This window comes from Moschus berezovskii, chromosome 9 (genome assembly GCF_049115385.1).
Source record: "Moschus berezovskii isolate FMDL1 chromosome 9, NW_MosBer_1.0, whole genome shotgun sequence".
Taxonomy (NCBI): domain Eukaryota; kingdom Metazoa; phylum Chordata; class Mammalia; order Artiodactyla; family Moschidae; genus Moschus; species Moschus berezovskii.
The window spans coordinates 62,817,422-62,961,600 of record NC_142468.1 but is presented as its reverse complement, the minus strand read 5'-3'; positions in this window follow the sequence as shown (position 1 = coordinate 62,961,600).

Genomic DNA, 144,179 nt, shown 5'->3' with positions numbered 1-144,179 from the left:
ATCCATACATGACCACGGGATAAACCATAGCCTTGACTAGACGGACCTTTGTTGGCAAAGTAATGTCTCTGCTTTTTAATATATTATCAAGGTTGGTCATAACTTTCCTTCCAAGTAGTAAGCGTCTTTTAATTTCATGGCTGCAATCAGCATCTGCAGTGATTTTGGAGCCCAAAAAAATAAAGTCTGACACTGTTTCCACTGTTTTTCCATCTATTTCCCATGAAGTGATGGGACCAGATGCCATGATCTTTGTTTTCTGAATGTTGAGCTTCAAGCCAACCTTTTCATTCTCCTCTTCCACTTTCATCAAGAGGCTTTTGAGTTCCTCTTCACTTTCGGCCATAACGGTGGTGTCATCTGCACATCTGAGGTTATTGATATTTCTCCCAGCAATCTTGATTCCAGCTTGTGCTTATTCCAGCCCAGCGTTCCTCATGATGTACTCTGCATATATGTTAAATAAGCAAGGTGACAATATACAGCCTTGACGCACTCCTTTTCCTATTTGGAACCAGTCTGTTGTTCCATGTACAGTTCTGACTGTTGCTTCCTGACCTGCATACAGGTTCCTCAAGAGGCAGGTCAGGTGGACTGGTATTCCCATCTCTTTCAGAATTCTCCACAGTTTACTGTGATCCACACAGTCAAAGGCTTTGGCATAGTCAATGAAGCAGAAACAGATGCTCTTCTGGAACTCTCTTGCTTTCTCCATGATCCAGCGGATGTTGGCAATTTGATCTCTGGTGCCTCTCCCTTTTTTAAAACCTGCTTGAACATCTGGCAGTTCACGGTTCAAATATTGCTGAAGCCTGGCTTGGAGAATTTTGAGTATCACTTTGCTAGCATGTGAGATGAGTGCAATCGTGCGGTAGTTTGAGCATTCTTTGGCATTGCCTTTCTTTGGGATTGGAATGAAGACTGACCTTTTCCAGTCCTGTGGCCACTGCTGAGTTTTCCAAATTTGCTGGCATATTGAGTGCAACATTTTCACAGCATCATCTTTCAAGATTTGAAATAGCTCAACTGGAATTCCATCACCTCCACTAGCTTTGTTCGTAGTGATGCTTTCTAAGGCCCACTTGACTTCACATTCCAAGATGTCTGGCTCTAGGTCAGTGATCACGTTATCGTGACTATCTTGGTCGTGAAGATCTTTTTTGTATAGTTCTTCTGTGTATTCTTGCCACCTCTTCTTAATATCTTCTGCTTCTGTTAGGTCTATACCATTTCTGTCCTTTATCGAGCCCATCTTTGCACGAAATGTTCCCTTGGAATCTCTAATTTTCTTGAAAAGATCTCTTGTTTTTCCTATTCTGTTGTTTTCCTCTATTTCTTTGCACTGATCACTGAGGAAGGCTTTCTTATCTCTCCTTGCTATTCTTTGGAACTCTGCATTCATATGCTTATATCTTTCCTTTTCTCCTTTGCCTTTCGCCTCTCTTCTTTTCACAGCTATTTGTAAGGCCTCCTCAGACAGCCATTTTGCTTTTTTGCATTTCTTTTCCATGGGGATGGTCTTGGTCCCTGTCTCCTGTACAATGTCACAAACCTCTGTCCAGAGTTCATCAGGCACTCTATCTATCAGATCTAGTCCCTTAAATCTATTCCTCACTTCCACTGTATAATCATAAGGGATTTGATTAGGTCATATCTGAATGGTCTAGTGGTTTTCCCTACTTTCTTCAATTTAAGTCTGAATTTGGCAATAACAAGTTCATGATCTGAGCCAGAGTCAGCTCCTGGTCTTGTTTTTGCTAACTGTATACAGCTTCTCCATCTTTGGCTGCAAAGAATATAATCAATCTGATTTCAGTGTTGACCATCTGGTGATGTCCATGTGTAGAGTCTTCTCTTGTGTTGTTGGAAGAGGCTGTTTGCTATGACCAGTGCGTTCTCGTGACAAAACTCTATTAGCCTTTGCTCTGCTTCATTCCGTGCTCCAAGGCCAAATTTGCCTGTTACTCCAGGTGTTTCTTGACTTCCTACTTTTGCATTCCAGTCCCCTATAATGAAAAGGACATCTTTTTGGGGTGTTAGTTCTAAAAGGTCTTGTAAGTCTTCATAGAACCGGTCAACTTCAGCTTCTTCAGTGTTATTGGTTGGGGCATAGGCCTGTATTACTGTAATATTGAATGGTTTGCCTTGGAAACGAACAGAAATCATTCTGCCGTTTTTAAGATTGCATCCAAGTACTGCATTTCGGACTCTTTTGTTGACCATGATGGCTACTCCATTTCTTCTGTGGGATTCCTGCCCACAGTAGTAGATATAATGGTCATCTGAGTTAAATTCACCCATTCCAGTCCATTTTAATTCACTGATACCTAGAATATCTATGTTCACTCTTGCCATCTCCTGTTTGACCACTTCCAATTTGCCTTGATTCATGGACCTAACATTCCTGTTTCCTATGCAATATTGCTCTTTACAGCACCGGACCTTGCTTCTATCATCGGTCACATCCACAACTGGGTATTGGTTTTGCTTTTGCTCCATCCCTTTATTCCTTCTTGAGTTACTTCTCCACTGATCTCCAGTAGCATACTGGGCACCTACCAACCTGGGGAATTCCTCATTCAGTATCCTATCATTTTGCCCTTTGATATTGTTCATGGGGTTCTCAAGCCAAGTATACTGAAGTTGTTTGCCATTCCCTTCTCCAGTGGACCACATTCGTCTGTGGTCCATGTGATCAGATCAACTAGTTTCCTGTGATTATGATTTCAGTGTGTCTGCCCTCTGATGCCCCCTCGCAATACCTACCGTCTTATTTGGGTTTCTCTTACCTTGGTGGTGGAAAATCTCTTCACAGCCGCTCCAGCAAAGTGCAGCCTCTGTACCTTACCTTGGAAGAGGGGTATCTCCTCAAGGCCGCCCCTCCCGACCTTGAACGTGGAGTAGCTCCTCTCGGCTCTCCTGCACCCGCGCAGCCACCGCCTGTTGGACGTGGGGCAGCTCCTCTCAGCCGCCGGCCCTGGCCTCAGGCGTGGGGTAGTTCCTCTCGGCTGCGCCTCTTTGCCTGGTCGGTTGCGCCGGGGCCGGCGTCTCTCGCACCTGCGCCGCCGGGGCCGGCGTCTCTCGCGTCTGCGCCGCCGGGGCCGGCGTCTCTCGCGTCTGCGAAGTCCCAAATGGATCAGACTGCGAATGGTTAGTATTCTTACCACTTCAAAAAAATATCTAGAGCATTATGAGAATTAAAGAGTACATCTGTTTTGCATATATACAATTCCTGGTCACCCTGGAAATAAGACCTTCACCTTATCAAAATGACATCTGAATGAAAAGCACATCTAAATGAAGTAAGTGATAATGAGAGGAGACCCACTTATTCTGAATAGACTGAGAAACATTTCTGAGGCCAAGCCAAAGTGATAGCTTGAGTAAACAGCCAGGTAATTTGGGATCCAGCCCACCCACCAGTGGGACACCATGCCTAGGATTCCTTGCCACACAGCCAGCCATACTAGGACATTGCCCTGCCCACCAATGACTCTCAATCTCCATGTAAGACAGGGCCTGGCAGTCAACCTGACCTAGCCCCAGCCATGTATACCAGCATGCCCACAATAGCAAGCCCTGCCACAACAGAAGGGCCCACCACACTTACATAGGGGGCACCCCCAGGGCATATAGGTCTGGTAACCAGAGGGAAGTGTGTTGCTGAACCCTATAGGGTATCTCCCACATAAGATCACTTCAAGACTGAAAATATAATAAATCTATTTTAAAAACAGATAATTCAGTAAAATGAGGTGACCAGGAATATGTTCTAAAAGAAAGAACAAGATAAAACCCTAGAAGAAAAAATGAAAAAGTAGAGATAATCAGTCTACTTGAACCCCTAATAAAAGGTTCAAGGTGATAATCAAAACCTGGAAGAAGAATATATTTTCTAACAAAAAGAAAATATAAAGAACCAAGTAGAGTCAAAGAACATAGTAACAAATTTTAAAATACACTGGGCTTCCCTGGTGGCTCAGATGGTTAAGAATCTGCCTGCAGTGCAGTATACCTGGGTTTGATCCCTGAGTCAGGAAGATCCCCTGGAGAAGCGGATGACTACCCCTTCTAATATTCTTGCCTGGAGAATTCCATGGACAGAGGAACCTGATGGACTATAGTCTATGGAGTCACAGAGTTAGACATGACTGAATGACTAACACTTTTACTTTCACTTTTCAGAAGGAATTAACAGAAGGACAGATGAGCATAGAGCAATAGAACAGAAAAACTGAACATAAAAAAGAATTTTTAAAAATAAGAATAAGTTGATAGATCTATGGAACAACGTCAGTCATACTACCATTTGCAATACAGGGGTCCCAGAAGGAGAAGAGAGGATGGGGAAGAGAACTTAATTAAAAAGATAATAGCTGAAAACTTTCTTAACCTCAGAAAAGAAACAGAGGTCCAGTAAGAACAGAGTCCCAAACAATAGATTTAGTAAACTTGAAGAATACAAAATTCAACAGTCATAAATGTGTTTCATTTTTATTCACTAACAATGAACTATGACAAAGAGAAATTAAGAAAACAGTCCCATTTACAATTATATCAAAAAGAATAACATACCTAGGAATAAATCTAACCGATTAGATGAAAGACCTGTACTCAGAAAACTTTAGGACTCCGATAAAAGGAATTAAAGATGATACAAACAGAAAGATTTGAATAATATAGTTTGAAATCAGGAAGAATTATACCATCTGTTTTATTCTTTGTCAAGATCGTTTTGGCTAATTGTGGTCTTCTGTGTCTTCAGACAAATTTTAAAATTATTTTATCTAGTTCTGTAAAAAAAAAAAATACCATTGGTATTTTGATAGAAATTGTATTGACTCTGTAGATTACCTTGGATAGTATGATGATTTTGACAATATTAATTCTTCCAATCCATGAGCATGGTATATTTTTCATATATATATTATATATATATATACATATACATACACACACACAGAGGAGCCTTGCAGGCTATAATCTATGGAGTCAAAAAGAGTCAGACACGAAACTGAGCTACTGAGCACACATACACACATGTGTATGTTCAAATAGCAATGTGTGTGTGTGTGTGTATTTAAATAGTAATGGTAACAGTGCAAAACTGGCACAAAAACAAACACATAGATCAATGGAGCAGACGAGAGAGCCCAGAAATGAACACACACTTACATGGGCAGTTAATTTATGACAAAGGAGGCAAAAAAATGTACAATGGGGAAAACACAGCCTCTTCAGTAAGTGGTGTTGGGAAAACTGGACAGATACATGAAAATAAAAAATCTGTACTATTTTATCATGTAAATAGAAAACTAAACTCAAAATGGATTAAAGACTTGTAAGAACTGAAATCATAAAACTTCTAGAGGAAAACATATACAGTATGCTATTTGACAGTAGACTTAGCAATATTTTTATGTGTCCTTTCAGATAAGGGTAATAAAAACAAAAGCAAATGGTACTGTATCAATTTAAAAAAGCTTTTTTACAGTGAAGGATTATCAACAAAGTGAAAAAGCCACCTACTGAATAGAAGATATTTGCAAATGATATATTCATTAAGCAGATAATATCCAAAATATACAAAGAACTCCGAAAATTTACCATCAGAAAAACAAACAACCCAATAAAAACATGGGCAGATGACCTGAGTAGACATTTTCCAAAGAATACATATTGATTGCCAAAAGATACACAAAAAGATGCTCAACATCATTAATTACTAGGGGACTACAAATCAAAGCCACTATGAAATATCACTTCGCAACTATCAGAATGGCTACTACCAAAAAAAAACAAACAGCAAGTGTTGGCAAGGAAGTGAAGTAAAGCAAACCTTTGTGTGCTGTTGGTGGGAATGTAAATTTGTACAGCCACTACGTAAAACAGTATGGAGGAGGATACTCAGCAAATTAAAAACAGAACTACAATATGATCCAACAAGTCCACTTCTGGGTATTTTTCTGAAGAAAACAAAAAACACTACTTCAAAAAGATATATGTACCTCTATGTTAATTGTAACTTTATTTACAATAGCCAAGATATTGAGGCAACATAGGTGTCCATCTGTAGACGAATGGATAAAGAATGTGTGGTGTATGCACACAATGAGAAAGAATGAAATATCACTATGGCAACATGGATGGATCTAGACGAAATTACACTGATTGAAATATGTCATACAAGGACAATTACTGTGTGATTTTACTTATGTGTGTAACAAAAAAAAAAAAATGAACAAACATAGCAAAACAGAAGCAGAGTAACAGATACATAGAAAAAAGCAGGTACTTTCCAGGGGGAGGTGAGTAAGGTGAATAGGTGAGGGATATTGAAGTACAAACTTCCAGTTACAAAATAAAAGAGTCACAGAGATGAAATGTCTAGCATGGAAAATATAATCAATAATAATATAACTTTGTATGATAACAGATGGTAACTAGACTTACTGTGGTGATCATTGTGTCATGTAGAGAAATATCTACTCACTATGTTGTGTACCTGAACTAACAAATCATTGTAGGTCAATTATACCTCAAACAACAAATAAATGAACAAAATGAGGGAATGGATATTAGAGATTTATAAAAGGGTTAACTTGAGGCTGCATAACTAAGAAAGCAAGACCTTCTTTCCAAATATTGCTGAGTTATTATTTACTGACTATTCCAATAAGTTTTGGCACTAAATAACCCATTAGAGCCCTACATATTCATGCTGCCTTACCTGGGCAAGGTAAGCAATGTATTGGCCTGTCTACTTGGAAAAAAACATAAGAAATCAGAGGAGTCAGACTTATAAAAGATAAGTTCAGCAATCCAGGTATCTTGCTGCTTAAATCTCCCTCCTCCCTGGTGAGGGGAACGGCAACCCACTCTAGTATCCTTGCCTAGAGAATCCCATAGACAGAAGAGCCTGGTGGGGTACAGTCCACAGGGTCGCAACGAGTCAGTCACGACTAAGTGACTTAGTATGCACATGTGCTGCCCTTACAATCCAGGAGTAAGGAATTATCCAAAGTATTATAAATGTTGGTCCTTTCATCAAGGTAGGTAGCCTTTATTACCATATTTTATTTTCTGCATATATTTTTAAGATCAAAGTAATATATGCACCTTTTAAAAGTCCAAGCCTAAAGAAAAACAACTGACCCCTTCCTTACTTCTGCTGCTGCTGCTGCTGCTAAGTCGCTTCAGTTGTGTCCGACCCTTTGCGACCCCATAGAAAGCAGCCCACCAGGCTCCTCTGTCCCTGGGATTCTCCAGGCAAGAATACTGGAGTGGGTTGCCATTTCCTTCTCCAATGTATGAGAGTGAAAAGTGAAAGTGAAGTCACTCAGTCTTGTCTGACTCTTCGCGACCCCATGGACTGTAGCCTACCAGGCTCCTCCACCCATGGGATTTTCTAGGCAAGAGTACTGGAGTGGGTTGCCATTTCCTTCTCCTTACTTCTACCTATCCCCAAATCTCTATCCCCTAAATTTTGTTACTAATTTTTCTGGCACCTGCCAACTTGGTTATCAATTTAAGACATTGACAATGCCCTTAAGAAGAGGGTGTAAGAAGAGGCTTTAGACTTTCCCTTATTAGCTCCTTTTTTAATGCCAGCCTTTGTCCCTCTTGTCCTGTGCCTTGGAAATCCTTGGGTATAGAGCTTTCAGTTCAATTTTTCTAGCAAGTAAGTCTCTATTCTTTTGCAGGGAGTGAAAGTGGCAGATGCTTGGCTGCACTGAATTGGAAAGGGGTCCTGTGGTTAAAAGTGTTGCAAACACTTTCAATTCTTTCTTATTTTAGTCCATGTTTCATCTCACCTCTATCACACCTGGTCTTTAGTGTGAGAGCCCTTCAACTGAGAACTAGGCTGCTTGCCTTCGGTGTTCCCTTTCCATCTTGTACCCACTTCTAGCATCTGTAAACCATGCTGTCAACTCCTATCTGACATTTGTTTTATTTATACTATATTTCTTTATTCTACCCAGATTTCAGAAAGAAGAAGAGATAAATGTATATATACAATGCACCATGTTTAACCTCAAATCTCATGCATAGATAGTATAATCCATTTATTGCTTCATTGGATCACTTCTGTATAGACTGAGAGTCACCAGTTTTTGTTTTTATAGACAATATTCTTATTGCTTTGATTTTGAGAGCATAAAGAGAGAAGAGTAAAACAGGCACTTTCATACATTGATTGTGACCCTGTAAATTGGTACAACCCTTTCAGAAAACAATTTAGTAGTATGTTCTTAAAAGCAATTAAATTTTTAATGCTCTTGGGCTTTGTAAAATTCTCCTTTTAAATGACTATTCCTAGGAAGCAACTTAAATACAAGAATGAGAAAATTATGCCAAATATACTTTTATGCATTTATTATGAAAGTATAAAATAGGCAATAATATCATACTAGCTTATTTAACTTATATGCAGAGTACATCATGAGGAACACTGGGCTGGAAGAAGCACAGGCTGGAATCAAGATTGCTGGGAGAAATATCAATAACCTCAGATATGCAGATGACACTACCCTTATGGCAGAAAGTGAAGAGGAACTCAAAAGCCTCTTGATGAAAGTGAAAGAGGAGAGTGAGAAGGTTGGCTTGAAGCTCAACATTCAGAAAACAAAGATCATGGCATCTGGTCCCATCACTTCATGGGAAATAGATGGAAAAACACTGGAAACAGTGTCAGACTTTATTTTTTGGGGGTCCAAAATCACTGCAGATGCTGATTGCAGCCATAAAATTAAAAGACGCTTGCTCCTTGGAAGGAAAGTTATGACCAACCTTGATAGCATATTAAAAAGCAGAGACATTACTTTGCCAACCAAGGTCCATCTAGTCAAGGCAATGGTTTTTCCCGTGGTCATGTATGGATGTGAGAGCTGGACTGTGAAGAAAGCTGATCGCCGACGAATCGATGCTTTTGAAATGTGGTGTTAGAGAAGACTCTTGAGAGTCCCTTATACTGCAAGGAGATCCAACCAGTCCATTCTAAAGGAGATCGATCCTGGATGTTCATTGGAGGGACTGATGCTAAAGCTGAAACTGCATGGCCACCTCATGCGATCTGTTGACTCACTGGAAAAGACTCTGATGCTGGGAAAGGTTGGGGGCGGGAGGAGAAGGGGACGACGGAGAATGAGGTGGCTGGATGGCATCACCGACTCTGTGGACATGAGTTTGAGTGTACTCCGGGAGTTGGTGATGGACAGGGAGGCCTGGCGTGCTGTAATTCATGGGGTCGCGGAGAGTCGGACACGACTGAGCCACTGAACTGAACTGAACTGAACTGATCAGTAAGAAAATGGCTAAAAGACACAAACACCAGATAGTTGGTTGACAGATATTTATGTGTTGTTTACAAAGACTGTGTGACAACAGTTTGAAGCTGGAAACTGGGCTGAAGGCTCACTCAAAATAATTGGAGTTTCAGTGAGAAAGATTTTTTTATTTTTTCAAAGAGAGAATAAAACCCGAGAAATATGTTTATTGAGGATGTATTTATACATTATTAGTATATTAGAGTAGAAAAGCAGTTATTTAGTCTTGGACAAGACTAAAGTAGTTAAATACTTAAGTATTTAAAATATATTCCAAGAATTAATTCTTAGAAAACCATAAGCTATGTTTTACAAAACAGAATTCAAGTACTTGAAAAACACAAAGCAATTTTGTACAAAAGTACTTGGGATGTATTGGAATCAACATAGCTTATTTTTATAGCAGTGCTAAATAGCTTCTGAATGTCTAGTTTGATAATGATGCATGAATGTTCTTACTCCAGGGGACAGTGAAGCTAATTACTTTGAAACATTGGTGTTTTGAATTTGTGCCAAGATTTCTTGAGAATAGTACAAACCACTTCATATAAATTAACCCATTTATTCACATCATTTCTTGCTGATACAGGTATCAAGCAAATAGTTTCCCAAATTTGTAATTTGTAAACCACAAAGAATATTTGGCAGCTTGTCAAAATCTGTATTTCATAGAATCCAACTCTCTTATACCCTAAGTCAATAGTTCTTTGCACTGGCTTTCACTGTCATTTCATTGGATTGAAAAGAGATTGTTCGAGGGAAAGGAGATTAACTTCTCACTTCCTGGTAATGATGTTAGAGTATTAAAAAGATAAAACTATAGTGAGCCTGAAGCAGATAAGAACATTTATTATCAATTTTATTGTTTGAACAAAGTTTATGATTGAGATTCAGTGACTGAAGCCTTTGTGACAATATCACTTTAAGTGAATCAGAATGACTTAATGGCCTATGTCAAAATGAAGTATCACTGTATCTTTTATATTATCACATAAACAGAGAAAATAACTAACTTGAGATATTTTATGCTGATTTTCTAGGGAAGAGTGTTTATTTAAAATATTTTTAAAAGGAATTCATTCCTCTTGATAACCACTGACTACCTTAGTCACACTAATTATAAGTATTTCATTGTTTAAGATGGAATTTGACCTCTAATTAATGATTAGTGACCTCTAATTGAGTGATTCTCCTATGTAGACAGTATTCCATTTTATTGACTACTATCATAGCATTTCAGATTATTCAATAACTGTTTCCATTTTCACAGAAAGGCTTTACTAATACTACGTCAGTGATATAAATATAATACAATTTATTAAAGAAAAATCCTATAAAATGTCTGTATTCTTTTAAATCCCTGTCTATAATTCTGTTTGAAATAGTGCCCTTTGGTTTGGTGTTAAAATATATATGTGCAATGACTTTGTGTGAATGTATATTTAAGGTTAAATGATTAAAGAGCATTATGATACTTTTCATTTCAAGAGGTGCAGCTATCACCAGGGTGGAGATGGAATTATAATAGGAACTGGAGGTATGAATAAATGTCCTTCTTTCCTATAGTGATGTAGACTAGTAGCAATAATACAGTCATCTTCTTTAGCCCCAGTCATGTGATGACTGCAGACAAAAAGCCAAGAAATGTGTAACCTTGGGTAAGCTGAAGGATTACGAAAAGTGGGGCATGTTCCTTAATGAAACATCGGGTCCTTGTGATAAGGCAGAAAAGGAAATAAAATTGCATTGAGAATAAGATTTAAGTCAGTAATTCCACTGTGCTACCAGCTGTCAAACTTCCATAGGAAGAGCTTTTCTAACAGGAAAAATAAAAGTGTCTGTACTTACAAATCATCAATAAAGCATTTTGAAAAATATGCCAAGTTTTGTTGGAAATGTATTCAAATACATTGGCTGTCTTCCTTCAAGACTCTCATCAAATAATCAAATCTTGCTAAGAGTTTTTCTTGATGTATTATTTCTCCCCAATAGATTGTTGCTCAAATTTCAGGATTTTTTTTTTTTGCTATTTTGTGCTCTTAATTTTCAACAAATATCTCTGTTGTTCAATAACGTGTTCATATCTATGTCTTCCACTAAGCCAGAATCTCTTTAATGTCTGGGGCTGTTTTACTTATCTTAATATTCTAGGTGAGAATCACAATGCCATATAGACAATCAATTCTAAGTGCTTTAAAATAATTAATCTTTTATTGGCAAGCATTAATATTTACTGAGTCCCTACTGTGTGCCAAGTACAATAGTAAGCACTGGGGATTCTGCAGTAAATAAAGCCCTTTATAGAACTTTAATAATAAAGTTAGATGATATATAATATATAAATATATATTACATATAATTTGTTTCTATTACATATAGATATGTATTTATATCAGCAGAATTTACTGTTTGTTCCAAATGAGACAAATAGACTCCTGAATTCCTTCTTTGATTAGTTACTTTAGAAAACTTGCAATTACAAATGCTTTTTCTGCCTCCTAGAGATATAAATCTCTTACCACTCAGAACTGTCTTCTCAAGAACCTGAGAACCATTCTGTTTGACATGCAAACATTCAAGGAGATGACTCTCACTCTAGTGCCCAGTCCTGTGGGAGGGAAAGGCCCAACTTTGGTAGGCACTTGTTTTAACTTGCAACACTGCCCCCTGTCTTAAAGATACCATCTCTTTGTTTCTCCTCTGGATAGATTCAATGTTGACAAACCTGTATGGCTTTGGCACATGGACCAGCTCCTCTCAGTACCTCAGTGCCCCTACTTTAGCACAACTCACCCTTTACAAAGTCACCTGCTTTTGTTTCAGTGAAGGTGAGCTCATTTCACCCTGAGTCCTTTTCCTCATGGCATTAGTCATTACTTAATAACATCTAGCCTCAGCACTTAGTGCACGTGGGGAATGATCTCTTAAGCAGAGGGAAAGGCTCTTAGCTGGAGTTTGCTCAGTATTTTTGAGGAACATCAGGGGTCAAGGAGGCTGAGGAAGAGTGAAAGAGTGGCAGAGTGGTGGGAATGAGCTCAGATAGTACTGGGCTGTGCGCCCTGGTTAGAACTTTGAATTTTAGGTAAGATAGAAAGCCATTCGAGGAGCTTGAGCAGGAAATATCATGATCTGATTTACTTTCCAAGAGTCACTATGGCTGCAGAATGGAGAATAGGCTGGTAGCAAGTTGGCAACAAAAATGGAAGAAGGAAGGCCAGTTAGTAGGTAATGGAGATGTGCAGAAGAAAAGCATGGATTGGACCACGGTGGTGGTGATGGTATTGAGAAATGGCTGGACTCTGAATTGGATTTTGAGGAAAGGCTGACAGAATTTGCTGTTGGATTGGATTTGAGGTGTGAGAGGAAAAAAGGAGTCACTGTTACCTGAATAGATTCGGCAAGAGAAATAAATGCATGCATTCCACATCTAAAGACTAGAGGCCACTCTTTTAGAAGTAGCACAAGCTTAGCTTTCACATGATGTCAGATTGTATGGAAAATAAAATATCCACTAAAACCTGACAGAAAAACATTAAGTTCAGTGTATATTTTCTGAATTTTTATAAGAGTTAGATTCAAAACAAAGTTGTAGCAAAGTTTCTGATAGCTTGTGGTAATTGTGTCTAACTGGTCAGAGGTGGATAGAATTATGTGCCATCTACAATTTTCCATACCTTTTTGATAAAAGAAAAGCATCTCAACTTCTGGCCATAATTGTGGTCCTCTTGGCACCAGCTGGACTAATTGCCAATATCTTACTAATAACTCAATGCATGAGTATCTTTTGCACAAGTCAGTCATTTTAGTTCTGCATTAGAGATGACTTGATGTGCTTGCTTTTGACACATATGCAGAAAATAGTCCAAAGTAAATAAGCTAGTCCACTCTATAGAATTTGAAAAAATTATAACTACTCAGAACAATGGTGAACACAGCTCTGACAGCAAATAAGCAAGATGAACCTAAAGTAATGATTTTGCTCACCTTCACTTGTTTTTACAGACAATATCTTGAATAATAATGCTTATACAACTCTAAAGGAATAATAGAAAACATATCCAGGAGAGACCACTTAAAAGTGTTTCTATAGCCAAGAATTTTCTAAAGCCTTTGTGTTGAATCTGGGAAACATAGAGTTTAGAAAAAGGATTAAAAAGAGATCTCAGGGTTCAACTAAAATCCCCATGTCTAAAATATAATTCCAAATTAAACCATTTAAAAAGCAATCACCTGAGAGCCTATTTTAGCTGCATTTGGGAATCTAGGATAGTACCATTCAGTGGTCCTCAACCTTTTTGGCATGAGGGACTGGTCTCATGGAAGATAATTTTTCCACTGACCAGGGTGGGAATGGTTTGAGGATGATTCAAGTGATTCATTTATTATGTGCTTTATTTCTATTATTTTTACATTGTGATATGTAATGAACTAATTATACAACTCACCATAATGCAGAATCAGAGGGAACCCTGAGCTTTTTTTCCTGCAGTTAGACGGTTCCATCTGGGGTTCATGGAGGCAGTGACACCCGGAGTCTGTTGCTTGTGTCCAGTCTACTTCATAATCTCATTTTGGTTGCTGCCAGGGTACAAAACCCTGCTTCATAAAGATAGGATGCTGGAAATGGAAGCAGACATTTTGGTGCTTTTTGTGGTAATCTCAGGATATGCTACCTTGACTGAAATACAGGATTTATAGAGATTTGAAATTGTCTCAACCATATTTATTGGCCACCATCATTTGCAATCTCAGGCAGTTGATCCTTTTCTAGCATGGACAAAGTCTGTTCACCTGGTTTATTCACAAATGGGTCATGGATCCATTCTTTCCCAGTTTGAGGGTTTTGTGTGACTTGGAAGTAATGCTCAAACTCTTTTGAAAGCTGAGATGAATGCAGCTTTCTCTCCATGCACTAGCAGGGAAAAAGAAGACCCTAGTCTGTCACTTTCAACACCCCTGTTAATGTTTGGAATGTGCCAAATCCCAATGTTCGCTCATTACCCCCGTATTTCCAGTTTACCTTTGAATGCAGCCACTTCATCTGCTGACTTTTACACAGTTGCTGTCCTCTCCTGAAGTGACAGACTGAGTTCACCGTACAGGCTGCATATGTCACACAAATAAGCAAGTTTTGTGACCCATTTTATGTCACTGAAGTGTGCTGCCAGTGGTGACTGTTTTTTAAAAGAAATCTCTGGAGCAGCTATCATAACTCAAAACTCCAGCTAATGATCTACCTTGAGAAAGCCATCTCACTTCTGTGTATAAGGGAGAATGTGTGTGCTCTGCATCCATCTCCTGACAGAACTGCGTGCACTGACATGAGTTAAGGGCATGTACTTTAATATGGTTGATTATTTTAATCATATCCTGAAAAACATTAAGTTCAGGTGACATTTTTCAGCTAACCATCTTTTCTCTATAGATGACACGGTGCATAGATTCACAATCAGAAGTGACCTCTTTGACCCAAGGAGAGAAGCCAGAAAGTCATCCGCTCATGGCAGCTGTTCCATCCATGCATACACTGACACAAAATGACCAATTCAAATTTCCTGATGCATAATCATTCAAAGACTTGAAAAGTTCTGCAGCTGTGGCATCGGTTGGCAACAAAAGGGCACATAACATACCCTCTTGCACATCCTCTGAAAACTATATTGCATAGAAACAAGCATCGTTGCCTTCTTGTCAACATTAGTAGACTCCTCCACCTGGATTGTGCACTGCAATGACTCATTAATCCTCTCTAACAATTGTGCCTCAGTATACTCTGCTGTTTCATCAGTCCATCTAGTTATGGTGCCAGCCAAAAGAGGAACAAATGTAATCTTTTGAATTGCAGACTCTCCTAAAAGTTCAAGACAAATGTCCTTGGCAGCAGGCAGGATAGACTCTTCACCCACAGTAAAGGGCTTTTTAGCTCTAGCTCTGTGGTTAGACACTAAGAATGATGCTCTCAATGCAGAAACATATGATAAAATGGCAGCTTTCAACATTTGCTTCTGTTCTTCATGTTCACATTAAAAAAAACAAACAACTCCAAAGGCTTGTCTTTTATTGCATAGTACTCAATCTCCATGTGGCATAGTAGTTTTGAAGGTTTCATGACTTCATTGGATAGCTAGTTGCTGCATATTGTACAAAGCAGGCTTGGAGAATATGAATCACTTGTTGAAATGAATCTGTAATTTAAGAAGGACTATTGGTATTTTCTTTTAAATGCAGCTTTCCTTTTGTTGTCAGTATTCTGCTGTTTCATCATTGGGTCTTTCCCCCTTTACAAAGAGGATCTCCAGTGATGTTTGTTTTTCACTTATTTTTGCTAAGATTAGCTCGTGGGCTTATAAAAACTGTGATTGAGACAAGTATGCAGGCACTGATGGAAATGGTAAACAAAATAATGGGCAGGCCATTCAAGGACTGAAAAGTATTGGATTCTGAAAAGTCTCCCACCAGATGCAGGTTTATAACTGAAGTACATTAACTCACTTGCCACTATAAAACCTGCCATCACATGCCGCTTAATTGTCACTTGCCACTTTTGATATGAGCCTGTTAGCAATTGATTAATTATGGTCTCTGTGCAGTCAAACACAATACCCTGAGTGTTAGCATCACTTCCTCAGCATTAGATTCTCATACAGAATGTACAGCCTAGATCACTTGCATGCACAGTTCACAGTAGGGCACTGGGAGAATCTAATGCCACCATTGATCTGACAGGAGGCAGAGCTCAGGCAGTAATGCTAGCAGTGGGGAGCAGCTGTAAATACAGATAAAGCTTTGCTCCCTCGCCTACCACGCACTTCCTGCTGTGCAGTCCAGTTCCTAACAGGCCATGGACCAGTACTGTTACATGCCCCAGGAGGTGGGGACCTCTGGCACCATTTATTCATTCATGCCTTGAACTTGGACTGAGATTCTTCTGCATACCATCCATAGTGATCCACACTGGATAAATCAGCACATTCGCTGAAGTGCTCATAACTACCGCCCTAAATCCCAGTAGAAATCCCATTCTCTCAGCAATCTTACAAAACCTGATGTTACCTTCACTACTTTCTTCATGGTGTTTATCTTTAGTGTCTGAAGTGAATGTACATTCACATTTACATTGAATCCAAACCCTGACCTCTGGTTCAGTTCAGTTCAGTTCAGTCGCTCAGATGTGTCCAACTCTGCAACCCCATGAATCACAGCACGCCAGGCCTCCCTGTCCATCACCAACTCCCGGAGTTCACGCAAACTCATGTCCATCGAGTTGGTGATGCCATCCAGCCATCTCATTCACCGTCGTCCCCTTCTCCTCCCGCCCCCAATCTTTCCCAGCATCAGAGTCTTTTCCAGTGAGTCACCTCTTCGCATGAGGTGGCCAAAGTATTGGAGTTTCAGCTTTAGCATCAGTCCCTCCAATGACCTCTGGTTAGTTTTATGAAGTAATACATTCTTGATTTAGTCCTTTGTAAGGCAGATTGTCGGAGAAGGCAATGGCAAGCCACTCCAGTACTCTTGCCTAGAAAATGGCATGGACAGAGGAGCCTGGTGGGCTGCAGTCCATGGGGTCGCTACTAGTCAGATACAACTGAGCGACTTCACTTTCACTTTTCAATTTCACACATTGGAGAAGGAAATGGCAATCCACTCCAGTGTTCTTGCCTGGAGAATCCCAGGGATGGCGGAGCCTGGTCGGCTGCCATCTATGGGGTCGCACAGAGTCGGACATGACTGAATCAACTTAGCAGCAGCAGCAGCAGCAAGGCAGATTGTAGAAGAGATAGTCCCTAAGTCCTATTTGTGTGTTCCTCTCTTTATAGTGTACTAACATTTTAGTTTATAAAGAAAAATCTTTAAAAACCATATGCATTTCTCCCTAACTGATTAATAATTTCAAAGACAGTCTCAGTTATCTACAAGTGACTGAGGGCCTACATAAGAATCATAGAAAGGCTTCCAGGAATTTTTTTTTTTTTTTAGTTATAAGAACCATATAACCATAACAAATAACTAAAATAAATGAGTCATGTTTTTCTTTAATGCTTGAACAGTTTTCCAAAGTTAAAATTTCCATCAGAGGAGTACAGGATAGACTACTATGATCTCTCCTGATTTTGAACACTTTCCTATGACATCAGGTTTTCAACCTTCGATTCAGACCTTTTGTGGAAAATGTCTTACTTTTGTTTGTACTCCTTTTGGAAGCCAACTATGAAGATTAAGATATAGAATACTAGTTGTCCTTATTTTTATGATCAATCTACAGTTATTTCAGTGTTAAAATTTGGTCTGGAATTGTTTCCCAAGTTGGAAAAGAGAGGATCTAAATTGTAGTGTTATTTATTACTACCATCCTTTCTTTTCTTTGACACAAGAAATGCCTCCTTCTCCTCCCCTTTTTTTTTAAACAGTTCTAGGCTCCCATCAGTATTGCTTTATAAAGCTATGTATAAAAACCTAAAATGAAAGAGAATAACACATTTGAGGTAAAATATACCTTTTATCCATATTTCTACCTTGGAGCAGTTTATCAGTATTATCTGAGATGCTGCAGCACAGACTTGAAGTCCTCAGAATGTCCACCAAATAAAACATAACTGTCAGCTTTTAAGTTGTGCACTTTTTTAAATTGACACAAAAACAATCTCCAGTTTCTTTTTTCTTTCTATAGTAGGAGAAATTGTACAATTAAGTGCAAAGAGTTTCAAATTGCCTCAATTCTTGATTGCATTTGTATGAACTATTTATGCCTTAACAATCTGAAAAAAGCAAAAGGAAATCTTGCCTTGAAAAATAACAATAGATACTCAGATTATCTCTACATTTTTATACATGACAATCAACCTTATAAAATGCAGACAGGAAGACATCAATTGAAAAAAAAAAGGAGGAAAAGGGAGGAAATAGGCAACAGAAACTAAAACAAGAATCAAATAATAAAGGTAACAAACAAATATAAAAGCAATGATAATTAATTTTGTCATGAAATTATAGGATAAAATGGACAATTTTCAGACATAAAAACTACATTGAGAATAAAATGGATATTCTCATACTGAAAAACAATAACTGAAACTAAATATTGAACAGTTAGGCTTAATAATCACATTATATACAGTGAAGATAATATAGAATTGAAGATATATCAAAAGAAAATATCCATACTCAGTAATAGAAAGACAAAAGATGGAAAATAAAAGTTTCTGAGAAACCCTTTGAAATAACCTGTAGAAAGGTTTAACACACATTTAGAGTCCAAAAGGAAAAAGAAGAGAGATGCAACATTTGAAAAGATTGTTGCTGAGTTTTCGAAACTAATGAAAGACATCAAGTCAGAACCTCTAGAAATGCTACAAATTTCAAGCAAGATAAATGCAAATAAAATGATCCATAGAAAGATGATAATAAATCTGATGAAAATCAAAGGTAAAATATTAAAAGCAATGAGAGAAAAGGCATATAACATTCAAAGGAGTCTGATAGCTAACATATCAATAAAAATAATGGGATTCAGAAAATGATAAAGTTATAGTTTCAAATGGCAAAATGTATATGAATATCAAACTAGAATTCTATGTCAAGCAAAATTTTGTTCAAAAATGAAGATGAAATTAAGACATCTTTAGGTAAACAACAAAAAAAAAAAATCAGATAATTCAGCATCAGCTGACTAACACCAAAATAAGTATTGAAGTATTGTAGAATGTTTTTAAAAGAAAGGAGGTAATACCAAGCTGTAGTAAGGAGTGCAAGAAATAATAAAAGTAAATAGAATTAGAAAAGGCATGTCTGTGAGAAAATATAAATTCAAATTGATTATATTTTTTAAAGACTGGTAGAAGTTAAAATGTGTGTGTGTGTATATATATATATAAAACATAAAATACAACATTACACAAAAGTTAGGAAAGGAGTAAGACATAATGTTGAAAAGATTTTGCTTTGTCTGGGATATGGAACTGTTAGTGTCTCTTGGAACAGTGATAAAGAATCAACAATTTGATGAGAAAATTGGAATAGTTCTTCATTTATTGAAATTGGACTGATTCTGTTGACCTAAAAAATGCAGTGTGAAAGTTGTGAGTCATTTTACTGGATCAAAATTGAGGACTATAGTCCAGGAGACAACCTTTCAAATAGCTCTGAGAAACTGCTCCAAAGAGGTAGGGAGGTTTCTGCTAGTCTTATGAAGTTTACTGCTAGTCACAAGGATCAGTCATCACCATGAAGGATTTTAGTGCTTTTCTAGATGTGAGGAGATACAAGAATTTGCCTCATAAAATCAGCTCCTGAAGGTATCAAACTATCTAAAGACGTGTTCTGACAGTTTTTCCAGAGAACAAAGTGCCTCATTTCTGCTCTCCACCTTGAACTCCTATCAAGGGGGTGTTGAAAGTTAGCAGCTGCAACAGCACATGATGTAATCTTTATAGAAGTAAATGGCAATTGCCAATTTGCAGTTGACAATTCCAACTGGATTGAGTCAATTGAAGGAAAGAAAGTAAAAGGATAACAGAAGTGGGACAAATAAACACCAAACTTAAAATAGTATTTATCAGTAACTATATGAAATGGAAATATAAATTAAAGAAAGGTAAAATTGTTAAACAGGGAGCAGATAAAATGGATTTCAGCTATATGTTGCTTATAAGAACAAAAGCTTAAATATAAATATCTGAAAAGTTAAAAGAAAAAAGATAGAAAAGCTATATTATTCAAATGTTACTTTAAAAAGCTAAAAAAATATATCGCATTAGAAGAAAAATAATATTTTAAAGAATGAAGTATTCACAGGTATGGAGAGCTACTTCATAATTATTAAAGAGTCAGTCTATCAAGATGATATGGGAATTATAGTTTGTCATATCAAGTATATATCAAGTCAATATGTACCAAATAATACAGACTCATATAAAGAAAACAAAGACAGAAAATCAAGAACAAATAAAAATTCACAATTGTAATAAAAGATTTTTAATATATCTAAGTAACTGAAAACAGAGAAGGCAATGGCAAGCCACTCCAGTACTCTTGCCTAGAAAATCCCATGGATGGAGGAGCCTGGTGGGCTGCAGTCCCTGGGGTCTCTAAGGGTCAGACATGACTGAGCGACTTCACTTTCACTTTTCACTTTCACACGTTGGAGAAGGAAATGGCAATCCACTCCAGTGTTCTTGCCTGGAGAATCCCAGGGACGGGGGAGCCTGGTGGACTTCCGTCTATGGGGTCACACAGAGTCGGACACAACTGAAGTGACTTAGCAGCAGCAAGTAACTAAAAAAGGCAGTCAGGTTATATTTAAGGATATAAAAAGTTTGAACAGGGTTTACAAATTGAACTAATTACATACATAGGACAGTATAATCAACATTTCCAAATTACACAATTTTACTAGATTTTGATGTTCAGAGCACATTAAGGTTTACAACAAAATTCATCAGAAAGTACAGATTTCCCATACACTACCTGCCCATGTATGCATAGGCTCTCCCATTATCAACATCGCCCACCAAATTGATACGTTTGTTATAATTAAATCTATATTGACTCATTTTTATCACCAGAAGAACATTTACATTGTGGTTAAATTTAGTGTTGTGCATTCTGTGGGCTTGGAGACATGTATGGTGATATGTTATCTATCAGTATCAGTTCAGTTCAGTTGGTCAGTCGTGTCCGACTCCTTGCGACCCCATGAATCACAGCACACCAGGCCTCCCTGACCATCACCAACTCCCGGAGTGCACTCAAACTCATGTCCATCGAGTCAGTGATGCCATCCAGCCATCTCATTCTCTGTCGTCCCCTTCTCCTCCTGCCCCCAATCCCTCCCAGCATCAGAGTCTTTTCCAGTGAGTCAACTTGTCGCATGAGGTGGCCAAAGTATTGGAGTTTCAGCTTTAGCATCAGTCTTTCCAATGAACACCCAGGACTGATCTTTAGAATGGACTGGTTGGATCTCCTTGCAGTCCAAGGGACTCGCAAGAGTCTTCTCCAACACCACAGTTCAAAAGCATCAATTCTTCACCGATCAGCTTTCTTCACAGTCCAACTCTCACATCCATACATGACCACTGGAAAAAACATAGCCTTGACTAGATGGACCTTTGTTGGCAAAGTAATGTCTCTGCTTTTTAATATGCTATCTAGGTTGGTCATAACTTTTCTTCCAAGGAGTAAGCACCTTTTATAGTATCATATAAATTAATTTCACTGCTCTAAAAGTCCACTGTGTTCTCTTTATCCCTTTGTTCTCCAGTCCCTGGTACCCCGATCTTTTTAATGTCTCCATAGTGTTGACTTTTTTCAGAGAGTAATATAATTAGAATCCAAAAGTATGTAGCCTTTTTAGATTGGCTTCTTTCACTTAATAATACAGATTTATTTTCCTGCATGTCTCTTCCTGGCTTGAGCACTCAGTCATTTTTAGTCCGTTTTGTGTTGAAGAATATTCCATTGTCTTGATGTACCACAATTTATAGTTCTCTGTGTTCTTGCCACCTCTTCTTAATATTTTCTGCTTCTGTTAGGTCCATACCATTTCCGTCCTTTATTGTGCCCATCTATGCATGAAAAGTTCCCATGAAAAGTTCTGCTGTTTTTTTCTAATTCTTTGTATTGATCACTGAGGAAGGCTTTCTTATCTCTCCTTGATATTCTTTGGAACTCTGCATTCAAATGGGTATGTCTTTCCTTTTCTCCTTTGCTTTTCCCTTCTCTTTTTTCCTCAGTTATTTGTAAGGCCTCCTCAGAGGCCTTGCATTTTTGCATTTCTTTTTCTTGGGGTTGGTTTTGATCACTGCCTCCTGTACAATGTCATGAACCTCTGTCTATAGCTCTTCAGGAACTCTTTCTATCAGATCAAATTCCTTGAAGCTATTTGTCACTTCCACTGCATAGTCATAAGGGATTTGATTTAGGTCATACCTGAATTGTCTGGTGGTTTTCCTTACTTTCTTCAATTTAAGTCTGAATTTGACAATAAGGAGTTCATGATCTGAGCCATAGTCAGCTCCAAGTCTTGTTTATGCTGACTGTATACAGTTTCTCCACCTTTGGCTGCAAAGAATATAATCAATCTAAATTTGGTACTGACCATCTGGTAATGTCCATGTGTAGAGTCTTCGCTTGTGTTGTTGGAAGAAGATGTTGGCTATGACCAGTGTGTTCTCCGGGCAAAAACTCTATTAGCCTTTGCCCTGCTTCATTCTGTACTCCAAGGCCAAATATTCCTGTTATTCCAGGTATTTCATGACTTCCTACATTTGCATTCCAGTCCCCTATAATAAAAAGGACATCTTTTAAGGGTATTAATTCTAGAAGGTCTTGTAGGTCTTCATAGAACTGTTCAACTTCAGCTTCTTCAGTATTATTTGTCGGGGCATAGACTTGGATTACTGTAATATTGAACAGTTTGCCTTGGAAACGAACAGAGATCATTCTGTCGTTTTTGAGATTGCATCCAAGTACTGCGTTTCGGACTCTTTTGTTGACTGTGATGCCGTGCATTCACTGTTACACTCAGTGCCCCCAAACCCTGCAGCAGGCCACTATACAAAAAAGATCTTTACGACCCGGATAATCATGATGGTGTGACAACTCACCTAGAGCCAGACATCCTGGAATGCTAAGTCAAGTGGGCCTTAGGAAGCATCACTATGAAGAAAGCTAGAGGAGATAATGGAATTGTAGTTGAGCTATTTCAAATCCTGAAAGATGATGCTGTGAAAGTGCTGCACTTTATATGCCAGCAAAATTTGAAAAACTCAGCAGTGGTCACAGGACTGGAAAAGGTCAGTTTCATCCAATCCCAAAGAAAGGCAGTGCCAAAGAATGCTCAAACTACCAAACTACCACACAACTGCACTCATCTCACACGCTAGCAAAATAATGCTCAATATTCTCTAAGCCAGGCTCCAACAGTATGTGAACCTTGAACTTCTAGATGTTCAAGATAGATTTTGAAAAGACAGAGGAACCAGATTTCAAATTGCCAACATCTGTTGGATCATCAAAAAAGCAATAGAGTTCCAGAAAAACATTTACTTCTGCTTTATTGATTATGCCAAAGCCTTTGACTGTGTGGATCACAACAAACGGCTGAAAATTCTTCAAGAAATGGGAATACCAGGCCACCTCACCTGCCTCCTGAGAAATCTGTATGCAGGTCAGGATGTAGCAGTTAGAACCAGACATGGAACACAGACTGGTTCCAAACTGGGAAAGGAGTACATAAATGCTGTACACTGTCACCCTGCTTATTTAAATGATACGCAGAGGACATCATGAGAAATGCTGGCCTGAAAGCACCAGCTGGAATCAAGATTGTTGGGAGAAATATCAATACCCTCAGATATGCAGATGACACCACCCTTATGGCAGAATGTGAAGAAGAACTAAAGAGCCTCTTGAAGAAAGTGAAAGAGGACAGTGAAAAAGTTGGCTTAAAATGTAACATTCAGAAAACTAAGATCATGGCATCTGGTCCCATTACTTCATGACAAGTAGATGGGGAAACTGTGGAAACAGTGACAGACTTTATTTTGGGGGTCTCCAAAATCACTGCAGATGGTGATTGCAGCCATGAAATTAAAAGATGCTTGCTCCTTGGGAAAAAATGTTATGACCAACCTAGACAGCATATTAAAAAGCAGAGACATTACTTTGCCAACAAAGGTCTGTCTAGTCAAAGCTGTGGTTTTTCCAGTAGTCATGTATGGATGTGAGAGTTGGACTATAAAGAAAGTTGAACGCTGAAGAATTAATGCTTTTGAACTGATATGTTGGAGAAGACACTTGAGAGTCCCTTGGACAAAGAGGAGATCCAACCAGTCCATCCTAAAGGAAATCAATTCTGAATATTCATTGGAAGAACTGATTTGCTGAAACTCCAGTATTTTGGCCACCTGATATGAAGAACTGATTCATTGGAAAAGACCTTGATGCTGGGAAAGTTTGAAGGCAGGAGGAGAAGGTGACGACAGAAGATGAGGTGGTTGGATGGCATTACCAATTCAATGGACATGAGTTTGAGAAAACTCTGGAAGTTGGTGATGGGCAGGGAGGCCTGGTGTGGGGTTGCAGTCCATGGGGTCGCAAAGAGTTGGATTTACTGAGCAACTGAACTGTACTGACCACAATTTACTCATGTACCAAAGGACATCTTAGCTGCTTCCATGTTTTGGCAGTTATAAATCAAATTGCTGTAAATATCTATGTGCAAGTTTTTGTGTGGCCATAGTTTCTTACTCCTTTGGGTAAATTCCAAGGAGCACTGTTGCTGGGGTATATGGTAAGATATATTTGATTTTACAGTAAATCACTGAACTGTCTTCCAAAGTAGCTAGAGGATTTTGCATTCATAGGAGGAATGAATGAGAGTTCCTGTTGCATCACATCCTTGCCAATGTTCGTGCTTTGGAATTTGGCCATTTTAATAGATGTTTAGTGGTGGTTTCTCATGGTTGTTTTAATTCGTATTCCTGATGACATACAATGTGGAGAATTTTTTCATATGTTTATTTGATATCTATTTGGAGACATGTCTATTAAGGTCATTGACCCATGTTTTTAATTGCATTGTTTGTTTTCCTGTTTTTGAGTTCTAAGAATTCTTTGTAATTTTTGTGTAATGGTCCTTTATCAGTTATGTCTTTTGCAAATGTTTTTCACAGTTTGTGGCTTATCTTTTTCAATCTCTTGACAGTATCTTTAACCAAGCAGAAAATGTAAACAAAATTTTGACAATAGAGCAAAAATAGTCTTTTCAACAGATGGTGCTGAAACAACTGGACATCAACGTGCAAAACATGAATCTGCACACAGGTCTTATACCCTTACAAAAATTAACTTAATTAACTTAGGTCATAGACCTAAATGTAAAACTTAAAACTATAAAACCTTTAGATGGTAACAGAAAAAAAAAATCTAGATGACTTGGTTTGATGATGACTTTTTAAACACAATACCAAAAGCATGATCCTTGAAAGAAAGAATTGATAAGCTAAAAATTAAAATCTTCATCTGTTTTCACTTTATAGGTTTTCTTTAAACAAGATTATCCACACTTGTGATTTCATATCTCAGTTTTATGTTTGAACTAAAAAACATGTCTTTAATAGAGACTTCACTCGAGTTACAGAGCCTTATTTATTAATGCCCCTGGGCATTTCCACTCAGATGTGCCATAGTCATCCTAAGCACAACTTGTGTAAAGTCAGTCAAAATCCCTATGTTCCTTTTCTAAACACAGTCTTCATCTTTTATTCCCTATATGGATTATTTTGATCACCAATAATTTCTTGCTAAACTTCAAAATTAAATGTCATTCTAGACTTCTTTATCACTGATCAGATATCACTTTTATCACTTGTTATCACTCTATCTCTGTTTCTATTCCTTGTATACTTCCTAAATATTTATTAAGTTAATCTCTTTTTCATCTCCATGGTCTTGGTGTTAGTTAGACACTTAATTTTGTCAGTAAGACAATTGTGATAGCCAGCTTTTCTCTCTGAAGTTCATTTTCTATAGTGTCTCAACAATATAAAATACATAATGAATCTGACCATGTTACTTATCCTCTTCCTTTTAATGTAGTAATAGTTAACTATATTTAAGATAAAAGGTAACTTTTTTAGCAATATATACAGCTCCCTGTATTTTCAGCCACCTCCCAGTCTTTCCGGAATTCTCTCCTTCATCCATTTCCATTCACCCTGAACTGTATTCACACTGAATCACTTCATTTTCTACAACTCTCCCAACTCTGTCTCAGATCCATATTTTATTATATATTATTGTTTATGCAGGAAATGAATTCCCTTGTCTTTAAGGTCTAGCTAACTTCTCATCCTTTCTAATTTCAGCATAACTTTTACCGAGAATCTCTGTTCTCCCCAGGCAACATTTGGGTCACTCTCCCTGGGCTTCCGTATCACCTTGGGCAAACATTTGAGCACGTAGCACGTGGCACATTGATTGATTTTTTATGTGTGTATCTCTGTAGCTTTACTGTAGGCTATATGACTTCTAAATTATGATAGATAGTTGGAGAACTTTTCTTCAAATAAATAATTTTAAATGGGTTTATGAAATCTGTTATCAGTTTAACCTTAAATGAGTTACATTATTTAGATTTGAAAATCTGGGTTCATGTTAGGTTCTGCCACTGTACTTCCTGGCTGCTGAACTAAAGTTAGTGCTAAAGGCTAAATTATCAACTTCTCAAAGCCAAGAATGTTGCCATTATTGTTTAAGTAGTCATTATTTGGTGATAATCTGTTTATCTATGCTTAGGAACAGGATCTTTAGAAGAACTCATTGATAGTAATGGATGGTTCAGTTTTACTGCCCCAAGGTGATGTTGAGGGGAAGCAGCTCCAGACTCAGAGCAGGGGACATCTTGATCCTCTCTCCTTTCTGGAAGTCTAGAAGGCTGTGTCTGCATATCCCACCATCTTTAATGTGGCAGCTGCAGCGATGTTTGCTAGAGGGGATTTTTAGCCAGACTTTTGTTTTTATTGTTACCCTGATAGCTTCCTCAGCTTGATGGAAATCAGATGTATTTATTTTGTTAGAGAATTTTCTTAAATGTTTATTCAACTTGTACAATTCTATAATGAATGGGACTTGCATTATTGAAAACATTTAATTACTCTGAATCCTTGGGTATTTTTCCATTTATGTTTCTTCTAAATATCTACATATGTCCTATTTTTCAGGTGTGTTTTTATATAAACTTGACAAATAGCTGTGGGTGTTCTTCTCTGTAGTCTCTCTTCTCTAGAACCTGAAGTTAAAAGTTAATCACAAATCAGAGTTCCATAATTTTTCATGGCTACAGAACAAAGCAACATCATACATACATTAAAAAAAAAAAAAAACTCTTAACTCTGACTTAGAAATGAATTGTATAAAATTCAGTTTCTTCTGAGAGGATGAAGGTAATGATATTTGCATTTTCTAGGCTGAGGTATGATAAAATGCCCTGGGATTACATGAATATTCCCAAGACCTAAACTTTTGCTTCCAGCTCAGAAGAAAGCTCAGAGATTTTAAGCTTTCATATCAAGACAAATACATTAAAAATGCTAAGTTTTTCAGAAGTCTTAACTTTGGAGCTTGTGGCAAATTTGAAAATAAAAATTAGTTCCTTTTATAGACTATATCACTCCTAAATCAAACTAAATATTTGAAGCTCTTTTTTCCAAATAAATATTTCTAGATGAGATTATAAAACCTACTCAAATAGCAGTTTAACATTAGATGAATTATACACCATTTAAATTTGGAAAACCTGAGTTCAATTTAGGTTCTGCCACTGATCTTTCTGGCTGCTGAATTTCCATCAGAACTGCAATCTTGGAAACTCCATCACCTAATCTCTGAACTGGTGAATACAAATAATACATATGTCACATGGCATAGGACTGTTATGAACATATGAAAAAATTTGCATTGGAGAGCTGTGTATACTGTAAAATATTCTGGATATGTTACCAGTATTATACTATTTTATTATTGGGCTTCCCAGGTGGCACAGTGGTAAAGAATCTGCCTGCCAATGCAGGAGAAACAAAAGACTCAAGTTCAATCCTTCGGTCAAGAAGATCTCCTGGAGGAGGGCATGACAACCCACTCCAGTATTCTTGCCTGGAGAATTCTAAGGACGGAGGAGTTTGTTGGGCTATTGTCTATGGGGTTGCAAAGAGTTGGACATGACTGAGCACACACTCATGCACACATTTTATTATTATCTTTTCTTCCTCAAATTCCCTAATTATATATTATGTGACCTAAGTATTGTATCTGCTTTTAACAGAGGTATTTAAATATTTTTCACTAATTGATTCAGGTGATAAATATTTGTTTTTGTTTAGAGAATCTTAGATGGAAGAATTAAGTTGTTGAAGTCATCTTTTGAAATTACACATGGTCACTTAAAAAATAAATCATAGAACCCCTGATATTCATTAATTACTATTTGGCCTAACATCTGAATTACTGCTATTCATTTATCCATCCTCTTTACTATTCACACAATGAGTTTTCATTAAAGTTCAGGTCATTTTCCCAGCATTGGATTATATGAATAAGACAAAATCACTAAACTCAAAGGGGTTATGATTTATTGGAGAGAAAGGCATGTGAATAGCTCCTAAAAGGCAGGATGACATGAACTATAATATATGGATGCAGAGCATACATACTGTGAGAAGGTGGCTTCCTGGGGAGGTGACTCCAGAGTTGAGTTCTTGCAAGTGAGTATCAGAGTCACTTGCTTAAGTGAAACAGTAGGATAAGCAGAAGGAAGTAGCAGTGGTGAAGGGTGTTCTCAAGGCAGGGAAGGGCATGTATTTGCTAGAGGAGTGTATAACCATATTAATGTTAAGTAAAACTTGCTCAGTTATGTCCATCTCTTTGCAACCCCATGGACTGTAGCCTGCCAGGCTCCACTGTCCATGGAATTCTCCAGGCAAGAATGCTGGAGGGAGTTGCCATTTCCTTCCCAGGGTATCTTCCCAATCCAGAGATTGAACCGGGCTTTCCTGCATTGCAGGTGAACTCTTTACTGTCTGACCCACCAGAGAAGTCCATATTAATGTTAATCAGTGTGTATAGCCATATCACAGGGGCAAGAAAAAATAGTTTCAGCAAAATCATTGTAATACTCTCATGCAAGATTCTTTTCCTTCTCATGGGGAGAGAAGAGCACATTCAGGAACTCTAAGAGGTTCCATGTGGGTTGCTATTTCCTACTCCAGGGGATCTTCTCAACCCAGGGATCGAACCCATATCTCCTTTGTCTCCTGCTTTGGCAGGCGGATTCTGCACAAGGGCTTCCCAGTGGTAAGGGAGAAGTTATCAAACATGATGACTTCATGAGAGGAACAATTTGTATAGTGAAGAAAGATAAACATTTCAGATTTAGACACATTTGTGGACACAATGAAGCCTTAGAGAAGGCAATTGGATACTGGGACTGGTTTCCAAGTAGAGGTTTGAATTCAAAATAGAATCAATAGATAGTAGTTGTTGTAATCATGGAAATATATGCATTCACCTGGTAAGGGCTTAGTGAACAGAGACAGGAACTTGGTAAGGAACTGCAGGAAGCACCATTCTTGAAGATGCAGATGGAGCAAAACTGAAAGGGAAGCAGACTGATAGAAGAACTTGGGGAATATTTTTAGCTGTTTATGTAAATGTCAGGGACTAGGAGTTCTTTATAAGGCATCACTACTTTTTTGTGATGCCACCCTATCCTCAATCAGGCACCTTCTTCTGGCTTTGTCCACCTTGGTCTCTGGGCACCCCTGGTCCCCTTTTCCTATTTGTGCCCTAAGTTTCATTAGGCAAAATTATTTTTCTTCAATCATTAATGTTATGAAGATTTTAGTTATGTGGTCCAAAGACCTCACGTTTAACTCTAAAGTTTTCTTCACTTTGAATTCAGTAGAGAGATCTCTAGACCACATGATTAAAAATGCCTGAGATTAAAGTTGCCTTTATTCAGGGCCAAAGTTCCTCAAATGGGTATGAATTTTGGGTCTTGTTCTTGACATTTTTAACCTATCACTGAGAGAACATGGGCCTATACACATAGTATATATCAGAAAGGACCTGACAGGTTTTTTTGTTTGTTTTTTAGTATAATTGCTTTACGATGTTGTGTTAGTTTCCGCTGTACAACAAAGTGAATCAGCTATACGTGTATACACATATCCCTTCCCTCATGAACCTCCTTCCCACCCACCATGACAGTTTGTTTTTGATGGACCTTTTTGAAGACCTGGTACCTCAGCTAGAGAGATTGAATTTAAAATGGAGAGACTGAGAAAACATGGAAAACTGGATTGATAGTTCTTAGAAAAAAAGTAAACATTTTTTCTTAGAAACCTTCCTGATTGTATAAAAACAAAATTTTAGTTTTAAAATAAACTTGAAACAGGCTGCAAGAGAGGAAAGGAGGTTTAGTCTCTGGTGAATTATCTGCTTGTTTTGAATAAAGCCATTCTTAGAAATATGTGACCAAAGACTGGAATTGGGTTGATCCTTGTGAAATAGAAGATTATTGTTAATGAACATCAAAACCCATGCTCCTCCTACTTCAAATATATGATGTATTCTGCCTCACCTCATCACTGGGATTGTTGCATAATAACTGTCTGTCTTATGAATGAGTTTTGAGCATCATACAAGAAATGTTGTCCAACAATAGCCTGAAACACCCTGTAAAAACTCCACTGCTGATTCCAACTGAAATTTGTCATCATTCCTAGAATTCCATTTGGAATTGCCTAATTCATTAACTGAAGGGATTATGTGGAGTACTATAGAAAGAACTGGCAGAAGAAAACTAAGTAATTAAACAACATTACAGGATCAAGATTTACCCCTGGACCCTCTTGAATATTTGTGCAAAGCTGCTTAATGCTAATAAAGCAAGTCACAGGGAATGAGAGTGGCATCAATAGAGAAAGAAGAAAATCAGAGGAAATGGATGGTGTCTAGAGACATTGTGCATACAGCTTTTTAGAAAAGGATGAGATCAAATAAAATACCTTGCATTTATCATTATGTGAAACCTGGAGACAATTTTTGGTTCAATAGGCAGGAAATTAGACACAAGATCCAGGCGTTGTTAATGTGACTTTCATGCTTGAATCCTGGCTCACTATAATGAAAGTCACCTCTCTGCTTCTCCTAGATTTCTAGCTTTCATGACATTTTTGCCAAGTTACCCCTCTTTCATTTAGTCATTCATCCTAATAGTCTACAACAGCACAGAAGTAATATCATAAAGGTACAGTCTTTATGCTTCTGTAAATGAGTTCAACCACTTCAAAAACTACTCCCTTTGTTCCTTGATTTCTTTTTGAGCTCCTAGCAACTGCCATTGTGTCAGAGTCTAAATTTAGATGCATCTGTCTGAATCTGCAAATTATACTCCATCAGTGCACAACTGAGATTAAACCTTGGGCTCTTCAGTCTGACTCGAGCGAATTGCTGTCACTTATTTCCTTATGCGTGGGATCCTTTCTAAAGTAGGTGCACAGGAACAGAGGCAATGACCGAGATCTGTTACAGATGGGAGAACTACTAAGCCAGCTGATCAGTTTCTGAACAACCTCTTTCTCCTCCTCTTGTCATTATGAAACACTCACCACAAGTTCCACACTTAATTTCTCAACAGCTCTCATGCAAATAGTAATTTCTAGTTAGATTAGCTCCTGCAACCTACTGATTTAAGGGAGGGTAACAACTCTTTTTAGAAAAAGTTAAGAAGGAGGTAGAGAATCTACACAATTGTTGAAGAAGCACTTCTCAGCATTTAAATCCATAAAAGGAGATTACCAGTTTTTGATAAGCTTTACCTCAAAAGCCTCTTGATGAAAGGGAAAGAGGAGAGTGAAAAGGTTGGCTTGAAGCTCAACATTCAGAAAACAAAGATCATGCCTTCTGGTCCCATCACTTCATGAGAAATAGATGGGGAAACAGTGGAAACAGTGGCTGACTTTATTTTTCTGGGCTCCAAAATCACTGCAGATGCTGATTGCAGCCATGAAATTAAAAGATGCTTACTCCTTGGAAGGAATGTTGTACCAACCTAGATAGCATATTAAAAAGCAGAGACATTACTTTGCCAACAAAGGTCCGTGTAGTAAAGGCTATGGTTTTTCCCGTGGTCATGTATGGATGTGAGAGTTGGGCTGTGAAGAAAGCTGATCACCAAAGAATTGATGCTTTTCAACTGTGGTGTTGGAGAAGACTCTTGAGAGTCCCTTGTACTGCAAGGAGATCCAACCAGTCCATTCTAAAGGAGATCAATCCTGGGTGTTCATTGGAAGGACTGATGTTAAAGCTGAAACTCCAATACTTTGGCCACCTCACACGACGAGATGACTCACTGGAAAAAAACTCTGACGCTGGGAAAGGTTGGGGGTGGGAGGAGAAGGGGACGACAGAGAATGAGATGGCTGGATGGCATCACAGACTCTGTGGACATGAGTTTGAGTGAACTCCGGGAGTTGGTGATGGACAGGGAGGCCTGGCATGCTGTGATTCATGGGGTCGCAGAGATTCGGACACGACTGTGCGACTGAAATGAACTGAACTGAACTGAACCGAACCTCCCCTGTCTCGATTTTCATAGTCCCATCAGAAGGTAGAGACTGTGTGATGCTGAGATGAAAACCCAAAGGTACTGGTCTGTGACAAGCCAATCAAAACTTATAATGCAAATGCAATGTGAGGTGTACCTCCATCGGCTAGATAGACTTCTGACAAGGTCTATACCAGTGATGTTTGTTTGTATCTTAACTTTCTTTTCAAGAGTTGCATACCAGAAAGGAATCTGCAAACTTTCCCCTTCATCTTTTTTTTTACATCTGGATCAACTATGATAATGTAAAATCTCTGCATGAAATTTCTTCTCATTTAAAGATACACAGTGAATAAACTTTTAAGCTTTTAAAGGGAATTAGTTCCAGCATTTCTACATTCAGAGGGATGGAAAACTCACAGGTTATTTATTTGATCATCTTATTGGAGTAACCGTGAAGCAAAGTTTAGAAATAAATTTTCTGGAAACCTGACAGAAATTAGCAACTCCTTCAACAAAAATCTTCCTTTATACAGTTACAAGTATGCATTTTGGCCTTGTTAGTTGCTCTTCAAATTCATAATGGGTGGCACAGAATAAAGAGTAAACATGGGTTCACAGAAAAAAATGAAATAAATGCCTTGAAAAAAATGCCTTGGTGGTTCCTGCTTCATTTCCTACCTTTTAACTTACCCAGATGATTGTCTCTTCCTTCCACATTGGCCTCTGGTCTAGTCAGTGCTTGGATCTTCAGTGTTACATCTTAAGATGTATGTTCTCAATGCAATGGCCAAAAGGATCATTGTTTTCATTTTTTGATATTCAACAAATATTTATTGAGTTCATGTTATATGTCTGCACTCTACTAAGGTCTGGGAATAGGAAAAATTATCCCCAGGGTACTGCATAATCTAAATGGAAGATGTATATTAAAGAAATACAGTAATTGCAATTTAATTAATAGCACTGGATTCTTGGCATTCTTGGGTTTATCATTCAAAGTTTTGACTATTTGAAAGCATTGGTTTTGATACATTGATTGTGAGCCTTGTGGGGCTGACATGCAGAAGTTAAGGATTAAAGATAGCTGGCTCCATGTGAGGCCTTCATTAACAGAGCTTTGCTTATTTTGATGTAAGCATGAGTCTTTATGTATGTGAGAACTATCTAGACATGTGATCTTTAAAAGATTTTCAAGAGACTTCACATTTTCAAGAGACTATATTAGGTATCTCAGATGATTAGGTATCTTTTTCAAATGAAGGGGGAAAATCAAATCTGTCAGGAAAAACTGGGCAAACTTTATAGTGGGGAAGATCAGTTCAGTTCAGTTCAGTCGCTCAGTCGTGTCCGACTCTCCGCGACCCCATGAATCACAGCACGCCAGGCCTCCCTGTCCATCACCAACTCCCGGAGTACACTCAAACTCATGTCCACAGAATCGGTGACGCCATCCAGCCATCTCATTCTCCGTCGTCCCCTTCTCCTCCCGCCCCCAACCTTTCCCAGCATCAGAGTCTTTTCCAGTGAGTCAACTCGTCGCATGAGGTGGCCAAAGTATTGCAGTTTCAGCTTTAGCATCAGTCCCTCCAATGAACATCCAGGATTGATCTCCTTTAGAATGGACTGGTTGGATCTCCTTGCAGTATAAGGGACTCTCAAGAGTCTTCTCCAACACCACAGTTCAAATGCATCGATTCTTCGGCGATCAGCCTTCTTCACAGTCCAACTCTCTAGTCAATCTTTATATCCAAAGTCAGTAAATCCTTTCTAGTACTGTAGGGGGAGGGGATACTTCAGTTTCTGTAAATCTAGCATATGAAGACTTGGAAGCATGAAATTCCCCTATAGATGACATATAAATCGGAGAAGGCAATGGCACCCCACTCCAGTATTCTTGCCTGGAAAATCCCATGGACGGAGGAGCCTGATCGGCTGCAGTCCATGGGGTCGCTAAGAGTTGGACACAGCTGAGCGACTTCACTTTCACTTTTCACTTTCATGCATTGGAGACGGAAATGGCAACCCACTCCAGTGTTCTTGCCTGGAGAATCCCAGGGACGGTGGAGCCTGGTGGGCTGCCGTCTATGGGGTCACACAGAGTCGGACATGACTGAAGCAATTTAGCAGCAGCAGCAGCAGGAAATGTTCCTGCAGGGTGCATATAATTTGGTAGGTTGTAAGGAGCTTATTGCTGAACTTCAGGTTCAGAAATAACAAAATTAGACGTGCTTTTTTGTTTGTTTTCTGTTTTGTTTTACCCAGTAGTTTTTAAAATTTATTTATTTTCGTTTTTATTTCTTTTTTATTGAAGTGTAGTTGATTGTGCTCGTTTTAGATGTATAATAAAATGATTCAGTTTTAATGATTATTTTCCATATATGTGTATTAATTGCTCAATTGTGTCCAACTCTGCAACCTCATGGACTGAAGCTTGCAAGGTTTCTCTGTCCGTGGAACCCTTCAGGCAAGAATTCTGGAGTGGGTGCCATTCCCTTCTTCAGACGATCTTTCCAACCCAAGGATTGCACCTGGGTCACCTGCATTACAGGCAGATTCTTTACGATTTGAGCCACCAGGGAAGTCCAGCAAATAATCACATAGCTTTGACTTTGTACTTACAATTATTTGCTGGCATTTACATTGTTTTAGGTTTTATAAGTAAACTAAAGATGATTTAACATGTTTGGGAGGATGTGCATAGGTTTTATGTAAGTACCATGCCATTTTATGTAATGAATTTCAGCATCACAGATTTTGGTATCTGCAGGGGGTCCTGGAACCAATTCATTTCCCCTGTATACCAAAGGATGACTGCATACATTTAAGAATTCTTCCAACCAGAGGATGCAAAATTATGGCTTCCTGGGCAGATAACAAAGTGGGCTCTTCTGGCCAGAAAAACAACAACAACCAAACCCAGAGCAATTACATGTGAGCACTGGAAAGTAGATGGATATGACTGAGGTGGTAAGGAGCAAAAGGGTAAGGGCAGGGCTTACCTGCCTGCCCTTACCCACTAAATGTCATCCACTAAAGGGAATATTCTGAGGATTCATTGACATTGAAAAAAATACTGCTTATATTTTTACAAATCCATCACCACAACTAGAGAACAATTTTTAACTCTATTATATAGGCGAGGGTTATTAGCTTTGAATTTCATGCTGCTCTACATACTCCGCTACACTGTTGAGCTCATACAATATTCAAGGATTTTTCACTAGTTTTAATTTTATTTGATTCTCCTATGACCTCTGGACTTGTATAAAGCTGATAGAATCAGTCTTGTATTACAAATAAAGAAACCAAGTTCAGAGGAATTAAAACACATTGTCATATGGCTGTAGGAAAAACCAGATCTTCTGCTTTCTGGTTTTTTTTTCCATTTGACTACAGTAAAAGAATATTTAGTTTGTCCATATCTTTCTCAATGGTGATTCATTTAAAAATTAAAATTATTTTCATTTTTAATTCAGAAACAATTCAAATATTTTTCATTTCCCAATTATTTTTCTATTAAGATGATACCACACAAGGAATTTGTATCTTTTTCTGACTGGATAAAAGCTTGATTTAGAAAAGGCAGAGGAACCAGAGATCAAAGTGCCAACATCCACTGAATGATCAAAAAAGCAAGAGAATTCCAGAAAAACATTTATTTATTCTTGAATGACGATGCCAAAGCCTTTGACTGTGTGGATCACAATAAACGGTGGAAAATTCTGAAAGAGATGGGAATACCAGACCACCTAACCTGCCTCTTGAGAAACCTATATGCAGGTCAGGAAGCAACAGTTAGAACTGGACATGGAACAACAGACTGGTTCCAAATAGAAAAAGGAGTACATCAAGGCTGTATATTGTTACCCTGCTTATTTAACTTATATGCAGAGTACATAATGAGAAACGCTGGGCTAGAAGAAGCACAAGCTGGAATCAAGATTGCCGGGAGAAATATCAATAACCTCAGATATGCAGATGACACCACCCTTATGGCAGAAAGCAAAGAAGAACTAAAGAGCCTCTTGATGAAAGTGAAAGAGGAGAGTGAAAAAGTTGGCTTAAAGCTCAACATTCAGAAAAGCTAAGGTCATGGCATCCTGTCCCATCACTTCATGGCAAATAGATGGGGAAACAGTGGAAACAGTGGCTGACTTTATTTTTTGGGCTCCAAAATCACTGCAGATGGTGACTGTAGCCATGAAATTAAAAGACACTTACTCCTTGGAAGGAAAGTTATGACCTACCTAGATAGCATATTAAAAAACAGAGACATTACTTTGTCAACAAATGTCCATCTAGTCAAGACTATGGTTTATCCCGTGGTCATGTATGGATGTGAGAGTTAGACCATAGAGAAAGCTGAGCACTGAAAAATTGATGCTTTTCAACTGTGGTGTTGGAAAAGACTCTTGAGAGTCCCTTGGTCTGCAAGGAAATCCAACCAGTACATCCTGAAGGAGATCAATCCTGGGTGCTCATTGGAAGGACTGATGTTGAAGCTGAAACTCCAATACCGTGGCCACCTGATGCAAAGGGCTGATTCACTGGAAAAGACCCTGATGCTGGGAAAGATTGAGGGCAGGAGGAGAAGGGGACAACAGAGGATGAGACGGTTGGATGCCATCACTGACTCAATGGACATGGGTTTGGGTGGACTCCGGGAGTTGGTGATGGAGAGGAAGGCCTGACGTGCTGCAGTTCATGGGGTCACAAAGAGTAGGACACGACTGAGAGACTGAATTGACTGACTGAAAAACGTGTGGGCCATAGATATTGGACAGAGGACATACTTGAAGATTAGTGTTGGAAAATTTGGATATTGGGCAGGGTCACTAACTTAAGAGAGGAGTCATATTATAGGAGAGAAAGGTGATACAATGGAGACCAGAATTGGATATCACTTGGTACTCTGTGTGCTAAAGTGTCATTGAGTAAATCAGGGTAGAATGTAGCCAAACAGAAACATTGAAGGGATGAGTTAAATAATCAGTGGGTCAGAAAGTAAGTAGGTAAATGAGCAAAAGAGACAAATTTTAAAGATAAGATAGGTAATCAAAGGTTTTATAACATGAGAAGTAAACAAAATATATCAAAATGTCTGACAAACTAGAAAGTCAGTCATTTAGATATTTGGTCTGAAGTGTTAGTTGCTCAGTCATGTCCTATTCTTTGCAGCTCCATGGACTGTACTCCAGGTAAGAATACTGGAATGAATGAAATTCTCCAGGCAAAAATATTGGAGTGAGTAGCCATTCCCTTATCCAGGGGATCTTCCCAAGCCAGGGATCGAACCCATATCTCCCATATAGGGAACATATGGGAAGATTCATTACCATCTGAGCCACCAGGGAAACACATAGATACATGGCCTGGGCATCAGTAAATAGGATTTCATTGTAGGAAGGATGGAACTTGATCAGGTCATTGGCTATGAAACATGATTTAAGTTCCTGATAACCTTTGGGAAACTTCTTAAAAACCTTCCTTTTCAAGAGGATCTTGGGAAAAAACTTATTTTTATGGTCTAAATTATATATATATTTTTCATTAAAAATTAGGTCACATATAAAAGGTCATATAAAAATAAATAGGTTTAAAATAATTTCTGTCAAGTGCAAACATGCACTGCACTTTTAATAAGGAGAGGATATTGGCAATGTTTTCAAAGCCATTATGAGCAAAGACATTCAGGGGAGACCTGAGCTCTAATAAGTGGCCTTTATCTGTGATTCTCACAGACAGTTGAAGGTCTTGCTAGGTAAGCATTCTAAGCCAGGTATTACTAACTTGGTCTGTCCATTCTGAACACTCCAAAATGGTTATTGGCTGCTACATCTTTGAATCACTTCAGCTCAACTATTTTTTTTTTAATACTGGAAGGAATGAATCTTGAATTTAGGACTTGAAAATGGCAACAAAAAGATTACTCAAAAATTATTTCACCCAGCTTTAAAATGAATTACTCACAGTTCATCTAACAGCTAAAACATGAATAAGCGGTGAATTATAAAGAATATGTAATTTGATTGTGATGCCAGTGTGGAATCTGTCTCCATCAGAGAACTGGTGCAAGCCTTAGGAAATTTGTACAAACGTTGTCTCTTTCTTGGTCTAGTTTGACTGTCCACACTTTCTTCGGCCTGATTGGCTCCACACCAATTCTTTGTGCTCCGTATATTCTGTCATCCAATTTAGAATACTCATGTCATTTTGAAATTGAGTTTTCAAATAAACTGCAGAGAACTCTTTGACCCTGTCTGCATAGTGTTCAAAGATCAGAATCAGAAATATTTTCCATCTCTATGTTTGACTTTCCTTTCCTCTCTTTGCTTCTTTCGGTTTAGTTTCACTGCCCCCCTCCCTTCTTCTTCTTCCCTTATACCCACCTCTGCTTCTGATACCAGTGGTGGTGAGAGACCTAAGAGGTTCACAGGAGAAAAGTTTCACCTGCTGTATTTTTAAGCTACTAGTGTCTTTCTTTTGATTGTATAACTTTTAGGATTATTTCTCTTTCATAATATTCCCTTCTTTTTAAAAATGTTTTTGCTATGTAAATATAAGACATAGTCTTCAATGTACATTGCAGAAATCTGTCTCTCTCTGACTTGCATAGCAGTGTTGGAAAAGGAAGTTAGTGCTTCATTTTTGGTTCACAAATAACATTCTCTAATTAGATATGATCTTATAACTTCCCTCTATTGCTCATAAAGCATGGTAATTTCTAAGGAATCATATAAAAAGATCTTTCAGTTAACTCACGATTCTATTCTTTGTCCTAATTTGTATATCTATAAAGTTTTCATACTGTTCATGGGGTCCTCAAGGCAAGTATACTGAAGTGGTTTGCCATTCCTTCTCCAGTGGACCACATTCTGTCAGACCTCTCCACCATGACCCGCCCATCTTGGGTGGACCCACACGGCATGGCTTAGTTTCATTGAGTTAGACAGGGCTGTGGTCCATGTGATCGGACTGACTAGTTTTCTGTGATTATGATTTCAGTGTGTCTGCCCTCTGATGCCCTCTTACAATACCTACCATCTGATTTGGGCTTATCTTACCTTATCGTGGGATATCTCTTCACAGCTGCTCCAGCAAAGTGCAGCCGCTGCACCTTACCTTGGACAAGGGGTATCTCCTCAAGGCTGCCCCTCCTGACCTTGAACGTGGAGTAGCTCCTCTCGGCCCTCCTGCACCCGCACAGCCAGTGCCTCTTGGACATGGGGTAGCTCCTCTCGGCCGCCAGCCCTGATCTTTGCAGCGAAAGATGGAGAAGCTCTATACAATTGGCAAAAACAAGACCAGGAGCTGACTGTGGCTCAGATCATGAACTCCTTATTGCCAAATTCAGACTTAAATTGAAGAAAGTAGGGAAAACCACTAGACCATTCAGATATGACCTAAATCAAATCCCTTATGATTATACAGTGGAAGTGAGAAAAAGATTTAAGGGACTAGATCTGATAGACTGCCTGATGAACAATGGACAGAGGTTCATGACATTGTACAGGAGACAGGGACCAAGACCATCACATGGAAAAGAAATGCAAAATGTCTGTCTGAGGAGGCTTTAGAAATAGCTTTGAAAAGAAGAGAAGCAAAAAACCAGGGAGAAAAGGAAAGATATAAGCATCTGAATGCAGAGTTCCAAAGAATAGCAAGGAGAGATTACAAAGCCTTCCTCAGATATCAATGCAAAGAAATAGAGGAAAACAACAGAATAGGAAAAAGAAGAGATCTCTTCAAGAAAATTAGAGATTCCAAGGGAATATTTCATGCAAAGATGGGTTCGATAAAGGACAGAAATGGTATGGACCTAACAGAAGCAGAAGATATTAAGAAGAGGTGGCAAGAATACACAGGAGAATGGTACAAAAAAGAGCTTCATGCCCAAATAATCACGATGGTGGGATCACTCACCTAGAGCCAGACAACTTGGAATGTGAAGTCAAGTGGGCCTTAGAAAGCATCACTACAAACAAATCTAATGGAGGTGATGGAATTCCAGTTGAGTTATTTCAAATCCTGAAAGATGATGCTGTAAAAGTGCTGCACTCAATATGCCAGCAAATTTGGAAAACTCAGCAGTGGCCACAGGACTGGAAAAGGTCAGTCTTCATTCCAATCCCAAAGAAAGGCAATGCCAAAGAATGCTCAAACTACCGCACAATTGCACTCATCTCACACGCTAGTAAAGTCATGCTCAAAATTCTCCAAGCCAGGCTTCAGCAATACATGAACCATGAACTTCCAGATGTTCAAGCAGGTTTTAGAAAAGGCAGAGGCACCAGAGATCAAATTGCCAACATCCACTAGATCATGGAGAAAGCTAGAGAGTTCCAGGAAAACATCAATTTCTGCTTCACTGACTATGCCAAAGCCTTTGACTGTGTGGATCACAATAAACTGTGGAACATTCTGAAAAAGATGGGAATACCAGACCACCTGACCTGCCTTTTGAGAAACCTGTATACAGGTCAGGAAGCAACAGTTAGAACTGGACATGGAACAACAGACTGCTTCCAAATAGGAAAAGGAGTACGTCAAGGTTGTATATTGTCACCCTGCTTATTTAACTTATATGCAGAGTACATCATGAGGAATGCTGGGCTGGAAGAAGCACAAGCTGGAATCAAGATTGCCAGGAGAAATATTAATAACCTCAGATAGGCAGATGACACCACCCTTCTGGCAGAAAGTGAAGAGGAACTCAAAAGCCTCTTGATGAAAGTGAAAGAGGAGAGTGAAAAAGTTGGCTTGAAGCTCAACATTCAGAAGACAAAGATCATGGCATCTGGTCCCATCACTTCATGGGAAATAGATGGGGAAACAGTGGAAACAGTGTCAGACTTTATTTTTTTGGGCTCCAAAATCACTGCAGATGGTGATTGCAGCCATGAAATTAAAAGACGCTTCCTGCTTGGAAGGAAAGTTATGACCAACCTAGATAGCATATTAAAAAGCAAAGACGTTACTTTGCCAAAAAAGTTCCGTCTAGTCAAGGCTATTGTTTTTCCCGTGGTCATGTATGGATGTGAGAGTTGGACTGTGAAGAAAGATGATCGCCGAAGAATTGATGCTTTTGAACTGTGGTGCTGAAGGAGACTCTTGAGAGTCCCTTGGACTGCAAGGAGATCCAACCAGTCCATTCTAAAGGAGATCAGTCCTGGGTGTTCATGGGAAGGACTGATGCTAAAGCTGAAACTCCAATACTTTGGCCACCTCATGTGACGAGTTGACTCACTGGAAAAGACTCTGATGCTGGGAGGGATTGGGGTGGGAGGAGATGGGGATGACAGAGAATAAGATGGCTGGATGGCATCACCAACTCTGTGGATATGAGTTTGAGTGAACTCCGGGACTTGGTGATGGACAGGGACGCCTGGCATACTGCGATTCATGGGGTCGCAAAGATTCGGACACGACTGAGCGACTGAACTGAACTGAAAGTTTTCTTGTTTTGAACATAAGTTGGTACACAATGTGGAGTATGACTCCATCCTCATTTGATTTTCAGATTCTTCTGGTTACAGCAGATGCCTCACATTAAAAAAGAAAAAGAAAAAAAAGTACCATTTCAGGGAAAAATTCAAGCTGAGTTTATTTGAACCCAACAAAACAGTTCATCTTCACTTAGGCCATTGCTTGAAAAGACAAACCTAAATTTATAGCTAAGCAAAGGATTTTGTCTTCATGTGGCAACTTTTAGGTTGAGCCTTGATGGTATAGATCTACTGAAACTGACACAGGGGTCACTGAATAGGATCAATGTTTTCAGAAGATATATGCTTTGATTAAGAGGTTATAGTGTAGCAGTTCTCTCACATTCTTCCTGAGAAAATTGTATGCTGGTTTTCATTCAGAGCACTTACGTGTTACCTATGAAATGTACAGATTGTTATACTGACTTTGAATCCTATTTGAGGTTATAGTACTAAAGAGTAGGTGTTTCTGGATTTTAAGTTACCTGTTTTTCTCTTCACAGACCTGGAATTATGCCTAATGAAGTTGAGAGTAAGTTGTATTCTTAGTGATTTCTTTCTAAGATGATCTCTGGCTTCCAGATTTATCCTAGATGCATAACTCATCTTGCCTTCTCGCAGGCCAAACTTGGTATAAACCCTTCTGTGAGGTTTCCCTGTGATGGACATGACACAAAAATAAATGACCAGTTCACTTTTATTTCCTTTCTCGGCTTTGTTCATCTTAACTCCATTATCTCCCTCTTCTGTGTATTAATGGTGGCAGAGTTAGATGTGAAAGGCAGGGCTTTAGCTATTGAAAGGCCCTCTTTCATGTGTCCAGAAATGCATTTGAGGTTGACAATTCAAGTTTTGTAATGTTTTGACATTGAATAACACATCAGGATAAGATTATAAGATAAAAAAATTTCTAGCACAAATATTCATGTATTTTGGAGGTATAAAACTCTGAGCGCATGCACAAGTCAAGGTTGAAGGTGAAGCTGCTGATACAAATGAGAACTGAATTTTTCTTCTGAATACAGCTAAAGGAACAACTGACAATAAAGACTAAAGAAAACCTATAATGAAGAGATACACTTGAACTAGTTGATCAAAAAGCCATCAAGCAGCTCGGATGCCTTCCAGATGTCTCAAAAAAAAGTCTATAATAGGAGAAATTTTCCAACCTATTATCTTTATAAAAATGTCTTTTTAATATTTTTAATACTTTAAATAAATTTATATTTAAATATATTGTTCAGTTCAGTTGCTCAGTCATGTCCGACTCTTTGCGACCCCATGAATCACAGCACGCCAGGCCTCCCTGTCCATCACCAACTACCGGAGTTCACTCAAACTCATGTCCATCGAGTCGGTGATGCCATCCAGCCATCTCATTCTCTGTTGTCCCCGTCTCCTCCCACCCCAATCCCTCCTAGCCTCAGATTGTTATTTATTTTATTTATATTTTATTTATATCAAGACATTCTGATATTTTGATACTTAAAAATAATACAAGAATAATACTGAGGTAAAAGACAAAAGAACACCATTATGTTGTATTTTATTAAATAGTGTCTGAACATTTAATGTGCAGTTGAATTCAATATGCTAGTATTTTGTGGAGAATTTTTGCATCCATATTCATCAGGGATATTGACCTATAGTTTTTCTTTGTTTTTTCTTGTTGTATCTTTTATCTGGTTTTGGTATTAGAGCAATGCCTGTGCTGAGTTGGTGGCTTGCCATTGGCTGGACTCTGTGGTAATTCATGTGGGCCTGCCAGCAGGCTCTATGTTACATGGGACCACTAGAGGGACTCTGAAGTCCCCTCTCATTGAGTGGGGTTGTAGGCTATGTCGCCACTGTTTAGAGCCTGGTTGGGCAGGGCTGCTCCCTGATTGGATGGTGCTCCTGATTCAGTTCTTGTTCAGGTGAGGTTACAGGCAGGGCTTGGCAGTCCCATAGAGCCTTAGGCTGTGTGCTCTGTGATCAGGTGGAACCACAGACCCTGTCCAAAAATAATTAGGGTGATCAAGTTGTCTTGTGACTGTACTCATTTTTGGTTGAGGTTGCTGGCCATGCTTTCTCACTGGGTAGGGTCTCCACCTGGATCTCACAGATCAGTGAACTTGGAGACCATGCTTTGCAGCTGGGCAGAAAGGACTGATTAGGTTTTCTTGTCAAGTGGTGGCCACAAGTTGTGCTGGATCAGGTCACACTGGCTGTCTTTAGCAGTCAGGTAGGGGCTGTTGACTGGAATCTACAGATGAGTAGTACCATAGGCAGGACTCTGAGGCTTCCCAGGATCACTGTTCAAGCTCTCTGGTTATGCAATGCCATTGGTTATTATCACAGATGGAGTTGGCTGCTGGTTTGTCTCCCTGTCGGAGGAAGACTTTAGGATGGCCTCGGTGATACCTGGGATCTCTGGCCAGCTCTTGGTCAGGTCAGACTGTGAATTTGCTTCTCTGCCTGGACACACTAGGATATGCTACAAGGCTGCTGAGCATGGTTACGTGCTTCTCAGTGGGGGCAGGATTGTGGATTATGCTCAGCCATTGGGCAGGGCTTTGAACTAGCTTCCCTGCCTATGTAGGGCCATAGAACATACTTCATGGAAAATAGGGCTTTTTGGCTGGGGACCCATATCAAGCCAAACTGCCAAAACCAAGGTCCCTGAACAGAATGGGATGCCAACTAGCTTTCAGATGGTGCAAAGCAGGTGGCGGGGGTCTCTGCTAGAACACTGCACCTTGCTACGGGCAGCCACCTGGGCTTCCATAATCTGAGCACCTGTGGCTGTAAGCTCCACCCCCTTCTCCATCTCTATGTGATTCCCGATGGTTCAGTCCTGAAGCTTCTTCCAGTGACCCCTGACCTCAGTGTGCCTCAATGTGAGGTGAAACCTGAGTGTGCCTCCAAATCTGTGTCCCATAATAGAGGTGAATATGGATGTCCATCTTGGATTCTCTTTTCCCACTAGAGAAACTGAGATGCCAGGAGATCCTCTTGGCCCAACACTGTGCCCACTTTATGGAGGGGCCAAGGCAATCAAGGTGAATTGCTCCTCTTACCCTTATAATCAGTTCAGTTCAGTTCAGTTGCTCAGTCATGTCCAAATCTTTGTGACCCCATGAATCAGCACGCCAGGCCTCCCTGTCCATCACCAACTCCCAGAGTTCACTCAAACTCATGTCCATCGAGTCGGTGATGCCATCCAGCCATCTCATTCTCTGTCGTCCCCATCTCCTCCCACCCCCAATCCCTCCCAGCATCAGAGTCTTTTCCAGTGAGTCAACTCGTTGCATGAGGTGGCCAAAGTATTGGAGTTTCAGCTTTAGCATCAGTCCTTCCAATGAACCCCCAGGATTGATCTCCTCTAGAATGGACTGGTTGGATCTCCTTGCAGTCCAAGGGACTCTCAAGAGTTTTCTCCAGCACCACAGTTCAAAAGCATCAATTCTTCGGCAATCAGCTTTCTTCACAGTCCAACTCTCACATCCATACATGACCACGGGATAAACAATAGCCTTGACTAGACAGACCTTTGTTGGCAAAGGAATGTCTCTGCTTTTTAATATGCTGTCTAGGTTGGTCATAACTTTCCTTCCAAGGAGTAAGCGTCTTTTAATTTCATGGCTGCAATCACCATATGCAGTGATTTTGGAGCCCAAAAAAATAAAGTCTGACACTGTTTCCACTGTTTGCCCATCTATTTCCCATGAAGTGATGGGACCAGATGCCATGATCTTTGTTTTCTGAATGTTGAGCTTCAAGCCAAACTTTTCACTCTCCTCTTTCACTTTCATCAAGAGGCTTTTGAGTTCCTCTTCACTTTCTGCCAGAAGGGTGGTGTCATCTGCATATCTGAGGTTATTGATATTTCTCCCGGCAATCTTGATTCCAGCTTGTGCTTCTTCCAGCCCAGCGTTCCTAATGATGTACTCTGCATATAAGTTAAATAAGCAAGGTGACAATATACAACCTTGACATACTCCTTTTCCTATTTGGAAGCAGTCTGTTGTTCCATGTCCAGTTCTAACTGTTGCTTCCTGACCTGTATACAGGTTTCTCAAAAGGCAGGTCAGGTGGTCTGGTATTCCCATCTCTTTCAGAATGTTCCACAGTTTATTGTGATCCACACAGTTAAAGGCTTTGTCATAGTCAATGAAACAGAAATAGATGTTTTTCTGGAACTCTCTTGCTTTCTCCATGATCCAGCGGATGTTGGCAATTTGATCTCTGGTGCCACTACCTTTTCTAAAACCTGCTTGAACATCTGGAAGTTCACGGTTCACATATTGCTGAAGCCTGGCTTGGAGAATTTTGAGCATGACTTTACTAGCGTGTGAGATGAGTGCAATTGTGTGGTAGTTTGAGCATTCTTTGGCATTGCCTTTCTTTGGGATTGGAATGAAGACTGACCTTTTCCAGTCCTGTGGCCACTGCTGAGTTTTCAGCTTTCACATTCACAGCATCATCTTTCAGGATTTGAAATAGCTCAATTGGAATTCCATCACCTCCACTAGCTTTGTTCGTAGTGATGCTTTCTAAGGCCCACTTGACTTCACATCCAAGATGTCTGGTTCCAGGTGAGTGATCATGCCATCGTGATTATCTTCATCGTAAAGATCTTTTTGTACAGTTCTTCTGTGTATTCTTGCCACCTCTTCTTAATATCTTCTGCTTCTGTTAGGTCCATACAATTTCTGTCCTTTATCGAGCCCATATTTGCATAAAATTTTCCCTTGATATCTCTAATTTTCTTGAAAAGATCTCTTGTTTTTCCTATTCTGTTGTTTTCCTCTATTTCTTTGCATTGATCGCTGAGGAAGGCTTTCTTATCTCTCCTAGCTATTCTTTGAAACTCTGCATTCAGATGCTTATATCTTTCCTTTTCTCCTTTGCTTTTCACTTCTCTTCTTTTCACAGCTATTTTTAAGGCCTCCTCAGACAGCCATTTTGCTTTTTTGCATTTCTTTTCCATGGGGATGGTCTTGGTCCTTGTCTCCTGTACAATGTCATGAACCTCCATCCAGAGTTCATCAGGCACTCTATCTATCAGATCTAGTCCCTTAAATCTATTCCTCACTTCCACTGTATAATCATAAGGGATTTGATTTAGGTCATATCTGAATGGTCTAGTAGTTTTCCCTACTTTCTTCAATTTAAGTCTGAATTTGGCAATAAGGAGTTCATGATCTGAGCCACAGTCAGCTCCTGGTCTTGTTTTTGCTAACTGTATAGAGCTTCTCCATCTTTGGTTGCAAAGAATATAATCAATCTGATTTCGGTGTTGACCATCTGGTGATGTCCATGTGTAGAGTCTTCTCTTGTGTTGTTGGAAGAGGGTGTTTGCTATGACCTGTGCGTTCTCTTGACAAAACTCTATTAGCCCTTGCCCCGCTTCATTTCGTGCTCCAAGGCCAAATTTGCCTGTTACTCCAGGTGTTTCTTGACTTCCTATTTTTGCATTCCAGTCCCCTATAATGAAAAGGACATCTTTTTTGGGTGTTAGTTCTAAAAGGTCTTGTAGGTCTTCATAGAACCGTTCAACTTCGGCTTCTTCAGCATTACTGGTTGGGGCATACACTTGGATTACTACTGTAATATTGAATGGTTTGCCTTGGAAACGAACAGAAATACTGTTCTTGATTTCTATGATTTCAAGGGTGCCTCAGCCTTCCTCTCAGGTTCTGGGACTTTTCACAGTGTTTTTCTATCTAAGAATTTATGCTAATTCTTGTGAGGAAGACTGAAGTCAGGAACTACCTATGTTGCCATCTTGATGATGTCATCATAGTAAATATATTTTATAAGGCTGATTACTATGTTGTGCTAATTACTTTACATATACCATTCTCATAATTAAGCAGATTAAACATGATTTTAATCACTATTTTTATGTTCAGCACCTTAATTATTATCTCATTCTTATATGGTCAAGTCCAACCCCATGAAGTTTTATACTGCTTACACCTAAAAGATATGTTCATAATGCAGCCAGTAAAAGCCCAACCATAAATCATTCCCAGTGACTACATGCATCCAGAAGTTTAAAGGCAATTAAACAAGAGCAGGTAAATAAGTACATTTTTTTAGAAGGGGTGGTATAGTGGAAAAGGTCAGATTCTAACTACCTCCATACTAATTGCTCATAAAAATTTTAATGTTGAAGATATGTTTGTTAGTAGAATCTTGAAAGCAGCAATGAATATTCATGGAACTCAATAAATTAATAAACCAATGGAGGGAAATACCCAAGTGTCTTCTGTTGCCCCTCCACATCCTCTTTCTGTCCTTCTCTACTCTGCCATCCATAGTGGCTGAATGTTTAGCCTCATTAAATGTCCTGTATGGCTGCTGTCTTGTGGCCAGATTCTTAACTGTGGAACATTGGGAGGAGCTCAGTAGAGTTGACACTGGCTGGCTGTTTTTCATAACAGAAGGTCTCGATTCCTGTCAGCCTGTCTATATGGACGTAGTGGGGGAAGGACAGTTTCTTCAATAAGTGGTAGTGGGAAAACTGGGCATCAACATATAAAAACATCAAATTATAACCTTACCTTACACCATAGACAAAAATAAAATCAAAGTGGATTAAAGACTTAAGTGTGAGATCTAAAACTATAAAACTCCTTGGAGAAAACATAGAGGAGATATTTATGACATAGGTCTTGGCAATGATTTCTTCAATGTGATACCAAAAGCACAAGCCACAAAAGAAAAAATAGACAAGCAGGACTATATCAAACTCCGAAGCTTCTACACAGCAAAGCAAACAACAGAATTAAAAGGCATCTTATGGAATTAGAGAAAATCTTTGCAAACTCTATATTTGATTTATAAGGAACTACTATAGGGGTCGCGGAGAGTCGGACACGACTGAGCGACTGAACTAAACTGAACTATAATTCAGTAGCAAAAAATAATAATTCAATTAAAAAATGGGCAAAGGTCTTGAGCAGATATTTCTCTAAAGTAGATATACAAATGGTTAACAGGATATGAAAATATGCTCAACATCCTTAATTATCAGGGAAATCTAAATCTAAACCACAACGTACTATCTCCTCACACCCATTAGGATGACAATTATTAAAAAAAAAAAAGATAGCAAAGGTTGTACAGAAGTTGGAACCTTTGCACATTGTTGTGGGAACACAGAATATAAAATGGTGCAATTGCTATGGGAAATAGTAGTATTTTAGTAGTATTTACTACTATTAGAAAGTAATAGTATGAAGATTCCTCAAAACATTGAAAACATAGATTTCATATGATCCAGCAACCTCACTTCTGGACATATATTCCAAATAATTGAAATCAGGATATTTAAGATATATCTGCACTCCCATTTCATTGCATAGACAATTTATAATAGTCTATCTATGGAAACAACCTAAGTGCCCATCCACAGATAATGGATTAAGAAAATATGAGATGTGTATCTATAAAAATATTTATGTATGTACATGTAATTCAGCCTTAAAAAAGGAAGAAATTCTGCCATTTGTGACAACATGGGTGAACCTGGAAAACATTATTCTAAGTTAAATAAAATAATCCTTTAATTTAAAAAAATATATTAAATAAATAAATAAAAATAATTCTTTAATTTAACTTTCCTTAAATCACACAGTTTGAGTATGCCATTTCTTTCCTGCCAAAATTCTGAAGGATACAGAAAATAATGGGCAAAATGAGTAGGAACAATCCCAATATTTCAACTTATCAGCTGTGTGAAGTTAGGCAAGTGATTCAGCTTCTTTAAATCTCACTTTTCTTTTGTGTTAATGAGGATGTGTGTGCATGCTAAGTCACTTCAGTAATGGCCAACTCTGTGACCCTATGGACTGTAGCCCACCATGCTCCTCTGTCCACAGGATTCTCCAGGCAAGAACACTGGAGTGTTCTCCAGGAGAGATTCCCTTCTCTTGGGGATCTACTCAACCAAGGGATTGACTCCATATCTCATGTCTCCTGCATTGGCAGGCAGGCTCTTTACCACTAGCATCATCTGGGAAGCCCATTAATGAGGATAATCATCCCTATTTTTGGTGGGCAAAATAACTGACCCTGAAAAATATCCACTTTCTAATCCCCACAAATTATGAACTATTACGTCTCATGGGCAGGGTGAATTAAGGTTTCAATTGGGAGTAAAGCTGCTGATCAGGTGTAATTAAGTAAGAAGATTAGCTTGACTCACCCAGGTGGACCCAATATAATTACATGGATACTTAAATGTAGAAGAAGGAGGCAAAAGGGTTACTATTAAAGTGAGGTGCTTCCTGAGAGATCTGAGTTGCCATTTCTAGCTTTCAGGTTTTGGGAAGAAGCCACAAGACAAAAACAATGGGCAGCAAGGAAGCAGATTCTCTTCAGAACCTCCGAAAGAAGTGACTTAATACTTCTGACTTCAGAAAGGTAAGATAATGGATTTTTCTTGTTTTAAACTGTAATGTCTTCAGTTCAGTTCAGTCGCTCAGTCGTGTCCGACTCTTTGCAACCCCATGAATGACAGTACGCCCAGCTTCCCTGTCCAGCACCAACTCCCGGAGTTCACTCAAACTCATATCCATCGAGTCGGTGATGCCATCCAGCCATCTCATTCTCTGTCGTCCCCTTCTCCTCCAGCCCCCAATCCTTCCCAGCATCAGAGTCTTTTCCAGTGAGTCAACTCGTCGCATGAGGTGGCCAAAGTATTGCAGTTTCAGCTTTAGCATCAGTCCTTCCAATGTACACCCAGGATTGATCTCCTTTAGAATGGACTGGTTGGATCTCCTTGCAGTCCAAGGGACTCTCAAGAGTCTTCTCCAACACCACAGTTCAAAAGCATCAATTCTACAGCGATCAGCTTTCTTCATAGTCCAATTCTCATATCCATACATGACCACTGGAAAAACCATAGCCTTGACTAGACGGACCTTGGTTGGCAAAGTAATGTCTCTGCTTTTTAATATACTATCTAGGTTGGTCATAACTTTCCTTCCAAGCAGGAAGCGTCTTTTAATTTCATGGCTGCAATCAGCATCTGCAGTGATTTTGGAGCCCAAAACAATAAAGTCTGACACTGTTTCCCCATCTATTTCCCATGAAGTGATGGGACCAGATGCCATGATCTTAGTTTTCTGAATGTTGAGCTTCAAGCCAACCTTTTCACTCTCTTCTTTCACTTTCATCAAGAGGCTTTTGAGTTCCTCTTCACTTTCTTCCATAAGAGTGGTGTCATCTGCATATCTGAGATTATTGATATTTCTCCCAGCAATCTTGATTCCAGCTTGTGCTTCTTCCAGGCCAGCATTCCTTATGATGTAGTCTGCATATAAGTTAAATAAGCAGGGTGACTATATACAACCTTGACGTACTCCTTTTCCTATTTGGAACCAGTCTGTTGTTCCATATACAGTTCAGATTGCTGCTTCCTGACCTGCATACAGGTTTCTCAAGAGGCTGCTGCTGCTGCTGCTAAGTCACTTCAGTCATGTCCAACTCTGTGTGACCCCACTGATGGCAGCCCACCAGGGTCCCCCGTCCCTGGGATTCTCCAGGCAAGAACACTGGAGTGGGTTGCCATTTCCTTCTCCAATGTGTGAAAGTGAAAGTGAAGTCGCTCAGTCGTGTCCGACCCTTAGCAACCCCATGGACTGCAGCCTACCAGGCTCCTCCATCTATGGGATTTTCTAGGCAAGAGTACTGGAGTGGCTTGCCATTGCCTTCTCCATCTCAATAGGCAAGCTGTTGTAATTTGTGCTCATTCATTAGAGCATCAGTATAAAACTCCTACTATATGGGTTTGAGAATTGGATGAAACAATATAAAACCTAATGTTTTTATGCATGAGTGCTGGAGTTAGTTAAAACTGTGTTTTGAGCCTCTTTTTCTAAGTAGTAACTATCACCTTGATTGGATTAACAACTCTGTTTTTTCATCTATATTTAAGAATATAATATTTGGAAATACAAAACTTTTGTCAGTTCATTCTTTATACTTTCTTATACTTGATAATTTTCTTAACTGGACAGAATTAGATGCACTGTCTTGAGCATTAGTAAGGTAATTTGTAAAAGAAAAAACACTTTATAATTGATTAGGAAGGATTCATGGAAGCAAGGAAGAGAATTCATGCTAAAAGAATAATGTTGAACAGTGAATAGAGTTACAGCTAAACAACATTGCCTCCAGTCCTAAAGAGTTTAGAAGAGGACCTCTAGGAGGAGATGGCAGAGGGACAGGGGAACGTGTAAGCATAAGTGCTACAGGGAGTTGTGGGGAAACTCTATCATCTCTAGCAGCTCTTTCTTCACCATTCTGTGTAGGACTGTGGCTCAACAGAGCAGAAAAGAATAAGTCAACTGTTGTATTTTCTTCTGTGAGATAAATGTCTCCTGTTGAAAACTAACTGTACATGGTTATCTGGCTGAATAACCCTTTAGTAACCATGGTCTTCACAGATTCTTATGTAGACTGTGTGGACAATTGTTCCTCACCTCTGATTTCATGGCTCAAAATAAACATCTTATTATCCCCAAATAGAGTGAAGTATTGATGACAGCTGAAGAAATGAAAGCTAATAGGAAAACACTGGTTCCTATCTTATTGTTGAACAGCAATGGTCGAGCACAACCCACGCGTGATAACCCCCTCACTATGTAATAGAGGGTTAATAATCCAAATTTCTTAGGACTGCACGAGGTAATGCATACCAGGTTCTTGTCTAAGACCCTGGTGATAACAACCAGTGAAACTAAATTTCCTATAGTTCCATAGCGTTCACAAGTCAAACTTATTGTTTCTTTTTGCTTTTATAGTGAAAACATAAAGTATAAAATTCAACAAGTTTCAAAGAATGGAGCCTAAAGAAGTCTCCCACCTCCCTCTGCTCCCAGTTAGGTAGTTTCACTTTCAAGGGGCAACTATTTTATAGATTCTTGTACCATGTCAAAAATAGTTTACATATTTATAACTACTTTCTATCGTTTCCTTGCCAATGACAGTGCATCAGTTTTTGCCCTTGCCTTTGCCACATCAGTAAATAGAGTCCCACTTAACTACAGTTATGAAAGTGATTTGCAACTGTGAAGTGTTTTTATAGTAGAAATTTTTATGAAGTCAATATTGTTTTTTGGGGAAGTAAACTGGACTCTAAAAATGATTTTTATTTCCAGTAGAGTTGTCTAATATCCCAGAATAACATTAAGATTTATTTTATCTTTGGGCTGATGAAGGTATGCTCCAAAAGATAGTTTGTCTATTTTGATAAGAAATACCTTGTACAGTTTTGACCAGTTCTCTGTGCTGTTTTTAGACTCAGAAATATCCCCTTCACTGTAGAGTTGGCAACAAGTAAAAGCAGACAAAGCCTGTTGAATGTGCACACTTGTGATAATTGCCACACTTCAAATTATTTACATAAGACCATGTTCATTTGAATGGACTCTAATTGCCAAGCAATGAATGTAGGCTAAAGTAAAGGACCCATTTTAACCAATGGTCGTAGATAGATGTTCACTCCAGGACTGGGTTGATAAGTGCACATTTCTTCCACAGTAAGCAGATGAGCAGACATGTAAGAGGTCTAAACAGCTGTCATAAATGTGTTCCCTCAGGGCCTGATTACAGAAGCTGGATGGACTTGCCTACTGCATGCAGGTCCAACTCCTGCTTGGCTTCCCTCATTGAAGTCACTATCTTTTAGGTTGGCATCCACGTTTGATATCATTTATCTACACGAACAGGTGCTCCCATAAAATGAACTGCAGAAAAAGCAAGTGCTGTAGCAGGGCTCAGTGATTTCCGACTTGATGTTTCTGTAGAGGGTATGTTAGAAGACAGGCAAGGTTTCTCTACAGTCTCAAGAAGCTGAACAGAGAAAACACAGAGAACAACGTTTTCCACTGCAGAATAGCTTTTTAAAAATCTAGAAGGTTTTATTTTAAATCACTTATTTAAAAACATACCAATTCCCCCAAATGCCTTTAATATGATTTTTCCTATATTTCTTGGTGTCTGAATTTGTGTCAGCATGATATTTGGTATAGCATTAAAACAAAATAACAATTGATGGACTGTATTTCAACAAGATTATGGTGTGGCAAAGAGGATGAAGGCAAGACTGGAGCAGGGATAAAATGAGATTTTTCCGAATGGAAAGCAACATATTTAATTCAAATCAAATGTTTTTGGAGCTCACACTATTGCCAAAGTACTGAGGTGACTTCTGAAGACAAAAATCTCTGGAAAAGTCCAGGAAATTGGGACATAAGTTTAAAAAGGAACAGTAGAATTTACCTAATAATACGAATGGCAATAATTTATATGTCTGACCATCAGGACTTCAGACTGGTCCAATTCCCACTTGGTTTTCAATCCAGGAAGACTTCTATATTTTAATTTTTACACAGGTGAAATCACTTTAGAAATTTTGTTCAAAAATTCAAAACTTCATTAATTTGAGGACTGAATAACCTGTGTAGAGATGAAGACTTGTCCAATCCTGTTCATCTCATCAACTTAAAAGGCTATATCGCATCAAACTCTTTAAGAAAATAAGACACTGCAATATTTTAGGGGTAAGGGACACTTAGAAAGTCAGTATGATAATTTTGTATCACCACATCCTCACTGTAAGTTATCAGAAAATTGAAACATCATCTCTTAGCAGGGGGAAAATAAAGAATTAACAGATTCTTAACAAATAAATCCCACATTTAAAATGTATTGTTTTTAGATTAAAGAAAATAAAAATGATAAAATGAAACTTTTAAAAATTGGAAAAAAATAATATGTCTATATTATCCAGATAAATAGTCATCATGTAAGTAAACCCTGTACCATAAAGGTTGGCTTTATTTTAAATTTTATATTTGAGGTTGAATGCTTTAGTGAATGTATATTCTTAGCTACCTGAGGCACCAAGTGGTTGGATTCTACTTTATATTTACTAAAGAAACTGATTTTTAAAAAATACTTTGTATAAATCAAATATCTATATATAACCATCCCATCCAAACATTTTTCAAAGGCAATTGGCATAAGTTACATATTACAAATCTTTTTTTGTTTCAGAATTTTTATCTTGCTGTATGGTTATACATCCCTTAAATCCATCCTTTCTCCTAAAGAAGTATTAGCTAAATCTCTCTTTACAATACCTGTCCCTACTTAAAGAGATTAAAGTTGTTGTATACAGCACAGTTATGTTATTTTACAATAAAATAATTTTTGATGAAAAGCAAAATAATTTCATAGCATTAATATCTGATCTTAGTATGTAAATACCCTTAGAATGAAAGTAAATGGACACCCAGAAGCATGGAGTCACAAGAAAGGAACTACTTCTTCGGTTATCTACTAATGATTGTATTTCGGTCTTAAAAATCGCACACTGTCCTATTGAATCAGCCTCAACTGGAACAGTATATTTTATACTCATGCATTTATGGGGGGGAGAGAGATGATGAAAAAGGTGAGATACAGTTTAATGTCTGCTTTCTGGAAGGTGAAAATAGAATCTGCTTTAAAGATTTATCCCGGAGAGCAGCCTGTTCCCATTTTCTCTGTGAATTCTTCCTGATAATATATATCCTCTTTTGATCCGGAGAAGAACTGACAAGCTGGTATTTATTTTCATGTCTCTGAGCAAGCTCAGTTAGTGGCCTCTTATGGGTACAAACTAAAAGCAATTTAGTATGTTTAGGTGACTTGTTATATAGTTGATCAGGAGAAGTCATCACTAGGAAAGGAAAAGTTGTATATTCAGTGAACATCTTTTCATCATAGTCACTCTTTTTATGGACTAAAATAACAATGAGATTGCTTTACACTGGAGATCTATCTCTGGTATATTATGATCTTAATGTCATCACAGACCTGAAACTTTATATATCTAACTATATTTTCTTCTTTTTCCAACTCTAGTATTTTCATGGGAACAAAAAATGATTAAAATTCTGATTATTAATATGAACAAAACAAGTACATCTTCAAAATTAAAATTCAGAGAGAAATTGAATCCCATAACAGAGTATTCATTTATATTCAAAGAATGCTAATAATCTCCAGTCTTTGTGCATGAGATCTAAAATTCAATCAGTATATCATCTTAACAGCAGAATCCAAAACTGAAGAGGCAAAGTAGATTTTTTTTCCCAAGATAACCACTTGCTGCTATTGATCAAAGTTTGATCTAGGTTTATATACTATTGACAAGCTGCAGATGGGATTTTATAGATTTATCAATGTAAATGTAATTTACCAAATGTTTTGGTAATGTTTTCTGTTAGCTATCACTCTTGCTTATAACATGAGCAAACACAGCAACTGTTCTTCTGCTGTGATAATCACACTCCAAAGAATGAGCAGCTTTAGGCAAGGAGGTGATTCACTTCTTTATTTGCCAGACAAATGCAACTCATTTGCTAGTATGAAGTGTGTAGGTACTTCCTACCCTGTTGCTTACCTAAATCCAGCTTCATGCCATCCATGTTTAATATTATTAGTTTCAGGTTTGGGATTTTAAGACATTTCAGATATAAAAGTGTCAAAACTATAGTGATGCCAGAAAATTATTTGTGCTGTGGACATAAAACACTGTATGAAAAACTTGATTTATAGTTCTTTACTTCTGAATTTAGGACCACTGTGTTGAGGAAGTCAGTGACCTTAGGGGCCAAATAAGAGTCACAGAAATGCAAGGAGTGTTTGAGGCCAGGGTGAGAAAACCTTCCAATGATATAAGATGTCCTGCAAAACAGAAAAGAGAGGCAGGGGCAATGTTCTCTTACTGCGTAATTAAATCTTGCCATTGTTCCTCTGGAGTAAGCTATAGAAATCTTTTCAGTGAGGTACACAGCACATTAAAAATCACATCCCATCATTTGTGAGCCTGTCCTCTGATGCACCAGCCACGTTGTTGTTTTCCTGCTATCCATGGTTCTTGTGGTGTGGCTTTACAGGAAGGCCTTCACACAGTCCTCTCCCTTAGACCTCCCTGCTGATTGCCCTGGGAGACAACTGCTGATCTCTTTAGTTCTAAAGTCTCCCCAAAGTGTATCCTGAATACATACATCATCCACATTTTAAGACTTATCATCCCAGACATAAAATTCCCACATTTGGTTAAAATCCATCCACTGTTTTCACATGATAGATGATACAATAGATTCATATACATGATTACATTTTTCATGTAGAAACTTGAACTTCTTTTTTAAAAAGATCTCAGTATGTGCTCAGTCATGTCCAACTCTTTGCAACCCCATGACTGTAGCCTGCCAGGCTTCTCTGTCCATGGCAGATTCTTCAGGCAAGAATACTGGAGATGTTTGCCATTTCCTCCTCCAGGGGGATCTTCCCCACCCAGGGATTGAACGTGTATCTCCTGCATTAGCAGGTGGATTCTTTACCACTGCCACCAGGGAAGCCCAGAAGGAGCTCAATATATGTGTTTGTATGTATACACACACACACACACAATATATGAACCTACTTACATTCTTTGGTGTGTTGCAGAGGCCATGAGTTCAGGGGATGAGACATTTAAATGAGGAAGTAAATGAGATTAGGGCTTGGTTTGTGTTTGGAAGAGATGGTTAATGAAGTCTAGGGCTATCAAGAGGCACATGGATGGATTTAGTCATATTGATTGAATTCTTGTTCTTTCTTCCCAGATAACCAGAAGTCCCTATTGTTATTGGAGGTTTAGATTTATCTCTTATATCTAGTATCAAATGTTATGATTTATATTTGAACAATGGCCCCATAAATACCTGCTAAAAAAGTGATGATGTCCTTAAGTCGTCATACTTATTTTCACTTTAAATTTATCCCTGAAAATCATATGGTAAAAGAATGTTAGTGTTAGATTCCTCACATTTCATACCTACAAGTAGGGCTTTCAAAAGGCAGAAAATCCACCTGCAAGGCAGAAGACCTGGGTTTGATCCCTGGGTTGGGAAAATCCCCTGGAGAAGGTAATGAAAACCCACTTCACTATCCTTGCTTGGAGAACTCCATGGACAGAGGAGCCTGGAGGGCTATAGTCCATTAGGTCCCAAAGAGTCAGACATGACTGGGTGACTGACACTTTCATACCTATAAAGTAGCAGATGAAAGAAAAATTTTGGCTTATGTACCATAACGTTAAATTTACCTTTTTGCCTCTTATATAGGAAATCATGAGTAAGATACACTCTGCCTAAGCAATCTTAAGCTTTACTTAAGTCTCAGTTCAGAATTATATCAATTTGGACTAAAAACCTAAGCAAAACTTTTCAAACAAAGAGAACCTACTTTAATATTTTGAGTCACTTATAAAGTTTGAGGTATAATCAAATAATAGTGAATTTGTGAATGAGGATATAGAATGTCTCAGTATTGTTGTTGTTCAGCTGCTAAGTCATGTCCAGCTTTTTGAGACCCCATGGACTACAGCATGCCAGGCTTCCCTGTCCATCACCAATTCTCAGAGCTTGCTCAAACTCATGTCCATTGAGTCAGTGAGGTCAACCAACCATCTCATCCTCTGTCATCCCCTTCTCCTTCTGCCTTCAATCTTACCCAGGATTAGGATCTTTTTCCAATGAGTCAGGTCTTTGCATCAGGTGGCCAAAGTAATGGAGCTTCAACTTTAGCATTAGTCCTTCCAAAGAATATTCAGGGTTAATTTCCCTTAGGATTGACTGGTTTGATCTCCTTGCAGTCCTAGGGACTCTCAAGAGTCTTCTCTAGCACCACAGTTTGAAAGCGTCAGTTCTTGGGTGCTCAGCCTTCTTTATGATCAAACTCTCACATTCATACATGACTACCTGAAAACCATAGCTTTGACTATACAGACCTAAATTTAATGAAATATATTATCTTTATTATCGCGTGCTGTGATTCCTGGGGTCGCGGAGAGTCGGACACTACTGAGCGACTGAACTGAACTGAACTGAACTATATTAGAAGCAGTCTAAGGACATAATTTTTGATATGTAGGTTTTATAGTTAATAATTGTTCTCTAATCATTACAGATTCATGCTAGTTAAAACCATCCCCACCCCCAAGGAAACATTAGATGGTTTTAATTAATATAGAAAATATTAAAAGTAAGATATGTGCTATAACTCATGAACTGTAAATGTAGATTCATAGCAATGAATGACATCTGCCTTTGAGACAAGTTACTGAAAACATGAATCTGAGCTTGGAAGATATGAAACTTGATAGATTAGTAATCAAATCATTTTGAATTATTTAATGTTAATGAGAAATTTTTCCTTTTTCTAATTTAGCAAGAAATTTTAATATAGGACACAATTATAATGGTTAATATAACTTTCCCTTTTATTTGGAATGGAATCAGTTGGAAAAACTTTATGATTCTTATCAACCTAATTTACAAAATTAGCTTATTTCATATGGCACAATTTTGAAATGATTCTTAAAAGGTTAAGTGTTTATATATGTGATTTTTAATTATTAAGATTGCTACAGCCATATGAAGTAGACTGTAGTTGAGGGAGATTCTTTTTCTGCCCCTACACAAGAAGAAAAGAGGAACATTTTATGAGAAAAATTGTATCAGGTTTCTAGTCCATTAATTAATGTAATCCTCAGTTTCAATATTGGACATTGTTGCATTGCTGCTGTGTATTGCTCTAGTATTCCATAGAAGGGTTTGGGGTTTACTATGAAAGTTCCAGGGCAGGATCAATCAAGCATCTACCTTTTGGGTAGTAAACTTTTAAGTAAACTAAGACTATATATATATATATTTTTCCCATCCTATCCAGATTCTCAAAGTCTGGCATTGCTACAGTGTTTCAGAATTTTGGTGAAACACCATGAGCAGATTTCATACTGAGAAAGCATGGCAACCGTGGGTAATTGATCAAATCCCATGGTGTGATAGTTTCCTTATAAAATTCCTTTACTAACTAAACTGATTATAAAAGTAGATTTTATTTTCTGCTTTTAAGTGACTTAATTATTTAAAACATTTAAAGAAGGTGCAGTATTGATAAGTCAGTTTCAAACAAGAAAACCCAGAAACTAAAAAACTAAATACATTCTGAGTACTGGTCATTTTCAGTGTTAAATGTCAGTTCAACCTTGGGTGTTCTAAATTCTGAGAATTTACATAGAGAATGAGAACAAAAATCTCTCTCATTTCTCTTATCAAATATGTGTAACTTGATTTTCCAGTCAATTAGTATTAATTTTTGAAGGGCATTTAAAAATAGACCTAGAAATAATAAAGTCATATGTTTGACAGTACAACTCATTACAAAGAAACTAAGAAAGTAGTTAAATATGCTTTAAGCATCTTCATCATGAGCATAAGCAATGGTAATTTCATTTGTATATAGTTTATAAAAGCAACCCAGTATTCAAAAGATTGGAAAATAAAGTTGGAATTTTGAATAGTTCTTGCTGAGTTGCCTTTGAAGTTCAATATTCAACATACATTTTTTTCTTGATCTTATTTTATCATCTAGGAAACACATTTTCCAAAAGGGTGGAGGATAAAAGACCCTCCCCAGCATTCCCATTGTTGCAGCACCCCTCGCTGGAGTGTGCACATGTTGATTTCTAGAACACAGTTGTGTGATTTCTATATGAATGCTGTTTTTCACTTTTCTGCAGACAGCACACAGAAGTATCATATGTCCAGGCACTTGGTAACTACCATCTAGATGTTGTATCTTTCTATAGTAAATAATAGAAATAGAAGCCAAGAAGTTGCTTCCCTTGCTTTGGCACCTGGAATAAATATTATTTATAATTTTGAGAGAAGAAATGCATCTTAGGGTAGAAATACAAATAGCAGAGGACCACACATACTGTTTGGACAGTGATCCAAGCATTTAATGTGTGAACTATAAAGTCACGTTTCATCTGGGTCTGAACCTTCATCCTGCAGTTGCACAATCCTAAGGGCCTCTTAGGAAGAAAAATCTGGAGTCATTTCATCTCATTTCTTCAAGGATAGAACAGTTAAAAGCAAACGGGATTTTGCTGATTGCTCTAAAGATGTGGGTTTCATCTAGTCGAGAGGCTTACTCAACTTGAGTCCAAACACACATATGATCCATGAGCTAAATGTTCATGTTTACAAAGTAAAGTTAAATACACCCAGTCCGAAATTTCAGCAGTTAGGTATTTAGGAACAGTAATCCCAAGTAAGTAAACTTCAAATAGGATTGGATAACAGATTTGAGATCATCCCAGACTGCAGATTGTAATATGGGTCACTGAACCAGAAGCTTTTTGAGGCTAAAAGTGTCCAACTGCCTCCTGTTTAAATTCACTTCATGAAGCCCTGAAAGGGGCTGCCTATCCATGAAGGACTGGTTATACTGATAGGGAACCATAGTTGCAAGCTTTTTGTTAGATTCTGCCTAATTCCTTATCTTGGCAAGTGTTTTTCACTGATAGGTAGAAGTACTCAGCTACCATTAGTAGGTTCAGGCCAGTTTTGTCTCTGGAAATAATCCTGAATTTTGACAGTAAACAGGAAAGCCACATAAGACTTTAAGTTATCCATACCCCAAGTCAATCTACTTCTATATTTAAAACTATATTGGACTTGTGATTTATGTAGCAGATCTCCTTTTCATGTTGTCTCCAGCTTTCAGATAGCTGTGTTTTTCCTAGTGACAAAATGTCTTGACTTTTGACCAATGTTTCATCCTGTATAGGACCAAGCCCTTGTCTAAATTAGAAATCGATACATATCTTTAAACTTCAGTGCAGTGGTCAGAAGATTTTAACAGAGCTTAGAGATGCAGGTATTATGTTAAATATCATCAGTTGGCATCAAACTTTCCATATGAGGAATGTCAGTCAGTGCATTACCTTGGTGTATGTTTGTATATGGTCTATCAGTGTGGAGCTTCTCTTGGTTTCTGTACCACCCTCAGCAACAATGTTCCAGTTCATGACTTGTCCCATCAGCTACAGACTATTGTGATGAACCAGGCATTTAATTATAATATTATGTGCTATTATTTCCTTTTTATATAAAGCTGAAGATGGTCTTATCTGAAATAAAAAGAGACCAATATTTGTGTGGCCTAATGAAAAATGGAATTTATTACACTTCTATTCATAAAATATTCTCATTTAGTCAACAAATGCATATTGAAAACCAATTGTATTATAGATGAAAGGGATGGAAAGGTGAGTTTGGACACATTATCTATTTGTAAGCAATTTATGTTATTGTGGAAGAAGCTTAGAAATAATTATGTTACAATATGACAAGTGTTTATAAAATTGGTAAATACATGCTATGTAGTGGCAAAGGGGGTTACCAGTTTATGCTGGAGGGGCTGGTGCTAACAAATGTTAAGTACTTTGCCACTTCTGCTCGGTGTGGCTTGTTATTCAGGATAATAAATGAATTGAAGAACTCCTCCATGACGGGACACATTTCTTTCTATATCTAAAACCTATTTTCTTGCCACATTCTAAAAGGCATTTCAAATTTTCTAAAATTACATGCTAGGTTCTTGCTATGCTTGTGATATTCTAATAATCTTCTCAATTTTAAATATACCTTTATCAAATGCAATTTCCATGCTGTCTGATATTTTTGAGACTATAGTCAACTCTAATGAGATATTTATAGAAAACAACCTGATGAACTTTTGCATATTTTAGTCATTCTGTTCAACTTTAAACAATATTTCCGTGACACCCTGAAGACATTTATCAGCATAGTACATTCTGAATCAAGTTGATACAGCAGTTTTCGCCTAACCTTTTCAAAATTGCCTTACTTCTTTAAAAAAGTTTTCTCTCACTTCAAGAGATAGCCAACTGTGTGAAGTCATCCTGGAAGCAGACCGAAAGCCCCATTCTAAACAAGGAGCCTGGTGACCTGAGTTAATTGGATGCCCATTCTGAGAACTCTGTATGGTGAGACGTGTTAATTGCCTTGCCTTATCACAATATAATGATGCAATTAACTTGTATCACCACTATGGGCTGTTTGTTAGCACATATTTTATTTTAAAGATATCAATATACATAAAGACCAGCACACATTCTGTCTAGAAAGTAGCGACACGTAATTGTGCTGAAATATGCTTTTTAGTGGATATTCAACCTCTACTGACCATGATCTTTAAAAAAAAAATGTTCTCAGCATGAAGAGAAAGGAAAATGACTCTCTTGAAAAATTTAACTCATTTACATACTTTTTACTTGCTCAGCAAATTTACATTTATGATCCTAGTTTAGCAAGCATCCCCCACCACCTTTTGGCATGCTTGTTTTCAAGCTCCTGCACAACTTTCCATCTTTACAAGTTAGTGGTATCCAGGTAATTAGTTAGGGAGCTTTAATTTTTTTTTTAGTAGAAACTGTAGAGAAAATTAACAGTAGTATCTTGCATTTATGTGGGTAGTAAATTTGTTATAATCCCAGTGTCCTGAAAAATCACATCTCTGAAAAAATCAGAAAATAAGTCTACCCTGTACTTGTTCCTTCATGTGGGGAGAAAATGTCTGCATATTCACTACAACCAATAAAACCTGCCATGATTGTCATGGAAGCAGGAAGCCAAAAGGATAAGGGCCATAAGGATTGTTACTGTAATATTCTTTTTGTTTTGAAAAATGTGGGGTTGATAGCAGCGCTAAGGATAGTAACAGCATATTTGAAGTTAGCGTTTTCTCGATGCTCCAGATGTGAAGGGAGAGTTTGCATGCATACATGCACACTCTTGTATCTTTGTGGTTCTGGAAAAAGCAATTAGATTTAAGCAAGTGCATTATGCATTTCCCCTCTCCTGGCAAAATCGCTATGATTTAATATAATTATGTTGCTATCCACAAGTGAGCACCTCCATCTGTTTTCCACAGTGGATTCAGCAAATAGTCTTGGATGGGTAAAGGATCGCAAGAACTGCTCCACAGATAAGCCTTTCCTGATGTCTGCAAATATCCAGGTGTAAGGCACTTGCTATCTCCATTCATCAGTAATAAATTCACAAATCCTTACCTTTCAGGCAATTTAAATTCAACTTTTAGGGACCCATAATTTTTTGAAGTTATTTGGTCAACTTTTCTTGGTTTACAAAAAAACATTAAATTGTGCTTTTTCTGTGACGTCCTGGCTGCTTTTCCCAGTGTAATTTTTGTCTTCTGTGTTGTATTGGGAAGGCCTGTGTTAGATTAATTCTTTCATTTCATCCTTATCTGTACTACATTCCATTACATGGAACCCTGAGAAGTACGTTGCTTTATGGATGATGGTAGAATAAAAGAAGACCTCCTTTGAAAGTAGATAAGTTCATTAAATATGAATTCTGAAAGCCAGCATGTAATTTTATCATGATATAAAGAAATGTAAGGAAGAGAAATTATTTTCCCCACTATCATACTTATTCACAAAGTACATAATTTCATGCTGAGTTGTATTTGTATCTGCCCATAAGTACTTGAACCAGTAAAATACTCTATTTTTCAGTAACAACCTCACTACCAATCAGAACTGTAATAGTGTGTGTAATTAATGAACTTGAATTGAGATGATATTAGGTAGTTTAGGAATAAAATGAATTAATTATGGTGAATAATTTCATTTTTCCCGATAAACAGTGGTATCTTTTGTGCAAGAAATTCACAAAATATGTGCCTATTTCTATGTTAAAAGATTCCTGTAAGGAAATAAAATTTTCCTCTCAAGAGTAAGTGGCTTCTGCCAACTCTTTTCCTTGGTTTTTCCAGGAGGCAGAAAAACAAACCAATGAGAGGTGAAGAAAATTACTGAGCTTTTGATCTGTAAAATTTGGACACTGTCCATATTTATTAATGCCACACACTACATCTGCTTCTGTTTTTTCAATAATGGTTGACAATTAGAGGATTTTGATTTCTTGGAATCTCTAACACTAAGATCAAGAGATTTAAGATGGATGTAGATAGTGTTTTATAATTTATAATCAAATATTATATAATATATACATTATATACATATAGTCTCATATATTTATATACATATGTATTTGTATGGTCTTATGGCTGAGAAATGTTAAATGGCTAAATAGCATCTTGATCTATCAAACATGTTGCACTGAATATATACTACACAATATATTTGTATGGTCTCAGAAGTGGGCTGAATGGCTGAATATTTATGTCCCTTTCACTGATATACAGGCCTTCTGCTCTCAGTTTCCTACCTATGGCACAAATTGCATCAAATATGCTGAAGAAGCAGCTTCCTCAGATGCATGCTCAATTATGATAAACTATTCTGTGGGAGAAAAGAGATGTTACATAGAAAATTTGTGTATATTAATGTCCTACCTTAGTCAATACAAGTTAATAAATGTCTTAGCCTACTAAGTAAACCCCTGGAGGAAGGAATGGCAACCCACTCTAGTATTCTTGACTGGAGAATTCTGTGGACAGAGAAACCTGGCAGGCCCATGGAGTTAATGGGGTTACATATGCTTAATATACAGGCAGTTTATTTTTAATAATTTTTAGCATCGTCTCCTACTTTGATTTTACTTCTCAGTTCACATTATTTTGCTTTGCAATTGAACATTTCTTTGTTAGATTCACAACCCCTCCCATTTTTTTCATTTTACCCTAGTAAAAAACATTAATCTTTCCAAAATAGTTAATAATGTAATACAATACCAGAATCATATGTTAAATTCAGAGATTCTTTAAAACTATATTGTTGTTTGCCATTAAACAGAAAGACAAGAAATAAACAGAAATGGCATAAAGGACAATTGGAATTTTAGCATTTAATACTCAATTGGCTCATGAGATAATTTTTTATACATTCTTTTGGTACATAGACCTATGTTTACTTTAGAATGTGTAGCTGCATAATTTTGTTGTCCAAATTAATATCTTTTCAATATATTCAATGTGTAACTAAATAAAAACCTGACACCCAAGTTACCATCATTTAACCTTTTCTTGGCCTAAGATGGAGTTCTTTGCTATAGTATTTGAGTCCCTTAAATTTCTTTTTAATGTATTCAACTCCTTATATCTTTTATTCTAAAATATTTCTAAAATATCCTCTTTAGTACATAATTTTTTTAACTTGTTTGAAAGATATTGGTAAAAGAATTCTTTATATATTTTCTTCTCCCTAGAAACTCTGATCATCTACTTTTCTTCATTAAGGCAAAGTCTATTTTTCATCTCCACTGTGGGTCCTTGAAGAAGGTGGAGTGTTTGCTGAAGGTTGATGCCTACATGTTCTATTGATTCCACTCTGTAATATCTCTCATCTGTCTTCTACTTTCCATTTCCAAAGCTTGTTCTCTAAACTATCACACAAATTAAGATGTCAACTTTAAAGACTTTTATCTCCCACTTCCATATCATTACATTCTGACGTACAAATAATCTTTTGAAAATACATATAAGTTTTCATCAATTTTGTAAAAAATCACATTTTCAGAATAAAATCAAAACTCTTAAATGTCACATATAGTACTCTTTGTTATTTTGCACTTGGTTTTTTTTTTTTTATTTCTAAAAAAGAATTTTATTAAAAAAGCACAAATGCAAAGAAATGAACAGAGGAAAATTTATGCGTCGAACCTGGACTGGTCACTTATGATAATATAGATGCTACATGGGGTGACAAGGGGTCACAAAGAGTCAGACATGTCTGAGTTACAAACACTTTAATTATTAATTTTAATTTTATTTTATTTTTTAATTAATTAGAATTATTAACTTCTTCTATCAGTTTTAACTTTGTACTCATCCCTGTGGAATCTTTGCACTTTCCTGCAGTGATTTCAGCAGCCATCTTTTGTGTGGTATGGTCTCATTCTGACATCCTCCTGCCCTTCATGTGCACCCCTAGCACATGGAAAGCCTTTAACCATGAGTCTCTTAACTGCATATGGCTTTCCCAGGTGTATTATAATTATATATACTTGAATTATTCTTCTTCTTAAGCAGCAAGCCTTATAGAGACAGAATCTGCACATGAATCATCTTTGTATATTGCTGGTGTGGTGCTTTGCACTTAATGAGCCCTTAATAATGACTCAATGAATAAAAATGAAATGGTTAATTAGGTGATACATAATGTTCTGGAGTGATCTATACCTAGAGTGGCCAATAGGTCAGAAACAAAATACTTATATTGGGCTTCTTGTGGTAACGTTTTCAGAAAAGTTTACCATAGGAAGGATTGCTAATAAGTTTCCTCAAGGAGATTAGTCTCATTGAGAAGACTAGGTAAAGTGTGATTTAGGAACAAATAATAAAATGCAATATAGTAAGGTTCAGTAAAGATGAAGAACATAAAAGCCACATACATATGAAGGAAGAGGGAATATTCTGAGGAAGGGTTAAGGCCACACATAGTTGAATGTTGAATCATGTAGAACTGATAGAATTTGAATAGGCAGAGAAGAAGTGAGAATGACCTTTTGAATTGAGTTCTATTTAGTGATGTCTTCAGTGAAGGAAAAATAAGAGCCCAAACCAAAAATGCATAATGTGTAGTAGGTTGAATGCTCTCTTCCATAGATTTCTAGATTTTATCCCAGAAATAGAAATTATTCAGGGGTGTTGCTGGGTTTGGATAAATATTAAAGCAACTCTGTATATTTTCCTCTGCTAAAGCTGCTTTCAAGACTCTAGAAGTTCCATACAGGAGAGGAGAGACGTTTACTCCTTTTGATAGTAAAAATCAAGATTCTAGAATTAGCATTTTTATGTCACTTCTGTTTACAAACAACAATTCAAACTAGGCGTTGACTCAATAGAAACAACCATTTTTAGCAACAATAGGCTATTGTTCTTTTACCCAACAAGCTTAGGAATTATTCTAGCAACTTGCTACCTTTATGACTGGCCCATACCTACATTAATTCAGAGTTGTCCTATTTTTAAAATATTAGTGCTATATCAATTCTAAATGGTATTAATAACACAGCACATGAATAATTGATTACATTTACTATACTTAATATTTTAAACAAATTTTCATGATCCTCAAGGAGACTATGTACTTAAAGAGCTAAAGAAAATAGTGAAGTTTCTGCGATTTGATTAACTGACACCTCTAAGGACCTGACCTGTTCACCTGCTGAAATGCTAACTATGCAAAGGTGCAAGTATATAAGAGAATAATTATAATTACCTGGGATTAGTCCAAGAAAAATTCACTGTATAATTTAAATGTACATTCAACAGTTTGCCAAAGGATCCAGGTTAAAGATTTTCTTTTAATTCCCTGATGGCTCAGAAGGTAAAGAATCCACCTGCAATGTAGGAGACCTGGGTTCTATCCCTGAGTCAGGAAGATCCCCTGGAGAAGAGAATGGCTACCGACTTCAGTACTCTTGCCTGAAGAATCCCATGGACAGAAGAGCCTGGCGGATTACAGTCCAAGGGGTCGCAGAGTCAGACATGTCTGAGTTACAAACACTTTAATTATTAATTTTAATATATCCCAGTTAATAATTGTAGTTCCTCTAATGACATAACAGCAAAATTATTACATTGAGAAGTCATTGAAAGAGACTAGAAAAATATTGTCTGTTTACAAATTTTCATAGGGTGCAGACTTCCACATCTTTATTTGCTCTTAAATTTTGCCTTTTATATCATTCCTTTTATTATAACTTTTTTTTTAACTTAAGGAGTGTTCCTCTTGCTCCACTGTTGTATGTCTAGATCCTAGAAACCTTCCAGGTCCCAGCAGAAGTTCCACTCAACCCTAAATACTTTAGTATTCTTCTTGGTTGGAAGTCATCTCTCTTCTTCCAAAGTCTTCATACTTGACATTTCCTCTTATGTTCTTTATACTTATCATTTGCCATCATTCTTTAATATATTAATTGCATTTTTTAATTATAAAAATTTATAGTATCTAATGTGAAACTTTACTCTTTGCTTTGATGAATTATGTAACAAATGATTATGCAACAAATCAATATAAGAGAAAGCTAGGTGAAGAATACATAGGAATTTTCTATTCTATTTTTACAACTCTTTTTTGAGTTCAGCTTTTAAAAATCTTTTTAATAGAACACATGGTTAGTTATTCTTGAGCAGAAATTTTGAGGTCAACCAAGTGATGGTGTTATGTAATTATAGGTCTGTGAAAATGCACAAACAAGAGGATAAATAATAGATCTCAGACCAGAGCCTTTGTCAGCTTTCCCTGAACCTGTAAAGGTGGAGCTGAATAAAACTCTACAAAAGATAGAGATCCCTCATTTCAACTTTTTTGTCAGTCCACAAACTTCTTGAGGTCATTTGCTGACCAACAGTCCTTTCCCAGTACATTTTTTTCTTTCAGACCAAATTTAGGCTACTGAAATCTTTGAGAGAAGATGAATATATATGAATAAATTGTTAGGGAGAGCAAAAAATAATTTTGTTTTAATGAAACTCCATATCTTTGCCTTAACTTTTCTTTGTAATAAATGCCTACATAAAAGGAAAGGAGAATTTTTAAAATGATTGATTAACTAAGTCAGAGTCTAAAAAATAAAGAAATTTTACTACTTCCACATATAGTGACCAAAAAAAAAAAAAAACAATCTGACATCTGTGGTTGATCCATTCTTTAAAAAAGACAATCTGTGCAGCCCATTTCTGCAACTCTTTTGCAGACTGGCTAAACTTTTCATTCTCATAAAATTGGAGATGGGCTGTTTGGTTTATTGGTAATTGCTACACAAGCAGAATGGTCCTATGTTTGCCAGTCCACAAACTCCATAGATGTTTATCCACTCACTGCAGTACCAGCCTGCTGCATTATTTCTGCAAGCAGCATTTCCTTGATGAAAAAAGAGCAGCTGCTCACTCAAAATAAACTTGTTTCTGTTTATGCTGTCAGCAGAAAACTGTTTTAAAAAATCATTAGATGTGTCATGCTGTTGCAGTATGTTAAATTGTGAAACTAAAGAAACATTCCTGAAAGATAAGCACCATGTTATCTCCATGCCTTCATCAGAGTGTTTCTATCTTCCTTCTGAATTATTCAAATACAGAGAAGACGGGTGATCTCAGGCATTAAGACACAGTGTTAATGATGCCAAGATGATGGCTTGAAGCTTCTTCGAGGTTAGTGAGCTTTCAGTTCAGTTCAGTTCAGTCACTCAGTCATGTCCAACTCTTGGCAACCCCATGAATCACAGCACGCCAGGCCTCCCTGTCCATCACCAACTCCCGGAGTTCACGCAAACTCATGTCCACAGAGTTGGTGATGCCATCCAGCCATCTCATTCTCTGTTGTCCCCTTCTCCTGCCCCCAATCCCTCCCAGCATCAGAGTCTTTTCCAGTGAGTCAACTCTTCGCATGAGGTGGCCAAAGTATGGGAGTTTCAGCTTTAGCATCAGTCCTTCCAATGAACACACAGGACTTATCTCCTTTAGAATGGACTGGTTGGATCTCCTTGCAGTCCAAGGGACTCTCAAGAGTCTTCTCCAGCACTATAGACAAAGGAAAATATGTAGAAAATACTACAATAAGATCAGGTGACCTTACTGATGCTGGCTTTACCAATGACAATCTCCATGACCTGGGATATGTCTCTGGATTCAACTGAGCTGCATTTTTAATGTAATCCAAATGGTCTCTTAAGGACATCACATATGTGATGTTGCTTGTTAGCATTTTTATCAGTTTTGAAAATATGCATGACTGATATAAATTTATTCTGACCTTTTTTAAATTACCAACATCACTGTTTTACTATAACAGTCAATAAAGATATCTTTAAGAGTGATGCATTTACTTTGTCAAGCTAAAACATCTAGAAGTAGACTTTGAATTTTTTCCACCAGTTATCATTGGTAAAATATGGTGATGTTTGTCATTGTTTAGTTGCCAAGTTATGACCCATTCTTTGCGCCCGTATATACTGTAGCCTACCAGGCTCCTCTGTCCATGGGATTTCTCAGGCAAGAATACTGGAGTAGCTTGCCATTTCCTTCTCTGGAGGACCTTCCCAACCCAGTGATTGAACCCATGTCTTCTGCTTGACAGTTGGATTCTTCACCACTAGGCCATCACCAAACTGGGCTTCCCAGTTGGCACTAGTGGGAAACAATCCACCTGCAATGCAAGAGATGAAGGAGATGCAAGAGATGCAGTTTCAATCCCTGGGTTGGGAAGATCCCCTGGAGGAGGGCATGGCAACCCACTCCAGTATTCTCGCCAGGAAATCCCATGAACAAAGGAGCCTGGCAGGCTACAGTCCATAGGGTTGCAAAGAGTTGGACACAACTGGAGCAATTGAGCACACACACATCACCATACTGCTAGTGTCATATTTGTTAGAATACTGGATTTTTTTCACTAAGATACTATATGACCTAATAGAGAGCATCAAAAATAATCATCTAAGAGAAAACAAGTATGTAAAATCAATACAATATTTTAAAGTAATTAGCCTCCAATTAAATACATTTATATTTAAAAAAAAGAAAGAAAAACTAAAAAGAATGGCCAGTATTATTATGTCAGTATTGCAAAAAAAGAAAAAGAAAAAAAAGTAAAACAAGTAGAAAAATAGCTTACGTGTTTCTTTCCCAACTTTTCTGAAATAAAAATATATTTTATATATATATAAATATATATACATACATTCACAAAATGTAGAGTAAGATATTACCAAACTATATAAAAGCTGTTTTACTTTGGAAGAGATAATTATATGGGAGATCTCCATTTCATGTTTTATACTTTCATAATATTTGAAGATTTACAGTTCTTTTTCATAGCCTTTGCTTTATTAAGTCCTCTTAATAGCCCCAAGAACTTAAAATACTACACCAAGGACAAAAAGATCTTAAGGTGAAGCCAGTGTAGGTTCTTAACCCAAATATAGTATTGGGTTAGGATTCTGGAGATTAGGTACTGAATATGCTGCCTATACAAACCGTGAACAAGCATTCTGGAGATAATTCCTCATTTGTCCCCATGAACAGTAACACCTGAGCAACACATGGATCAGGGCCTCTTGGTGGTTGTACTTCAAGACATTCCATGGTAAAGCTGTGACATCTCGTAAATGGATCACCATCACCATCTATGTCTTCAGAATCATTGAAATTCCACTTAAACTTGACTCTCAAAAAAGACTCCTTCTCCTGTAATTTCTCTAACTCTGCTCTTACTGTAGAGTGTAAGTCTTTTTCTAACCCAAGTTTCCATAGTTCACACACAAATATTTTTCAAGGATGCTTACATTGTGTTGACTCCATCCAGCCCCAGATCATTTCCTAAAAGGTTCAGATTAACCAGGCTTTAACTGCTTCTGAGAACTGACATGATATGCTGGCAGCAATCAGGCATCAAATTGCATTTCTCCAACCCAAGTGTCTCCACACAATTTGGACATTTTTGAACCCTGCACTGCTCTTTCACCATCCTGAACATCATTTTCCCCAACATCCAGAATTTTCACACAATTGCGCTTGAGGCCATGAGCAAACTCCTGACAGCACTTTATTGTGAAAGAACTGTCTGGCAAGTCCAGGTTCTGCAGGTTGTGATCTGGATGGCTCAGGGTCTCTCACAGAAACTTAACTCCCTCATATCCCAGCTTATTCTTCCACAGATTCAGTTTTATAAAGCTCTAGTTCTGGAGGAGAACATCTGACAAAAACCTACACCTGGCATGCACCAAGCTGGCAGAGCCAGTGTACCAGTCTCTCTAAGACACACTTGGGATGAGTCAGAGACGCACACAGCAGCTTTACATCATCGTCTTGGAGCTGAGGAAATTCCAAGTATACTTGAGTCATTCCCTGGGTGCTGGTGAGAAGCACGGCCAGTCCTGACGGCTGGCTGCCAACAGGTTGCATTTCTCTAGCAACAGCTGTTTTGGGGGACACTTGGACATCTTAATGGGCCCCTAAAGTCTTTTCAGCTCAGCATTAAAGAGATCATTGTCCCCCAGCCTGATGAAACTCAGACTTGAGTTCTTGATGAGTTACATAAAGAGCTGATGACAAACCCAAGAGGTGAGGCCTCACAATTCCAACCACTGACACTTGCAGACTGAGTGCCTCAGAGTTCTAAAAAAAAATCATCATAGACACAGTAATCCCTAAGTTATTAGGGATCAGGTCCAGATGGGTCAGCTTGTGGTTACCATGAAGCATAGGACAGGCTCCTTCAGAATCCTCACAGAAGACATGAGTTTGCATACCAGTGTTTGAGAAATGTGTGCCATCATCTCCCTAAAGAAACCGTCTTAGAATCTTCATAATGTGTCTTCCCACCCCGCAAACCTTGGACCCAGAAAAACAATGATTGTATTTTTCAATTTACTTATTTTTAGCTGTAAATGGATTCATATAGTATCCTCTTCCTCTTTCTCTTCTTTCAGTCAATATATTGATTTTTAGATTCAACCATGCTATAGTGTATTCACACAGTAGTTAGCTCCTTGGCATTGCTGATTGCATTATACAAATATGCCACAATTTGATTTTCATTTCCCTTTAAATGCATATCTGCATTATTTTCAGGTTTTTCCTATTATGAATAATTTGATAAACATTCATGTACAAGTATTTTATAGGCAAATGCTGTATTTTTCTTGGGTACATTCCCAACACTAACACTGTTGGATCATAGGATAGAAATATGTTTAACCTTACAAGAAACTGCTGAAGAGTTTTCCAGTGTGGTTGTACAGAAAGAGCTGTAGTTTCTTACAGGAATGTATGAGAGTTTCAATGGTTCCTTATACTTGTCAACACTTGATGTCATTAAATATTTAAACGTTAGCTATTCTTATGGGTACCCACTGGTATCTCTTTATAGTTTACATTTTGTTTCCCTAGTAATAAAAAAGAATGCTGGCCATCTTTTCCCATGCTGATTTATATATCTTCTTTTGTGAATTGTCTATTCAAAGATTTTGCCCATTTAAAAACTGTTGCACCGTTTGTCCTTTTATTATTGAGTTCTAAGAGCTCTTGCAAATACATTGTTAGCTGCATGTGTTACAAGCATATTCTCCTAAGATGTAGCTCATCTTTTTATTTTCTTAAGAGTAAGTTGAAAAGTTGAAAATGTTTGGTCTTTGATAAACTTCAGTTGATCATTTTTTAAGACATTTTGTGTTCTGGAAATCTTTGCCAACCCAAAAGTTGCCAAGATTATCTCCTATATCTTCTTCTAGAAGTTTTATCATTTTACCCTTTGTGTTCAGTTCAGTTCAGTCACTCAGTCGTGTCAGACTCTTTGCGACCCCATGAATCACAGCACGCCAGGACTCCCTGTCACATCACCAACTCCTGGAGTTCACTCAAACTCATGTCCATCGAGTTGGTGATGCCATCCAGCCATCTCATTCTCTATCATCCCCTTCTCCTCCCACCCCCAATCCTTCCCAGCATCAGAGTCTTTTCCAGTGAGTCAACTCGTTGCATGAGGTTAGGTCTTTTTTTTTTTTTTTAACTTATAATCGGAAAATATCTGACAATATTTTTAGTGACAGTATGGTAGTTTTAACATAAATAAATGGAGGCTTTTAGGAACCAATTTCAAATTGGGTCTCTCAATAGTATTTATATTAATAAAAGGTCTGATTTATAAAAACATCTTTCATCTTAGGGAAGAAAGCTACATTGTAAATCATATCCTCAGTCTACCTGTGGAGGAGAGAATTTTTCTTCTCACTTCTCACTTATCTTTTTATACAAAAACATCCTTCAGTGTAAGAAGTTTCCTATAGTGCTTGACACAATCCATCTAGTTAACATTAATAGAAATGTTTTCTGAATAGTCACCATCTGTCCCACAATTGGCTAGCTGTTAAAAAAGAATACATTACTTCTGTGATTTAGTCGGTGTCATGAAAAAGTGGGGTCAAACATAAATAAAGGTGTAATTATAGTAAATGTTATAAAAGAAAGTTCAGAAAAATAAAAAGAGCCTTCTTAGTGGCACTCATAAGGCTTGTAACCAGAGTAAGCCTGTGGATGGGAGTTTCCCAGGACAGGCTTTAGCATCCAAACAGTAACTGGCATTGGATGTGCCACGTACTCTTGGCACATATTATTTGGAAAAATAGTATGAGAAAATGATTTTTCTTAGGATGGTCTTAACTTTTTTTTCCTCCATCTTTGGTTGAGAGAGAGATCACTATGGGTACACTAAACAATCCATCTCTACCCCAGTACTTCTGATACTATTTTTCTGAGTCTTAGACAGACAGACAGATCTGTTATAGACTGTTTGCAAAAAGGCAAGGCTTCTCTTTGAATGGTTCTTTTCTGTTTGGGGTTGTATTTACGCACCTCCTCTCCACTTTTATCTTAAGTCTTGGGGTCCAGGTAAGGAATGCTGTTCATAACCAGTGACTTGGTGTCTGGCTGCTGCCATTTCTTTATGTGGCTGGTCTTCTTAACAGAATCAGGATATGGTTGGAAGTTTTGCTCTTCTCATATGTGGAGCCTAGAAGTAAATACAACACCTGCAGGAATAAAATTTCAGAAGTCTTTTTATTGACTTATGACTTTCACTGTAACTTATTTTTACATGTGTTTATTTAGCACATACTGTATGCCAAGAACTAGGCTCAGTGCTGGGATATAAATGAAATAAGGCAGACACACCTGCTTTCTTCCAAAGCTGAAAATGAAATGGGAATGAGTAATGATGAACATTCAGAGGTATGATGAGTAGTGTAAGGATAAGTGTTGTGCTATAGCGCATGTAACAAAGGACTGAGGAAGTGACGTTTCTACTGAGGCTTGAGTAGGCAATAGAGCAAGAACAGGAGAATTCCAGGCATAAAGACAGGACATGAAACAACTTTGAGGTGGAGAGGAGCATGGCACATTTCAATGTACTGGCCGAAAGAGAGCCAATATAGTTGTCACACAGAGCCAAGTGAGGACACCAGGAGCCACAGGGGCTAAAGAGTATTTAGAGCCAGATCTCCATGGGTCTTTGAGCAAAGGCAACCCACTCCAGTGTTCTTGCCTGGAGAATCCCAGGGATGGGGAAGCCTGGTGGGCTGCCTCTATGGGGTCGCACAGAGTCGGACACGACTGAAGCGATTTAGCAGCAGCAGCAGCAGCATTTTATCATTCAGTTAGAATGCTATGGATTTGGGGGCAGAGATCAGAAAATCTTAACACCGACTGGTTTCAAAACTGGGGATTTTGTTTTTTTGCCTATATTAAAATAAGTCATAAGCTATGAAAACTTTGGTTAATTCAGTAAGTCATATTATCAATTTATTTCTGTTTTTTGAATGACAATCTCAGGATGTTAGTAGTTCCCCCTCATGTTTGCAAGATGCCTGCATCGGTTTCATGTATTACATTCTCACATGCCAATATCCAGAGCTATAGACATATTTACCTTGTATTCCTTTTTCAAAATGAATGATTCCCATAGGTACTGAAAACGTCTCTTTTATCTCATTGGACAGAATGGGTCACAGGACTGTTAGCTTTCTACACCAGTCACTGGTAATGTGGAATGTGACGACCATAACTGGAGTCACTCACAGAATGCAAGGGGGACGGGAAAATGGGAGGCACTGAATACATGCAACTCTTTATACTAACGTCTATGTGTGGGGAGAAGGTTGGGAGGTAAAATGGCAGATGGAGTGAAATTTAATCTCAACTAGCCATAATGTCTCTAACTCTTTGGCAACTTTTCGAATTGAAGTGTTTCCATCTTGGTCAGAGGGCGAAAATGGTTGTTGGTTGGGCCACTAATTGTGGTGTTTTCCTAAGAAAAGATTTAAACTGTATCAAAACTGAGATGAGAGCAATTGAAAGGATTTAAGCATGGAAAAAATGTAATACCGTTTTTGTTAAAAGTAAGATTTTCTCCAATATGAAAAAAAAAATAGAACTTTTTGTTAGTAGTATAATCATTCAACAAGGAAAAAAAGGAATAAGAGATAACACAGGAAAAACATCTAGGTTATAAGAGTAATGCACATGAGATGTGACAGCAGCCTGTCTAATTAGGGCAGAGAAAAACGGTTATTTTATAACACAAACATGCTTAGTAACTAACATCAATAAGAACTGCCAGTGTAGTGGCAGACGAAGGAAGGGGAAAGGTCAGTCTTGACACTCAGGATTCTGGTTTGGATTGCTGGTTAGTGAGAGGTCCCATTCACTGTGATGGAAACACTGAAGAGATATCAGGGGAGAGGGTTTGGAGTATATTGAATTTGAGTTGTTAATAAGATGTTCTCAAGTGAAGATATCTGGTGGTCAGTATAGGTATGATGCTCAGGGGAGAGGCTTAACTCTAAATATAATTTTGTTGGTATTCAGCATAAAATTGAAATCAGACATAAGTAGATGAGATAAGCTAAAAGAATATAGATCAAGACAGAGGGCTTAAAATGGTACTGAAAGATGCCAAGCTTCAGGAACTGGGAGAGGAAGAGTCTCTGACAAAGTGAAGTGAAAGTCGCTCTGTTGTGACTGACTATTTGCAACCCCATGGACTATACAGTCCATGGAATCCTCCAGGCCAGAATACTGGAATGGGTAACCGTTCCCTTCTCCAACAGATGTTCCCAACCCAGGTATCAAACCAGGGTATCCTGCATTGCAGACAGAATTTTTACCAACTGAGCTATCAGGGAAGCCCTGAAATTGGCTCTGAGAAATTGGAGGAAAACTAGTGGAATATTATGTCATGAAAATAAAGAGTTTTTCCATGAAGAGGAAATATACACCTCTATCAAATATTTCTGATAATTCCAGTAACATGAACAAAGAATTATAAACATTGGATTTGGTGATTAAAAAGTGGTACTCTTAACAAGAGTAACTTGGGTAGAATGGTGTCACAATTCAGGTTGGAGTGAACTGAATAGTCAATGGATAAGTAGGGAAAGGAATTTCCAGCAAGAAAAAGTACTGGGCATGAGTATAGGCTACTTTGTTTATAGTAAGGAAAAGTTTTCTTTACCATTAAATTTTCATAGTTGGCACAGCACATATTTTATACCAGGAAAAATTTTCTTTGTTCTTAAATTTTCATGCTTGAAATGGCAAGGTGTTACTCAATCCCCAAAAGATTAGAACATGCAAAAAATGAGATGAAAATATGGCATCTATTGTGGATAACAGTCAGTAACTTACAGCTTTTCTTACATACATTATTTACTTATGCCATGAAATCATAATCTAAAAAGTTGTTTGATAAAGCCTAACTGTGAGAATAATCTGCCACAGAGTTTGGGAACAAATGATACCACACCACAAAGAAGGCTAGAACATTTTATCATTATTGTACTGCTTTAGAAACTTTAGTCTTCTTGGATTTCTAAATTGATATTTTAACAGAAGATGATTAAAGAGACTCCTTCAACTATCAGAAAGTACATCTGATAGCACCGCACAATAGACTCTGACATCGGACTAGATTACTGAAGTATGGACTATGAATGGGAGAGAACAGAGGTGAAAGCATCATCATTAATCAAGGTGCTTCATAGATGACTAGTTATTGGACACACAATCCATATGCTCCTTCATTCAGTTTCATATGAGAAAATATCTGTCACTTGATAAGGTATATTAGCTTACTAGAAATGAGAATAATTGTTCCCTGTATTAAGAACTAATTCCAATAAAACTATTTGTGAATTTATGGATGATTGAAAATATCATTTTTAAAATAATGTATGTTAGCTTCCCTGGTGGCTCGGCTCAGCTGGTAAAGAATCCACCTGCAATGTGGGAGACCTGAGTTCGATCCCTGGGTTGGGAAGATCTCCTGGAGAAGAGAAAGGCTACCCGCTCCAGTATTCTGGCCTGGAGAATTCCATGGACTCGCAAAGAGTCGGACACGATTGAGCGACTTTCACTTTCACGTTCATTTTAGCTTCGGTTCAGTTCAGTTCAGTCTCTCAGTCGTGTCCGACTCTTTGCAGCCCCATGAATCACAGCACTCCAGGCCTCCCTGTCCATCACCAACTCCCGGAGTTCACGCAAACTCATGTCCATCAAGTCGGCGATGCCATCCAGTCATCTCATTCTCTGTCGTCCCCTTCTCCTCCGGCCCTCAATCCCTGCCAGCATCAGTCTTTTCCAGTGAGTCAGCTCTTCGCGTGAGGTGCTTAGGAAAGCATTATGTTTTTCTATTCTTTACTAAAATAATTTTACTTAATAGAAAATATGTTGGATTAGGCCTTATGTAGCAAAGGCTTCTAAATGGAATATATATAATCATCTATATTAGGTGGATTGACCTTGATTAAGAAACTGAGTCAATTCTAAATATTCCAATGACTTCAACTGAACAATAGTATATTATTTTTTACTGTTGTACTCTGCTTTATTTCCTAACTTACCAGATTGATGAATGGTATACCTTACATCCACAAATTAGCCCTAATGAGTCAGGCCTATAAAAATTTATCTAAGATTCTCACATTTTAAAATATCATCTGGAAAAGATTACCCTGATGGTTCGTCTTGGATGAGTTTCATCCTTATTCTTTCTTTGGAGAATACTAATTGAATTTTGCACTTATTACCTGTGGTAATCTCTATGCTTTGAACATCTGCATATATACCCAGGAATATATTCTGTGTTGTCCCAAGTGAGAACAGTAATACATTTATGAAACACTCCAGTCAGAATCTATCCCAATAATAAATGCAAGATCTGGTCAGCAGTTCTATCTTTGATGGATTGTGTTGTCAAGGCTTTCAATGAATTGGTAATTTCTACTTTTAAGCAGTTTTCTAAGAAAGATGAAAGTATTGAATATGAATAAGGACTTGAAGTGAAAGTTGCTCAGTCGTGTCGGACTCGGTGACTCCATGGACTAGGCAGTCCATGGAATTCTCCAGGCCAGAATACTGGAGAGGGTAGTCTTTCCCTTTTCCAGGGTATCCTTCCAACCCAGGGATCGAACCCAGGTCTCCTGCATTGCAGACATATTCTTTACCAGCTGAGCCTTAAATAAGTACATAATCATCAAATTATGTTGATTTCACTATCTTGATTTAATTAGAATAAAGCCACACAATTTAAGGTACAAGTGCCAGGTTAAAATCTATTTCAACATAATTGAAAAATGTCACTTAGGTGATTTCATGTTTATATTTATCATTTCCATAAATCCTGCTGCTGCTGCTAAGTCGCTTCAGTCGTGTCTGACTCTGTGCAACCCCATAGATGATAGCCCACCAGGCTCCCCTGTCCCTGGGATTCTCCAGGCAAGAACACTGGAGTGGGTTGCCATTTCCTTCTCCAAGGCGTGAAAGTGAAGTCACTTAGTCATGTCCGACTCAGCAACCCTATGGACTTCCTAAATGCTCCTAAAAAAGAGTGGTTGCAATGATCCTCAGGCTTTTTTCAAGGAATAAATATAGAAACCCTGATTTCATTATTATATTTTTCTGTTTAGATAGTCATTGAATTTTAAGTGGCTGTTTCATGCTGGACATTGTGCTGTGTCCTATTATATTTTATAATACAAAACTCCATGGTTCTCAACCTACCTCCCCTTTTTTTTTTTAATCCTATTTTACTTTGTCTTTCAGGCATCCCTTCTCTTTGTCTTCCTTATGTGTTGATTTTCCCTGCATAATGTCTAGGTTTCTCTCTTTCAACTCACCCAACTCTCCAGAGGTTATTGTAACTCTCACTTTATTTTTGGGGAGGAGGCAACATAACACAGTTATCTCAAGATAAGCCTTGAGATTTGGTGTAATATGCACCTAGAAAAATAGGCTATAACTAGGAATTCAAACTTAAGAACCACAAAAACATCTTTAGCACTAAAATAAGATGAGGAAAATGTTACAGTAAGTGTAGAGGTGATGGCAAGAGAATGCTTATGCCTAACAACAATGTCCAGTCTTAGACTGATGCCTATTCTACTTCAAGAGTGAGATCCCGCAATCGCACTCCTGGGCATACACACAGAGGAAACCAGAATTGAAAGAGACACATGTACTCCAATGTTCATTGCAGCACTGTTTATAATAGCCAGGACATGGAAGCAACCTAGATGTCCATCTGCAGACGAATGGATAAGAAAGCTTTGGTACATATACACAATGGAGTATTACTCAGCCATTAAAAAGAATGCATTTGAACCAGTTCTAATGAGGTGGATGAAACTAGAGCCTATTATACAGAGTGAAGTAAGCCAGAAAGAAAAACACCAATACAATATACTAACGCATATATATGGAATTTAGAAAGATGCAAATGATAACCCTGTATATGAGACAGCAAAAGAGACACAGATGTATAGAACAGTCTTTGGGACTCTGTGGGAGAGGGTGAAGGTGGGATGGTTTGGGAGAATGGCATTGAAACATCTATATTATCACATGTGAAACGAATCACCAGTTCAGGGTCGATGCATGTTACAGGATGCTTGGGGCTGGTATGCGGGAATGACCCAGAGGGAGGATAAGGGGAGGAAGGAGGTGGGAGGGGGGTTCGGGAGGGGGAACTCATGTACACCCAGGGCGGATTCATGTCAATGTATGGCAAAACCAACCAATACAATATTGTAAAATAATTAGCCTCCAATAAAAATAAATAAATAAGTAAAAAAAAAAAAAAGTGAGATCCAGTCTTCAGGAGAGAATTAATTAAGGGAAGACAGATAAGTGATCTCAACTTTTAACTTAGCTGAATTAGAAAATGCGAGGTCATTTTTCCCGACCTCACGTTAAAATCAGTTTCACTGATGGAAGCTATGGGGTTCGTAAGCTCCAGCCTTAATTACCTAGGAAAGGACTTATCTTGTTCAGAAAACATAATATGTAGCAGGCTGGAAAGGTAAGAATCAGGGGAGGTTGAATAAACTCAGTGATGCATAATGATTGTACTTGTAGCTATCTTGTGAATGAATTACACTTTGCCTTCCTCTTCCGAGGGCAGTTTTTCATCAATATATAAAAACTCATAAAATTTTCAAAATAATTGCATTGCTTCATTTCAATAGCACTAGATATTTATTGGACAGATCTTGCTTTTGCTTGCTTTCCTTATCCTTTTTTGTAGCAGTACCTTGATTTTCTTTGGAGAACTCTCTACTCTTATTTAAAATGGTCCTGGTGAAATTAATTATCAAGGTACCAAGGTTCTTATGGGCATGGGACCTAAGTTCAGCCAATCAGACTCTTCTTATAATTTGGATATTGGTGAAGTGTTACATGAAATTATCCAATCAAGGGGCCCTGAAAAGACCCTTTGTATTCCTGTTCCCTTTATTGACCCAACTGCTTTGATACCTGAACTTCCCAAGGTTTGTTCTTTCAGGTCTCCTTTCAGTTTTGTGAGTTATTTCATCTACATACTTTTCTAAAATTATCTATATTATAACCAAGAATGGTTTTTCTTTGATAGCAAACAAATACCACTAATTGATTTTTGCTAGAGATTGTTCAAAACTCTAAACAAAATAAAGCAATACATCTCAAATCTTGCTTTTAACAAAGCATCAAACAATTTTATTTTCAAAAGACTAATTATTTTCTAATAAGTATATATGATATTCATATAAATACATAGATTGTTGAGTGACAGAGATTCAGAGAGGTTTTGCACTTTCAGCAGTAAGTATGGTGGTTACAGCTACAGCCTCTCCAGGTATATTGCTGCAGGTAAAATCCTGGCTGCACCATTAGCAGCAATATAATCTTGGGTAATATTCTTAGCTTCTAAATTCCTCCATTTCTTCAACTATAAAATGGGAAGAATATAACCCACATGATATGCTTAGAAAAGCACCTAGCACATAGTAAGAATTCAATAAAATTAGGTCCATGTTCAAGCTATCCTGGTATTAAATGTTGAGCTCCTTGTAAGCAGAGGCCTTGTTTAAGCCATCTTTGTATTCCTATTCCTGAACCTAGATTGTGCTTTATTTTTCCAGTGGCCACACTATGGTGATACAATTGGGGTTTGTTTTTATGTGGGTTGTAGTTTTATTCATAATCACACAGAAACATGAAATCAACTATAACTTTATTGATAACTTAAATAATGCCCCAGCCTACTATCCTTCTCCCACAAGGTACCCTGGCTTTAAATGGTTATACACATGTATAATAATTTTCATTGTTTATTTCCTTCCTGGTTAATTGTATTAGGATACTTCTATTGAACAACAAAGACGCCACCAAAGGTTCAACCTTGGCTACATATTAGAATCACCTGGAGAGTTTTCAAAAATACTAATTCCAGGCCAGTACCCCCAGATTAACAATCCCACTCTCTGGGATGGTAACTTGGATAGAAGCATTTTTCTCAAGTCTCTAGGTGATTCTAATGTGCATCCAGAACAAAACCACTGCTTCTTGAACTCTGTGAGACCATCCTAGTAAGACAACAGTAGGTCTGAAAAGTACAGAAAGCTGCTTTTTCCTATTTAATTGTACACAATTTCAGAAAACTCAGAAATTTTGAATTTTTCTTAAATTGCCTGAATGTGGTTAGCTTATAACACTAAAAAACAGGGTAATAATGTTCAAGAAAAGGCTGGTAATCTGTTTTTTCTATTTCTCTCTCCTAATCTTTCATCATTAAATTATAAGAATTTACATTATTTCATTAAGGGAAGATGATATTGGAGGAAGGATACTTGAATATATGTATTTTTGGAGGTCACATGTCTATGTGAACAACTCTGACTCTTCAGAGTCCAGATCTGTGCATTATCTGACTTCATTTTTTTTACTATATACTCTGTAAAAGTACAGATTAAATCCTGCCATCCAAATAACTTTTGTCCAAATTTATATTGCCTCAACACCCTTGGGGGCATCACTTTTGGTTGGAATCAGAGATGTAATTACTGTGTGTATGTTTGGATTTATATATACATATATATATGTATATATATATATAGTATGTATATATGGGCTTCCCAGGTGGCTGAGCAGCAGTTAAGAATTGCAGTGGTAAAGAATCCACTGAGAGCAGGAGATGTTTGTTCAATCCCTGGGTTGGGAAGATCCCCTGGAGGGGGAAATGGGAACTCACTCCTGTATTCTTGCCTGAAAAAATCCCATGGTAAGAGGAGCCTGGAGGGCTACAGTTCAAAGGGTCACAGAGAGTCAGACATGACTGAGCACGTGGCATAGCACAGTATTTATATAAAACATGTGCCTGTTGGCATTATTTTTCTTCTCTCATACATATACAGTAGCCATTCCCTTATCCAGGGAATCTTTTTGTCCCAAGGATCAAACACAAGTCTTCTGCATTGCAGGCAGATTCTTGCCCTCTGAGCCACCAGGGAAGCCCCTTTTCCATTTTAACTATGCACTTATCTCTCACTGTGGCTATATCTTTTGCAGTTCGAGTGCGACAGCAAAGCTGCTGCTGCTAAGTCGCTTCAGTTGTGTCTGACTCTGTATGACTCCATAGATGGCAGCCTACCAGGCTCCTCCATCCATGGGATTTTCCAGACAAGAGTACTGGAGTGGGGTGCCATTGCCTTCTCCGGACAACAAAGCTAGCATGATTTTATTTCTCCTTCACAGTTTCAAGGATAGACTACTTGTTTTTCACTATAGATCTTAGCAACCTCAGTGTGAGATTTTTTTTTCTTATGAAATCAATAACTTTCACCTTTCATTTAAAGGAAGCACTTTATTACTTCTTTCTTTGGCATATTAGAATTACCAGTATCAATACTTCAGGGCCATTATTAAGTAAAATAATGATTACTGAACAGAAGCACTGTGATACCACAGTATTCATCTGGTGATGGAAACAGTTACTCAGTGACTTAAGGTGGGATTTGCTGGACAAAGGGATGATCCACATCCCTGGGCAGGATAGACTGGGACTGTGCAAGAATACATTAAGCTACTTAGAACAGAGTGAAAATCAAATGGGATGAACTGCTTGCTTCTGGAATTTTTCATTTAATATTTTCTGAAACTCCAGAAATCAAAACTGCAGATGACCAGGGGCTACTGTGTTAATTTTAAAGTCTTAACCATTTTACAAAATCACTGCAGATGCTGATTGCAGCCAAGAAATTAAAAGACGCTTACTCCTTGGAAGGAAAGTTATGACCAAACTTGATAATATATTAAAAAGCAGAGACATTACTTTGCCAACAAAGGTCTGTCTAGTCAAGGCTATGGTTTTTCCCGTGGTCATGAATGGATGTGAGAGTTGGACTGTGTAGAAAGCTGATTGCCGAAGAATTGATGCTTTTGAACTGTGGTGTTGGAGAAGACTCTTGAGAGTCCCTTGTACCGCAGGGAGATCCAACCAGTCCATTCTAAGGGAGATCGATCCTGGGTGTTCATTAGAAGGACTGATGCTGAAACTGTAACTCCATTACTTTGGCCACCTGATGCAAAGAACTGACTCAACGCTGATGTCTGGAAAGATTGAGGGCAGAAGAAGAAGGGGACAACAGAGGATGAGATGGTTGGATGGCATCACCGACTCAATGGACATGGTTTGGGTAGACTCCAGGAGTTGGTGATGGACAAGGAGGCCTGGCGTGCTGCAGTTCATGGGGTCGCAAAGAGTCAGACACGACTGAGCAACTGAACTGAATACCTCACCTTCAAAGTTTTCTCTAGTATAAACATGGGCAGTTTCATACATGCCATGTTTTCATGAACATTCAGTATGCCCGCTGTCTATCCTGTTTAATCATAGTAGCTGATACTAACCAGACATCTGCTAGGTGTCAGGTACTTACTAAGTGCTTATTATGTATTAAATCATTTAGTTTTCACAGCAACCCTATGGGACAGTAGCTAAATTTTTCTTTTTAGCAGTTGAGGAAACAGACATGTAAGGCATGTTTAGAAATCTTCCTTAAGTTGCAATTACAATGCTGGCAATTCTATGTCTACAGTATCAGTCACTACATTATAATTATTTATATCCTATGAGGTAATATATGATTGATTAAAGATAAAAGAAAGCGACTAATTCATTGGAAAGTGTAGATGAGGAAAGGGAAAATTTTCTTAAATTAGTTTTAAAAAAAGCTTATCAGTTTTGGGTGTCGGGAGCCGGCAAGAGAGACCCCGCCCATGACAAGGTCTTGGCTTGAGGAGCTGGCAAGCAAGGCCGTCCAGACTTCCAGGGATTTCTCAGGGCCGCCCCATCATCTACTCCCAGGCCTCCATCTTTTCTTCTTCTGATGCTTGGTAGTCCTCTGTGCTTTCTAAGAATTCTGACTCCTGCTAAAATATCCCCCCTGAAGCCTTTATATGGCAGCAATACAGTCCCTGAGGATGTATGGGCCCTATAAACAGGCCAGGAATGAAAAAAATATTATTACACAGAAAATCCTACCCCTTCTGGCCCTGTTGGGGTTATAAATGTCAATTTAGATTTGGAATGCTCAGGACTGCACAAAGCGCCCCTGGCATAAAACTAAGTCTGCTAACAATAGGCCTAAACACTCCACAAGCAAAATAGATACAAAGCCTTTCATGAGTTTAGAAGGGCCCCTTAGAGTGAGATCTGGAGGGAGCTCATGAGACTCTTGGCCCTCAAGGTCACATACCAGTGCTTGCTGATATGTCTCCCTGCCCCCTGTCTGTGGTGTGCCTGGGAATACACTAGAAGAAAACATAGAGATAAAGGTTGATAACAAAATGAATAAGCATATAGTATTAGTGTAGAAAATTGTCTCTGCAGATGTATGGGGGTAGAGCCCAAAAACAGATACCATGCTACCTAGGGAGTCACAAAGTCTGCCCAGAACTGAGGCTCCCAAGATAAGGCTTGCTAATAATTTTTACAGTAGACTAAAATGTTGGCTTGAAGCTCAACATTCAGAAAACGAAGATCATGGCATCTGGTCCTATCACTTCATGGGAAATAGATGGGGAAATGGTGGAAACAGTGTCAGACTTAATTTTTTGGGCTCCAAAATCACTGCAGATGCTGATTGCAGCCATGAAATTAAAAGACGCTTACTCCTTGGAAGGATAGTTATGACCAACCTAGACAGCATATTAAAAAGCAGAGACATTACTTTGCCAACAAATTTACGTTTAGTCAAGGCTATGGTTTTTCCAGTGGTCATAAATGTGAGAGTTGGACTGTGAAGAAAGCTAATCGCCGAAGAATTGATGCTTTTGAACTGTGGTGCTGGAGAAGACTCTTGAGAGTCCCTTGTACTGCAAGAAGATCCAACCAGTCCATTTTAAAGGAGATCAATCCTGGGTGTTCATTGGAAGGACTGATGCTAAAGCTGAAACTCCAATAATTTGGCCACCTCATACGATGAGTTGACTCATTGGAAAAGACTCTGATGCTGGGAGGGATTGGGGGCGGGAGGAGAAGCGGATGACAAAGAATGAGATGGCTGGATGGCATCACCGATTCGATGGACATGAGTTTGAGTGAACTCCAGGAGTTGGTGATGGACAGGGAGGCCTGGCGTGCTCTGATTCATGGGGTCACAAAGAGTCGGACACGACTGAGCGAATGAACTGAACTGATACACAAATAAAGCCATTTCTCATGCCTTGTGGCCTTGAAGTCTTAAGAGCCCATTGTTTAAGAATTATGCATAAAGGTACTGACTGTTCTAGAAGATGGTCTATGACTGCATTCCTGGCACAATTTTATCAAGATAATCCCTCCTCCCTTTTTAGTATTGCTAGTTTTAGGGTATATATGCACTGATGTAAAAAAATAAAGCAGTTTTGATTCTGCACTCTACCAAGACTCGACTCGCCTTCTTTTTTTTCTTTCTTTTCTCACCGATGCCGCTCATCCTGAGGGTATCCCAGGACTCTGCCAAGGCTGGACCCCGGTATTTGGGTCTACTACATAAAGCAAGAATTTGTATAGATCTTTTTTCTCCTGAACAATTTATGGAACTCGTTGCTACTGTTATGCATTGATTATAATGCCTGTAGTTATTAAATAAATAAAATCTACCAACTGTACTTGGTTTATGGTATGATGTCATATTCATAGAAATTTTAATCCTCTAGAAAATGGTTAACAACTTATGGAGCACAAATTCCATTTTGATCTGGCTTGTGTATGCACCATCTTTGAAAGGTAATGCTTTAAGAAGTGACATCTAATATAAGAGTCCCCAGTGTTCATCATACCTGCAGGTTAATCTTTTCTTTAATGCCTTCGGTTCCCACAGGCAATGAGGCAGGATAAATATATCAATCATAGCACATTTGAAGGAATAGGCAGAAGAAGTCTGTGCTCAGTGGTGTGATGTGTCAGGAAAGAAGCTAAGCCCACCAGAATGTGCACCACTGAATTTGGGCAGCTAGCCAATGTTTAACAGCACCAGAGAAGTGCAGTTTTACTTTAATCATCTGTTCTTATGTCAAGGCCAAGAGCAGCATTTCCACCAGCTTCTACTTCCCCACCAGTTATAATAAGATGTATTCCAGGACTCTCAATGCAGGAAGCGTGAATTTGCATATTAGTAGAGCAGCAAAATATATGTATTCCTTTCATCTCTGGGAGGTGGGACAGAGAGATAATCATGGAAGCAAGGACTAGCTGCTTCCAAGCTTTTCAGTTCCAAAATATTTATATTCACTTGAATCATGATGTCAAAATACACAAAACAATGCAGTATTTTGGAATTATCAGCTTAGACGAGTAGAAAAAAAATCCAGCTGCTTTTTCTGCATGATGTTAATACTTGGATCCATCCTACACTATGAAGACTGGAACATATAGATTTGCCACAAACCCAAATGAAATAATTAACAATAGAAGCATCCTAAGTAAAAACAGAACCTGAAACTACCAAATCTACTGCTTTGATGGGAGTAATCTATCTTGTCTCTTCACAACCTTTTGAAGTCTTTTTTTTTCCTTTCAATGGATTGTCTAGATTAAATGTTACTTGTACTTTGTGCATCAGTTCACTCACTCATGTCCAACTCATTGCAACCCCATGGACTGCAACATGCCAGGCTTCCCTGGCCATCACCAACTCCCAGAGCTTGCTCAAACTCATGTCCATCGAGTCGATGATGCCATCTATTTCATCCTCTATTGTCCCCTTCTCCTGCCTTCAATCTTTTCCAGAATCAGGGTCTTTTCCAATGAGTCAGGTTTTTGCATCAGGTGGCCAAAGTAATGGAGCTTCAGCTTTAGCATCAGTCCTTCCAATGAATATTCAGGACTGATTTCCTTTAGGATGGACTGATTTGATCTCCTTGCAGACCAAGTGACTCAAGAATCTTCAACAGCACAGTTCAAAAGCATCAATTCTTCTTCGGCACTCAACTTTCTTTATGGTCTAACTTTCACATTGATACAAAACTACTGGAAAAACCATGGCTTTGACTATATGGACTTTTGTCAGCATATGCAGCCATAATCAGGGGTGACAAAGAATAACTTCATCTACAACTTATAAAATCATGAGGGGAATGAGGGCACATAAAAACAGACATTTTCTTTTGATTCCATCACATTTTTTGCATGATTCCCTCTTCTCCCCACTTATATTCTACAATATATCCTATGCATAGTTCATATCTTCATCTGAAGTCAGCTTGACCTTCCTGCTCCACATCCTCCAGTTCTGATAGAACTTCACAAATCTTAGCCAGAAATGCTATCTCTCCTTTAATCTCCTCTGAAATTCAGAAACTTTGCTGTAATTTTGGGATATATATCTTTTTAATGGGCTTCCCAGGTGACTCAGTGGTAAAGAATCCACCTGTCAAGCAGGAGACATGGGTTCAATCCCTGGGTCAGGAATATCCACTGAAGGAGGGAATGGCAACTCACTCCAGTATTCTTGCCTGGGAAATCCCATGGACAGAGGAGCCAGGCAGGCTACAGTCCATGGTGTCGTAAAAGAGTGGGACATGGCTGAGCAACTAAACAACAACAAATCTCTTTAATAATATGTCTACTCCTCAAATGAAAATAATTCTTATACTTGTCCTCACCAATGTACATGACACATAATCTATTTACATTTTCGCTTTAAAGTTTCTTGACCGGTGGCACCTGAAAATTAGGGACTATTAATCGGACATGACTGAGTGACTGAACTGAACTGAGACCTGATATTAGCCATGATGTCAGTAGCCAGGTCTTGTCTCTATTGTTTAAATCTTCTCTGTAGTATTCCAGGGAAGTGGTTACCAAGGTTTGCCTGGATGCCTTCAAGTAGGAAGACTACCTCCTCACAATTGTAACCTATTATAATAATAGCATTGTTCACTATATTGTGGTTATATATATATGCCTTCATCAGTTGGTCCTACTTTCTTCTATGATACGTAACATTTATAACCTCACCTATCTTGCAACTTTTCAGATATTTAAAAACACTCTACTGTTTTTTCTTCTTCAGGATAGACATGAATTCAGTATATAACAGCTTCATGAATATTTGACATAATCACTATCCTAGCTACTCACTTCTGAATATGCTCCAATATTTTCACACATGTCATAGACAGAAAATCTTCTACTCAGATTCCTCTTCAACCTTTTTCCCTGGGAAGGAGAATGAGGTCAGAAAACAGCCATTCATTCCTTCAGTATCAGAGTCAGGTGCAGAGAAGAGCCTTAACCAAAGCCATGAACTTCCCAGAGCAGCTCACATCCTGTGAATGAGGGTGGTAAAGATATAAAGACCCAAAATTTCTGTCCAAAGAAGGATGCCTGGGCAATATTTGTTTCACAACTCCCCACTGAGTTGGCCAAGGCTTTATCTCACTTTTTCCTCTGCCCATTACTTCTTCGTCCCCTCCCAACCCTGCTTTTTCTCATAAATTGATCCTTAATAAGCATCTTGTATATCAAACTTGGTCTAATTTTCTGCTTCCAGAGAACCTAATCTGAGACTGTTTCTTTCTGCCTATACTGCTCTTTGTCCAGACTAGTTTAAAATATATTTTGAACCAAGTACAGACCCTCTGTTTTTATTAAATGTAATTTTACAAATATTGAACTGTGCAGTATTAAATCTGTCAGGATTATTTCAGGCATAATTTTAACCTCCTACATGTTTATTTCACCCAAGTTTGTCATCTTAACAATGACTACCACCATTTCTTAAATTTGTTAATAAAATGTTAACCAAGTCTTTTTTGTAGATTCACAAGACTAGATTAACATACATCAGTTAATTAGTATGTAATGGTTATGGAATCTGCTTTATTCAATTTTCATATAGATAGAAAAACATCAAAGAATTTACCTTCTAATTTTTAATTACTGTATATAACACATATTGAAAAGTACACAGAAATTAAGTCTAAAATTAATGTATAGGCAAACTGATGTATCCACCATGCCAACCATGATATAGAATATTGCCAACAGCTCAAAATCCTTCAAGTCACTAGCTCTACCCTCTTCTCTAAGGGTAACTGCTTTCCTAACTTTAATGTCAGACGTTAATTTTTATTTCATTTGAGTACTTTTATATAAACTGAGTGTTATACTTCATATTCATTTGTGTGTCTGGTATCACTCATGGCATGTTTGTGAGATTAATAAATGTTATTGTGTATAGTAGAACTATGAAGAATTTTATTGCTATGTCGAATCCCATTTTATGAACATAGTTGAAATTTGTTAATCCATTCTATTGTAGATGAACAATTTTCCAGTTTTTGATTATTTGAAAAATGTTGAATATTTTTATATTTTTGGCATCCACAGCATGGGTTTCTGTTGGTTGTATACATAAGGATACAACTGGTAGGTAGTAGGATATATCCATGTTTGTCCTTTGACAGATATCAGCAGTTTTCCAAAGAAGTACCATTTGTACTTCTGCCTACAGTGTATGAGAGTTTCAGTTGTTCCATGTTCTAACACTTGTTACTGTCAGTTTTTTTCATTTTAGCCATTCTAGCAAAGGGAATATTCTTACATGTCATAATTTATTTCATCTGCCTTTCACTGCCAACTAGTGGAAAAGAGCACTTGGGTGTTGACTATTGGGATTTTTTCTTCTGTGAAGTTCTTATAAATATCTTTTATGATCCTTTTAAACTAAATTGTCCACTTCCCCTTATTGATTTTACATGGCTTGGACACAAGTAATTTGGTTGTATGTATTAAAAATATATTCTTCTACTATGTGGCTTGCTTTGTAACTTTTCTTAAAGTTGTCTAAAGATAGAGACTTTAAGAAATACTTAAGTAGTCCAAAACCATCATTTTCCTTTACAGTTAGTGTTGCTTGTATACTGATTAAAAAAAAAAAAAAAAGTTTGCCACTTACTTGAAGTGCTAACTTTTATTTTTCTGAGGATTTTATTTTCCTAATGGTAGTTATCTAATTTTATCAAATGCCTTTTCTGGTTTTTTTTTTGTAATTAATTTATTTTTTATTGGAGGCAAATTATTTTACAATATTATATTGGTTGGTTTTGCCATACATTGACATGAATTCGCCCCGGGTTTACATAAGTTCCCCCTCCTGAACCCCCCTCCCACCTCCCTCCTCCCTTTATCTTCCCTCTGGGTCATCCCTGCATGCCAGCCCCGAGCATCCTATAACATGCATTGACCCTGAACTAGTGATTCGTTTCACATATGACAATATACGTGTTTCAATGAGAGGGTGAGGGTGGGATGATTTGGGAGAATGGCCTTTTCTGTTTTAATGAAATAATCATACAGCTTTTCTTGTTTATTTTGTAAAAGTGGTGAATTCCATTGATTTATTTTAATGCCAAACCCACTTTGCATTCCTGGTATTAACTCCATTTATTTAATATTATCCTTTTACATATTACTAGATTTGATTGTTACCTTTTTCTTTCCACTTTGTGTCCAGATTTCTGAGAAACTTTTCTATCATGTGTATGAAAATCCAAGCCATACACTAATGCTTTGTGTCTCTGTTTAATCTCTTATTACAGTATATTTACTGGAGGAGGAAATGGCAACACACTCCGGTATTCTTGCCTGGAGAATCCCGTGGACAGAAGAGCCTGTCAGGCTAGAGTCCATGGGGTCACAAGAGTCAGACACTATTTAGCATCTAAACCACAGTATATTTACATCAAGTAATCATTCCCCTGGATTCTGAGGAAAGACTTCACCTTACGTATTTGGATATTTCTGAAAGTTATGACCAACCTAGATAGCATATTGAAAAGCAGAGAAATTGCTTTGCCAACCAAGGTCCATCTAATCAAGGCTATGGTTTTTCCCGTGATCATGTATGGATGTGAGAGTTGGACTGTGAAGAAAGCTGATCACCGAAGAATTGATGCTTTTGAACTGTGGTGCTGGAGAAGACTCTTGAGAGTCCCTTGGACTGCAAGGAGATCCAACCAGTCCATTCTAGAGGAGATCAGTCCTGGGTGTTCATTGGAAGGACTGATGCTGATACTGAAGCTCCAATACTTTGGTCACCTCATGCGACGAGCTGACTCACTTGAAATGACTCTAATGCTGGGAGGGATTAGGGGAGGGAGGAGACGGGGATGACAGAGAATGAGATGGTGGATGGCATCACCAACTCGATGGACATGAGTTTGAGTGAACTCCGGGAGCTGGTGATTTACAGGGAGGCCTGGCGTGCTATTATTCATGGGGTCGCAAAGAGTCGGACATGACTGAGCTACTGAACTGAACTGAACTAAATGAATATAAACACAATAAAGCCTGGTGTTTATTAAAAAAAAAAAAAAACTGAGTTTTTAAGAAACATTTTGAAGAACCTTTATTTCTTCCTGAAAACTTATGAATATCCCACAGAACACTAATACTCTAAGGAACACATTTTGAGAAGCTTGACATAAGGGTGCTATCTACCTCCTAGTCTACTGTCATTTCTCTTTTCTTTCATGCACTTTTCCTGTCATTTCTTAATATTTGGTTTTAACACTCTGGAAGCATCATGTTTAAAGTGCATAAAAATGTCTGAATCCCTTTGGCTTACTGAAAATTCCCATAGTGGTTTGTATTATATTTAGATACAAACTCTGTTGTCATGATGAAGGAAGGAAGTTTAGACAACTGTATTAGTTCCTCTTGGCTACTGAAATAAATTACCACACACAAAGTGGCTTAAACAACATAAATTCATATCTTACAGTTGTGGTTATTGGAGTCTGACTATTCTAAAGACTGAGGTAAAATCATGGTGTTTAAATGGCTGCATTTCTTTCTGGAGGCTCTGGAAGAGTGTGATAGGTAGAATAAAGGACCCTCAAATATATCAACATTCTAATCTCTGGAATTTGTATGTTTTATTATGTGGCATAAGGTGACTGAAATTGAAGATAGAATTCAAGTAGCCAATTGGCTGACCTTGAAATACAGAGTTTATTCTGGCTTATTTTGGTGGGCCTAATGGGAAATAGATGGAGTAACAGTGGAAACAGTGTCAGACTTTATTTTTTTGGGCTCCAAAATCTCTGCAGATGCTGATTGCAGCCATGAAATTAAAAGACGCTTACTCCTTGGAAGGAAAGTTATGACCAACCTAGATAGTATATTAAAAAGCAGAGACATTACTTTGCCAACAAAGGTCCATCTAGTCAAGGCTATGGTTTTTCCAGTGGTCATGTATGGATGTGAGAGTTGGACTGTGAAGAAAGCTGATCACCGAAGAATTGATGCTTTTGAACTGTGGTGCTGGAGAAGACTCTTGAGAGTCCCTTGGACTGCAAGGAGATCCAACCAGTCCGTCCTAAAGGAGATCAGTCCTGGGTGTTCATTAGAAGGACTGATGCTAAAGCTGAAACCCCAATACTTTGGCCACCTCATGCGACGAGCTGACTCACTGGAAAAGAGTCTGATGCTGGGAAGGATTGGGGGCAGGAGGAGAAGGTGACGACAGAGAATGAGATGGCTGGATGGCATCACCAACTCGATGGACATGAGTTTGAGTGAACTCCGGGATTTGGTGATGGACAGGGAAGCCTGGCGTGCTGTGATTCATGGGGTTGCAAAGAGTCGGACACGACTGAGCTACTGAACTGAACTGAATGCTCCATAAAGTGGAAGCAGGAGGTAGGGAAGAGTCAATGTCTAGTAAATGCAGCATGAGAAAGACATCCAGTCATTGGTTGGCTTTGGGGATGGAAGAGGGCCACAAACCAAAAAATGTGGGCAGCCTGGAAAAAGCAAGAATGCAGATTCCCCTCAAGAGCCTTCAGAAGAAATGCAGTACTTTGGCACCTTGTGAGACCAAGTTCAGATTTCAGACCTCTGAAATATACAATCATTGTGATGGTAAATTTTATGTCTCAGGTTGTCTAGGCCATGGGGTTTAGATATTTGGTCACATGCCAATCTAGATGTTACTGTGAAGGTGTTTTCTAGGTGAGATTAACACTTAAATCAGAAAAATTTCAGTAAAGGCAATGATCTACCTCAAGGTGGGTGAGTCTCATCCAATCAGTTGAGGATCTTAAGACAAAGACTGACACCAGCAAGGAAAATGGAATTCTGCCAGTAGACTGTCTTCCACTCCAGCTGCAACTCTTTCCTATATCTCCTGCCTCCTGGCTGCCTTGCAGGTTTCAGACTTGTCAGTACCCTCAATAATATGAGCAAATCCTAAAAACAGTCTCTCTATGTATACACACATATACATGTATGCACACAAGTGCTATTGTTTCTCTGGAAAACACTGATTAATACAGTAATAAGTTTGTGTTGTTTTAAGCCAAGTTTACAGTAGTTTATTACAGCAACAATAAGAAACTAACATAAGAACAATGCATTTCTTTGCCTTTATAAATAATCCAAGATAATCTTTAAAGTCAGCTGATTAGTAACTTTACTTCTATTAATATCTATAATCTTAATTCCTCTTTGGGGGTTCCCTTGTGGCTCAGACAGCAAAGAATCTGCCTGTAATGCAGGACACCTGGGTACTATCCCTGGTCAGGAAGATCCCCTGAAGAAAAGTGTTGCAAACTATTTCAATATTCTTGCCAGAAGAATCCCACGGACAGAGGAGTTTGGTGGGTTGCCAAGTGTAGGACATGACTGAGTGACTAACACTTTCACAATTCCTCTTTACATTGTATCATAATATATTCATTATGGTAATGGGCATCTCTGGGGGTAGGAGAGGACATTGTTCTGCCTATTGCCACAGCCAGTATATCTATATATGAAATTAGTAACTTTGGTATTTGAAAAAAAATGGATTATATGTTGATTTTGATAATTTGCTTAATCCATGGGATTCTTGTTCTTAAATTATTCTTGATTTTCAAACACTGAATATCAGTGATTCCTGTCTCTAGTATTTTGAACTTCTGATTCAAAATGAATGAGAGAAGGGCTATATTACTTCATATTTTCCAAGGCTGAATTCACTGAAGTCATTTTAAAGATAAAACACTGGATCCAAGGCTTTGATCACAATCAGCTAAGTTAATTAAGCTCATTTTTTTATCCATTCACATTGCCTCTATATAAAATTTTATGCAACTATTTATTCTTTGTAGTAAATCTTAGAATCCATTGTGTTTTTAAGTATAAATATGTTAATTCACACATTATATAAGAATAGCATTTTAATAGTAAACCTATTGTAAGCACATTTGTTGTTAAGAGAGGAAATAACAAATATAACGTTTTGTTTTTAAATAACCATGTCCTTAGCATCTTCTTAGTTTGTGCTTTGTTACCAATCCAAGAAACATAATATTTTAATATTCAAGACATTTAGTATGCAGTTTGGTTTTGGAATGCACAAAAAATGTTTTAATTCAGCTTACTGCTTAATTTGCATACTTTTTAAAAACTAATTTACAAGGACAATACAGCATGTTTTTCTTTTCCAAGGCCAAAAGTGAAGTGTTGACTGTCCCTCTGTAGCCTCAGGCTTTAACAGAGTTTTGGCTACGTCAAAACCAAAGTGGGTTTGAGCTCAAGAGCAGAAAAGTGATGAAGTCATGGAGATTGCTGGAAGATATATTTCTGAACAAACATTAGTCAGTTCTTAGCCTGCTAGGAACAAGTAGGCAAATGGATTTCACTTCCCACCAGTTTTCTCAACCAATAAATCCCAGGAAAACAAGTATTATATTGATATGTGATTTACTCTGGAATATTGAACCAAAAGCTATTCAAGTATTGAACCAATGTAGGTTTTATGCTTATAAAAGATAACAATTAGCAGGAAATATTGAATTGCCATTCTAATATATAATAATAAAAATAATTTTGATTAATTTTAATTTTTATTAAAAAGTAGAAGCAGTGACAGATTTTATTTTCTTGGGCTCCAGAGTCACTGTGGATGGTGACTGCAGCCATGAAATTAAAAGATGCTTGCTCCTTGGAAGGAAAGCTATGACAAAGCTACACAGCATATTAAAAAACAGAGTTACCACTTTGCCAACAAAGGTCCGTAGAGTCAAATCTATGGTTTTTCCTGTTGTCATGTATGGATGTGAGAGCTGGACCATAAAAAAGGCTGATCATCAAAGAATTGATGTTCTTGAATTGTGGTGCTGAAGAAGACTCTTGAGAGTCCCTTGGACTGCAAGGAGGTCAAACCAATCAATCCTAAGGAAATCAACCCTGAATATTCATCGGAAGGACTGTTGCTGAAACTCAATACTTTGGTCGCCTGATAGGAAGCACTGACTCATTGGGAAAGACCCTGATGCTGAGAAAGATTAGAAGCAAAAGGAAAAGAAGGCAGGTTAGGTAGCATCACCAACTCAATGCACGTGAATTTGAGCAAACTTTGGGAGGTAGAGAAGGACAGAGGAGCCTGGCATGCTGCAGTCCATGGGGTTGCAGAGTCAGACATGACTTAGCCACTGAACAACAAGAATAACTGCTATATTAGAAACAGCCATCATGTAAGAGTCAATACAGATATTTAGACCTACTATGGCACTCAACTGAGTCTTTTAGCAAATCACTTAACATTCTTTTCTGCCTTGGCAAAATGATGGGCCTTGAATAGATAATTCCTATGGTCTCTGCAGCTCTTTCATCCCATAACTCTAAGAAATTTCTCTAATTCCTAAAAATTAAACCTACCTCTCTCTCTTAACTTGATCGAAAATGGACTGCTTTGTATTTTAATTTAATCTTTCCTAAATGTTAGTCCCATGTCACTGGCTAGCATATAAACTTTTTAGTACAGGATCAATATCTCACATATGCTTGTATTCACTATGACAGTAAAAAACGTACTTGGAAGAATAGTTATTTAATACTCATTAAATTGAAATAAACTAATTTCCTAATATCTCTCTTGCATGACTATTTTTATATTTGAGTTGCTTTAATACATGTTTTGATATTTTAGATTATAACTTTTAGTTGTCTATGCAGCATGCTTTAGAGACCTAGAAATATTCATCATTTTGATTGCTTATAATTAGCTAATAGGTTCAAACAGAAACTTAAAGCCATAGCAATCTATAATACTCCTGGCAAGTAATAGGAACCATAAGCTCCACAACAATTTCTCAATGTTTACCTTTTACTGTAAATGCTATTGGACCTGGGGACCATTTGAGATGTGAGGACAATCTCAAGGGTCTGGGCAGTAGGTCATTAGACTGTTAACACCAGTGATGTGTACTCAGCCTGAAACATCAGTGATCACTATAGCCCGCAGGAGGGGGAGACCAAAGAAGAAAGGAAAGAATGGTCATGCTGTGGCAGAAGAGTTGCAAGTAACCAAACCATATTGATGCGTCAGGATGGACACACAGATGTTTGTCAACTTTCTGTAAAATGAACTGATCATGGAAAATTATTTTGCAGTTGATATCTTGTGGTGCCACTTCTACCCAAAAGCAGCCATGCTTGTGTGTTCCTGGCTAATTTAATTAATAGGAAAAATGTATGGAAAAAGAGTATGCTCAGCTTACAGATCATAAATTTCTTGAAGAAACAGGAATCTAAAACTGAACAAAACTTAGTAGCTAAAGAGAAAAGAAATTGATCTGTGCTAATTTTTTCCTCAGTAGGGGAAGATTGTTATCAGAATATATCCACGTTCAGTTCAGTTCAGTTCAGTTCACTCAGTCGTGTCCGACTCTCCGCGACCCCATGAATCACAGCACGCCAGGACTCCAATAAACATGAAAACAGAATCTAGATCAAAAGGGTAGCTAGGATGAAATGTTCTACTTAAGCAATATTAAGAGAAAATAGAAAAATGCCAAATGCAGACATACATTTTCCATCAGGAGGTGACATGGAGCATTTTAAAAAGAATTAAAATGCTTCACTGAAGCTAAAACCAAGGAAGGCTTCCCCATATTCTATTTCTGGTTGTTGAGAGGCTATTAATAGGAGAAAATCTTCTGATGAAATGAGAATGGCTCTTGAAATATTTCAAAGGGAAACAAAACACCAGAAAAACATCTACATGTATCATGCAAATTTGTGAAAGGTCAAGGATTTTTAAGAAGGAAAATTAGTGAGGAAAATGTCTTGTGTTTTAAAAACAATCATTCCCCTCACCTCATTGCTAACAAATCCACAGAATGCTGCATATATTTCCACCATATTTTCTGAACTTAGACAAAGGGACAAAGGAAAGTTAAAATTTTAATTCCCTGTTAGCAGTGAAAAACAAGACTTCAAGTATGTAGGGGTATTTATACTTACTAAATAATCTGTCATTTTATTGTCTAGTTGCATTTTAAACTTAATATACCTGGGCTGTCTGCTATCAAATAAGACACATACTTATCAAGCAACAATAGACTGAATAGGCCATATTAAGATAAAATAAACATGAAAGAAGATTAAAAGCTAGATCAAAGCTAGCAGTTAATACTGTATTTTCCTTGTGCCTTTTTCAATTCATTGTTTTAAATCAATAATTTTAATATGTTGTCACTAACATTAAAAGGTGCTAATACTTACATGAAAGTAGTTTTTTACAGTGCATTTTTAATAATACAGAGTCACTAATTTTGTTTTACATTTATGCTGATACTGCTGTGTGATCATTTTCTGTTGTATTTTTATTTTATGAAAGTAAATGAGTTTATACCTTTTTTCAGCATTTAAACAGACAACATAAATATATGCATTCAAGTAAATATTCTCATAATTTGAACAGTTTAAATATCTAATAAAATTTAAAGTTTTTAAAAAATTTTTTTCTCTGATTCTGGAGATAAAAAGAATTCTAAATCTATCACTGTGGATGCAGAAAGTAAAATATTAGTTAAGTGTAGACCTAAAATAGCGCTTTCTTGGGAATTATCAAAGATTATACCATAACATATCATATAAATTAGAGTCAGACTCTTCTCTCAATATATGCTTAAATTGGATGAATTAATACATTAGTGAACAGATAGGTCTATTTTCAAAAGAACCCACAGATACATACATGGACAATCATTCATTGACTGCCTAAAACAGGATACTTAATTATTGCTTGTTGTTGTTTAGTTGTTTTTTTGCGACCAGATTATTTTGCGACCCCATGGACTATAGCCCATTAGGCTCCTCTGTCCATGGTAATTTTTAGTTATTGCTTATGAAGTGAAAGTCACTCTGTCATGTCCAACTCTTTGCGACCCCATGGACTATACAGTCCATGGAACTCTCTAGGCCAGAATACTGGAGTGGGTAGTCTTTCCCTTCTCCAGGGGATCTTCCCAATCCAGGAATCAAACCCAGGTCTCCCACATTGTGGGCAGATGCCTTACCAACTGAGCTATTAGGGAAGACTTAGTTATTGTTTAGTGGAGTTAATGAAGTCTTATCAATGAAGACAATTTTTTATAATCATTTATACAGAAGTTTGCAGGTTTTTTGTCTTTTTTAGTGCTTGTCATCCTTAAATTCCTAAATATGTGTGACAATTTAGAAAATATGATTTTGGCAAAAAAATATCATCATACTAATGGTGAACTAATCTTTAGTTAGTTCAATATTAATCATTCTAATATTGAAGTAGTAAAATCCTATGCTTATAAATCTGCCCTACTGAAGGACATTTCAAAAAGATAATCGATCAGTTGAGAGTAACCTGATTTTTTCCCTCCCCTTTTCAATTACCTTTTTCATCTTTGTACTGTTCTTGCTTTCATACTATTTCATTTTATTTTCAAGAACAAAAGTTTCCACCTATCCAGAAAGGGTAGATGCTAAACAGATTGTTGCAGGCTAACATTTGGGGTTAATAGACATGTGAATACTATGGAATTATTGGCCCTATGAGAAATATTAATAAATTGACTATGAACTCTGCACTAATCCATTTATCTCATCACAGTTCTATAAGGGTGGACTAGATTCTCCATTAGACTGTCAGTTAAAATTATGAGGAACATTTTGTATGATATCTGTGTCATATTCAATTCTTTTTAGGCTCAACTAACTTTAAAATAGGACAAAATTGAGAGAGTGCGAGAGCAAGAACACTATTAGAATCCAAGGATAAGGAAAAATAAAGTCTGAGGCAGAAAAGATGATGTTTGCAATTAGGACTTACAATGAATTTTACTTGGATAAAAAGTCATTTTGCTAGTCATTTCAGCACTCTGAAGTGGAGTGATTACATTTTCAGCTATTTACAGCAAAATCAGTATGTTGAGAAACATGGGGTCCTATAACTAGAAATATTTAAATTATCTTCTTTATACAGTATCTGTGCACTTTAATGGATATTTTTAAATTCATTTTTTTAATTTTAAATTTATTTATTTTTAAATTGGGGCTTCCCTTGTGGCTCAGCTAGTAAAGAATCCACATGCAATGCAGGAGACCTGGGTTCGATCCCTGGGTTGGGAAGATTCACTGGAGAAGGGTATACTCCAGTATCAGAAAGAGAATACTCCAGTATTCTGGCCTGGAGAATTCCATGGACTGTATAGTCCATGAGGTTACAAACAGTTGGACATGACTGAGTGACTTTCACTCATTTTTTAATTGAAGGATAATTGCTTTAGAGAATTGTGTAAGTTTCTGCCAAATATCACCATGAATCAGTCTTAGGCATAAATATGTCCCCTCCCTCTTAAACCTGCCTTTCATCTCCCTCCCCATTCCACCCCTCTAGGTTGTTGCTGCTGCTGCTGCTAAGTCCCATCAGTCATGTCCGACTCTGTGTGACCCCATAGATGGCAGCCCACCAGGCTCCCCCGTTCCTGGGATTCTCCAGGCAAGAACACTGGGGAGGGTTGCCATTTCCTTCTCCAGGGCTTCTAGGTTGTTACAGAGTCTAATTTTGAGTTCCCTGAGTCATACAGCAAATTCCCACTGGCTATCTATTTTACATACGGTAATGCAAGTTTCCAGGTTATTCTCTCCATACATCCTACCCTCTCCTTCCTCTCCCTCTATGTCTGTAAGTCTGTTCTCTATGTCTCTGTCTCCACTGCTGCCCTGCAAATAATTTCATCAGTACCATCTTTCTAGATTCCATATATATGCATTAGTATACGATATTTGTTTTTCTGATTTACTTCTCTCTGTATTATAGGCTCTTGGTTCATCCACCTCATTAGAACTGACTCAAATGCATTCATAAATTCATTGTTTTTAAATGGACTCATATTTACCATTGGGTTATATTAGAATTTAATGTATATTTTCATTTATCATCTATTATTCAGTCAACAATACTGATTAAATTATCTTTAATCTCTGACTCTGAAAGTGCTATTTCTCCAGACCTTCTGACAAGTACTCAGTGACTTTTCAAGCAAATACTTTATTACCCAGCTTTCCACATAAATGAATATTTTTGTAAACAATTAAGTGAATGTTAACTTCCTAAATTTATCCTGTTATTCTGGAATTATGCATATCATCTTCTCCTTTGGCAAGACTATGCATTTGTAACTAAGCACAAGAGATTAATGAAAGTTCTTCCTTATGACTAGTTAAATATTTCCTGAAAATATAAAGAAGCTTTAGTGTGATAAATACAAAAGATTGGCAACTGTTATGAAATTATAAAACAATTTATTGGAGTATATAAAAGCCATCCTAGCAATACAAATGTACTCTTGATACAAACTCAAATACTAAAGAGTATGATTAACTATAATTTTACCTTCTGGTATTATTTTCTGAGCATAAGCTATGTAAATTTAGTGTTCTACCAGTACTTAAACTAGTATAATATAGAAATGCACTCTGGAGTCTGTACACTATTAACTGTGTAGTGTGATTAAAAACCTTCATTCAGTAGAAAATTTTAATTTTTAAGATACATTTAAGATACTAAGATTATTGGAAGTCATCAGATTAGACATTGAACATGAAAGAGTTGGACACGACTCAGTGACTGAACAACAGCAATTTATTCATTCACTGAGAATCTATACTAATTTCCTGTTGCTTCTGTAACAAGTCTGTGATTACATACTTAGTGGCTTAAAGCAATGCTTAATTGTTATTTTACAGATTTGGAAGTCAGAAGTCCAAAGTAGGTCTTAATGTGCTTAAATTAAGTTACTGACAGAACTGTGCTCCTCCTGGATGCCCTAGGGAGAAATAGCTTCTAGAGGAAGCTGCATTTCTGCTTTCTTGACTGTTTCCTACATTTTCAAAGAACATCACTTAAACCTTTGTTTCTGTTATCACATCTCTGACTGACCTTCCTACCTTCTGCTTATAGTACTGAATACCTGCGAATGCCAGACTCTATACTAACTGCTGAGTATACAATGTTGATGAAGAAGACTTAGTTCATACCAATGGTGCCTAGGTTTTGGTTAGAAAGCTAGAATAAAAAGTGCACATGGATAGTATTGTCTCTGATTTATCTAAACTTCATGAATTCATCTTCATGAGCTGCAGTGAAGGTATTTTAAAGTGGCAAATTTATCTCTGCAATTTTTCAGTAGTTTATCTCATTCTCTTCTCAGTAAAAATGCATTATTTCCAAGTTTCTTCCTCCTCTCTCTCTTAAGGTGACTGGGGTAGAGGATGGGAATTCTTGATCTCCCAGAAGTAGACAAGGGAGCCTTGGAACAGAAATCCACTGCCTCATCACTAGTCCTGTTGTGATGACCCGATGTGGTATAATTCCTACACTCATTGATTTCTGGTGGGTGAACTTGGGTTCTCTGTTGCTGTTCAGTCACCCGGTTGTGTTCCACTCTTTTGTGACCCATGGACTGCAGCATGTCAGGCTCCTCTGTCCTTCACCATCTCCTAGAGTTTGCCCGAACTCATGTCCATTGAATCGGTGATGCCATCCAACCATCTCATCCTCTGTCATCTCTTTCTCCTTCTGCCTTCAATCCTTCCCAGTATCAGGGTCTTTTCCAATGAGTCGGCTCTTCGCATCAGGTGGCCAAAGTATTGGAGCTTCAGCTTCAACATCAGTCCTTCCAATGAATATTCAAGGTTGATTTCCCTTAGGATTGATTTGTTCGATCTCCTTGCTGTCCAAGGGCCTCTCAAGAGTATTCTCTGGCACCACAGTTCGAAGGAACGTTGATTCTTCAGTGTTCAGCATTTTTTATTGTCCATCTCTCACATCCATACAAGACTACTGGAAAAACCATAGCTTTGACTATACTGACCTACGTAGGCAAAGTAATGTCTCTGCTTTTCAATATGCTTTCTAGGGCTTCTCTGGGAGAATTTCAAAGCTTAATGGTTTTCTTTGGCTGATTCAATTAATAATATTTTGGTTCTTAAGATGCTATTAGTATATACTCTTCAGCCTTATATTGTACCCCAGACATCCTTACTTCTTTTTCCAATGTGAATTAGATGGAATCCTTTTGACTTCTAATATTATTGTGTTACCATATTCACAAGGGCTGGCTCTTGATATATTTCAGGAGTAAAACAGTAAGTATCTTTTCCTTTGGTTACGTTAATGACTATTTTTTTTCTTATGAATTTAAAAAGAAACTATCTTTGAAGTTTAAAGTTGAGATAAGAATGCTGTGTTCTCAGTAGCATCAGCTCTTCCCCTGATTCCCATCCATTGATTTGAAAAGTGGCAAACTGTAGGGAGAAATGATTTTCAGGACTTGAAAATACCTTGGAATCATCACAGATTGTCCCTAATTGTTATGTTATGTATAATATTTGCAGATTGTTATGAGTTAATGCAGGAATGATATAGGGAATCATAAAGGATTATTTATGTTGTGTAGCCAAAGGATACTTTTCCAAAATGTGGCAGTGAGCTGAGACTAAAAAGAAGGAAATGAGCTGCTACTTGAGCATGAGGGAAAGTGTATTTTTTGTTGGTTTTTTAAATAATTTTATTTATTTATTTTTGACTGTGTTAGGTTTTCATTGCTGTGGGTGCTTTCATTTAGTTGTGGAGAGTGGGAGCTACTGTCTAGTTGTGGTCCATGGGCTTTTAATTGCAGCAGCTTCTCTTGTTGCAGAGTGTGGGTACTAGGGTTTGTGAGCTTCAGTAGTTGTGGTTCCTGGGCTCTAGAGAACAGGCTCAATTGTTGTGGCATATGGGCTTAGTTGCTCTATGGCATTGCACATGAGATCATCCTGCATCAGGGACTGAACCTGTGTCTCTGCATTGGCAGGTGGATTCTTTATTACTTACCCACCAGGAAATGTGGTTGAATAAGAAAGAAAAGCATATGCCAAGTCCTGAGATAACAAAGGATTTTGTGTGTTCAAAAAACAGAATGAAAACTAACATGACAAAAGTTATAAATGGGAAGGTACTTGGGTCAAGGTAGAATTAGACAGATAAGAAAAGATAAAGTAATGAAATATCTTATAAGTCATGATCAGAAGTTTGGATTAGATTTCAAGTATGAAAGTCATCTGAGAGTTTTAGTTTACTTTGTGATATGCTCTTATATTTCAACAAAGTTATTTTTGTTACTGTATGAAGCACTGGTGTTCAATAAAATATATCATGAGCCAAAACAACCATATATGTTATTTAAAATTTTAAAGTAACTTCATTATAAAAAAAGTAAAATAAACTGGTGAGATTAATTTTTATAAACCTTAATAAAGCTAACATGTCATCATTTCAATATATAATCAATATAAAGTTATTGATTATTTTGTATATTTTATACTAAGTATTCAAAATCACATGTGATTTTATGCAGATAAGCTATGCTTCAAGTGTTCTATAGCCACCTGTGGCTATTGTCTATTACTGTGGGAAGAAGAAAGGTAGAAAGTAGTTTGGGCAAAAGTGAGAGCTGGAGTAGGAAAACTTGTTACAGTGTGGTTAGTATGATCAGGGTAAGACGTGTCTGTGGATGGGGCAAGATGCTGGCAGCAGAAATTGAGGTGACAATAGAAAGACCTGAGAGAAATGAAATTAGAAAAGGAGAAAATCATAGGCACTTAAGACAAAGTAAATTGGATATACACATTGGTGTCCTTGAAGGGAAGAAAGATACATTAAAGAAGTAATAAACAATTGAAGAAATAATAAACAATTTTGAAGAAGCTTATACATTGAAGAAGTAATAAACAATTCTGTATTTTGAAAGGCCACAATATGTTCCAGGTGAAATTGACCTATGTTTAATATCATGTTTAACAATATGTCATATCTTATTAAAATTTGCAAATTTCAAAATTAACACACAAATCTTCATTAGGCAAGCAAAAAGATTGCTACATATGAGTATAAAAAACATCAGTTTTTTCTCATAGTCCTCTATCAACAATGTTTAGTACTAGAAGATTTTGAACAAGGCTTAGGGAGTCTTGAAGAAAAATTGTATCTTCAAGTGGAAAGTTGTTCAAAGTCAAAGGCATAAAACAAAAATGTTTTGAACATGCAACAACACATGAATATTTGAAAAAGAAAACTATAGTACAAATATTATACCAGAAGTGTTAAAGAGAACCTATATCCAAAGAAATAACAATGAACATAATTTTTATTTAACTGAAGGACTGGAATATAATTAAATGTGGAGATTAAAATTCCAAAGACACATATACATCTTTCAAATCTTCATAATGAATGATTTAAGTAGCAAAAGTTGGAAGAAAATCTTCTAAATAAGGTGAGAAGTGATGAAGTATGCTTATTTAATGTTATTAAAAATTATTTGAATCTAATGAAGAGAATAATGGAGATATAAAAGTAGTAAAAGATAAAGTACTAAAAAAAATGACATAATCAACAAAAATTGGATTATAGATGGGGGAAGGAAAAGGAAGAAGAAATATAAACATGCTAATTTAGATGAAAATTATAGACCAATCTCACTCACAAACAGGTTGCCAATATGTTAAATACAACACTAGCTAACCAAATCAAGCAGCATATTAAAATTACCTAAATGGGGCATATTCACTTGATGTTAAAATGGTTCAATATCTATGAAGCTAATAATATAATTCATCATCAGTTCAGTTCAGTCGCTCAGTCATGTCCGACTCTTTGCAACCCCATGAATCACAGCACGCCAGGCCTCCCTGTCCATCACCATCTTAAGAAACCAAAAAAGTAAAATCACATGTGCAACTCCAAAGTGATCCAAAGGTATTCAATAAAATTAAATATCCATTCTTAATAAAAATTTATTAATGTGTAAATTAGATTAAAAGTTAAAAAGTATATATCTGTCATAACCTTAAATTCTTTAGGTCTTCCCTGGTGGTCCAGACAGTAATGAACAATGGATAAAATGCTAGGAAAAATTATATTCAAATCATTAATAAAATAGAGATGTCTGTTATTATTTAGCACAAATATGGAAGTGGCAGTCAATACAATTACAGAGAAGGAAAAAAGAAAATGGGTATATATCAATCTTTATGTTATTATAGCATATAATTATTTACTTTTACTGTGCATACACACAAATATATGATAACCAAAATATTATAAAAAATAAATCTAACAAGAATTCACAATTTCAATAAGACTTCTAGACATGTGTGGTCAGTGGACAGAGCAGTCATTGAGGTCAAAATTATTTCCATAATAGTAAGATATTCTTTGTCTTTTCACTGTGTTGATATTTGCAGTCATGATAGAAAAGCTGTAGCAGGTGAAACTGATGTACATTATTACAAGCCACGGCAATGGTGTAGGACTATTAACAGTAGTCTTTCTACTTTTCATTTCCCGGCACTTGAAGAGGGGGAAGGCAATGACAAGCCACTCCAGTACTATTGCCTAGAAAATCCCATGGATGGAGGAGCCTGGTAGGCTGCAGTCCGTGGGGTCGCTAAGGGTCAGACATGACTGAGCGACTTCACTTTCACTTGCACACATTGGAGAAGGAAATGGCAACCCACTCCAGTGTTCTTGCCTGGAGAATCCCAGGGATGGGGGAGCCTGGTGGGCTTCTGTCTATGGGGTCACACAGAGTCAGACATGACTGAAGTGACTTAGCAGCAGCAGCACTTGAAGAAAACAAAATGCCAGTTTAATGTAGGAATGTCCTTGATAAAGCATTAAAACATTTTGAGTATATTAAATCTCAACTCTTGACTATATGTGTTTTTCTAAATATCTTGAATGATGACAATGGCAAATATACATAGAATACTTCTGCTCCATACAAAATATGGTATTTTTCCTTGAGAAAAAGAACTTATGTGAGTGTGTGGTTTATGAATTGAACTAGTCACTTTTTTCATGATATACCATTTTTACAATATTTGAAAGAAAAACTCATAAAGTTATTTTGATTGGGTATTTGGCAGATATTGTCACAGAATTAAATATAGTAGGCCTTTTATTTCAGAGAAAGAGCTGACATTTGTTATCAATGAAAAAATTGTGAACTTTTAAGTGAAAATTAGGTGTAGGCAACTTATACACTTTGGGCTGACAACTTCCCAATACTTAAATATTTTTTGGTAAATTGAAAATGATATTAGAGAATACATATATTTTACATTGTATAATTAACCAATATTCTTCAAATGACCAAATATAACATGCCACAGTCCATGAAGTTGCAGAGTCGGACATGACTTAGCGACTGAAAAACAAGCATGTTAGAAAATTATACATGGATAAGATGTTCCATTCAAAGTTCAGATACACTGAATGAATTTATTATTGAAATAGTATTAAAGGTTCATTGATATAGTTTCAGATTCCACACTATGGTGAACCTGTAAAAAACAGCAACTACCACCTGATGAGTTTTAATATAGTATTGAGGAAGGCCACTCACAAATATCTGAAAAAGTCTATTAAAATACTCTTCTGTGTGAGATGTGTTTGCCTTATATACTTTAAATACAACAGCACATCACACCAGGGAGACTACAATCTCCTAGGTATCTGCTTATATCTTGGAATACAACATTGAACCAGACTAAGATACTTGCTCTCATTAAGCACATATAATTGTTCCTTGCTACATCTCTGGAGCCTGGGACAAATAGGTATATAATGATTACTGATTTAATTTTGTAAGTAGTCCTGTCCTATGACCTCATATACTCATCTACTTTTATTGGTGTCTCTGACTATTTTATACACTTTCCTTTCAGAAGTATGTAGTCTCCAGGATACTGCTTTTATTGTCTGTATACTTTCTCTTTTAGATACTCGTTCATTAAATATACTTACCTGGCACCTATATCTATTGACTCTTAAATAAATATTGGTTATTTGGCCACTACTGTAAATTTCAAAAACTTCAAACTTGAATTTCCAGTTACTCGCTTTGCTCCTTTACATAAAAACATCGAAAACCATGCAAACCAACACTTCTCAAAACAAAACCACCTTGCTATTTCCACTCCTTCATGACAAAGACTAGAAAGAACATCTGAGTAGATTAGCCAATTGTATCACAGCAGCATATCATGACCATATTTTTTCATGTTAAACCTGAATAACACAATGTAATTTGTGTGTCTGTGTGTTATTTATTTCATTAATGTCCTACTTTTATGCCGTGTTTCATTTATTCTGCTTTAGTCTCTAGCATGCTTTTATTTTTAAATACTTTTTATTGAGATGAAATTCATAACAAAAAGAAACACACTTAAAGTGAAAAATTCTATGGAATGTACTACATTAACAATATTGTGCAATTATGACCTTTAATTCAAAATATTTTCATCACTTCAAAATAAAACCTTATACCTATCAAACAGTTATTCCCCATTCCTTCCTTTCCCAGCCCCTGGCAACCACTCCACCACTACTCTGCTTCCTATCTACATAGATTTATTCTGGACATTTCATATCAATATGAAACAGCTTTTTTCACTTAGCATATTTCTGAGGCTTATGCATGTATTAATAGTATATATATCATTATTTTATATTTTATTTCTATTTATCAGAATGAACTTTTCTGATAAAAGCCAAGAAGCATGATAGAAGTTCAGAAACTTCAATCAGTATGTAGAATCATAAAGCTAGCATTAGGATTTGGAGATAAGGTTATATATACACTTAGAATAAAAGTAGTAAAAAGCAACCACATTGTTGTTCGGCTGCTAAGTCATGTTCAACTCTTTGTGACCCCATGCACTGTAGCATGCCAGGCTTCCCTGTCCTTCACCATCTCCCAGAGTTTGCTCAGATTCATGTCCGTTGAGTCAGTGATGCCATCCAACTGTCTCATCCTTTGCTGCCCCATCTCCTTTTGCCTTCAATCTTTCCCAGCATCAGGGTCTTTTCCAATGAGTCAGCTCTTAAGTGGCTGAAGTATTGGAACATCAGCATCAGTCCTTCCAAAGAATGCTAAGGATTGATTTCCTTTAGGATTGACTATTTTGAGCTCCTTGCAGTCCAAGGGACTCCCAGGAGTGTCCTCCAGCACCACAATTAGAAAACATCAATTCTTCAGCACTCAGTTTTTTTTATGGTCCAACTCTCACATTCAAACATGGCTACTAGAAAAACCATAGCTTTGACTATACGGACCTTTGTTACAAAAATGATGTCTCTGCTTTTTAATACACTCTAGGTTTGTCGTAGTTTTCCTATCAGGGAGCAAGTGTCTTTTAATTTCTTGGCTGCAGTCACCACCTGCAGCTGTTTTGGAGTCCAAGAAAATAAAATCATTCACTGCTTGGACTTCTCCCTCTTCTATTTGCCTTGAAGTGATGGGATCAAATGCCATGATCTTAGTTTTTTTGTAACGTTGAGTTTCAAGTCAGCTTTTTCACTTTCCTCTTTCACCCTCATCAAGCCCTTATAAAACGGACAACTTAGGGTTGTCAGGAACACATTTAGAGAAGATGTCTTGATAAGTGCTGACTTTGGAGACTTGAGTGATATCATGTCTGTTCTGAAAGATCTGAATATATCTCCAGACTAGGGAAAGATGGAACTCATGCAGTTCTGTATAATCTTTCTTTCAGAAATAATGATGTGGTCAATATTCCTAGATAATAGAAAAGTAGATTAAAAAATTTTAAGCATTTAGCAAACACATTCTAAGGGAAAGGGAAAATGTATCTGGCAGACACAGTTATTTAATTCACAAGGGAAATCTATTCTGTTGTGAGGGAGAAATATTTCATCAGGCTTCATGGTAGACAGGATGAAATAGTCAAGACAATCAAATTCTTTTCTGTGATTCTATGCACATCAAGAGACACTGAGGTTATTTGTTTAGAAATTTTATACTTATAAGAACAGCCAAGGATAATAGACATGAGTTTTCCCTTTTGTAAATAAATACACTGGACTTCTGGTATAAAAGGAGTCTGTTTTGCATTAATCAGTCTACCTAGCACAGTACTTGACACAAGCCACACTCAGTAAACATGAGCTAGATGAACTAGTAAGTGAACATAGCATCTATAATACTTCGTTGTGCTTAACCTTGATGTGGATATAATACGGTGAAGAAAAATATACTTGGTTAGTCATTGTGCCATTTTCTCTGAAGCATAAATAATTTGGAAAGTTGAGTTATTGAATGTTTAATCATGCATTAAATTACTGAATAGAAAAGAAAGAAGGATAATTAAGGAAATAATTTTATTGGAAAAATTAAAATAATTAATATAGATATTAATATTATAAACATCTAGTAGAAATCAGGATGATATTTTGCCAAATATTATTATTCAGAGATAGGATACACAGCGATATTGCTCAGCAGATAAACTGGTTTCTTAAGAATCATTCAGATTCTCAGGATATACAAGAGCTCTCAAGATTCCACTCTGGAAAATACTTTCCAGTTGGAGAAATTGCTGATGCTATTAACTCTGGAAAACATAAGATCCCCATGGACTTCCTTTATGGTAAGAAATTTCAGGGATAATTACTGAGCCATTTTGAATAAAATAGAGTTAGATTGCAGATTAGTTTGTTTTTTTCAAGTTACGATTTTGTAATTTTTTATCTGAACACATTTCTACTGTATTTCATCATGTTGTAACTTGCCCAAAATTCAACAGGTTTTGTTTTCCAGATCCTAGCTGTCTTAGTATATCATTCCTATTATTAAATCTGTCATTTGTGGTAAATCTATTCTAAATGATTATACATTTATTGAAAGTCTTCTTTTCATTTTAGCCTTGTAATGATTTTTCAATAAAGACTATGATTTTTAAGTCAAGAGTTTATAAAAATATTTTTCTGACCATATTGCCTAGTGAGGGTTATGGCGGCTTGCAGAAGCATTTTATGTGAATGTCTTAGTCAATCACAATGAATGTTGCTTGCAGTGAACCCAAGGGGGTTGGGGAGGGAAAAAAATGGGTAAGCACAGCATTGTCTACTTGCACAAAGTACTTGATTGCATTCTCCAAACTCCAATAAGTATTCCAAAGTTTTCTCACTTTATGATCTTATATTTTGTGGTTATCTACAACTTTAAGCAGAACTTTCCCCAAAGTAAGTCAAAAAAATCTCATTATCTCAAAATGTTAGGTTAGAGCTAGCCAAAAACTAAGAAATCATTATTACCTATTTTTATGTGAGTTTTTTCAAAAGTATGAACATTTTAGGGCTATTGTGTATTTTCTTAGAAGAGAAAGATGATTGACTTCAAAATTATATATACAATCTCTCACCAAATTTAGATGGTTACTTCTTCTGCATATAACTAGAAAAATAGCTCCTGTGTTCACATAGTAGAGTGAAGTGGGAAGATTTCCTCTTGTTCTCAGTCAGAGAAAGTGGCACCAACTGATGTATTACAGAGGGCTAGGTTACTTTCTAAAATGTAGAGATGTTAAGTCTTAACACTAAAATTTTAATAACTTTGGAGTGATTGGATGAATTGAGAAATTCTTGAAGAATTGAGGACTGTTGCGGACATTTAATACATTTCTTGGCTGTTCTCTATTTATTTATTGGACATTTTTACAAATTTGGTGTATATATTTACATGTTGGAATACATAATTTGGTCTTACTGTTTTTCAAACTCAGCAAAGTTTCCCCTTTGCTCTCCGTGGCTAGATAACCTCATAAAGTTTTCCTTATGCTTATATTAGAGTTACTGATACCTGTAACCAAAATATGCCTGTAGCAAATGAAAACTGTTTATTAAGGATAATTCCATTTGTGGAGTCAACAAATTTATATAGGTCATCTACCATTAGCTAGAACATGGAAATACACAAATACCATCTTTCCTGCTCTTAATCTTACAATGAAAGATACATAAGAAGTTGATGTCATCAAGGGATAGATCTGGGAGGGTCTAAGAAATTCTCAGAGAGGAGGAAGTGCTTGAGGAGGTATTTGAGAGAAAGTCAATACCAGAAAGAGCAGGGAGTGTGAATTATTTTGGGTGGGAGTGTGTGCATGTGTGTTAGGGGGAGGCAGAAGAGTCTAAGGAAGCTTGAAAAAACGTAGATGGGAACTCTGGAAGGTGAAGAAGAGAATAGCTCACATTTTAGAGTGAGAGAGAAACAAGTGAAACAGGGAGAAAGGGTATGTATTTGAGGGCTTTATAGGCTGTGTAAAGGACTTGGGACTTTATCTTTCAGAAGATGAGCAAGCATAACAAGGTTTTAAGTAGGCAATTTATGTGTTTAAGAAGTGCCATTCCCTAGGCATATAAAGGATGGGTTAGTGTAGAAAGGCAGGAAGCAGAGAGATTAGTTTGGAAGCTTCTGATATTGTCCAGACAAGAGATGATGAATCAAGAATGAAAGTGGCATGGATAGAAGGGCAAGATACACTCAGGTTGATGTGTCTAGCTCAAAGCTAAGTATATAATGAATACAAAATGCTTTCTGACCTGAGGAGATTATAAGTTACTTACATATTTAATTGTTGACAGACAGGAGTGAAAACTGATAAAGACATTCCAAAATGACTGATTGTGATATAAACATATGGCTTGATGAAACATGTACCTATTAGTTTCTACTTTAGTGTTAGTCACTCAGTCATGTCCTTTGTGACCCCACAGACTGTAGCCCACCAGGCTCCTCTCTCCATGGAAGTCTTCAGGCAAGAATACTGAAATGGTCAGCCATTCCCTTCTCCAGGGGATCCTCCCAACCCAGGGATCGAACCTGGGTCTCCAGCATTGCAGGTAGATTCTTTACCATCTGAGCCACCGGGGAAGCCCCACGGTTTGAGGAAAGATATATCTACACTGCTTGGTAATTTTGATACCTCAGTAATTAATAAATCTATATGTTGAAGATATGGCTAAGTGCCTACAAAATGTATTTCTAGATTTCCCCAGCCTTCCTTTGGTCTGAATTTTCTCCAATGTCTTCCCACCATAGAAATAAGAATCATTATTTTCCAGATAAAGTAATCACTTAGGATAAGGAAATTAATATTAAAGGATGGAAGTGGCTTAAAGGGAAAGTTAAAGAGGTTTTTACTCAGAGGCAAACATGTATTGTGGTAGGAACTGATGTGTGTGGAAGAGGCCAGGGAGGATAATGATTTAATTGAAGCAGAGAATTTGTGTATGGCACTAAGGTTGACCAAGTATGAGGGACCTATTCCAAGTTAGGGAAGACAGTGAAAACACAGCTCAGGAATTCACCTATTAGCCAATAGACTCATACTTATGTCATTATGCTGTGGGCATTCATTCGTTTCAGTGAAGTTGTTTATTGATTTCCTACATTCAGTATATTGTTGTTCAGTCACCTAGTCGTGTCCAACGCTTTGCAACTCCATGGACTGCAGTACACCAGGTCTCCCTATCCCTCACTGTCTCCTGAAGTTTGCCCAAGTTCATGTCCATTGCCTTGGTGATGCCATCAAGCCATCTCATCCTCTGATGCCCACTTCTCCTTCTGCCCTCAATCTTTCCCAGGATCAGGGACTTTTCCAATGAGTTGACTGTTTGCATCATATGACTAAAATACTGGAGCTTCAGCATCAGACCTCCTAACAAGTATTCAGGGTTTATTTCCCTTAAGATTGATTAGTTTGATCTCCTTGTTGTTCAAGGGATTCTCAGGAGTCTTCTTCAGCATCACAGTTCAAAGGCATTAATTCTTTGGGGTTCTGCCTTCTTTACGGTCCAGCTCTCCCATGGCATCCAGCCCCATTACTTCATGGCATATAGAAGGGAAAAGGTGGAAGTAGTGACAGGTTTCCTTTTGTTGGGCTCTAAAATCACTGCAGATGGTGACTGCAGCCATGAAATCAGAAGACAATTATTTCTTGGCAGGAAAGCTATGACAAACCTAGACAGTGTGTTAAAAAGCAGAGACATTACTCTGCCGATAATGATCTGTATGGTCAAGGTCTTCCCAGTGGTCATGTGTGGAAGTGAGACCTGGACATTCAGTATGCTTGAACACAATTATATATATAATGATTATATAATTATATAATATAGTAGTTATTTTTGAGCCAGTCTAAATGATACATTGTGATTTCTCTCTCAGCTTCCTTTGTTGAAAAGACTATTCTTTATCCACTTGATTGACCTGGCATCTTTGTAAAAAATTGATTGACCGTATATGTGTGAGCCTTTTTTTGACTTTGTGTCTTGCCTGTTTATCTATTTGTCTATTCCTACATCAATATCAAGCTTCCCTGGTACTCAGTGCTAAAGAATTTGCCTGCCAATGCAGGAGACACAGATTCCTGGCAGGAAGATCACCTGGAGAAGGAAATGGCAACCCACTCCAGTATTTTTGCCTGGGAAATCCCATGGACAGAGGAGGATGGTCATGGGGTCCCAAAAAGTCAGACATGACTTAGTGACTAAACAACAGGATCAGTATCAAATGGTCTTGATTACTATAAATTTATAATATGTATTTAAGTCAGGTAACAAGTCCTCTAAATTTACTTTTATTTCAAAGCGCTTTACCTATTCTAGGTTCTTTGCATTTATATTTAAATTTATAATCAGATTATTCTTGTTGTTCAGTCCCTCAATCATGTCTGACACTCTTCAAACCAATGCACTGCAGCACACCAGGCTAGCCTGTCCTTCACTATCTCCTGGAGTTTGCTCAAACTCATGTTCATTGAATTGATTAATCCATCCAACCATCTCATCCTCTCTTGCCCCCTTCTCCTCTTGCCCTCAATCTTTGCCAGCTTCAGGATCTTTTTCCAATAAGTTGGCTCTTAGCATCAGGTGGCCAAAGGACTGGAGCTTCAGCTTCAGCATCAGTTCTTCCAAAGAATATTCAGACTTGATTTCCATTAGAATTGACTAGTTTAATCTCCTTGCTGTTCAAGCAACTCTCAAGAACCTTCTCCACCACCACAATTTGAAAGAATCAATTATTAGGCACTAGCTTTCCAGGTGGCGCTACTGGTAAAAAACCCACCTGCCAATGCAGGGGACTTAAGAGATTCAGGTTCAGTCCCTGGGTCAGGAAGATCCCCTGGAGAAGGAAATGGCAACCCACTCTAGCATTATTGCCTAGAGAATCCCATGGACAGAGGAGACTGGCCAGCTACAGTCCATAGGGTCCCAAAGAGTTGGACAGGATTTAGAAAAGGCAGAGGAACCAGAGATCAAAATGCCAATATCCACTGGATCATCGAAAAAGCAAGAGAGTTCCAGAAAAACATCTGCTTTATATGCCAAAGCCATTGACTGTGTGGATCACCACAAACTGCTGAAAATTCTTGAAGAGATGGGAATGCAAGACCACCTGACCTGCCTCATGAGAAATCTGTATGCGTGTCAAGAACCAACAGTTAGAATTGGACATGGAACAACAGATTGGTTCCAAATTGGGAAAGGAGTATGTCATGGCTGAATATTGTCACCCTGCTATTTAACTTATATGCAGAGTATATCATGCGAAATGCCAGGCTGGATGAAGCAAAAGCTGGAATCAAGATTGCTAGGAGAAATATCAATAACCTCAGATATGCAGATGATACCACCCTTATGGCAGAGAGAGCCTCTTGAAGAAAATGAAAGAGGAGAGTGAAAAAGTTGGCTTAAAACTCAACATTCAAAAAATTAAGATCATAGCATCTGGTTCCATCACTTCATGGCAAATAGATGCAGAAACTGTGGAAACTTGACTTCACATTCCAGGATGTCTAGCTCTAGGTGAGTGATCACACTATTATGATTTTCTGGGATGTGAAGATACTTTTTGTATAGTTCTTGTGTATTCTTGCCACCTCTTCTTAATATCTTCTGCTTCTGTTAGGCCCATACCATTTCTGTCCTTTATTGTACCCATCTTTGCTTGAAATGCTCCCTTGGTATCTCTAATTTTCTTGAAGAGATTTCTAGTCTTTCCTATTCTGTTGCTTTCCTCAATTACTTTACATTGTTCTAATCAAGCTTGCTGGGATCTTGATTGATAGTTGGCTGAATTTATTATCAAGTTATCAAGAATTGGCATTTTATAAACATTGCATCTTCCAATCCATAAACATTGTGTATATCTCTCTACTTATTTAGATCTTGTTTAATTATTGTATTTGCTTTATCATTTTCAGTATGTGGGTTTTGCATATATTTTTTCAGATTTATCCCTAAGCACTTTATATATTTTTTGCTAATATAAATAAGATTGTTTTAAAGTTCAGTTTTTGATTACTCATTGTTAGTAATAGAAATATATTTGTTTTTGTATGTTGATCTTGTATTCTGCAACCTTGGTTAATACATTTATTCTAGTAATTTTTCAGTAGATTTCATCAGATTTTCTCTATAGGTAATTATGGCATACATGGGTAAAGAGAATTTTGCTTCTTCCTTTCCAATATGAATATCTTTAACTTTTATCTTGCTTTACTGCTTAGACTATTAATAGTACCACCTGTACAATGTTAATAGAAGGTTGGCTTGAAGCTCAACATTCAGAAAACTAAGATCATAGCATCTGGTCCCATCACCTCATGGGAAATAGATGGGGAAACAGTGGAAGCAGTGTCAGACTTTATTTTGGGGGCTCCAAAATCACTGCAGATGCTGATTGCAGCCATGAAATTAAAAGACGCTTACTCCTTGGAAGGAAAGTTATGACCAACCTAGATAGCGAATTAAAAAGCAGAGACATTACTTTGCCAACCAAGGTCTGTCTGGTCAAGGCTATGGTTTTTCCCATGGTCATGTATGGATGTGAGAGTTGGACTGTGAAGAAAGCTGATCGCCGAAGAATCGATGCTTTTGAACTGTGGTGCTGGAGAAGACTCTTGAGAGTCCCTTGGACTGCAAGGAGATCCAACCAGTCCATTCTAAAGGAGATCAATCCTGGGTGTTCATTGGAAGGACTGATGCTAAAGCTGAAACTGCAATACTTTGGCCACCTCTTGCAACAAGTTGACTCACTGGAAAAGACTCTGATGCTGGGAAGGATTGGGGGCAGGAGGAGACGGGGACAACAGAGAATGAGGTGGCTGGATGGCATCACCGACTCGATGGACATGAGTTTGAGTGAACTCCAGGAGTTCATGCTGTGATTCATGGGGTCACAAAGAGTCAGACACGACTGAGCAACTGAAGTGAACTGAAGAGTAGATATTCTTCAGTTCAGTTCAGTTCAGTTCAGTCGCTCAGTCGTGTCCGACTCTCCGCGACCCCATGAATCACAGCACGCCAGGCCTCCCTGTCCATCACCAACTCCCGGAGTACACTCAAACTCATGTCCACAGAGTCGGTGATGCCATCCAGCCATCTCATTCTCCGTCGTCCCCTTCTCCTCCCGCCCCCAACCTTTCCCAGCATCAGAGTCTTTTCCAGTGAGTCAACTCGTCGCATGAGGTGGCCAAAGTATTGCAGTTTCAGCTTTAGCATCAGTCCCTCCAATGAACATCCAGGATTGATCTCCTTTAGAATGGACTGGTTGGATCTCCTTGCAGTATAAGGGACTCTCAAGAGTCTTCTCCAACACCACAGTTCAAAAGCATCGATTCTTCAGCGATCAGCTTTCTTCACAGTCCAACTCTCACATCCATACATGACCACGGGAAAAACCATTGCCTTGACTAGACGGACCTTGGTTGGCAAAGTAATGTCTCTGCTTTTTAATATACTATCAAGGTTGGTCATAACTTTCCTTCCAAGGAGCAAGCGTCTTTTAATTTCATGGCTGCAATCAGCATCTGCAGTGATTTTGGAGCCCAAAAAAACAAAATCTGACACTGTTTCCACTGTTTTTCCATCTATCTCCCATGAAGTGATGGGACCAGATGCCATGATCTTTGTTTTCTGAATGTTGAGCTTCAAATCAACCTTTTCACTCTCCTCTTTCACTTTCATCAAGAGGCTTTTGAGTTCCTCTTCACTTTCTGCCATAAGGGTAGTGTCATCTGCATATCTGAGGTTATTGATATTTCTCCCAGCAATCTAGATTCCAGCTTGTGCTTCTTCCAGCCCAGCGTTCCTCATGATGTACTCTGCATATAAGTTAAATAAGCAAGGTGACAATATACAACTTTGACGTACACCTTTTCCTATTTGGAACCAGTCTGTTGTTCCATGTCCAGTTCTAACTGTTGCTTCCTGACCTGCATACAGGTTTCTCAAGAGGCAGGTCAGGTGGTCTGGGATTCCCATCTCTTTCAGAATGTTCCACAGTTTATTGTGATCCACACAGTCAAAGGCTTTGGCATAGTCAATGAAGCAAAAATAGATGTTTTTCTGAAACTCTTTTGCTTTCTCCATGATCCAGCGGATGTTGGCAATTTGATCTCTGGTGCCTCTGCCTTTTCTAAAACCTGCTTGAACATCTGGGAGTTCACGGTTTACATATTGCTGAAGCCTGGCTTGGAGAATTTTGAGCATGACTTTGCTAGCGTGTGAGATGAGGGCAATTGTCCGGTAGTTTGAGCATTCTTTGGCATTGCCTTTCTTTGGGATTGGAATGAAGACTGACCTCTTCCAGTCCTGTGGCCACTGCTGAGTTTTCCAAATCTGCTGGCATATTGAGTGCAGCACTTTCACAGCATCATCTTTCAAGACTTGTAATAGCTCAACTGGAATTCCATCACCTCCACTAGCTTTGTTAGTAGTGATGCTTTCTAAGGCCCACTTGACTTCACATTCCAAGATGTCTGGCTCTAGGTCAGTGATCACGTTATCGTGACTATCTTGGTCGGGAAGATCTTTTTTGTACAGTTCTTCTGTGTATTATTATTATTGAAACATAGTCTTTAACTGTGATGTTACTTGTAAATTTTCCATAGCTGAAATTTATCAAACTGAGAAAGTCGTTTTATTTTAGCTCAGTGAAATACTTATGTATTAATACCTTGGTACTTCCTCTTTGTCCTAAGCCTGGAAATTGTCTCTAAACTGGAAGGCAAAATAATTATATTGCTCATTTTCTTCGTTTCTATCTCTGAGGAATAATTGATGTCCAAAATTTTGAAAACCATTATTTTATATATTTTTCCAAGTTTTAAAAATTGTTTCTAGGAAGATGACAAATATGGTCCATGTTTTTACATCTTGGTTGAAAGCAGAACAAAGTATAAAGTTTTATACTGCATTTTATAAATGCATAGCAGATTAATTTAAATATATATCAAGTGAGGGGTATATTTTAGGATCACAAATCAAGGATGAGTGTCTATAAGTTTGCTTCAGATCCTTTTGCTTTCATTTTATAGTCCTAAGTCTTCCTTCCTTCTTTCCTTCCCTTCACTAGTATATGTCAAATGATGAGAAACATTGTATGCATGGCAAAGAGACAGAGATTCTAAGAAGGATCCAATGAATCAAGTCAGTATTAGAAAACCCTTATTTTGTTTAATCAAGAATTTTATTTAATTCTTCTTGTCTAGATATATTTCTCCGGAGAAGGCAATGGCAAGCCACCTCAGTATTCTTGCCTGGAAAATCCTATGGATGGAGGAGCCTGATAGGCTGTAGTCCGTGGGGTCACTAAGGGTCGGACACGACTGAGCGACTTCACTTTCACTTTTCACTTTCAAACATTGGAGAAGGAAATGGCAACCCACTCCAGTGTTCTTACCTGGAGAATCCCAGGGACGGGGGAGCCTGGTGGGCTTCCATCTATGGGGTCACACAGAGTCGGACACGACTGAAGTGACTTAGCAGCAGCAGCAGCTATATTTCTCAGGAAACTGATGATGACTAAATTACAATTGTGCCAGACTTGAAAACCCCAGTAAACCTGTACATTTTTGATTAATGGCTCAATCATCCACTGCCTCCCAGGATTCTTCAGACATTAATTTTAGCAGGAACAGCTGGATTTAGAATATAGGTTCAGGCTGTTCCTGCCATATAATTTACCTGTGAAGTATTAATTAAAGAATGAAGGTTTAACTCTTTCTAATATTGTCAAAAAATGAATGTTTTCTTGAAATAGAATAAATAAGTCATAATTTTGTTTGTGTTTAATATTTTTTACCTCAAAACCCTCATACTATCAACACACCATTATTTGGTTTGGTGACTAGAAAAATAGACACAGGTAAATTAACTTTAGTGGAGAAAATCATATTTTCAAAGAAAGGCAAAGTAGTAATTATTTAGGTCTAGGAGTAAAAATTTCCATCTGAGTAAAGTGCAAATAACTTTTCAGTAGTTCTTAATAGAAAAGTGAAAATGTTTGTCATTCAGTGGTGTCCAACTCTTTGCAGCCCCGTGGACTGTAGCCCACTAATCTCCTCTGTGCATTGAATTCTCCAGATAAGAATCCTGGGTAGCCATTCCCTTCTCCAGGGGATCTTGCTGACCGAGGGACTGAACCTGGGTCTTCTGCATTGCAGGCAGATTCTCTATCATCTGAGTCAACAGGGAAGCCCATCACTTTATATTTTCAAATCAAGAATTTGCTTTTTTCCCTTTGTAATTCAAAAGTCATTAATGATGTGTATCTTTATTTTTCATCATTTGCTTAGAAAATTTACTAAATATCACAATATGGGATTGAAACTGGAGAAATTAATTATTAATAAACATTTCTAGTCTTAAAATTATTAATAAGACATCAAACGTAGAACTGAAAAGTAAGAAAAATGCAAATTTGAAAATGAAAACTGGACAGGAGTTTTGCATTCATTATATTTATGAAGAAATTATGGTGATGATCAGAAATGTTTGGTAGAAAATTTAAGGTAGAGGAAACTTCACACTTCAGGCAGCAGGCGATAGTGGAAAGCACAGAGCCATTGGAGTTCAGTAGACTTGAGTTCAATTCCCAGATCTACTATTTACCACATAGTAGGACAGTAATTATTTAGCACTGAAAATTCTTATGATTTTTATCTTGAGTTGATATCGAGTCTGATTTATAGGGTTGTTTTATGAATAATGAGAGAATATGTGTACAGTGCTTCTTAAATAGCTTTTGTCTAAAAAATATTACCTTCTTTCACTACAGAGTCAGAGTATATAACTGAAAATGGCTTGCTTTCCATTGTCATATAGACAAGCATTCTTACAATGGATTTTTTTCTTTTCTTTTTCTTAAATAGATGTAGAGTTGATTTACAATTCTGCATTAGTTTCAATATTACAGCAAAGTGATCCAGTTATATCTATGTATTATATGCTTTCTTTTTCAGATTCTTTTCCATTATAGGTTATTATAGAGAAAGTGGAAGTCCTCAGTCATGTCCGACTATTTGTGACCCCATGGACTATTCAGTCCATGGAATTCTCCAGGCCAGAATACTGGAGTGGGTAGGCTTTCCCTTCTCCAAGTGATCTTCCCAACCCAGGGATCAAACCCAGGTCTCCCTCACTGCAGGCAGATTCTTTACCAGCTGAGCCACACGGGAAGCCCAGGTTAATATAAGATATTGAGAATATTTCCTTGGGCTTTACAATAGGTCTTTTTTTGTTTATCTATTTTATATACAGTTGTGTGTACATGTTCATCCTAAACTCCTAATTTAACCCTCTATCTCTTCCCTTTTTAATAAGTTTGTTTTCTATGTCCATGAATCTGTCTCGTGAATAAGTTCATTTGTATTATTTTTTCAGATTTGTCTTTTATTATTATTTATTTCACTTAATATGATAATCTCTAGGTCCATACATATGGCTGCAAATGTCATTATTTCATTCTTTTTTATGGCTGGGTAATATTCCATTATATATATATATATATACATACATATATATATATATATATACATACATGCATATATGGACTGTGAAGAAAGCTGAGCACCATAGAATTGATGCTTTTGAACTGTGGTGCTGGAGAAGATTCTTGAGAGTCCCTTATAGTGCAAGGAGATCCAACCAGTCCATCCTAAAGGAGATCGATCCTGGGTGTTCATTGGAAGGACTGATGCTGAAGCTGAAACTCCAATACTTTGGTCACCTCATGTGAAGAGCTGACTCATTGGAAAAGACTGTGATGCTGGGAGGGATTGGGGGCAGGAGGAGAAGGGGACGACAGAGGATGAGATGGCTGGATGGCATCACTGACTCGATGGACATGAGTTTGGGTGAACTCCGGGAGTTGGTGATGAGCAGGGAGGCCTGGCGTGCTGCAGTTCATGGGGTCGCAAAGAGTCAGACACGACTGAGCAACTGAACTGAACTGATATATATATATATATATATAGTTCAGCTGGTAAAGAATCTACCTGCAATGTGAGAGACCTGGATTCAATCCCTGGGTTGGGAAGATCCCCTGGAATAGGGAAAAGCTACCCATTCCAGTATTCTGGTCTAGAGAATTCCTTGGACTGTACAGTCCATGAGATCGCCAAGAGTTGGACATGACTGAGCAACTTCCACTCTCATTTCACTTTCCACTTTCTTGTAAATAGTGCTGCTATAAACATTGGGATGTAGTTATCTTTTCAAATTAGTGTTTCTTCCAGACATATGCCCAGGAGTGGAATTGTAGGATCATATAGTAATTCTGTATTTAGATTTTTAAGGAAACTCCATACTGTTCTCCATAGTGGTTGTACCAGTTTAAGTTCCCATCAACAGAGTAGGAAGCTTCCTTTTTCTCCACACCTTCTCCAGCATTTATTGTTGTCGTTCAGTCGCGAAGTCATGTCTGACACTTTGTGACCCCATGGACTGTAGCACGCTAGGTTCCTCTGTCCTTCACTATCTCTCCGAGTTTGCTCAGATTTATGTCCATTGAGTCGGTGATGCTATCTAACTATCTCATCTTCTGCTGACCTCTTTTCCGTTCACCCTCAATCTTTCCCTGCATCAGCGTCTTTTCCAATGAGTCATCTCTTCCCATTAGGTGGCCAAAGTATTCTTCAACTTCAGCTGAAAGAACTTCAACATCAGTCCTTTCAATGAATAGTCAGGGTTGATTTCTTTAAGACTGACTGTTTTGATCTCTTTGCTGTCCAAGGGACTCTCAAGAGTCCTCTCTAACACCACAATTTGAATCAATTCTTCAGTGCTCAGCCTTCCTTATGATTCAACTGTCACATCTGTACATGATTACTGGAAAAACTACTCTACTCAATGGACATGAGTTTGAGCAGACTCCAGGAAATATAATGAAGGACAGGGAAGCCTGCAGCCCATGCGGTCACAAAGAGTCAGACATGTCTCAGTAACTGAACAACAATAATTAACATATTAATTTACAGTTTTGGGGAAATAGTAAATATTGTATATATTTCTGCTATAAAATAATTACTTTCTCTAAGTTTTTAGTTATAGCACATTAGGTAATGTCTGTCTGTATGCACATTCTACCTCATCAACAGTGATTTGCTTTATGAAGTTTACTAGTTATTGTCGCATGGGCTAGAGAAGTTGTTTCCATCAGTTCAGTTCAGTCGCTCAGTCGTGTCCGACCCTCTGCGACCCCATGAATCACAGCACGCCAGGCCTCCCTGTCCATCACCAACTCCCGGATTTCACTCAAACTCATGTCCACAGAGTCGGTGATGCCATCCAGCCATCTCATTCTCTGTCGTCCCCTTCTCCTCCCACCCCCAACCTTTCCCAGCATAAGAGTCTTTTCCAGTGAGTCAACTCATCGCATGAGGTGGCCAAAGTATTGCAGTTTCAGCTTTAGCATCAGTCCTTCCAATGAACACCCAGGATCGATCTCCTTTGGAATGGACTGGTTGGATCTCCTTGCAGTCCAATGGACTCTCAAGAGTCTTCTCCAGCACCACAGTTCAAAAGCATCAATTCTTCAGCGATCAGCTTTCTCACAGTCCAACTCTCACATCCATACATGACCACGGGAAAAACCATAGCCTTGACTAGACAGACCTTTGTTGGCAAAGTAATGTCTCTGCTTTTTAATATACTATCAAGGTTGGTCATAACTTTCCTTCCAAGGAGTAAGCGTCTTTGAATTTCATGGCTGCAGTCAGCATCTGCAGTGATTTTGGAGCCCAAAATAATGAAGTCTGACACTGTTTCCACTGTTTTTCCATCTATTTCCCATGAAGTGATGGGACCAGATGCCATGATCTTTATTTTCTGAATGTTGAGCTTCAAGCCAACCTTTTCACTCTCCTCTTTCACTTTCATCAAGAGGCCTTTGAGTTCCTCTTCACTTTCTGCCATAAGGGTAGTGTCATCTGCATATCTGAGGTTATTGATATTTCTCCCAGCAATCTTGATTCCAGCTTGTGCTTCTTCCAGCCCAGCGTTCCTCATGATGTACTCTGCACAAAAGTTAAATAAGCAAGGTGACAATATACAGCCTTGATGTACTCCTTTTCCTATTTGGAAGCAGTCTGTTGTTCCATGTCCAGTTCTAACTGTTGCTTGCTGACCTGCATACAGGTTTCTCAAGAGGCAGGTCAAACAACTGTTACAACAAGCAACAGTTGTTTCCATAACTTCTCGCAAAAATGTCCAGTTCATAAAAATTTATTCTAAGCATGAACAACTGTTCCTTTGCCTTGAAAAAAATTGTTAATGTGTAAATGAGATGACTCTAGAAACATAAGAGCTGAAATGGCAATAGCAATTAGAACAGGTATAACTCTTAAGAGGTTTTTTCCTTCCGCTTCTCTCCTTACTTGAAGATAGAGCTTAGCTGTTACTTTAAACCTTTTTCTTCATAGGAAGAGCTAAACTTAATTGGTATATTAGATCCAGAATGAGAGGAGGGGAACTTTCCAACAGACTTCTGCTGGCAAGTAGCACTTAGGCTAATTTATCTTTCGATGGCAATTACTCTGAAATCCCTGACTCTCCATGCCTTGCCATGCTGAAGGTACCTGCCGGCCTATACCTGTAGACACCTGCTGACTGAAGCAGGAATAATTTGAAGTCAGCCTGTGGAAATGAGTCTATCAATTCTATTACTTGTTTAACTTGTTTTTATTCCATTCCAGTTTCTACGTCTTGACCTATTTCTTATGCTGCATTTTCTATCTACTGAGAAAATGTAAACAAAGCAAACATTAAGGGATCAGTAAGAAGCACCCTGTAGCATCTCATCCCAAGTTACAGGATTTTTTAGTAGTGCTGGAAGTTGGCAGTGTTAACAGGATCACTTGCCTTCCCAGAAGATGTGTAGCTGAGCAAAAAATAAAGCTTTACTTGTAGGTTATGTGATTAAGTGGAAATGGTAAACGTGCTGATGAGAAGCCTTAGGTATGGGCCACTTGCTAGAGTTCTTAACTAATGATGGAAAACACTGCTATCTTTTGGAAATGGAAGTGGTTCATACCAATGTTTTATAAGTACAATTTCAAGTGTAACTTGAGTTCAGTGACTTATAAACTTTGTCCACTTGAAATTCACTGTTTAATCTATTCCATAGATAAAAAGAGAAAAATCAGAATTTAAGGGTTTCTAAGTGGCACAAGAGAAGACTCTACACATGGACATCACCAGATGGTCAACACCGAAATCAGATTGATTATATTCTTTGCAACCAAAGATGGAGAAGCTGTATACAGTTAGCGAAAACAAGACCAGGAGCTGACTGTGGCTCGGATCATGAACTCCTTATTGCGAAGTTCAGACTTAAATTGAAGAAAGTAGGGAAAACCACTAGACCATTCAGATATGACCTCAATCAAATCCCTTATGATTATGCAGTGGAAGTGAGAAATAGATTTAAGGGACTGGATCTGATTGATAGAGTGCCTGATGAACTCTGGACGGAGGTTCGTGACATTGTACAGGAGACAGGGACCAAGACCATCCCCATGGAAAAGAAATGCAAAAGAGCGAAATGGCTGTCTGAGGAGGCCTTACAAATAGCTGTAAAAAGAAGAGAGGCGAAAAGCAAAGGAGAAAAGGAAAGATATAAGCATCTGAATGCAGAGTTCCAAAGAATAGCAAGGAGAGATAAGAAAGCCTTCCTCAGTGATCAATGCAAAGAAATAGAGGAAAACAACAGAAAAGGAAAAACAAGAGACCTCTTCAAGAAAATCAGAGATTCCAAGGGAACTTTTCATGCAAAGATGAGCTCGATAAAGGACAGAAATGGTATGGACCTAACAGAAGCAGAAGATATTAAGAAGAGGTGGCAGGAATACACAGAAACTGTACAAAAAAGATCTTCACGACCAAGATAGTCACGATAATGTGATCACTGACCTAGAGCCAGACATCTTGGAATGTGAAGTCAAGTGGGCCTTAGAAAGCATCACTACGAACAAAGCTAGTGGTGGTGATGGAATTCCAGTTGAGCTATTTCAAGTCTTGAAAGATGATGCTGTGAAAGTGCTGCACTCAATATGCCAGCAGATTTGGAAAACTCAGCAGTGGCCACAGGACTGGAAGAGGTCAGTCTTCATTCCAATCCCAAAGAAAGGCAATGCCAAAGAATGCTCAAACTACCGCACAATTGCACTCATCTCACACGCTAGTAAAGTCATGCTCAAAATTCTCCAAGCCAGGCTTCAGCAGTATGTGAACCGTGAACTCCCAGATGTTCAAGCAGGTTTTAGAAAAGGCAGAGGCACCAGAGATCAAATTGCCAACATCCGCTGGATCATGGAGAAAGCAAGAGAGTTTCAGAAAAACATCTATTTCTGCTTCATTGACTATGCCAAAGCCTTTGACTGTGTGGATCACAATAAACTGTGGAACATTCTGAAAGAGATGGGAATCCCAGACCACCTGACCTGCCTCTTGAGAAATCTGTATGCAGGTCAGGAAGCAACAGTTAGAACCGGTCATGGAACAACAGACTGGTTCCAAATAGGAAAAGGAGTGCGTCAAGGTTGTATATTGTCACCCTGCTTATTTAACTTATATGCAGAGTACATCATGAGGAACGCTGGGCTGGAAGAAGCACAAGCTGGAATCAAGATTGCTGGGAGAAATATCAATAACCTCAGATATGCAGATGACACTACCCTTATGGCAGAAAGTGAAGAGGAACTCAAAAGCCTCTTGATGAAAGTGAAAGAGGAGAGTGAAAAGGTTGGCTTGAAGCTCAACATTCAGAAAACAAAGATCATGGCATCTGGTCCCATCACTTCATGGGAAATAGATGGAAAAACAGTGGAAACAGTGTCAGACTTTGTTTTTTTGGGCTCCAAAATCACTGCAGATGCTGATTGCAGCCATGAAATTAAAAGACGCTTGCTCCTTGGAAGGAAAGTTATGACCAACTTTGATAGTATATTAAAAAGCAGAGACATTACTTTGCCGACCAAGGTCCGTCTAGTCAAGGCAATGGTTTTTCCCGTGGTCATGTATGGATGTGAGAGTTGGACTGTGAAGAAAGCTGATCGCCGAAGAATCGATGCTTTTGAACTGTGGTGTTGGAGAAGACTCTTGAGAGTCCCTTATACTGCAAGGAGATCCAACCAGTCCATTCTAAAGGAGATCAATCCTGGATGTTCATTGGAGGGACTGATGCTAAAGCTGAAACTGCAATACTTTGGCCACCTCATGAGACGAGTTGACTCACTGGAAAAGACTCTGATGCTGGGAAAGGTTGGGGGCGGGAGGAGAAGGGGACGACGGAGAATGAGATGGCTGGATGGCATCACCGACTCTGTGGACATGAGTTTGAGTGTACTCCGGGAGTTGGTGATGGACAGGGAGGCCTGGCGTGCTGTGATTCATGGGGTCGCGGAGAGTCGGACACGACTGAGCGACTGAACTGAACTGAACTGAACTGAAGTGGAATGGTGCTATGATTTAACTTCATTGGAACCTGAGCACTATTTCAAATCTGATAAGAGTATGGTTAATTCCAGCAATCAATAAAAGGACATAATGCAAAAACATTTGCTTCTATTTAACTTTTCTCTCTCTTTGCCTCAACTTTAATCACTTGCTTCACCAGATTATGAGTGAATACATTACCTTAATGAGAAGAGAAGCATTACAATGGAAAATTTTCTACCTCTCCAAAAACAATGGATTGGTTGTTTAAATATAATAATAGGGTTTTATTTCTTGAAACCACATTACAAAAACAAAACAAAAAGAAAAGAAACTTTCCATTTTATTTGTCTCTAAATAAAATCCCCAGCAAATCACATCTTGGTTTTTGAGGAGTTAATATTCCATATAACTTCAAAAGAGGAATGTGGCACATGTTATTCAATGCCACAGAACTGACAAGAACTAGTCAGGTCTAACATCTTAGGAATGAAACATGACGAGAGACTGAGAAAACTGCTTCTTTTTCTATTTTTATAATGAAATTGTGTAATGCTAAAATCCAAGACTTTGACTTAGCCTATTAGGATTGAAATCCCCTCTCAGCCACGTTAGTACTGTCATCTTGAACAAGTTACTGAAACTGTGCCTCAGTATTTTCATCTGTAAAATGGGGAAGTTGAAAGAGTTAAATCAGTTAATAAGCAAAGAAGTCTTAGAACAGGGCTTGTCACATGCTACCCATTAGTATAACTCCTACCACTGCTATTTTCATGAAGCAATGAATTCCAAGGTATAGTCAGAGGCCAGTGAGCAAGGTGACCCTGGGGGCTGCTTCAGAGACCATATATATTCATGAAAAAACAAAACTCAAACTAGTGATGAAAATATTTTTGTTCATTTTAAAACTTAAGGCATGCAGGAAAAAAGAATAAGTTGAAACTATAAAAATGTCTTTGCTTGAATTTACACTGGGCTTGGGGTGGGGAAGTGAGGAAGAGCATCTGAGATAGGCATGAATTCAGTTTAAAATCTGATCCATGAATTATGAGCCCTGCTCAACAGGGCTCTCTATGACACACCCAGGCTAGCTCAGAAACTGGGAATGTCTCTAAGGCAGAAATGCCTTTACTTGTAATAGTTAGTATTGCTGCATTTACCTGGGGATATGGCAGCCAAGATCTATTCTATAAAACTTTCATCTATTTTGATATTCTCTGCTACTCTTCTTGGAGAAGGCACTGGTACCCCACTCCAGTACTCTTGCCTGGAAAATCCCATGGACGGAGGAGCCTGGTGGGCTGCAGTCCATGGAGTCGGGAAGAGTCGGACATGACTGAGCTACTTCATTTTCACTTTTCATTTCCATGCATTGGAAAAGGAAATGGCAACCCACTCCAGTGTTCTTGCCTGGAGAATCCCAGGGACGGGGGAGCCTGGTGGGCTGCCATCTATGGGGTCGCACAGAGTCGGACACAACTGAAACAATTTAGCAGCGGCAGCAGCAGCTACTCTTCTAGGACACATCACTATCCTTCTCCTTACTGCCACATTTCTGACAAATTTCTATCAGTTGATTTCTAAACTATATTTTTAGTTATTCCTCCGAACAAAGGTAGTATCCTTTGGGAGAGAAGTCCTTAGTCTTTGCTGAAATACATGGAGTTCAATATAGTGTGGTTAGGTAGCTATCAAGATCTTGAGCTTCTAGTTTGTTTTTTGAGTAACAAACTGTGTAGGTGAAACATTGTCTTTTACCCCTCTTTTTTCAATGTTGAATAAAAATAATTTTACTCAGTAAATATACAATGAAGACTGAGTGTGATACTGTTAGTAACCAGGTCAGAATGATATTTCTTTTCATAGTTAGTCCTCGGACAGACTGATAAAAGCTTTTTCATCAACTCAAAATACTTGGTTCTTTAAAATAAAAGTCTCGTTTAGCATAATGAACTTGATATGCTGTTAAAATAAAAAGACCCCATGTGTATACAGATTCCTAATGGAGAATAGAGTGATTTAATTCTATCCGTTATCATTATGTGTATTCCTTCAAATTATTTAAACATTCATATTTTACATTTGATATGTCCTAAAAGTGTACAGAAAGCACTTATTTGATAGTAGTCAAAATTCTCCACATGCCCTAGGTTTAAGTAGTGAGAAATAACCAACTTGAGGAGAAATGAAAGGTATGTAAAATTACAATTAACATTTTAAAAAATGACCCATTTTGCCTTATGGATAGTATTATCTTTTGGGTTTAAAGGAGTGTAGTCATCTGATGTTAAATTACATTTCATTTAAATTTTTTTACTCATTTATGCTACAAACAATGTAACTTTTTAAATAGAATGGAATACCAAAAAGGAAGGGCATGTTAGATAATGTAGTAGATCACTGGATACTTTAAAATAGTCCAAGTTGGTTGGATTGTGGGTAAAGCATCACAGGTGAAAAGAATTCATAAAGATAAAAGAGATTCTTGGGTTTGTTGTCACTGCTAAATATGGTGGATTTCAATTCAGCTCCATTTTCACCAGTGTGCCTCTATTGTGCAGACTAGAAAGCTCACAGAATATCTTGCTACGTGATATTGATTCTCCTTTGCTTCCTTATGAGATTGGTCTTAACATCCTGTAAGGCCCTGTAATTATCTTACCTGAGGTATGCTTTGCAAGGTGATGTGATGGTATATCCCTTGCTTTCTTTATTATCCTATTACTTATAACTAGACATACCATCCTGGGAAAACACGGACCAAGCATCATCTAGAGAATAAAAGATTGCAAGACTTGTTATTGTAAATACTTGGGAATATATGTAGGAATGGATCCTTAGTGTGATACAAAGCAGTGTAAGGGACATATTTTTAAGTGAGTGAAATTCATTGCCGAGGCTAGACCAAAGAAAGGCTTGGACTTCATTTTCAGTTCAAGAAAATGAGAATAGCCCCAATTGTTTGCTTGGCTAGTTGCTGGAAGTATGAACTCAGAACTAGGATGCTAAATGAAGTTGAAATGGCAGACATTTCCAGGTAACCTGCAAAGGAAGGAATCAAAATACTTAGGAGGTAAGATAATTGTAAGTTTTTCATATAAGTTTCTTATATGAAACGTGTTTCCCAAGATAATATGTAGGAAATGGGAAATAAGAAGGGCCAGTTATATACTTTCTTTAATAAAATATTTTAAAATGCAGTATTATCTGAATCATGCATTCACTTAAAAATTTGGATATAAAAATTTGTTCTTGGAACCTGTATTATTTAAAAACTAAAAAATGAGATTCATTAAAAAGGGAACTAAGTTAGTTTGTATGTTTGACCTGTGGACATTCCTTTACTTAAAAAATAAGATTGAAAAAAAATTAATTCATTCTGCTGTTAGTGGAAGATAAGGGATCCTTTTAAAAGATGAATATGAACCACTATGAATATGATTAAAATTTTGCATTTTTGTTTTTACCATTATTGAAACTGTTTCACTGTATCTGTAGGGCATTTGGGGGCTGATGGATATTTTGTCATTATAGTAAGACAAAAGCTTGATTTGGCACATTTAGTTTGGCACAAACAAACTGAGCACAGAAAAGATAAAGTTTTAGAATCAGCTAATAAAAAAAAATCTTAACTCTGCTTCTATAAAGCACTTCTTTTAATGGTTTCAACTAAGCATAGTCCAAAGTTCAGTTCAGTCGCTCAGTCGTGTCCTACTCTCCGCGACCCCATGAATCACAGCACGCCAGGCCTCCCTATCCATCACCAACTCCCAGAGTTCACTCAAACTCATATCCATCGAGTCGGTGATGCCATCCAGCCATCTCATTCTCGGTCGTCCCCGTCTCCTCCCGCCCCCAAACGTTCCCAGCAGAAGAGTCTTTTCCAGTGAGTCAACTCGTTGCATGAGGCGGCCAAAGTATTGCAGTTTCAGCTTTAGCATCAGTCCTTCCAATGAACACCCAGGATCGATCTCCCCTAGAATGGACTGGTTGGATCTCCTTGCAGTCCAAGGGACTCTCAAGAGTCTTCTCCAGCACCACAGTTCAAAAGCATCAATTCTTCAGTGATCAGCTTTCTTCACAGTCCAACTCTCACATCCATACATGACCACAAGAAAAACCATAGCCTTGACTAGACGGACCTTTGTTGGCAAAGTAATGTCTCTGCTTTTTAATATATTATCAAGGTTGGTCATAACTTTCCTTCCAAGTAGTAAACGTCTTCTAATTTCATGGCTGCAATCAGCATCTGCAGTGATTTTGGAGCCCAAAAAAATAAAGTCTGACACTGTGTCCACTGTTTCCCCATCTATTTCCCATGAAGTGATGGGACCAGATGCCATGATCTTTATTTTCTGAATGTTGAGCTTCAAGCCAACATTTTCACTCTCCTCTTTCACTTTCATCAAGAGGCTTTTGAGTTCCTCTTCACTTTCTGCCATAAGGGTAGTGTCATCTGCTTATCTGAGATTATTGATATTTCTCCCAGCAATCTTCATTCCAGCTTGTGCTTCTTCCAGCGCAGCGTTCCTCATGATGCACTCTGCATATAAGTTAAATAAGCAAGGTGACAATATACAGCCTTGACGTACTCCTTTTCCTATTTGGAAGCAGTCTGTTGTTCCATGTCCAGTTCTAACTGTTGCTTCCTGACCTGCATACAGGTTTCTCAAGAGGCAGGTCAGGTGGTCTGGGATTCCCATCTCTTTCAGAATGTTCTACAGTTTATTGTGATCCACACAATCAAAGGCTTTGGCATAGTCAATGAAGCAGAAATAGATGTTTTTCTGGAACTCTCTTGCTTTCTCCATGATCCAGCGGATGTTAGAAATTTGATCTCTGGTGCCTCTGCCTTTTCTAAAATCTGCTTGAACATCTGGGAGTTCACGGTTCACATATTGCTGAAGCCTGGCTTGGAGAATTTTGAGCATGACTTTACTAGTGTGTGAGATGGGTGCAACTGTGCGGTAGTTTGAGCATTCTTTGGCATTCCCTTTCTTTGGGATTGGAATGAAGACCCCCTTTTCCAGTCCTGTGGCCACTGCTGAGTTTTCCAAATTTGCTGGCATATTGAGTGCAGCACTTTCACAGCATCATCTTTCAAGATTTGAAAAATCTCAACTGGAATTCCATCACCACCACTAGCTTTGTTCGTAGTGATGCTTTCTAAGGCCCACTTGACTTCACATTCCAAGATGTCTGGCTCTAGGTCAGTGATCACGTTATCGTGACTAGCTTGCTTGTGAAGATCTTTTTTGTACCGTTCTCCTGTGTATTCTTGCCACCTCTTCTTAATATCTTCTGCTTCTGTTAGGTCCATACCATTTCTGTCCTTTATCGAGCCCATCTTTGCATGAAATGTTCCCTTGGAATCTCTAATTTTCTTGAAGAGATCTCTTGTTTTTCCTATTCTGTTGTTTTCCTCTATTTCTTTGCATTGATCACTGAGGAAGGCTTTCTTATCTCTCCTTGCTATTCTTTGGAACTCTGCATTCAGATGCTTATATCTTTCCTTTTCTCCTTTGCTTTTCGCTTCTCTTCTTTTCACAGCTATTTATAAGGCCTCCTCAGACAACCATTTTGCTTTTTTGCATTTCTTTTCCATGGGGATGGTCTTGGTCCCTGTCTCCTGTACAATGTCACAAACCTCCGTCCAGAGTTCATCAGGCACCAAAGTTACTATGTATTAAAATTGTAGAAGACTATAATACAATAACAGCAAACTCTAGGTTGGCTGACTTTTTATTGAGGTTTAATTTATGCACAATACAACTGACCAACTTTAATTGTACAATTTGATGTAATTGGACAAATTTGCAGACAAATAACTATCACCAAATGACATAAAAACACTCACTCTAAAAGCTGCCTCTTGTCACTTTTGTGTTTGATCTACTTCCCCTTTCTCTGGGCCCTGGCAACTATTGAGCTGCTTTCTACTACCATAATTTTTCTAGAATTTTACATCAAAGTATTATAATTATTTAATGTTTGTGTCTGGATTCTTATACTTTACTTTTTTATATAAAGTTATGTAAATTTATAACTTTTTTATAAATTTTATAATTCATAATAATACCTGTTGTAGTTTTTGCTCAAGCAAGTATATGTACCTACTTTTCTGAGGATGTTTTGTGAATATCAGTAGTTTGGTTTGGTTTGGTTTCTTACCGATTTAAAAATTAGTGGTATCTCTATGAAACAGCGTAATTTCTCACTACATCCATGGTTAGGTATAAAAAATTGCCATTATCAATTAAGAGTAAAAATATTACCTCAACAAAACGTATCCCTAAGGTTTCATGTTTCTTGATGTTAATGTAAATTTTATGTTTTAAATTTAATTGTTCATTGTCTGTTGGTAATACACAGACATGGAATTGGATTTTGCATATTGTCCTTGTATTCTGTGATTCTACTAAATCAATTTACTAGTTATTATTGCTTGTGCATGCACGCTGAGCCATGTCTGACTCTGTGACCCCTTGGACTGTAGTCTGCCAGGCTCCTCTGTCCATGGGATTTTTCAGGCAAGAATCGTGGAGTGGAGTGGGTTGCCATTTCCTTCTCCAGGGGACCTTCTCAACCCAGGGATGGAACCTGCATCTCTTGTGTCTTCTGCATTGCAGACAGATTCTTTACCCACTGAGCCTTTGGGGAAGCCCCAGTTTTGGGTATATTTATTGGTTTTATCTATATAGGAAATCATATCAGCTGATAATAGATACAGTTTTGTTTCTTCCTTTCAAATTGTTGCTTCTTTTCCTATCCTCTTGCTTTCTTCCTTTTCTTTGCATTTTATATTCATGTCTTTGACACTAACCAACAATCTCTAATAATATGTGGTGAAGCAGGCACTCTTGTCCTTTTCTCTACTATAGTGGAAAAATATTCAATTTTCATTTTAGCCATAGGGGTTTTTAAGATGTTATTTTTCAAGATTTTATTTGTTTTCCTAGTTTGCTGAGAGTTTTGTTTTCACATCTGATTCTTGAAATTTATCAAAATATTTTTCTGACGTTATTGGATGATCACTGGCTTTTCTTTTTAGTCGGCTGGTATTGGAAGGACTGATGCCAAAGATGAAACTGCAATACTTTGGCCACCTCATGCGATGAGCTGACTCACTGGAAAAGACTCTGATGCTGGGAAAGGTTGGGGGCGGGAGGAGAAGGGGACGACAGAGAATGAGATGGCTGGATGGCATCGCCGACTCTGTGGACATGAGTTTGAGTGAACTCCGGGAGTTGGTGATGGACAGGGAGGCCTGGCGTGCTGTGATTCATGGGGTCGCAGAGAGTTGAACATGACTGAGTGACTGAACTGAACTGATGGCAATTTATATTTGGCTTTTGAATATGAATCCAATCTTTTGCTTGTACCCCTGATATAAATCACATATGATCCTGAAATATTAATCTTTTTGTATATGGCTTAATTAATTTTGCTAATTTTTGTTAAAAGCTCTTGTATCTATATTCATGAGAAACATTAGAATCTATTTTAGTGTCTCTGATTTTGGTATCAAGGTAATGCTGGCCTCTCTTTGTATTGAGAAGTGGGCTCTCCTTTTCTATTGTCTGAAAGAGTTTGTGGCAGATGGTCCAGTGAAGCCAAGTGGGTGCAGATGTTCTCAGTATCTATGATTTTAACTACAAATTATATTTGTTTAACCCATGCAGGTTATTTATGATATTTATGTTCTTAAGCACAATTTAGTGGCATATATCATTCAAGGAGTCTGTTCATTTCATCTAAGATGTGTCTATTGTTATAAAATTGCTCACAATATTTGCCAAGTGTATGCAAATATGTTTGAGAGTTAGTGATGGACAGAGAAAGCCGGCATGCTGAAGTTCATGGGGTCACAAAGATTTGGACACAACTTAACGACTGAACAACAGCAACATGCATCCATAGGATCTGTAGTAATGGCCCTCTCTCCTCATTTCTTATGTTTATCATTTTTATCTTCAGCACTATTTTTCCATAGTCAGTCTGAATAGAGGTTTATTGTTAATAATTTCATTGTCTTTACAAAAAACAAATTTGTGTCTGTTAATTTTTCTATTGTTCTATTTTCTATTTTATTACTTTCCTTTTTACTTTATTTTATCCTTTCTTTAGCTTTTCTGGAATTAATTTAATCTCCTTTTTCCAGTTTCTTAAACTTTAGGAGCTTAATTATTAAATTGAAACTTTTATTCTCTCTTAAAATATGTGTTTAGTTCTACCAAGTTTCCTCTTCTGCTTTGGATATATCCCATAATCTTTGAAATGTTTTGTTTTCACTTTAATTGGTCAAAAACATTTATCATTTTTTTATTTTTTTCTATTACCCATGGATTATTTAGCACATTGTCATTTAATTTCCACATACTTAAATCTTTTTGAATTGCATGCTTGAACATTTCTTTAATATTGTTAGTGATTCCTGCTTTAATTCAGTTGTCCCTAGAGAACATGTTTTTTATTTCAATGCTTTTCAATTTATTTTTGTATTGTTCAATCTATTTTCATCAGTGTGCACTTGAAAAGAATGTATATTCTTGTATTTTTAGGTGGAGTGTTCTCTAAAAATTTGGTCAATTTGGTTGATAGTGTTTTCCTTCTGGGACTTCTCAGGTGGTGCTAGTGGTACAGAACAGATGAGACTTCGATCCCTGGATGGGGAAGATCCCCTGGAGGAGGTCATGGCAATCCACCCCAGTATTCTTGCCTAGAGAATCCCATGGACAGAGGAGCCTAGGGGGCTTCAGTCCATAGGGTCACAAAGAGTTGGAAACAACTAAAGTGATACCATGCATGCCTACATGCACAGGTTTTTCTTCTATGCTCTTATTGAATTTTGTTCACATATCCTATCAATGTTTAAAGCAGAGAGAGAGATATATCAATATAATCCCTAAAACTGACTACAGCTGTGGGCATTTTGCCTTCATCAGTTCAAAGAAAATGTTAATATAATTAGTAATTTATGGATAATAACAATACAAATTCACTTTATTCAAACCTATTAACTTTGAATTTTAATACTGATAATTAAGATTTTCCAGTAGTACTTTATGATTCCCCCAAATCAGAAAGTGATTTATAGTTATTTAAATTCTGAGAAACTCAAATAGAATATTGTAAATAAATATTGTAAAAAATCTTGAAATTTGCTATTGGTCCATTAGAATATCCATATATTCCTTCATTTTAGAATAGTATAACATCAAATAATTTTTATACTATATTTACAGAATCCTATGCATGATGAGTTTAAACTATACTTTCATTATTTTGGAGTAACTCTGCCAAATAAAAACATGAAAAGATACCAGATTATGTAGAGCCATGGGCTTCCCTGGTGGCTCAGACAGTAAAGAATCTGCCTGCAGTGCGGGAGACCTAGGTTCAGTCCCTGGGTTGGGAAGATCCCCTGGAGGAGGGCATGGTAACCCACTCCAGTATTCTTGCCTAGAAAATCCCCATGGACAGAGGAGCCTGGTGGGCTACAGTACATGTGACTGCGAAGAGTTGGACATGACTAGTGACTAAGCACACATATAGGCTGTAGTAAAGATCTGGAGTTTTATTCTAAATATAACAGGAAACCATATTGTGTTGGGAATAAGGAAGTAATGTTATTTACATTTTAGAAGAAACACTCAAGCTGCTGTGTGAAGAAAAGGCTAAAGGTGAAAATATTTCCTTGTTTTAGTACTATAGACACAATGTAGGGAGTGTGAAGTAGTTGTATGAACCATATTATTTCAAAGGCATTTCTAAGAAATTCTGCTGTACTGAAGAGAATTCAAGAGAAAGACGTGAACAGTGTCTTTCTTAGTAAACATTAAAGATATCAAAACGGACAACGTATTTGTGAGATTTTTGTTTACGGGCTAGACATATATTTTGTAATAACCTATATTTAAATAATTTTTAGAGACATAGTAGGGCAATAAGATTTCCTAGATATTAACAGTAGATAGGTCTGAGATGATGTTGTTGTTCAGTCACTCAGTCATGTCGAACTCTGTGACCTCATGGACTGCAGCACGCCAGGTTTCCCTCTCCATCACCAACTCCCGGAGCTTGCTCAAAATCATGTCCATGTCAGTGATGCCATCCAACCATCTCATCCTCTGTCATCCCCTTCTCCTCCAACCTTCAATCTTTCCCAGCATCAGGGTCTTTTCTAATGAGTCGGCTCTTTGCATCAGTTGGGCGAAGAATTGGAGCTTCAGCTTCAGCATCAGTCCTTCCAATGAGTATTCAGGACTGATCTCCTTTAGGATTGATTGGTTTGATCTCCTTGCAGTCCTTGGGACTCTCAAGTCTTCTCCAACACAACAGTACAAAAGCATCAATTCTTTAGTGCTTAGCCTTTTTTATGGTCCAACTCGCACATCTATACATGACTACTAGAAAACCATAACTTTGACTAGACAGACTGCTGTTGGCAAGTAATATCTCTGATTTTTAATATGGTATCTAGGTTTTTCACAGCTTTTCTTCCAAGGAGCAAGAGTCTGTTAATTTCATGGCTGCAGTCACCATCGGCAGTGATTTTGGAGCCCCCAAAATAAAGTCTGTTTCCATTGTTTCCCCATATTTGCCTTGAAGTAATGGGACCAAATGCCATGATCTTCATTTTTTAAAAGTTGAGTTCAGCCAGTTTTTTCACTCTCCTCTTTCACCTTCATCAAGAGGCTCTTTGGTTCCTCTTCCTGCCATAAGGGTGGTGTCATCTGCATCAGTGAATCAGTGAAAGTCACTCAGTGTGCCCAACTCTTTGCAACCCCATGAACTATACAGTCCATGGAATTCTCCAGGCCAGAACACTGGAGTGGGTAGCCTTTTCCTTCTCCAGGGGATCTTCCCAATCCAGGGATCAAACCCAGGTCTCCCACATTGCAGGAGGATTCTTTACCAGCTGAACAACAAGGTAAGTCATCTGCATATCTGAAGTTATTGATATTTCTCATGGTAATCTTGATTTTAGTTTGAGCTTCATCCAGCCCAGCATTTCACATGATGCACTCTGCATGTAAGTTAAGTAAGCAGGGTGACAACATACACTCTTGATATACTCCTCTTCCAATTTGGCATCCATCTGTTGTTCTATGTCTGGTTCTAACAGTTGCTTCTTGACCTGCATACAGGTTTCTCAGGAGGCAGGTAAGGTGGTGTGATATTCCCAACTCTTTAAGACTTTTCCACAGTTTTTTTGTGATCCACACAGTCAAAGGTTTTAGCATTGTCAATGAAGCATGTTTTTTTGGAATTCCCTTGCTTTTTCTATGATCCAACGAATGATGGAGGGCTCTAAAATTAGACTTTGGTGAAGAGGAAGATTTATTTTAAAAGGCTAAGAAGAAAAAGTCAATAAAACATGATGAAAAGGAAGGTAATGTCCCATAAGCAAGTGAAAAATATTTTTTAAGAAAAGAGATATCTTTTGTTTTAAATGATGCTAGGGTGTTTTGTGGGAGAAGGCAATGGCACCCCACTCCAGTACTCTTGCCTGGAAAATCCCATGGACGGAGGAGCCTGGTAGGTTGAAGTCCATGAGGTCGCGAAGAGTTGGACACGACTGAGTGACTTCACTTTCACTGTTCACTTTCATGCATTGGAGAAGGAAATGGCAACCCACTCCAGTTTTCTTGCCTGGAGAATCCCAGGGACAGGGCAACCTGGTAGGAGGCCATCTATGGGGTCACACAGAGTCGGACATGACTGAAGTGACTTAGCAGCAACAGCAGCAGGGTGTTTTGTACCATGCGTGATGAGAATTAACCCATGTTTTTATGGACAAGTCTTTGGTAACCTTTGCAAAATTGGGCTGAAAAGAAAGTATATTCAGTGTTTAAGGTGGAAAATGTAGAGAAGGATTATAAACAGCTCTTTAAAAATTCTCTAAAGTGTGGCACTTATGAAATATAACTGTAGCTGAAGAAAACTGTCTAAATATCTTTAGTTGGATTGCACAGCTGGGTTGATAGCCCTTATCTTTGTAAATACTCTTGTTAGTAGAGAGCAATAAAGCTATGCTGAGATAAAGGTTTTGTGAAGTCCATTTGTCCCACCTGTTTGGTAATTCCCATGTCACTTCATAACAGTTTTTTGTGCACAAGATTCAACCGTTTGCCTCAGCAAAAGTATAAGTTTTTAAATGCCATGGATATTTGCATTTTTTATGAATGGCTAGAAACTTCTTTTAAAATCAAGAGACTACTGGAAATCTCTCTTAATTAGTAGCACCCATGAAATTCTGGGAGTTAAAAATATAATGACTAACATGATGTTTATCTTCAGTCCCTCAAGGACTATTTAATTTTGCTTTCAGTCACCATGAGAAAAAGGCACACACAAATCATCTAAAGTTTAATTTTGAGATATGATTGAATCAAATATCGAGCAGAGGTATACCTTGATGTTTTATGTAGTAAATGTATTCTGCTCTCTATTGACTTCTCATTTTTAATAAATACATTCAGCTTAAAATATTTATCAGGGTGGAGTGTAGAATAAACTATAAAGTAACAAACAATAGATGACCAGGGCATCTTTTTTCATCCTAAACTTTCATTTAAAGGAAACTAATAAAGGTATGTACTCTATTTCCTCTAAACATTTAGGAAATTTAATAACAACTGATACTTTAAAAAGAATTCTAGACAATTCTCATTTAGAGTTTCTGCAGGCATGTGTATGTGTGCATGCTAGCATGAGTGACATATTCTGTTCTAACGACAAGACTCTCCAAGAGGACTAGGAAGCATGAGTGTACATCAAGCAACAACATGTGCATAAAGAGATAAGCCAGGGAAGCATGATAGCACAGCAGTGAAAACAAAAGGAACAAGAAACAAAAGTGATACCGTTGAGGATAATTATTACTTTATACTACTCAGGGGGATAGGAAATCTAACACGGTCTGTGTTACAGATTCGACTCACTGATTGCATTGCTTTTAGAGTATTGTTCTCCTACATTAGATATTAATTGGTGGAAATAATGATAAGGGTAAAAAGTAAATTGGTATGAATTCCACTCAAGGAGCATACATTCTCAGGGAAAAAATAAGAAAAATATTTTCTATTGTTATGTGTGTGTATATGCATGTGTGTGTCTGTGTATGTGTGTGTGATATCAATCTGGCACAGCAGCAAACGAAAGTGGTGACAAGACCTCTCTAGACAGCTGTTAGCACTGTTATTTTGCTAAAAGCAGAAAATTCACTAAATGCATTCTCAATGTCTCTCCCTGAGAATTTTCTTCTGATTGAAATATGGAAGTGGTGACAGGAGAGGGCTTCTCTGGTCCTTATCCTGAGCAGCAAATGTGTGCTTAGTTGCTAAGTCATGTCTGACTCTTTGCAACCCCAGGGACTGGGGACCTTTGGGACCCCAGGAGCCCCACTAGTCTCAGTCATATGCACACAGAACTGTGCTTGAGAAGTGCATATGTGCAGGAGGATGAACAGGTGAGGCACCCTTCAAGTGGCACATAGCATTTGAGGAAGGCTTTCTGGATATGAAGATGATTAGAGTCTTAGAAGATAATTAAGTTAGCCACATGAATAGAGAATGGAGATGTGAAAGCAAAGGAGCTTGATATTACCGGATGTTAAGTTCAACGCTAAGGTAGAGCAAGAGGAAATCTTTAAACGGTGCTAACAAGTTGATTTAACCTTTCAGTTATTACAGTTCAGTCGCTCAGTCGTGTCTGACTCTTTGTGACCCCATGAATCACAGCACGTCAGGCCTCCCTGTCCATCACCAACTCCCGGGGATCACTCAAACTCATGTCCGTAAAGTCGGTGATGCCATCCAGCCATCTCATACTCTGTAGTCCACTTCTGCTCCTTCCCCCAATCCCTCCCAGCATCAGAGTTTTTTCCAATGAGTCAACTCGTCGCATGAGGTGGCCAAAGTATTGCAGTTTCAGCTTTAGCATCAGTCCTTCCAATGAACACCCAGGATTGATCTCCTTTAGAATGGACTGGTTGGATCTCCTTGCAGTCCAAGGGACTTTCAAGAGTCTTCTCCAACACCACAGTTCAAAAAAATCAATTCTTCGGTGATCAGCTTTCTTCACAGTCCAACTCTCACATCCATACATGACCACTGGAAAAACCACAGCCTTGACTAGACAGACCTTGGTTGGTAAAGTAATGTTTCTGCTTTTTAATATGCTATCTAGGTTGGTCATGGAGAAGGCAATGGCAAGCCACTCCAGTACTATTGCCTAGAAAATCCCATGGATGGAGGAGCCTCATAGGCTGCAGTCCACGGGGTCGCTAAGGGTCGGACACGACTGAGCGACTTCACTTTCACTTTTCACTTTCACACATTGGAGAAGGAAATGGCAACCCACTCCAGTGTTCTTGCCTGGAGAATCCCAGGGACGGGGGAACCTGGTGGGCTTCCGTCTATGGGGTCACACAGAGTCGGACACGACTGAAGTGACTCAGCAGCAGCAGCAGGTTGGTCATAACCTTCCTTCCAAGGAATAAGCGTCTTTTAATTTCATGGCTGCAATCAGCATCCACAGTGATTTTAGAGCCCAAAAAATAAAGACTGACACTGTTTCCACTGTTTCCCCATCTATTTCCCATGAAGTGATGGGACCAGATGCCATGATCTTTGTTTTCTGAATGTTGAGCTTCAAGCCGACCTTTTCACTCTCCTCTTTCACTTTCATCAAGAGGCTTTTGAGTTCCTCTTCACTTTCTGCCATAAGGGTGGTGTCATCTGCATATCTGAGGTTATTGATATTTCTCCCGGCAATCTTGATTCCAGCTTGTGCTTCTTCCAGCCCAGCATTCCTCATGATGTACTCTGCATATAAGTTAAATAAGCAGGGTGACAATATACAGCCTTGACGTACTCCTTTTCCTATTTGGAACCAGTCTGTTGTTCCATGTCCAGTTCTGACTGTTGCTTCCTGACCTGCATACAGGTTTCCAAGACGCAGGTCAGGTGGTCTGGTATTCCCATCTCTTTCAGAATTTTCCACAGTTTATTGTGATCCACACAGTCAAAGGCTTTGGCATAGTCAATGAAGCAGAAATAGATGTTTTTCTGGAACTCTATTGCTTTAAGAAATGAAAATCTATTAAGGATGTTTAAGTACGGTAGCC